Source organism: Pyrus communis, chromosome 6 (assembly GCF_963583255.1).
Source record: "Pyrus communis chromosome 6, drPyrComm1.1, whole genome shotgun sequence".
Taxonomy (NCBI): domain Eukaryota; kingdom Viridiplantae; phylum Streptophyta; class Magnoliopsida; order Rosales; family Rosaceae; genus Pyrus; species Pyrus communis.
The window spans coordinates 28,525,437-28,665,121 of record NC_084808.1 but is presented as its reverse complement, the minus strand read 5'-3'; the positions used below and the strand labels follow the sequence as shown (position 1 = coordinate 28,665,121).

Here is a 139,685-nt window from a genome sequence, read left to right as displayed (position 1 = left end):
ACTAACATGCACGCATTGAACTTGTAGGTCAACTCTCAGCTCCAAATCCAATTGCAGAAAAATATGAACTAATTAATACAACATAATTACAGACTTGTAGTTCAAGCTATATATATATATATATATATATATAGCTGGCTTCTAAATTCAGAGAAACCATGAGATGGGTTCGGTGGTTGTATGAACTAAAAGACGCTATTTGAAGCCTTTCACTCCAGCTTTATTTTTCTTATACCCCAAATAAGAACAACCTATATTCCTAATATAAATGACAGTTCACTCAACTAATTAATTACTGACCACATTATAAAACTTGGTGTACAACCGCCATACCATGTGTTCATACGGCCATACACCAAAAATGGAGACCGCAATTTGGCCATAGGTGATGCATGGACACCAGAGTATTATGCAACCTGCATGTAGACATATACAATAAATGAATCATTAGTTCACAAGTACAGTAAATGATCCAATATTTCATCCAAATTAAACCCAATATAAATCACTTTAACAGATTAATTGCACATATGTACTTATATATTTAGTAGTAGGATACACACGCATACATACATACATACATACATACATATATATATATACACACACACGTACAGTTTTTGAGATCGGAGAAGCAGTTGCAGAGGCCAGTGGATCAAGGGACGAGAGCACGAGGGCGGGGATGGGGAGCGGGGTGGGTCATGTGGGAGTGGCCACTGTGGAAGCTCATTTCTTCGTTAGAAGTAGTAAAATATGGTTCAGTGCTGGAGCTGACCGGGATACCTGTCGGCGGAGCATCTTGGTGGTGATTGTGCTGGTGCTGGTGCTGGTGGTCGGACGAGGAGTACTTCTCGTATCCCTTTGGGTGTGACGAGTATGGAATCTACACTAGACCGTACTATGCATGTTTTGGTTTGACGTGCAGAATTGTCATGATCATGGTTTGACACTTGCTTGGTGGCATCTCCTTTGGGAAGAGAGAAAAACGGGAGAGGGAAGTTGAAAGAGAAACGGGAAGGGAGGAAGAGAGAAACGGGAGGGGAGGAAGAGAGAGAAGCACCGGGGAGAGAGGACGAAGACCCCATTTCTTTGTCAGCGATGATTGAAATGCAATTTTTGTTGATTATTGGCTCAAACAAGTAGTCTAAAACCAACAAATGTTGTTGGCTACTTTTGTGGTCAAAATTGATGGTTGGTATGCTACATGTGGGAAATAAAATGGATGCTCTTATGCCTAATTTGTGGTCAAAGAATGGATGCACTTATGCCTAATTCTTTTGACTTGATGAGAGGCCTTTGGCCTATAAAAGGAGGTGTAGGCATAACTCAAACACAACACCAAGGAAACAAGGAAGAGAGAAGAATAGCAAGAAGCCATTTGGCATAGAGAAGAATTTTCTCAAATTGTCTTGCTTTGTATTTTTGGTTTTCTCTTCCTATTGTAAGTGTGAGAGTTTGGGTTATTCGGGTCTTTGGGAAATTGAGTGATAAACACTATTGTATGTTCTCATTGATTATAGTGGAATACTCCGTCGTCTCCAAACTGGATGTAGGCATTGCCGAACCAGTATAAATCTTGGTGTTCTTGTTGGTATTGTTCCATTTATCTTTTGTCAGTTATTGTGGTTTATTTTTCACTCACACTTGGTTGACGCTTCCGCACAACAAGTGGTATCAGAGCCTAGTGTTTCGACTAGGCGTTCTCGTGGGAGTGAAAAATTTGTTGGCGCTACAGTCCCGTGAATAGTGCTGAGTAGATGGCTGGAGATAAAGATGAATCTGTAAAGGGGAAGGAGTCGGCATCGTCTTCGTCGGCGTCTACATCCAATAGACATCAAATTGCTACTACAAGGTTAAAGGTTGATAAATTCAATGGCTCTAATAATTTTGGTATGTGGCAATGTGAAGTTATGGATGTGTTGTATCAACAAGAGTTGGATATGGTTCTGGAAGATAAACCAGAAGATATTGATGACAAGCAGTGGACACGAATTAATCTTCATGCTTGTGCTGCTATTCGATCGTTCCTTGATAAGGAGTTGAAATACCCGTATATGAAGGAAACTTCTGCTAAGGAGTTATGGACAAAATTGGAGGAGAAGTATATGACCAAGAGCGCAGAAAATCGGCTCTTCTTGAAGAAGCGACTCTTCCGTTTTCAGTATAGTCCAGGTATTTCTATGCATGAACACCTCAATGAATATAATAAAATACTTGCTGATTTAGCAAACCTTGATGTGAAAATTCCTGACGAGGACAAGGCACTATGTTTGTTAAATTCATTGCCTGATGATTATGATCATTTGACAACTACTTTGTTGTATGGAAAATCCGAGGTGAAACTTGATGAGGTGTCTGCGGCATTGGTGAATCATGAGTGTCGAAAGAAGGAACTAAAGACTCACAATTCACAAACCGAGGCATTTTTTGCAAGGGGTCGAACAGAGGAAAGAAAATCTGGGAAGCGGGGAAAATCTCGTTCAAAGTCACGAGGGAAGTTTCCTGCTAAAGATGAATGTGCCTTTTGCCGCCAAAAGGGTCATTGGAAGAGAGACTGCCCCAAATTGAAGAACAAAGAGAAGGAGAAAGCGGGTTCTGAAGCAAATATTGCAAAATCTGGAGATGATGATTTCGAGTTTGCTTTGGCTAGTTCATCTGCTGATGGTCACTCCAAGGAGTGGATTTTGGATTCAGGTTGCACCTATCATATATGTCCCATTCGAGAATGGTTTTCTAGCTTCGAGGAGCTGGATGGTGGAGTTGTTTTGATGGGTAATGATAATGCCTGCAAAACACAAGGGATAGGCAAAATCTGTTTGAAGATGCATGATGGAACAGTCAGAGAATTAAGTGATGTTCGGTATGTACCGGATATGAAGAAAAATCTTATCTCACTGGGTGCATTGGAATCCAAGGGTCTCAAGATCACCATGAAGGGTGGAGTTCTTAAAGCTGTTTACGGGGCACTGGTGGTGATGAAAGGTACAAGACGAAATAACTTGTATTTCTTGAAGGGGAGTACAGTTATTGGTGAAGCAGCTGTAACCGAAGCTGCTGACGCAGATAGCACAGACACCACGAGGTTATGGCATATGCGTCTTGGGCATGCTGGTGAAAAAGCGTTGCAAGGATTGGTGAAGCAAGGCTTATTGAAAGGTGCAAAGGCATGCAAATTGGAATTCTGTGAGCATTGTGTGTTGGGTAAGCAAACTAGAGTAAAATTTGGCACTGCTATTCACCACACTAAAGGCATTCTTGATTATGTTCACACTGATGTTTGGGGACCTTCCAAGAATGCATCTTGGGGAGGTAGCCATTATTTTGTCTCCTTTGTTGATGACTTCTCTAGAAGAATATGGGTGTACACCATGAAGCGTAAAGATGAAGTCTTGAAGATATTCCTGAAGTGGAAAAAGATGATTGAAACGCAAAGCGGTCGAAAGATCAAGACTCTCAGATCAGACAATGGGGGTGAATATAAGTCTGATCCTTTCTTGAAAGTTTGTCAAGATGAGGGTATTGTGAGGCACTTCACGGTTAGGGAGACACCGCAACAGAATGGGGTGGCGGAGCGCATGAACCGTACTTTGCTTGAGAAAGTTCGGTGTATGTTGTCTAATGCTGGATTAGGCAAGGCGTTTTGGGCTGAGGCAATTACTTATGCAAGCCATCTCATTAATCGATTGCCAGCTGTTGCGAATGAGGGCAAAACGCCCATGGAGGTATGGTCTGGTAAACCTTGTACTGATTACAAGTTCTTACACATATTTGGTTGTCCTGCTTACTATCATGTCAGAGAAAGCAAGTTGGATCCAAGAGCAAAGAAAGCTCTATTTATGGGCTTTAGCACTGGCGTGAAGGGATACCGACTCTGGTGTCCAGATGAGAAGAAATTTGTTGTAAGCAGAGATGTGACCTTTGATGAGGCTGCTATGGTTAATCAGAACAAGCATGAAGGTGAAACTGAAACAACCGAGACCATGAGTAGCTCAAAGCAGGTGGAGTTACTGAAGACTCCAGTTGTTCCAGTAAGGTCTGATGTTACAGACACTAGTCTTACAGTTAATCATGATGATGAGGACGAGGATGATGAAGAGGAGGCACCTACCCAAGAGCCTCCACAGCAACAAGACTATATTGCAACCAGAAGATCGAGAAGGGAAATTCGAAAGCCTGCTCGATTTACTGATATTGTGGCATATGCACTTCCCGTTATTGAAGATGATATTCCATCCACCTACAAAGAAGCTGTCATGAGTTCAGAGTACGAGTTGTGGAAGAAATCTATGGATGAGGAGATGAAATCTCTTCATAAAAATAAGACTTGGAAGCTGGTTCAGTTACCAAAGGGGAAGAAAGAAATTGGTTGTAAATGGGTGTATGCCAAAAAGATGGAATCTTTGGGAAAAGACAATGTAAGATTCAAAGCCAGATTGGTAGCTAAAGGCTATGCTCAGAAAGAAGGCATTGACTACAATGAGGTATTTTCTCCTGTAGTAAAACATTCTTCTATTCGTATTCTGTTGGCTTTGGTTGTGCAGTTTGATCTTGAGTTGGCCCAACTTGATGTCAAGACTGCGTTCTTACATGGTGATTTGGAGGAAGAGATTTATATGTCTCAGCCAGAAGGTTTTAAGGTTGCTGGAAAGGAAAATTGGGTTTGCAAATTGGAAAAATCATTGTATGGCTTGAAGCAGTCTCCAAGACAATGGTACAAGCGATTTGATCGATTTACGATCGGGCTTAAGTTGCTCAAGTTTAAGCACTGCTTAGACTTGATTGGCATTTGTAAAATTTGTTGATTGCCCCATGGGGGAGTGGGAGACGACTATTGGAAGTTCTACTTAGAGGGTTTGCGCCAAGGTGGAGATTGTTGATTATTGGCTCAAACAAGTAGTCTAAAACCAACAAATGTTGTTGGCTACTTTTGTGGTCAAAATTGATGGTTGGTATGCTACATGTGGGAAATAAAATGGATGCTCTTATGCCTAATTTGTGGTCAAAGAATGGATGCACTTATGCCTAATTCTTTTGACTTGATGAGAGGCCTTTGGCCTATAAAAGGAGGTGTAGGCATAACTCAAACACAACACCAAGGAAACAAGGAAGAGAGAAGAATAGCAAGAAGCCATTTGGCATAGAGAAGAATTTTCTCAAATTGTCTTGCTTTGTATTTTTGGTTTTCTCTTCCTATTGTAAGTGTGAGAGTTTGGGTTATTCGGGTCTTTGGGAAATTGAGTGATAAACACTATTGTATGTTCTCATTGATTATAGTGGAATACTCCGTCGTCTCCAAACTGGATGTAGGCATTGCCGAACCAGTATAAATCTTGGTGTTCTTGTTGGTATTGTTCCATTTATCTTTTGTCAGTTATTGTGGTTTATTTTTCACTCACACTTGGTTGACGCTTCCGCACAACAATTGATGGAACATAGGTGGACAGCAGTGCACTGACGGCTAGCTTATGGAGTGGTGGTGGGTGAGGGAGATTTTCATTCTTCCCAGTTTGAGAGAGATGGAGAGACAGTGGTGGGGAGAGAGAAACAGGATGGGGACAGGAGAAATGGTAATTGAGTTTTTTTTTTCTAGGTTTTTTGAGCTATAATAACATTAATTATAATAAAATAAATAAGGGTTTAAAAGTCTTTTTATAAAAGGATAAACATGCCATTAACATTTTTACTAAAATGTAGGTGAGAAGATAAGACAATAGGCTAAAGTCATATTTTCGAGAAAAAAAAAAAAAAAAAAGAAGAGACAATGTTGATTAATGCTTAGAAGTGTTCGTTTTCTAAGTTACTCTTCGAATTTAACAACGCACAAAACCAACTAAAAAAAGACATTTAATTGTTCAATTAATATTGTCATAATTTGAATTATTAACTGAAAATTGTGGTTTGCCTCTTCATTAAAGAATAATCAGATGAGCAAAATATCTTCATTTTAGCCTTTTTTTTTTTTTTTTTTTTTTTTTGTAAAAATAATTTTTAATAGGCCTATTTACTTCATAATTTATACAAAAAATAGAATTATGAGACTAAAATCTTGAGTGAAGAGATAATTAATATTTTAGTGGGCAAATTAACGTCTCACATGATGAAAGAATGCTCTAGAAGATAGATTATTACATACAAACAAGGCAAGCGGCTCTCATGAGTGGATTTGCATAATTCAACTTTGTATTATTATTCTGGTTTAAATTATTAACATACAAACAAAGCAAGAGGCTCTCATGAGTTTGCATCATTCAACTTGGTATTATTACTGTGGTTCATGGCTGTCACTTCAGACTCACAATGTGGGAATGAGGAGGGGTTAGTGGTTCTTATACATCTTTCACTACCTACTTTTTCATTTTGTTGTTTAGTTTACCCCACTTATGCCAAATCACGTCAAGTTTTATAAGGAACTTTCACTAATTTTCTCATCACAAACAAAGCAAAATTGTATGGCTTAAATGCTATGTATTATTCAGTGTTACAAGTGTTTTAGCTGTTAAATTTGATTTTCACAACTGTTTAGATCTTCTATTTTCAATCTCAATATTTTCTTCATGATACGTAGTATGAAAAAAAAGGTTGCAAGTCCATTTAAAATAATGAGATGCATCATGCTTTCGATGCACATGAGAGTAGGATTCTCTCCCCTCCTATTCTCATCATCTTCCCTCCCCTCCTCTCACACATTGCTTTTTATCTTATTGTCCCTATAAAAAAATGAACATAAGATGTTAACACAACTTAACTTTGACTGTTCAAATAGGAGGGGAGTGAAGGGGAGAAAGATTAGAAGGGAAGAGAATCCTCCTCTATGCGCATGACCATATTGATGGGAAGTTATCTAGGGGAACGAGAGTCACACAATGGGTCATATATAAATAAGTATAGTTTAAATGCCAAAATAGTCCTTGGGTTCTAGTCATTGGGTCAATTTAATTTCTTATTTTAATTTAGCCAATTTGGTCCTTATATTTATCTTTATTAACCAATTAAGGACATTTCATCCAATCTATGTTAAAAATTAATATTATAAGAGTATCTATTTGATTTAAAAATGAATTAAAAATTAAAAATCAAAAGAAAAATTACTCTCCTCCTTAACGTTCTATCATCTCCTAATTGGGACTAGTTGTGGGGTCCACGCCATATTGAACTTTAATGATCTGAACTATCTATTTTTCACGTTGTACCCCAAAGATTATCTTTGCAAAATATTAGTCAAATCAGAAATATTTAAGACAACTAATTGGGTTCAAACAAATAAACGAATATTTTGTTATATAAGAAACAATGAAATTTTATCTTGATAATTAAATAGGAAAATGGTTTTGGATTGAATCGAATTTTTGCGAGGATGATCTATGAATCAAGACTAACAAAATAGACAGTTCGGATCGTTGAAATTTGATATGGAGTGGGTCCCACAACTAATCCCTTTAAAAAAAAAAAGGGATCCCTTTGCATGAAAAGCCTAAATAGTTTTAAACCCTCCCATCCCCTTAATAATAGTAGTTTTTTATTCCACAATGACCTTAGTTCAAATCCAAACAAACCAAACTCAAGTGACTCAAACTCAGTAATTAGGGATAAAAGCATTGTCCTGACCAATTACCCTAATTTACATCGCCATCACATGTACAAACTTTACATCGGCTTGTTTATGGTTTTAGATTAGCATTTTCTCTGTATCACATTCAAAAAGTAATAAAAAAAAGTCACTTAGTACTACAGTCTAGTGGTATTTCTCTCCACATTATTGTTAGCCCATTGTGAGGCTAAGATCACCCCCTCCCCTAATATCGTTTGTGAAAAAAAAAAAAAAAAACTGTTTGTTTGCATAACCAGTGGCTTCTTCGTTAATTTAGGATTTGGATACAATTAGAATTATTTTAGAATAATTGGGGCAGCGTACGTGGGTGACGTAGCTTTGGGTGTTGAAATCAATAGTGGGCTGAAAATATGAAAGTAGGTCCACCAACGGCCAATTGATGTAAGTGGTGGGCTCAGATTCTTGGAAGAAAGGCCTCGAGTCTGGAAATGTGTCTGAGCTTTTGGGCTCACCAACGAGGGCTCCCACCAGCAAATTGGGGTTGGGGTTTGGACTTAAGAAGTATATAGACCCGGCTTTGCACCCTATGCGGGCCGGGTGGGCATGCACCGACGGTAATGACCTGCCACGGTAGTGTATCCTCTGTGGGTAGTGTGCATCGTATCCAAACATGAACGACATCCTTAGTGGATTATCACCTAGAATGTGGTCCACCTGAAGAAATTTCAATTGCAAAATTACAATGTTATCCTCACAGTTTCGTATAATTCCAGAAGCACCCTTGTTCATGTGGGTGCTCTCCTGATGAAGGTCATTCAGACTCTGTGAACAATGTCATGGATGGCAGAAAGTTGAGGTTAAAGTAACACAAGACACGATCCAAATCTAGCGGTTAACTTCTCTTGATCATCTAAAGATGGTTCATAATTGAATGTATGGTCATGAACTCATAAGAACGTGAGAATTGGCAGAATTCTTGTGCAACAAGATTGTCACTATGTATGTATCAGAATTCAATCAAGTACAATCACAAGTTAAGATGAATCTCCGTAGGTGACTAAAATATCATCACAATAACATTCATCCAAGTATTGAGTTCTGATGAATTACCTGACCAATGGTTTGAGGAAAGTAGGGGAGGTTAAAATCTCACCACATGGCACATTCTTATTGGCGTGGCTGCATGTTACTGCCTCCTGGCTTGAGTATCAAGCCACCTTCAAAAGAGAAAAACAATCAATTACTAAATTTGATTAATTAGCAAGTAGTTAAAGCAAAACAAAGATTTGCGCATGAAGCAATGAGCCTGGATGGTTTATGATGTTATTACTTATTAGGATGAGAGAGTCCAGTACCTTTAATTTCTTTCTCCATGTAAAGGATGAGAAAATGAGACTGACACATGCATTGTGTATAGCTAAATTTCAGTTGCCAAACCCAATGAATCGAAATCGGCCATTCATGAATAAAGATAATATCCTATTTCATTTTCCAATATTCTTAAACTTATTATTAGTTATCTACATGTAGAGGGAAGAGACGTGCGGAAATTATATCAATACAATTGTGTCTTTTTTTTATTTTTTAATTTTTTTTACATTCAATTTATTTCTAGTTTTTTATTTGAAACAAACAAGTATATCACTAGAAAAAAGAAATGTGCGGAAATCATTTTCTCGTAAAAGTAATTGAAATTTTCTAAAAGGGTAAGTACGTACATACGAGGATTATATATGTGTGCAGTAATTGTACAAAGGAATTTCAAATTTCAATGGAAGACATAGATAGACAGAAGGAAATGGGAGGGGAAAAAAAGGACGTTTTGATTGGGCAAGGTGAGTTGAGCCTGCGGCGGCAAAAGTTTTGAATTACTAACATGATTGCATTGAACTTGTAGGTCAAATCTCAGCTCCAAATCCAATTGCAGAAAATAATTAACAAAACATAATTACAGACTTGCAGTTCAAGCTATATATAGCTGGCTGCTAAATTCAGAGAAACCATGATATTGGTCCGGTGGTTGTATGAACTAAAAGACGCTCTTTGAAGCCTTTCATACCAGCTTTTGTTTTCTTACACCCCAAATAAGAACAACCTATAGGATAATTCACTCAACTAATTAAGTACCGAGCACAGTATAAGATTTGGTGTACAACTTGTTGAATTATGGCTAAATTCCATTGGGCCTTCCAATAGCCCATTAAGTGGAACTTTTATTTAGCCCATTTGAAAAGCCACGGGTGTGGCCAGGGTTTTAATTGGCAGCAGTAGCTGCCTTTTGTTTAGAGCAGCAGGGAAAAAGTAAAAGGGGTGCCGCAGCCCCCAGTTGAAGAAAAGAAGAAAGTGCTCATCTCTTTGGTTAGCAATCATTCATCAAAGTAGTAGTTGTTGTTATAGTTTTGAGTTATGTATAGAGAGGAAATTATTCATTATATTTCCTTCTGTATTTGTTTCTTTAGTGTATGAGAGCTATTGGGTGTAATAGGTTTTGGTTGTGAGATTGTCAACACTTTGTAAACTCCCACTTGGTTGATAGTGGATTATTGGGTGAGCTCCTACTGTTCCGAGGACGTACTCCAATTACACTTACTGTTGAGAAACCTCGTTAAAATCTTGGTGTCTTTTATATTTTGTTCTTGCATTTCATTTGATATATTTTCTGTGGGTTAGTTTGAGTTGATTCCAATTGGTTTGGTGCTATCCTAGCACAACAATTGGTATCAGAGCACTGGTTGCTCTTGGGTACCGTCTAGTTGCTAAAGATGTCAGACGGGTAAGGTGAGAATCCTTTTGGAAGCAGCTCCAGGTTTGCAAGAACTACGATGCAAAATGCAAAGTTCGAAGTGGAAAAGTTTGATGGCACAAACAACTTCAGGATGTGGCAATGTGAGGTCAAGGATGTGTTGGCTCAATAAGATCTACTTGCCGCTTTGGGAGATAAGCCGAAAGCTATGTCGAAGTTGGAATGGGAGAAATTAAATTTGTGGGTTTGCTCCACAATTCGGTTGTACCTTGCAAAAACTCAGAAATATTTTGTGATGCGGGAGACATTGGCATATGTGTTGTGGCAAAAATTAGAAGATAAGTACATGACGAAGAGTGCGGAGAACCGGCTACACTTGAAGAAAAAACTCTACCATTTCCAATACAAAGAAGGTACAAAAATGATTAGACATCTTGATACTTTTAATAAGTTGATTGCCGATTTGATGAATTTAGATGAGAATATTAAGGATGAAGATAAGGCCTTAATATTGTTGAATTCCTTGTCAGACTCTTATGAGCATTTTGTTACCATTATTATGCATGGTAAAGAAACTGTGAAATTTGAAGATGTGTCAAATGCCTTGATGAATTATGAAATGAGGCATAGAGATAAAAATCATGATAATACCTCTGAGGCTTTGTTTGTTAGAGGTAGATCATCAGAGAAGAGATCTTTCTCTAGTAAGAAAAAATCACTTTCTCGACCCAGAGGAACTTCTAAAGGTAGAAAAAGTTTGGAAATGGATGAATTTTGTCATAATAAAGGTCATTGGAAGAAAGATTGTCCTAGGTTGAGAACCAAAGGCAAAGTGAGTTCTGAAGCTAATGTTGTTGAGCTTGAAAATGATTTTTCTGATTTTGCTTTAACCGTTTCCTCACCATTTGATTGTGCTACTAAGTGGGTATTGGATACGGGTTGTACTCATCATATGACTCCTCACAAGGATTGGTTTTCAAACTTGAAAGAGTTTGATGGTGGTGTTGTTTTCATGGGAGATGACAATCCTTGTAATAAAAGGGATCGGTACAGTTCGTTTGAAGTTGCACGATGGTATGGTTAAAGAGTTGACAGGTTTTCGGTATGTACCGAATTTGAAGAAAAATCTTATTTCTTTAGGCACTTTAGAATCCAAGGGCTTCAGGTTTCATTCAGATGGGCAAACATTGAAAGTTACTTATGGTGCACTTGTTGTGATGAAAGCTCCTCGATGTGGTCATTTGTATTTATTGTAAGGAAGCACCGTGACAGATGAAGCGTATGTAGTCTCAGAAAATATGGGCATATCTGATTCAGACACTAGACTGTGGCATATGAGATTAAGCCATGCCAGTGAGAGAGCTCTACAAGGGCTTGTGAAACAAGGTCTTCTAAAAGGTGCCACGACTTGTAAGCTTGATTTCTGCGAGCATTGTGTCTTGGGGAAGCAAACTAGAGTGAAGTTTGGTATTGCAGTACATCAAACGAAGGGCATTCTTGATTATGTGTATTCGGATGTTTGGGGTCCTACAAAGATTCCCTCTTTGAGTGGTAGACATTGGTTCGGGACCTTTGTTGATGATTATTCTAGAAGGTCTTGGGTCTACACTATGAAGCACAAAAGTGAGGTGTTGAGCATTTTCTTGAGTTGCAAGAAAATGGTTGAGAACCAGACTGGGAGAAAGATTAAGATTTTGAGATCGGATAATGGTGGTGAATACATATTTGACCCTTTCTTTAAAGTTTGCAAAGAGGAAGGGATTGTGAGGCATTTTAGTGTTCGGGGAACTCCACAACAAAATAGAGTTTCATAAAGATTGAATCGAACTTTGCTTGAGAAGGTTAGATGTATGTTGTCTCAATCGGGTTTAAGCAAGTCATTTTGGGCAAAGGCAGTTACTTATGCATGTCACATCATCAACCGGTTACCCTCGGCTACTGTTCAGGGCAAGGCACCAATGGAGGTATGGATTGGAAAACCTTCTTCTAATTATGACTATATTCATATTTTTGGTTCACCTGCTTATTTTCATGTAACCAAAAATAAACTTGATCCTAGAGCCAAAAAGGCTATCTTTCTTGGTATTAGTAGTGGTGTCAAAGGTTACAAGTTGTGGTGCCCAGAGATGAAGAAACTTGTAATCAGTATAGATGTGACATTTGATGAAGAAAATATGTTCAAAGACTCTGAGAAGAACATGAAAGATGTCCAACAGGTGGAGCTTGAGAAAGTTGCCTCTAGTACTTCAAATCCTATTTCCATTGATGTTGAAGCCACTACAAGTGAAGAAGTGGGAGACCAATAGGATGTTGAAGAAGTTGAAGTTGAAGACTTTTTTCAAGATGAAGAGCAAGTTTCACATCACAAGTCTATTGCCAAGAACAGAGGAAAGAGAAATATTACCAAGCCAGCTCGGTATAGTGATTATGTTTCTTTTGCTTTTCCTATTATCACTGATGAGATTCCATTCAATTTTGAGGAAGTTATTGAGAGTGAAGAAAAGGAGAAATGGTGCAATGCCATGGGTGATAAGATGAATTCTCTCTTGAAGAACAAGACTTGGGAGTTAGCTAAATTGCCTAAGGGTAAGAAAGCTATCTGTTGAAAATGGGTGTATGCCAAGAAGGAAGGTGTTGATGAGAAAAGCAATGTGAGATTTAAAGCAAGATTAGTTGCTAAAGGGTATGCACAAAAGGAGGGCATTGACTACAATGAAATCTTTTCTCTGGTTGTGAAGCACTCCTCAATTCGCATTATGTTAGCTCTTGTTGCACAATATGATCTTGAGCTTGTGCAACTCGATATGAAGACGGCTTTCCTACATGGTGATTTGAATGAAGATATCTATATGTGTCAACCGGATGGGTACAAAGTGAAAGGGAAAGATAATTTGTTTTGCAAGTTGAAGAAATCACTTTATGGTTTGAAGCAATCTCCTAGACAATGGTATTTGAGGTTTGATAAATTTATGAGAGGCCAAAATTATTCTAGAAGTCAATATGATCATTGTGTATACTTCAAGAAGTTGTAAGATGGGTCTTTCATTTATTTGTTGATATATGTTGATGCTATGTTGATTACCTCAAAGAATGTTGAAGAGATTGAGAAATTGAAGAAACAAATGAAGAACGAGTTCGAGATGAAGGATCTTGGTGAAGTGAAGAAGATCCTTGGCATGAAGATCATTAGAGATAGAGACAAGGGTTTGGTATACTTGAATCAAAGACAATACCTTGAGAAGTTGATTCAGAAGTTTGGAGTTCATGATTCAACCAAACCGGTTAGTACCCATTTGGCTCCTCATTTTAAATTGAGTTCTCCACAATGTCCTAAAACTGATAAAGAGAAGTTGCAAATGAAAAATATACCATATGCAAATTTGGTTGGTAGTTTGATGTACGCAATGGTATGTTATAGACCGGATATTGCTCATGCAGTTGGTATGGTGAATCAATATATGCATAATCCTGGTAAAGAGCATTGGCATGCATCTAAGTGGATATTAAGGTATCTCCATGGTACTCGAGATGTTGGTTTATGGTTTGAGAGAGATGGCTCTGATATTGGTCACTTTGCAGTTGGTTATGTTGATTCAGACTATGCAGGTGATTTGGATAAAAGGAAGTCTACTACAGGCTATGTGTTTACTATGGCTAAAGGGCCAGTTTGTTGGAGGTCCATTTTGCAGTCGTCTATTGCCTTGTCTACTACAGAGGCTGAATACATGGCAGTTGTTGAAGCTATAAAGGAAGCCATTTGGATACATGGACTAATTAGAGATTTTGGGGTTGATCAGAAACAGGTGGAGGTGCGTTGTGATAGTCAAAGTTTATTTGGCTAAGTATCAGGTTCATCATGCGAAGACCAAGCACGTAGATGTGCGTTATCACTTTGTTCGTGAAGTTGTTAGTGAAGGGGATATCATTCTCCAAAAGATTCCAACTAAAGACAACCCCGCTGATATGTTGACTAAGCTTGTTGGTGTAGCCAAGTTTATTCATTGCTTGAACTTGGCTCACATTCTGCCTATATCAAGAAGGCGTTGAGCAGTAGGAGCTTTGGAGCAGTTTGGCTCGACTTGAGTTATTTTCTTGCTACTTTTGGGAGTGGTTTTGTGTTGATTGTTGATTATATTGGTTTGGCTTATCATGGCGTTTTTGAAATTTGTGGAGATTGTTGAATTATGGCCAAATTCCTTTGGGCCTTTCAATAGCCCATTAAGTGGGCCTTTTATTTGGCCCATTTGAAAAGCCACGGGTGTGGCTAGGGTTTTAATTGGCAGCAGCTGCCTTTGTTTAAAGCAGCAGAGAAAAAGTAAAAGGGGTGCCGCAGCCCCCAGTTGAAGAAAAGAAGAAAGTGCTCCTCCCTTTGGTTAGCAATCATCTATCAAAGTAGTTGTTGTTTTTATAGTTTTGAGTTATGTGTAGAGAGGAAATTATTCATTATATTTCCTTCTCTATTTGTTTTTTTTTTGTATGTGAGAGTTATTGGGTGTAATGGGTTTTGGGTTGTGAGATTGTCAACATTTTGTAAACTCCCACTTAGTTGATAGTGGATTATTGGGTGAGCTACTCCAGTTACATTGACTGTTGAGGAACCTCGTTAAAATCTTAGTGTCTTTTATATTTTGTTCTTGCATTTCATTTGATATATTTCTTGTGGGTTAGCTTGAGTTGGTTCTGATTGGTTTGGTGCTATCCTAGCACAACACAACTGCCATACCATGTGTTCATACGGCCATACACAAAAAATGGAGACCGCATATATTTTTTAATCGCTCAAGTTCATACTCATAAGAAGTGTGTCGTATATGAATGGTCCTAGCCAAGAATTCCTCAAATGATGGCTTGTCAAAAGAAACATAGAGAAAGAAGAAGAAGAAGATAGAGCTTTACTTTTATGGTGCATTTTTGCTCATCGTCCTGAAGTGATGGTAATGCATAACCATTACTTAAGGGTGGTGAGCAAAAATATTCACTGACTTTCAGCCTCCACCAAACTCATCACGTGACACACATTTTCTCACCTTTGACCTAGCTAGCTAGGCAGAGATAAATCAAATGTACACATTGCTCATTACCTCAATGTACTCAACTGAGCTCGTGATATAGAATATTACTTCAAATGCTCTTTAATTACGGATGAGATTTCCCCTTATTTAACGCAATGAATTAGGCTAAATGTTGTTTTAAATTTTGACAATGATGAGTGGCCCATTGTGGGTGGGCCATTTGTGCATGATTACCCATTGGAAACATCTTTTTATATCTTAAAGAGTTGTTTTCAATTGCTAATCTATATTGTTATGTTAAGACACAACCTCACTTAATACTTACAATGGGCTACAACTTAGCATTAAACTCGTTGTGAATATAATAGTTTTTTTTTTTTAGCATTCATATGAGAGTATTTATCAAATATAGCAAAAAAGTAACTTTTAATTTCAAAAATGTCATTTTTTATAAAATCTTTCAAATATATCTAAAATTTCACCTAAATAGACACAAATACCCTTAAATTTAATAATCAAATAAATTAAAGGCTTTTTAGCCAAAATGATTCGTGACATTGACATAACTCCTTAATCTGGTCATTAGCAATTAATGATAATCAATAGTAGTGTTCTTAAATTTGTCTATCGTGAATCATTTTAGTCTTTTTTTGAATTTGTCCATCGTGATCATTTTAGTTTTTTTGTGAAAAATCTGTCAATTGCTCTATTAGTGTGATGATGTGGCGCCACGTGGGTCTCACAAATACAATCATATAACGATATATGGATTAACTTTGAAAACTATTTTTATATTTAAAACTAAAAATGATATTAGTAAGAAAAAAGGTGTTGAAGGCATGATTGAAGTTCTACTACTCCCACTCGCGGTAACTGCTGCAGTGCTCAATGTCGGTTATGAGGGGGTCGAAGGGGATAGGGTTGTGGTGGTGGAGTGTAGAAGTGAAGGTGAAGTTAGACCGGAGTTTGAGGCGACAGTAGCTAAAAAGCCTTTAATTTATTTAATTGTTAAATTTGAGCGTATTTGTGTCTATTTAAGTGAAATTTTGGATATATTTGAAAGCTTTTATAAAAAATGACATTTTTTAAATTAAAAGTTAATTTTTGGCTTTATTCGATAAAAATGAGGTCAAACAGAGAGACCCAAATCATCTGCTTGATTTTTTCTACTTGACTTCTCATATAGATTTACAGTCGACACATTTTTCTTAAAATTTGAATGAGATTATGAATAGGAGTCAAGCAGATCATAACAGAGAAAATAGAACAAAGGATCTAAATCCAACACAGAGACATCTTTTAACGAAATCGAGACTGAATAGCACTAAATCGAATCGTCACATGCAACACAACCTTGCTATATGATGTGATCCCTCAGTCATGATTATGCATGTTTCCCTTTTGAAAAACTTTGAACCAAGAAAACCTGCCCCGGCCCCGCAGACAAACACAAACTCATAACAAGCTTTTGCACGTCTCCCTCATCTTTGAGATTAGTTTGTTTTGAGTCAATTGCGCCGATAAGCTCGTGAATCAATCATATATACCTTCTTCTCTCCCAAAAGCTTCAAAGATTAGTTCAGATTAGGATCACAGTAGCTTAATTGGGACTAATTACCAAACATAACACCAACATGATAAAACAAAGCAAAGTATTCAGAATTTCCCAACATCACCAAAAGGCAAAAGGTAGTCGTCGTCCCTATTCCCTATCTTATTGTATTTGAATATTGGATCATCCATTATACATCCATATCACCATCGAAATTTTTATAAAGCTCACCTTCAACTTGTTACTCTTAGCAATCACACTTTCAAACCATAACCGAAAACTTACAATTTATATATTCACATATCATTTTGCTTTTACTAGTGGGGAACGTAATCATTTCTATATCTGAAAGAGTAAAACAAAGTGCACATCAATTATCCGTTTCAGAATATTTTGTATAAAACACTTTTGTTTATAAGCGTTTGGTTAATGCTATCATTAAAAAACAACAAAAATTCTATAAAAACTTTGCATGCTTCTTGCTATACACAAGTCAAAAAATACTACAAAGCTCAAATGCCTGTATTCATACGTTGCGTTGTGGAACTAGTAATGGAGTATTTGGAATTTGGACCCTCCACTATAATACTACAAAGTTGCACGCTTGGCAATACTAGTATTAGTGGGGGCAATGGAAGGCCAAACAAGCTCTCAACTCTCATAGTCAAGTGTCTCACCCTCCTCAGGAATAAAGTGTCACGCCGCCAGCCGTCCAATTATCACGATCATTATGCATTGTGGATGCTTCCGTTGCATCCTAGCCGTTGATGTCGTCTTTTGGGCAACGGTTCGCCGTTAAATCTCTCGGTGCAAGCACCACCCCCCACTAGCCGCAATTCAAACGCCCACGCGAGATGGGTGGCCTTTGCTTTTTCGTCTCATTTGATACTTCAGTCCCACATTAATATATAAATAAGGAATTTTGTTTAAAACAATATATAATGTTCAGTATTAAAAGTGTTTGTTAATAATATTTTATCTGAGAAAAGGAGCTACTCGTACTACTTAAACCTCCCAACCCACACATCACATGGAGCAGAAGAAGCAGTGTGTTCTGTTCTCACTTCTCGTTCAATAATACTCTTTACTCCCAAACGCCATGAACACCAAACGCATGTCCACCCACTTCCTCCTCCCCCAACTCTTCCTCACCTTCCTCTTCTTCCTCCTCTTCCACCCAATCCCCACCGTCGGATCCCCATCCAACGACACGGAATTCATCCGTACAAGCTGCGCCACTACTCTGTACCCTGACCTCTGCTACACCTCCCTTTCCCGCTTTGCCAGCGCCGTCCAAGACAACCCGGCTCAGCTCGCCAAGGTTGCCATCGGCGTCAGCCTCGCCCGGGCACGCAGCATGGCCGCCTACGTCTCGAACATCTCCCGTCAAGCCGACTACGGTGCCGACTCGCGCGCCGCCTCCGCCCTCCACGACTGCTTCTCCAACTTCGGCGACGCTGTCGACGAGATTCGTGGCTCCCTCAAGCAGATGCGCCAGCTCATTGCCACCGCAGTCTCCGGCGGTGGGTCGTCGTCGTTCCGGTTCCAGATGAGCAACGTCCAGACGTGGATGAGCGCCGCGCTTACCGACGAGGAGACCTGCACGGACGGGTTTGATGACGTGGAGGATGGCCCTCTCAAGACCGACGTGTCGAACGGGGTGGAGAATGTGAAGAAGGTTACCAGCAATGCCCTCGCTCTCGTTAATAGGGTTGCTGAGAAGGGCGCTCCCTGATAAAAAACGAGCCTCCATCTCTGGTTTTAGTAGTTTTGTTTATTAGTGATGAGTTAACTAATGAAGATTAGTAGAGGTTTAAACCACATATTACCCTCTGTCTGTATGTATTTACATGCTTAACTGTGTCGCTCAGTGGGAACAACACAAACTTTAGTTAATTTCTTTTACTTTTTGTATATTTGGACCCTGTCTTCTTCTGGGTTTGTTAATGTTTTTGTAATATATTTTGGTTTCTAATTGCTGTGATCGTAGTTTTTACATCATACAAACAATATTTTACTTTACAATCAAAATTACGAGAAGATGATTCAAATTCGAGTAAATGTAGTTATTCATTTTTGTTGTTGTAATATTTACTAACTGAACGAGTTGACTCACTGTTTATCTCACATGTGCAGAGCAGATGAGATATGGTGTGGATGGAGGAGGGGCCCTGCGTGGCAGTTGCTCCTCGCTTTCATTCGGTAATGATGCTGATATAATTGACAAGGTTTCTCCTTGTGTTCATTTAATATACAGTGTTATACACCTCAAATTTTTAACATAAATTTTTTTCCAGAAACCCAGTTTCCATCATGCTCACATAGTTTTTTTTTTTTTTTTTTGGTCATACGATAGATTTTGTTAAATTACATGTTAGATTAGTCATCGACTGGGTAAATTTTGTTAGATTACATGCCGTCATGCAAAAATTCAACACATTTTCATTATTGTGGTAAAGAGCCACTAGCAGATATAAGTGAGTATTATTTTCATAATAATAATAATGATACCCTTACCAATAGATATCAAAATTTCATACCATCTTATGTGACAATTGATATGAAAAAGTCATGTCAATTAAAAAGAATGTTGTGGCGAAATGAGGTGGATAATCACACCAAAATCTCAATTCTTAATGAATAATTCTTTTATTCCAATAAAAAAGATTAATTTTTTAGAAGTTCATCTCAACCTCCTGTCTATTGGTGGTCCACCCCGTCCTCTCCGGCAACAAAATTGTTGATGACTATTGGTATCACTCTTATGCACGCTGAGATTATATGGTTTAGAAGGGGTTCTAAAATTGTCAAACACCACATCGATTCAAAGTCTGTGGATAATTCATCCGTAAGAATGAATGGGGTAATCCAAAAAAAATCACCTTGAGTCTGAAGATAATTCTATGGGCATGGACAACAATCTCAAGGAAAAGAAATAACAGATCTTGGGAAGAAGATGAGTGATGATGGAGAGAGGAAGGGGAGGAAGCTACAACGAGGGAATCCAAAATTTAGGGTTTGATTGACCTTTGCAACTTTTTTTTTATTAATGAAAAACTAAGTTTTTTATTTATTTATGTAATTATCCACCTCAACTGCCACAAGATTATTTTTAATTGATGTGGACGTCCATCTAAACTGTCACATGGATGTTGTACAATATTATGTTATATTGAGGTGATAAGAAAAATATTATTGAAAAAATAATGGTCATTTGAGACATACGCACACCGTTGCATATATACCAGTGACCTCCACGGATCTCTTAAAAATAATAGCTCTTATATGCTTCCCTTTCTTTCTCTTGTATGCTATATTTCTTTGTTCAGACTTAATTCGTTTGACTTTTATTTTGACTAGTTGTTGTACATTAATTTAAATTATAAACTATAATGAGGGAGATTCGAACTGGACGCTTGTTGATGGACATTCTTCACTTTATTTTTTTTTTTTTTTTTAGTATTAATTGTATTTTTTTTTATCGATAGGGTAAAATTGTGGAATGCCATTTCCACTTGTAAAACAATTTATTTAGCAGCATGTCGTTTATTCGATACACATAATAATTTCTTGAGAGGAAATAGTTTACTGGTCTAATTAATTTGGCTACAAATCATATCCACAACCATTATAACTAACCAGTTGTACTGCATTTTTTCTTCTAAAATAGTCCCATTCAAAGAATTTGAAAAAGATTTGTTCAAAAAAAAAAAAAAGAAAGGAATTTGAAAAAAGATTGTTTTCTTTCTAAGGAGTATTGGAATTTTTTTAGGAGGAAAACAATTAATTAATTCATTTTCAGACGAGATTTTTTTGTTTTTTTTTTGTCGAAATTTCAGACGAGATTCGAGTTTCCACAAATAAACCCTAATACAAATCTTCTCAAGTTTCCACAAATAAACCCTAATACATATCTTCTCCAGCTACATAAATGCCCCACCCCCTACACATGAAAGCAGACTGAAGAAGCAGAATTCTCATTCAATCATGAACAACACCAAACAAATGTCGACCCAGTTTCTCCTCTCTCCTCTCTTCCTCTTCTTCTTCCTCTCCCACCCTGTCTCTACCATCGGAGCTCCATCTAATGACAATATCCAGGCCGCGAAGGACGCCATCAGCGCCGGCCTAACCAGTGCTAAGAACACGGCCGACCACGTCTCTAAAATCCCCCACCAACCAGACCCGCGCACAGCAGACGCCCTTAGCAGCTGCACAGAGGTCTTAGGCAACGCCGTCGATAGCTTTGGCGACTCACTTAAGCAGATGAACGAGCTCGACGCCCCTGGCACCCCGTCATTCCAGCTCCAGATCAGTAACGTGTTGACATGGTTGAGCGCTGCGCTTACGGACGAGGATACTTGTATAGAAGGCTTCAAGGGTGTGGCGGAAGGGCCAGTGAAGACCGACGTGTCCAATCGGGTGCAAGAGGTGGAGAAGCTTACTCACAATGCGCTTGCGCTCGTCAATAATCTTAAGGCCGCGCCTTAATCAAGCCTAACTCTCGTTTCAAATGTTAAATTATATATGTTGATCGAATATGCACAACCACCAAAATGATTAGGAATTACTAAAATCGCGCATTCCCAAGTTTTGCACTTTCATATTTAAAATTAGTTGTTTTAGTTGTTTGGATGAATGACTTGATTAGAGTAGCTACGGCCATGAATTAAGGACGAAGTTTTATTGCTTAAGTTTGCACTTTCAAGAAGAAATTAAAAATTCACGTGATGAGACATAGACACACCATTACATATCACGTGTGACATATACAAAGCACTTCAAAAGTAATTGCTGCGTTTCTTTGTTCAATATAAGGAGCCTGTTTTCGCTCACCCTTGATATAGCATTACATTCCTTTTTAAATTATGCAATAGGCCAAAAAAAAAAAAAAATTCAATAACCTTTCATTTATTTATTGTGAAATAAGAATTAAGTTAATAATCTAATCTTCAGACGTAATTAACCTTTTATGTCCAGCAATTATCACTCTCTTAAACAAATTATTCATATCTCATGAGCATTTATGTAACGTGAGAGCTAGAGACAGGTCAGAGGTATGATTGACCAAGAACGAGGGTGAGGGGGCAAAGAGATTCCACCCGCATCTCCTGCCTCACCCCAAACCTCCTTGTCACACCTCGACGTAGTCTCCCTTCTAAACAGTTTATTTTTCACCGGGAATACTTGACACATAGTGTATCTTTACAATATTATAAGGACAATACTTGCATCCACTTCTATATGGTGCACTATCCTACTCACCCTTTGTGAGTAACGTATTTTACCGTACAATTTTATAACATGAACCCTACATTTACTTACTCGTTATTCAAGTATCATTTCTACATAAATGCATCTATATGTATCAAATAACACTAAGAAAAAAGAGTTTCAACGACCAATTCCGCTAATTTAGTTGAGAGATGACTATCTTTGATTTGATTAACATCCCATGCAAATGATCTTTAGACGAAAATGAACAAAATGACAGGTTATAATTATGAAATTTTTGCAATATATACACACACACACACACACACTAATTACAAGAATTGGACAAGCTGGTGCAGTCCATGAATAGTAATGCTACACTTATCACATTTTTTCATACCATATTTGTATCACGTCTCTAATAAAAATAGGGTCCACCAACACGTGAGGGTCTCATCTTTATTATAAAGGTAATACAAATATTATATGAAAAATATGGCAAGAGTAGCATTTTTGCTCCATAAATACGATAAATATTTCAATGTGCCCAGAACACAAGGTAATATGCCAAATGTTATTATATTTTAAAATGTTCATCCACTTGTATAATAACATATAACGCACATGTCTGTGTGCCGATCAAAGAACAAAATTTCTCCTTGAATACAAGCATCTCCTATTCCATATTATAAGTCATGAATTGCAAACAAGAATAAAATATAGAAAAGGAAGGAAAAAAACAAGAGTCAAACTCTACTACTTAAAACCCACCCCCAGTATACCACATGGAGCAGCGTTTTCCCGTTCAATACTAAATCCCCCAAAAAACATGAACACCGTCAAACTCATGACCACCCACTTCCTCCTCTTCCAACTCTCACTCATCTACCTCTTCTTCCTCTTCCACCCAATCCCCACCGTCGGATCCCCATCCAACGGTAGAGACTTCATCCGTACAAGCTGCTGCACCTGAGTGTACCCTGACCTCTGTTATAACTCCATTTACCCCTACACCAGCACCGTCTAGAACACCCAGCTCATCTCGCCAACGTTGCCATCAGCATCAGCCTCGCCAGGGCCCGACTACTTCTCCATCTCCAGCCAAGCTGACTACGGCGCCGACCTGCCCTCCACGACTGCTTCTCCAACATTGGGGACGCCGTCAACCAGATTCGTGACTCGCTCAAGCAGAGACGCCAGCTCGGTTCCACCGGCAGCAGGTCGTCGTCCTTCGTGAATTTAACTTAAATATGCAAGCGAAAGAACGATAGGAAGGGAGGGAGGGAGAGAAAGAGAGAAAAAAAGCACGACTCTAGAGAGAAACAGAAAGAATGAATTTCAGATGATGGATGAGGCGATGGCTGAGAGATGAATTCGCCAGCATGAGAAAGGGATTCAATGTTGAGAATGAGTCCCACATTGATGGGAGAATGAGTCCCACAAATGACGGCCCCGTTTCTCATGTCTCTCCTCTTCGTCTTCTTCTTCCCTTCCCACCCAATCTCCACCAGCGGATCTCCATCCAATGACAATATTCAGGCCGCAAAGGACGCCATCAGCGCCGGCCTAACTAGTGCTAAGAACACGGCCGCCTAAATCTCTGGCCTCCCCCACCCAGCCAACTAGCGCACGGCGAATGCCCGTAGCACCTGCGGAAAGGTCTTAGGCAACGGCGTCGATAGCTTTAGCGACTCGCTCAATCAGATGAACAAGCTCGACGCCTCTAGCACCCCGTCATTCCAGTTCCAGATCAGTAACGTGTTGACATGGTTGAGCGCTGCGCTTACCAACGCGAATACTTGTATAGACGGATTCAAGGGTGTGGCGGTAGGGCCCGTGAAGACCGACGTGTCCGATCGGGCGCAGAAAGTGAAGAAGTTTACTAGCAATGCGCTTGTACTCGCCAATAAACTTAACGCCGCGCCCTAGTTGAGCCTACCTTTCATTTAAAATGTTAAACTATATAGGTTGATCAATTATGCAAAATAACCAAAGGTAATACTAGGAGACTAAAACTTATAAACTAAATTACATGGAAGTTGATGAATAAATTATTACTTAAATGTTTATTAACGTGTTTATTTCTTATTGGTGACATATCATTTAGTTTATAAATTTAGCCACCATAAGTGTTTATGATACTTAAAATTAAATGATAAAACATGAAATTAGCAACGACAAGTATCGAATTATGAAAAACTAGATCGCTAATAGATTAGGCATTATTAAAACCGCGCATTGCCAAGTTTGCACTTTCATGGTTAAAATTAGTTGTTTGGATGAATGAATGATTTGATAGAGTGGCAACGACCAACGACCAACGACCAATAATTAATGATGATGTTATGATTGCTTAAGCTTGCACTTTCATAAATATATAACTTAACAACTTAACAATCATGTGATGAGACATAACGACACCATTACATACAATCCTTGACATTCAAAAAGCACTCTAAATTAACATAATATCTTCTTATAGGCTCCCTTCTTAAATTATGCCATAGGTATTAAAAAGATAAAAAATAAAAAAAATAAATAAAAAATAAAAAAACTAACTCGTTAACCTTTCATTTATTTCTTTCCTGTGAAATAAAAATTTATTAATAATTTAAACTTCAATCTAATTACCTTTTGATGTCCAACAATTCTCTCTCTTAAAACAAATTATTGACGTCTCATCATTGATTAATAAAAAATTATTGTTCTCTCATGGAGACTATGCTTCATTCTTCTCGTGTTTGGAGTAAAAACCTTCCTCTGAATTCTATTATCAAACCGCTGTTAGGGTTGACTATATGATTAGCATGAGCATTTATCAAAGGTGAGAGCTAAAAAGGAGAGTGATTGTCCAAGAACAAACGTAAGGGGGCAAAGAGAGTTGTTGATCGGAAGTTTCCGTTCCACCCACATCTCCCTCCCTCACCGCCTAAACCTCTTTGTCACACCTCGACTAGGAGAGATATTTCAATGTGCCGAACACAGGACAGAACACTGCATGTCCTTATACAATTGGAGAGACACTTGAAAAGATAAAACTTTACTCCAATTATACATTAACTTGTGGCGTACCGTTTGCATTCCAAACACACTGAAAAATCTCTCCTCGACTAGGTCTCCCTCCCAATGTGAGGTGCACCAATTTATTTTTCAATGGGAATACCGGACACATAGTGTGAGGTGCACCATCCTATTCACCATTTGTGAGTAACGTATTTCACTGTACAATTTTATAACTTGAACCGCACATTTCCTTAACCATCATTCAAATATCATTTCCACAAACATGCATCTATATGTATCAAATAAACAACAAGAAAAAAAGGGTTTCAATGACCAACACCGTTAATTTAATTTATACATAACGATCTTTTATTTGATTAACATCCTATACAAATGATCTTTACATAAAAATAAAAATAAATAAACGATTCCAATTATGAATTTTTTTTTTATATTAGAATTGGACAAATCATGTCCTTTTATTTTTCCAGAGTATGAGCACTCGCATCATGTCCTTCTACTTTTCGATAATCTAAGAACTCGCAAACAAGAATAAAATATAGAAAAGAAAAGGACAAAAAAAACAAGAGCCTACTCTACTACTTAAGCCCACCCGCAGGACACCACATGGAGCAGAAGAAGTAGCAGAGTTTCCCATTCAATACTAAATCCCCCAAAAAACATGAACACCACCAAACTCATGACCACCCACTTCCTCCTCTTCCAACTCTCGCTCATCTCCTTCTTCTTCCTCTTCCACCCAACCCCCACCGTCGGATCCCCGTCCAACGACACATACTTCATACGTACAAGCTGCGGCACCACGTTGTACCCTGACGTCTGCTATACCTCCCTTTCCCGCTACGCCAGCGCCGTCCAGAACAACCCGGCTCATCTCGCCAAGGTTGCCATCGGCGTCAGCCTCGCCAGGGCCCGGCGCTTAGCCGATTACTTCTCCAACATCTCCCGACAAGCTGACTACGGCGCCGACCCGCGCGCCCCACCCGCCCTCCACGACTGCTTATCCACCATCGGCGAAGCCGTAGACCAGATTCGTGACTCGCTCAAGCAGATGCGCCAGCTCGGTTCCACCAGCAGCGGGTCGTCGTCGTTCCGGTTCCAGATGAGCAACGTGCAGACGTGGATGAGCGCCGCGCTTACGTATGAGGAGACCTGTACGGACGGATTTTATAACGTGGCGGACGGGCCTTTGAAGACCGACGTGTTGAAACGGGTGGAGGATGTGAAGAAGGTAACCAGCAATGCGCTGGCGTTGGTTAACAGAGTTGCTGAGAAGGGGGTGCTGTGATCAAATTCGAGCCTCCGTCTCTCGTTTTAGTAGGTTTTCGACCGTTGGAATTTGTAATTAGTAAATTGGTTAATTTGCATTTTACCGTTTGTAATTTGTACGTATTTTCTCTCTGAATTGTGTGGATTTCAGCAACATAAAGATTAAAAAAGCAAAATGAAGATGTAATTTCAATTACGCTATATGTTATGTGAATTGACAAAGTAAGATCTTAGAACTGACAAATTACCGTGGAAAACTTGCTTTTCATTAGGTCGTTTTTGATTAAGCGACAACCATACTCAACTACGTAAATAATCTTTTAAATTTCAGATCGATCAGACACCTAAAAGTATATATATTTACACGTCCATTAATTAATTTTATTGCACTGTAAATTATTTTGGTCGTTGCGTGAAAAATTTGTCAATAGACTTGTTAAATCATCACATGAACGACTACATGACCGTCTTTACTTAATGAGAATATTGACAGATTTTCACGAAATGACCAAACTGATTTACGTTAAACAAACTCAAAGGCCACTTATACTGTAAAGAACTAAAGTGAAGAATAATAGGAGCCATGTTGACAAAAAAACCAATATGTATTTTAGACGGGAAAACTATGCTTATAACACAACATGGATTTGCTGTCACTTAGTTTGGGTTTTGTATTTTGCTGAACAAACATTCTATATTATTACAACTTTACGAATAAAAAACATGAAGCCAAACTTCCCGCTTAACACGTGTCGATTGTACTGTTACTGAACAAACAAATTAGTCTTCCATAGTATATTAATTAATGCTAATTATTGGTTAGAAAGTGGCTTTGAATTATTAACACTAACCAAATCTTAGAAAATCAGTTCATACGTTGGCTGCTTTAATTTAGTAGCCATTGAACCAATGGTCCGTCGCCCTGTCCAAGATCAAAGACAGAGAATTATATTTTGTCTGATAATTATATGGGCATGCAAATTATTCTTTACATGAATATACACACGTGATTATTTGTCAAAGCTAACATGCCAGCTAACATCAATACATATACTCAATTAATTTATCAAAGAAAGGTTGTATAAGAAGAATGTCAGACCAAGACGCTTGACTTAGTCTCTAGCATAATACAGTTCGTCGGTTTCTCTTCTATGCAATTAAGTTTGAATTTTTTCTATTGAATTTATAGTAGAGTATCGTTTATATATTAAAACACAACTGAGAAAGAAAGCAAAGAAAAAATGGAGCAGGGCCGTTTATCCTGGCCTAAGTAATAAATATGCACAAACTTAAACTTACGATAGCAGATTTTTAGGCTTAGGTTAAACGCCTTCCAGCTTTCAGAGCCGGCCCTTGTCTTGATTTTCATGGAGTGGCTTGAACGTGAACTGCATTTCGACATAAGAACCGTAATGATTTCTTCAAAAGCTGAATCGTGATACAATTTTTAGTAACTTTAATTATTTAATGAAACTAATTAAGCAATACTTAATTGACTATTAGTATAGTTCATTTTAGTATTTGGGCAAGACACTTGTTGGGCAGAGATGGATGGATGAATGGATGGTAGAGGGGAGAGAGAGATATACATATATACATATATATATGTATGTATGTATGTATATCATGACTCATAAGGCCATCAAAATATTAAAAATGGCGTGAGAGCGATGGGGGGCATAGTGTCGAGACGATTGTTTGGCAGGTTTTATGTACAATGTTTGGATTTAGCTTAGCTGAAAGACAAGAACAGCACCTCACGTGAAATAAAAATACAAAGGGAGCTAATAAAAGTGTGCGGCATTGAGACACACAACAGAAAGTCAGAAATAGATCACCATCTTGGCGCCCACAGACAGATCGATTGCTAAGAGTTCACGAGAACCATTTCGTATTTAAACGATCCATCAGCCATCAATGGGACCTGGAAAATTATTAATGTTGCAGCAAATTTGTTGCTGCATAGTAGGAGAGAAACTTCTCTACCCGCTAATCTATATCTCGACATTCTATCCCTCTGATCACACGAAAGCCAGATGAGAAACATACAAAGGGATAACAGAGATAGACGATAGCAGAAAGATTTACCACATCTCACCCAGAAACCCAAGTCTCCATTGTTAACATTTGTTTTCACTTTTCAAGTATCTTATCTAATAGACGCTTTCGTATATCCTACTTTCTCTATAAAAACAATACTTGAACGTACCTTTTGAACAACTTGGAATTAAAGAAAAAGTTTTCACCCAAAATTCAAATTTTATGTTTCGCAAAAAGTTACATATTTAGACTTTTAAAAATAAATACATATATGAGTGTGTCTATGAGAATTGTTTTCATAAAGAGGATGACTAGAAATGACTCATATCGAAATGGTATAAGTTGGTGTGATACATGTTTGTAAATGGAGGTGCAATAAAAATAAAGCAAAAATAAAGGTGTACAATAGGCCAGGTCGACCCAAATTTGGTACAATAAAAAGAAGGAATAGAAATGAATAATATTGATATAATATAAACTCCAGTGCTAGATGTTGCAACTATAGTACAATAAAAATGACGAGACAATAAAATAAAGGTGTACAAAGGCTTGGTCGGCCAAAATTGGTACAAGCAAGACCAATATAAAGTTGTGCAACGAATTGGGTCGGCTTAAACCATGTAGTGCAATATATATAGTTGCTAGCAAGATTATGAAGAGTTATTATAAATGAGCTGACACAAGCACGATACAAAATATTCTCATTCTGTTGTATTGAGAATGAATCTTATTTTGATGAGAGAAATGATCTTGTACTCATAGACAATGTATTAAGAATATTTTCTAATTATAATCCAATTATATATGTACACGGTGTATTTGCCTTTTCAAATTAATGTGAATTCTGAAGTACAATGCTTATTTCGATAAATATAGACCACTATCAAAGAGTTCTCCAAAACCCACCAGTCTCCACCTAAGAAATTCTCGTGTAATTTTTTTGGTATCCACAACATTCATCATCACGTGTTAACCCGACCACTTGACCCTTTCCCAAAGTACCAGCACTATCTCCAGAGTTCATGTACTCGCCATAGTAAAATGTGGACATACCAACACTTCCATTCCATGGCAACCAACGACAGGATCAACTAACCCGTCCAAAGTACTCTTCAAGATCACCGTCCTCAAGTACTTCCACCATGGCCGACCCAAATACGTCCGAAATGAGCCTTACACAAGTCTTAAATCTTTAGCGGTCGTGACATGGCAATTGTGAACAACGATGTCACTCAGATGTCGAGGCTCATCCCTAGATTGCACCATCATCACGTTCAGTTGGTTTTTCATTGGTTTTCTCACGTAGGAGCACTGCTACTGTGTTGCCAAAAATGAAGCCTATTATGTTGTATATATCACTGTCACAATAGAACTTAATTGGACATACACGTACAACGTGTCTTTATAGCATTTGAAGCTACAACGGTAAAAATCGAGTACGTTTTTGGTAAGGCCAATTTACGTCTACTTTTTTTAATTTTGATGGTCTGAAACTCTGACATATGTAATGGCATTTATGCATAACCTAGTTGACTTGTTAGTTGTTATTGTATGTCTATTTATTGTACGCATCATGAACACTAGAGTAGGCATATGCATATTTTATATCTTATAGAATCTTAGATTATAATGTTACATATCCTAAAGCTAAGAAACTCATTTATTGTCATGAAAACTAAAGAGTATTCTTACATTTCTTTTTCTTTTTCTTTCAAATAAATAGCAATGGTCAACTTTCAAAATTTGTACAATGTAGAGGTTTTTTTTATATTATTAAATAGAGAAAAAGACCGGTAGTGTTTGTTTCGTTGGGTTTCACAAATGGCTTCAAGTTTTCTGTGGGCGTCAAGGGCTGCTTCCTACCTCAGAATCCAAACCATCCTCAAGGATTTGCTTCTGTTGTGAAGGATCTCAAGTATCCCGACTCTCATGAGTAGGTGAAAGATGATGGAAACTGCGCAACTGTTGGAATAACTGATCATGCCCGAAATCACTTAGGTGATGTGCATGTTGAGTTGCCAGAAGTTGGGGCTGCTGTAAAGCAGCCAAGGCTTTGGAGCAGTCGAAAGTGTCAAGGAAACCAGTGATGTTTACTCTCCCGTGTCGGGAAAAGTGATAGAAGTCAATGACGAGCTTAGCAACTTCCCTAGTTTGGTAGGTATCCATATCCAATGTTATTTCTCTATGATCCCAAGCCAACAAAGTTCTCCATTTTGCGAGAGCCATGAGGAAGGGGGAACGTTTATCGTACATAACCTTACTTCTGCCTTTCAAAGAAGCTGTTTAAACGACTCGAACATCTATGATATTTCTCTACAATGGGTATAATGATTGCATAAAGACTAACTACCAGGTTTCAGTTGTGAGCTTTGTGACTACTTTTTCCATCGTTGATGTTATTAGTATTTTACCACTTATAATTTGGGTAAATTCTTGTATCTAAATTAGAAACATGATTTAAAAAAAAAAAAGAAAAAAAGTGTACAACATATCCATTATTCTTAAAAATAAATTATATACTTCATATGACATTTGATATTAATGTAATTGAAACGTCGTAGATTCCATTCCTAACAAAAACAAAATTATTATTTTTAAACGACGAAAGAGTTCATAATGCAAAAAGTTTATAAGGCCAAAATTTGGTCGACCTATTTTTAGGCTCCAACTTTCTAGCATTAGTCTTAATATATAATTGTACAATGGCCTAATGCCTACAATGTTGGGCCGTATCCAAGCTCTACAAATTTCAAGGAAAAGAAGCGAGCTCAAAACAGCACATGCCTTGTCATTTTACATACTTTTGATTCCAATCCTAGTGTACTTTAACGTAAAATCTCACAATTCTCACATCTTTCATCATTTGGTTGCTCGTTCAACGTCTTGTCTTTAAGGAAAATAAGGAATCTAAATCGAGAAAAGGTTTCTTGTTCGACCGTACATCGTTTTATAGAATCAAATACAAGGGTACAACATAATAGCTTTCGCATCAGTTCTACGTCCGCTAACCTTTGCCACGTAGTGGCACTCTCACACTCTTAACCAAAGGACCAAAAGTCCTTCTCAACGTCCTCCTGGGCTGAAAAGAGGAAAACCATCAAAGATACTTATTACGTTGTGTACCATTTATGTATTATGATATAAATGGTCGACATAATTAATATGACTGACGTTTGAGGAAATATTAGTAAAAGTTAGTGTATATATATTATAATTTGAATAAAATAGTATCACCAACGATGTTAGATATGCACACCAAACATCTTTCACGTGCATGCCAAAAAAATTTGAGTTGAGGCCAATGACAAGCCGCGTGTACCAAAATTGTAGTTAAGGGTTTTAAGAGTAGAAACTACGTGATCTATCAAAAGGTGGTCGAGAGTCTACAATGCATAAGGTGTACACCTAATAAACTTGTAAAAGATGAGAATCCATCCTATCTATTCACGAGTCTCTTGGTGCATTTGCGTGTGGATATGAAAATTAGATTAGGGTTTTGACATACTCTTCCTAATTAATATCACACACAAAGTTTACATCTCCATTATTTGGCCCTCTTTGGTAGTACGTACGTGTTCATTTTTCGAATAATTACTGACACCAATTACTACAAAGTTGATTTGGATTGATTAATATATATACATACATATATATATATATATATGCGTGTCAAGGGTGATCCCAAGCCAACAAAGTTTTCGGTTATGCGAGGGTCAGGGAAGGAACGCTTGTCGTATATAGCTTTACTTTTACTTTGCAAAGAGGTTGTTTCCACAACTCGAACCTGTGATATTTTGGTTACAAATGAGTAACCTTTTAGTTGTGCCAAGAAACATAAAGCAGACCCGTTAACTTTCTTCCTTTTCTTGTTGAGGGGTCTTATCCAAGTCCTGAAACGGATAATAAGTTTACTGCAAAGTACGTACCGGTGAGGGAATGTCCAAAAGATCAAACCTTTTTTTTTTTCTTTTTTTTTTTTTTTTTTTTTGTGAATAATCAAATCTGATACACTATAAATCGGGGAAATTAAACTCCTTAGTTCAGACTAATTATAAGGAACGATGCTGATTGGTCACCTTAATCAGTCATCGCTGGCAGCATCACAAGTATAGACTTGCAAAAGAACTTCCGAATCATCTACACTAAGGAGCACGAGAGGGCTTAAATGCGAAACATTGTGAGTTCCCAATGAAAGCTCATCCACCAGAGTAATCACTAAAAAATAATAACAACTTCCATAGCCAAAGTGGCAAGGAATCATCTTCCATCCCCCTTTCTTTATATATAGCTGATCACACAAGTACAAACTACAAAGACTCATGACTCCGACCCAATTGTCTGCATATATATTTTAGGCTTCCACCATCTTGTATTCCTGTTACCATTTTCTTTATGTATAGCTGATCATACAAGTACAAACTACAAAGACTCATGACTCCGACCCAATTGTCTGCATATATATTTTAGGCTTCCACCCTCTTATAATAGAGTTTCATAAATGCAAAATTGTTGTGGCCCAAGAGATTGAGATTCTCTTCGGATCTCACACTTCGGGACCAATAGATTCAGCAATTCGGACCATACAAGAGAGAGATGAGGGTTTTGGAGAGAGATGAGAGCGTACTTTTGTATATGAGGTAGGTCTTATGATTTAAATTGAATAGTCCGAATTACTGAGTTAGTTGGCTCTAGAGTGTGAGATTTTAGAAGGGATCTCAATCCGCTCCCAAGTGGCATATAGAAACAATAATGATCATGCATAAAGTATAAGTACTCCTTTTTCCCCGACCCCTAGACGTACGTACACCACCCACGTAAGCCCTACAAAAGGCAAGTTGTGGTCTATAAAAAAAAGCCCCCATCGGCCCTCTGAAGATCAATACTCAAAATTGAAGCCATGGAGTTCAATACATATTTTCTTGTCTTCTATTCTTTTCTATTCATGCTGCAGCATAGTTCTTGTAGAATCACTGCACCATGCAGCCAAACCCCATACCCTGAAGTATGCCACCATTATATCAACACTAACCTCTTATCAACCCTAGATTATCAACAAAGGTTTTCATTTCGTGACTTGGTACTTAAAGCCACCATGGACCAAGCCATTAAAGCTCATCAACTTTTCTCGTCCTTGAACTTGAACTCATTGGACGGTGACGATGAGCGAGCCAAGTTGGCTTGTAATGACTGCTTGGAGCTCTACGAGGACACCGTCGACATGCTCAACCGTTCGATCGGCTCCTCCAATGCCTTCGATGCCAATACATGGTTGAGTGCATCGCTTGCTAATCTACAAACATGCCAAAATGGTTTCGTCGATTTCAACATTTCTAGTTCTCATTTGCAGTCTTTCCCAAACTATGTCACCCTCTCAAGCAACTTGTCCAAGATGCTTAGCAACTCACTGTCAGTACACAAGGTCTCAACTTTTCCATCAGCTCTACATTTTAGCAAACAAGTTCGTGGAAGACGACGAACTTTGCTTTCGGATGATGGGCTCCCGGAATGGGTTTCAGCCGCGGATCGAAAGTTACTCCAATCGGGAAGTAGCGGACCAAGAGCTGATATGATAGTAGCACAAGACGGGTCTGGAAATTACAAGTTAATTTCTGAGGCTGTAGAAGCAGCACACAAGCTACGCAGTGGGGCAACTAAAAGGTTTGTTATACACGTGAAAGCAGGAGTTTACAGAGAAAATATCGAGATTAAGAAAACAATGAAGAACATCATGTTCATCGGAGATGGTATCGATGCAACGATTGTCACGGGGAATAAAAATAGCCAAGATGGTTCAACCACATATCGCTCTGCTACATTTGGTATGTTTAAGTTGAAATACTAACAAACTTTGAATAAGTTGAAGGGTTAATTTCAACCAATTTAATTAAGGAGTTTTTGAACTTTAATTCTTGAAGAAGATTAAAATTTAATTAATTAGTTCATGTTCGATTTGAAAAACTATATAACCTTTGCCTTTGAAATGAATGCATGAGTACACAAACTATAAAGCTATTTACTAAATCTTCCTTTTATTTTTAACTCACTTTTTTTTCATTTCTTGACAAGATTTAAACTTGTAAAGATAACCTAGCTAATTACATGCCACGTGAATAGTTACAAGTTCATCTCCTAGTATACATCTAATCATTCACAAAATCAATAAACTGTTCACTTAAATTTCAGGGGTTACTGGGGAAGGCTTCATTGCTCAAGACATGACATTTGAAAACACAGCCGGACCAAAGAAGCATCAAGCCGTGGCACTCCGCTCCGGCTCCGATCACTCAGTCTTCTACCGTTGCAGCTTCAAGGGTTACCAAGACACCTTATACGTGTATTCCCAACGCCAATTCTACCGCGACTGCGACATACACGGCACGGTTGACTTCATCTGCGGCGACGCCACGGCTGTGCTCCAAAATTGCAACATCTACGCGAGGAAACCAATGAGCAACCAAATAAACACCATAACGGCGCAATCTAGGACCGACCCTAATGAAAACACAGGCATTGTTATCCATAACTCGCGAATCACGGCTGCGCAAGATTTGAGACCTGTACAAGGTTCGTTCAAGACCTATTTGGGTAGGCCGTGGCAAAAGTACTCTAGGACGGTAATTATGAAGAGTAATCTAGATGGGTTGATCGACCCTGCTGGTTGGTTTCCGTGGAGTGGAAGCTTTGCCCTCTCCACACTTTACTACGGGGAGTACATGAACTCCGGCGCTGGGGCTGGTACGGGAGGGAGGGTCAACTGGCCCGGTTATCGTGTAATAAGGAGTGCGGCGGAGGCCGGGAAGTTCACGGTTGGGAACTTGTTGGCCGGAGATTCGTGGATTCCGGGGACTGGAGTCCCATTTACAACTGGCCTGTGATAATGCATGCATGTGGTTGTGGAGAGAAGTTGTTTGACTTTGTAGAGTGGGGGACTTGTCACACACTTGCGTAACGTTGGTGGGGGTCGATGGAGACCTAAAGTGAAAATTGTCACAGCTTGTGTTAGCTTCCTTTTGGAAGTGGATATCTAGAGAGTTGCCTTTATCTCTTATGTGAATGCAGATGTATTTTCAAACTCTGGACGTATGTTATTACGTGGTGTTATTAATTTATATGTTGTCACATAATTTTATAACTCAGGTATGATAATATGAGTTGACGATATTGTGCCATAGACGTGTTGAAAATTTGAAATGAATCTTTGGAAGCACACGCCTTGGCAAATATTATTTGATGCCTAATGAATATCATAAAAAGTTATCACGTAAATCCTGGGCGGATACGTGATGACATGGACCAATTCGATGGAATTGGTTACTAATCGAGCTGCTCACGATTAACATTACAGGCGCTGATTGTAGCTATTAGCGTGCCACATGTCGCGCTTCGTTGATAAATCCGTCAAACTTTCCTTTCAAGATGCTAACATGAGTTTGCTTGCGTAGATATTGCAATTCTGAACCCATGTCAGCATCTTGAACGGGAAGTTTAGCAGATTTCACAAGTTAGGTCAAAATGAAAATGATTTTCGAGGGGCAAAAGTGGTTTAAAGGACACGAGATTTGGACAAGAGATTGCAAAGTACCATTCAAAATTCGCATTATTTTGGACAAACAAAAATTGTAGACATGAGAGTCCAACAGACCCGTCAAAATTACAAAAAAAAGTTCTCTTATTACTAATACATTTGAAGATAACAAGCCGGTCCTTTTTTTATGTGATTTTAGAGATGTGGATCTATGTGATAACAGTAGGGGCAGATCGTCCGGTGAACTCTTGCATCTTCGAAAGCTTAAGAGCAACCTCCACCTGTATAACCATGGAGCGAATCAGAGCCAGCCCAAAAAAATTAGCCACTAAATTTAATTTAACATTATGAGATTAATGATTCAACTCACGAGGGGACCAAGCGCTTCTGAAGATTCTCTGCCAATTTTCGATGGATCCTTCTCATATTGCTCAATGTAGAGTCGGATTGTGGCACCTTCTGAGCCGGTTCCTGAGAGGCGGAAAACCTGCAATGGAGTTCAAGGAGTGGCCAAGATTGATCAGCTCAAGCAAGACAAGCAAGATCCAAGAAGTTTAATTTCAAAATACAAAAAGAAAAGACTGTCAACTTACCAATCGTGATCCGTCCTCAAACAAGTACCGGATGCCCTGGTGTTTTGAGATGGAACCATCAACAGGATCCTTGTACTCAAATTCATCAGCGTTGACAACATTAGAGACATCAGTACGTATTCCCTTCACAATCCTGTGCAAATAAGCAGCACCAGTATGTCAATAAAAGAAGCAAAGTTTCTGTTCATAGTCTGATAAATGACAAGAGTAAACATACTTGTTGACTTCAGAAAGGTCAGACTGCAATTTCACCAAAGAAGCCATGAGTTCCTTTGCTTTACCTGCATCTACATTCTTCAGGAAAAAATACACAGTAATTAATAGCAATACAAGATTATCTAGTTGAACATTGGGGAGACCACTTTAAAACGTTAACAAACCTCATAGTCATATCGAGTATAATAATGGCGACCAAAGGTAGCCCAATGCTTACGAACTATGTCCTCAACACTTACAAGCTTCTCCCCACCAAGATTTTCCTTATTTTTATTAGCAAGTATGGATAACCAAGCTAAAACTGCCCAGATACCATCTTTCTCACGGATATGATCAGAACCTGATCAAGGACACAAGAAATGACAATGATCCGAGATTAAGTGTCTAGTAATTCCAACGTTGATTTAACTACTTTAGAAGGCACTTCCTGAAAACTGACCTGTTCCAAAACTTTCTTCACCACAAACTGAACATAATCCAGCATCCATTAAATTACCAAAAAATTTCCAGCCAGTGGGTACCTGGGGTTTATAGTAAACACAACTAAGTTAAAATTTTATTATGCCAGCAGCACACACAGAGATACATACATACATATATATATATATATACATACATATATATATATATATATGAGAGAGAGAGAGAGAGAGTACCTCAAAGAATTTTAAATTTAGATGTTTGGCTACAACATCAAGGGCAGCAGAGGTAGGCATGCTCCTACAAGTGGAAAACGTCGAAAGATGATAATAAAGAATATTTGGGCATGAAAATATATATCCAAAAGACAGACATTTTATAAAAACTCAAGAACATATAATCCCAATTGTGAAATCTACAAATACTCTAGGCCATGAACAAAAAACTTCTAATAAACATATGTAGCTCTGAAATGAATAGACTGCAAGCAAAGCAGCATAATAAAGTACCTGGCAACTCCCTTCAGACCAGTTTTGAAGTAAGGTATGGCTTCAACTGCATTTGCAGCAATGATGGCTACAGAATCCGAAGGGGTAACAAAAAACCTAATAAAACAAGACAATTTAAGAGTGCAAGTTAAAGAAAAGATTAGAATTACAATCACAAGTCTGATGCTACCTTTTACCGAGGATCATGTTACGATCTGCATCACCATCAGCAGCAGCACCAAACTCTGGGGGCTCATCTGCAGTATTGGATTTGCTCAGTCCCATACGTGCAACCAACTCCTTTGCATAGGTCAGATTAGGATCTGGATGCCCTCCTCCAAAGTCTTCCTGTTTGCATGAAATCAATCACGAGAGAAACAGGTGAACCATATGGATAAAATCACTTGAAAGTTTGAAACAGCATATATTAAACCATGAAAAAAAACTTTTCCAGAATATAGAAGTACCTTGGGTACGCAATTCAGTAATGAGCTTTCTTTTGCGCCAAGCTCTTCCACAAAAATACGGTTTGCATAAGCTCCAGCAACTCCATGTAGTGCGTCATAACTTCAACATGACAACAGAGATAAGTCATACCACCATTGATACCATGTGTGTGCCCTAAAAGAATTATTGCACTAAAGAAAATGCAAATCAGCAGCTATCTAAATACCAGAATGAGAATTTTGGGGATGATAGCAGCTTCCGGATAGACTCAAAATCAAAGATTGACCTGGAATGAGAATTAAGTCAAATGAACACTGTCCTGATATTAAGCTGAGAAAATCATATTGATCACAAAACTGTAACCAAAGTCACAGAGGAGGACTCCTCTCAGAGATAAGCTTACTTCATCAATTTCACATAATCACTCGCCGAATCAAAAACATCAACATCAAAAGTTCCTCCTTCCACCGAAAAGGTGGTCACACCTACTTTAGTGATATCCACCTGTCATGTACATTGGAAGTTCTGTTATTACAATATATGGGACTCAAAGGGCAGCAGTCTTGTAATAAGATTTAAAGCAAATAAAAAAATATATGGTGCTTAGATTTGATTGATTACATCAGGCAGGTCAACTGTAAAGTACTCCTTTATTTTTGTTGTGTTCTCATATATCATGTCAGTGATTGACTCAGGGGCAGGTCCACCATTTCCCATGTTGTATTTAATCCCAAAATCCTGCAATACGGACACGAAAAAGAGGATAAGTTCCCAATCAGTATCAAGTATCAACGTGTTGGCTCTGCCAATTGTTTGAATAGATTATAATTGTTTCAATTATTTTCAAACAAACTTATTGTTGGCTATCCTAATTCCGAACAAACTTAATGTTTCATATTGTTCCTCTTCCAAGAAATATGTTACCATCCTTGCAACTGAATCTGAGAATTCCCGAAATTTACTAATCATAATTTATAACAAAAGTATACTGATGTAGGTATCACTAACCTCATTCGGGCCACCTGGATTGTGACTGGCAGTCAATATAAATGCACCTGATGACTTTGATCCCTGGATTAAAAATTACAGACAGGTGAAGCAGTTCACAACCAAAAATATTAATAGTGATGATGATTATAATAAGGGCTAGATCTTAATTCACTATAACTTACATCAGCACCAACTCTTTCACGTACGACTGCTGATACAGCAGGAGTTGAAAGCAACCCATTCTGACCAACCCAAACACTTCTTACTCCATTGCCTGCTGCCATCTTAATTATGATCTGTAATGAAAAAAACATAGTGTAACTAGAACACATTATTATTCTCATTACAAGTTATATTAGAAGAAGCAATAACCCTTGACTCCCCCACCAAAAAACAAGGGGTTCTAGCTGGCTCAAGGGGGAGGCCCTTCACAAGCCCAATCGTTGTCAATAGCAACAAAAAGGTCGGCAGATCCAAACAACATTTTTGGTTTCCTTGTTTAGCCAATACAAATTATATATACCATCACAAAAAGAAAGAAAGAAAAAAAAAATTGCATTCAGAAATATCATGGAATGCAGAATCACCTGAATGGCATCCTTTGAGAAATACCGACCATCACCAGATACAACAATTCTGGCACCTAGAAGAAAGCAAAAAACGATAAGTTAATGAAACATTCTAAAACAACAAAAACACTTGAAACTAAGTCAACAAAATATTATACATAGGAACGGGGGAGTTCAGCATGAGGGATAATGTATTGCTTTTGGCCAAGTGATGAATTATATCTTAAGAATTGGGTTAAAAAAAAAAGAAAAAAAAATTAATTCCACATTATTTTTAAATAGCTTTCTGCTCATTCTTATTTTTATCCCTATATACAAAGCGGCCACCAACGTTGTTGCAACCTTGACACCATCACCTCTAACATTGGAGCCTTGCATTTAATCTAACTTAAATTCCATACCGTTCAATTTTGCACATACATAAAGCCTCATTTCACTTTTTATCACATAACAAAATTATGTGTCTAAATGGCATCTACAAGTAGACGATAAAGTGTAACTCAGTAGAACCGAACACAAAATGAGTATTATCTGCATAAACTGACTTGGAAGTTCAAATGCAATAAGAATGCAAATGAAGACAATGCACTCCATTTTGTTCATCAAGAGAAAAAAGATCGACAAAAATAGTATGACTTAGTAATCCCTACCTTTAACTTGATCCGATGGAAGGGCATTGAATGTTGACTGAACAAAATTTTGCAAGTAATGAGGTTGCGTAAAGACTTTCACCTGAAAGGTTCCAGCCACCATAATATGAAGATAAATAAGGAAAAGTCAAAACAGTAATCTCAGTAGTGTATTTTAGCTTAGAAAATACGCGTGCATTTTCTAACAGCCAATCTCCAGTCTACCGAAAATCATATCGAATTTCCACTGGAGCAATCATCAACACAGAGTGTCTATTAGAATTAAACCAGTTTAACTAAGATGTAATTAGTTCATAAACTTCTGGAATCCTATTCTGCACTATAAATAAGACCTAATTAGCTTAGAAAAGTCTAAAGATCGGATCAACGGATCAAACGGCTCGATTTGATCGAACAGAGATCAAACCTAAAGAATTTCAATTTCATTCACTGATCAATGATCTGGAAATAGCAAAACATCGGAAAACAATGCGAGAATTCACCAAATCGAACAGCGAAAAACTGATCGCAGCAAACAGAGTTTAAGAATTGCTCCAACGCAACGGATCCAGCATTCATACAAACGAGATTCGATTACGATTTGAAAAAAAAAGTGAGAGAGACAGAGAGGCGAACCTTCTTGCGGAGGCCAGAGGTTCCGGGCTTCTGGCCATCGAACGGCGTCGTCTCCACCTTCTTAACCTTCCCCGACGACATTCTGCTCGCTGAGAACGTACCGCGATTCAAATCACAGAGAACGAGAGACGTAGAGAGAAAAAGAGAGAGATTGGAGATTGGAGTTTAGAGAGAGAGAGAGAGAGAGAGAGAGAGAGAGAGCGATTTATAACGGAATTGAAAGGTGGCGAAGTGGGTACGATTTACGCTCAGGTGAGTAAGTGACAGACGTAAAAGATGGGCGTTGAAGACTGGAGAGCGAATCGGAAGATGGGATCGGATGAAGTTTGTCCCAATCCTGTAAAAATATTCCCCACGTGGCACGTTGCGCACGTATTCTTATTTTTCTCCGTTGATCTTTGTTCCACTTTTACCGGCTGTCCGTTGATCTTCACCCGCGTGTTTTGTGAGACCAAGAAAGAGCGATTCCCACGGTTTGTGTTTTTACTTCACTACCCCACCGATTGAGCGCTAAATATTTTTTATTTGCAACCCAAGTCCCCCAACTACCGGTTTTCTCGTTCCATTCCACATATTTATTTATTCCATGTTATTTTTCCTCATTGTTTGAAGAAATATTTTAGGACTTGTTTGATAACAAATTTCGTTTAGAGCAGCGGGAGCTCTTGCTCGAGGGACGGGCTCCAAAACAGGACTGGATTGCCCGAGGGAGGAAGTCCAGCGTTGGCTGGCGAGGGAGCCCGAGCAGGCTCGAGCGCCAGGGCCGTCGATTCGTGCTGGCCCGAGTGCCCGAAGGCAATCTGACGTGGGCTGACGTCAGGACGACGTCTCCACGCTTTTTGAGGGCCACGGAGACGTGGGTTCCGACGAAATCGACTGTGCTAGTGACGAGAACGGATCTCTGCCGCTTCCTCCTCCCGTGACCACCGTCTCCTGCAAATTCATCTCCGCTGCTTCCTTCCTTGCAAACTCATCTCCACCGCTTCCTCCTCCCGCAACCAATGTCTCCTGCTACTACTGCAACTTCAAATTCTGGGTTTTCAACCAACCCTTCTGCCATTTCGACAAGACCCATTGCCGGATTCTCAGGCTTGGTTCTCCGTCGGCGTTGGATTCGATTTAACCTTACTCTTCTCCATCTCCCTCCTCCTCATATGGGAGCTCGGCAGAGCTCTCAATCTCTTCCATATAAGCTTCTTCGTCCATGGTGAAGACAAGTTTTGTGAAAAAAATACTATTATTTTATTGCCTATTGTCATGGCTATTCAAGTGCAACGGTGAAGATACAAAAAGCAGTTACTGTTCACTAGGTGGATTGAATAGTGAATAGCCTGGGGGGAGGGCTCCCACGCTGGAGTTGCTCTTATGGCCCATTTTAATAACTAATTATTTCAGTTTTATGTTTCTTTAATTTTGGGAAATGTTATTGACACTCCAAAAATCTCATTCTACACTCCTCACAAGTGTATTTTTCTTTCTAAATATAGAATGTTTGGAGTGTAGAATGAGAAATTTGGAGTGTCAATAACAATTCCCTTAAATTTTACTCATTTTAATTGTAAGTGAAACTTGCCACTTAATGCTATGGTCTAGTGGTATTCCTTTTCACTTGTAAGTGAGAGGTTTTAGGTTCGATTCTCTCCAAAGGTAAATTTAAACCACATTATTGTTAGCTCCCTGTTCATCCCCTGCCGATTAGTGTAGATAATATCATTTGTTCAAAAAAAAATTGTAAGTAAAACGTTATAAGTTTGACTCTCGTGAATCTTGAGTTTAATACCAAATTGACAAACCTATATGTGGCTTTTCTAAATTCTCTATCTTTTAATAATAATGTAAGTGAATTCTAGAAAAATACTTTTAATACTTTAACACAAGCCAATAGTCATTTTCATTGCAACTGTCCATTCAAATTGCGTATCTTTGTACACGCAAGGACAAGAACTATTAACAGAACATCACTTGATCTATTTTAGTGATATGTTGTCGTTGGGTCGTATCATTTAGTAAAAATGTCTTTAGTCATTTCGGAAAAAAAAAGATCTTCTCCGAATCTCTTCTTTCAAAGTCGAGAGATCAAGTAATTCGAACTTTTAAAATTTGATCCAACGGTTAAAAATAGAGAAGTTAGTAAAAACTTTTAAAAATTATAGTAATTTTTAACCGTTTGATCAAATTTTTAAAGACCCAGATCACTTGATTCCTGAACTTTGAAGGGATAGATCCAGAGAGGATCTCTTTTCAGTCACTTCATCCATTTTAGGCCACTAGTAAGATAAAATATATCAACCATTGTAACTATTGTAAAGTTCACATCTGCTAATTGGTTGTGCGGTATATCAGTTTATAACTGTAAAAATTTGAGTAATATGTACTTATCTAGTAAATCAATGATTTTCAGTAACATTATTAGCCATCCTAAGATTTCTTTTTCTTTTTTTTTTGGGTTTCCTTTCTTTTTCAAACATGTTAACAGTTTACTTACTTGAACCGAAAGAAATCACAAAAGGATTCGTTTCTTTCCAACGCTCATTCCACTCATTTTTTTCATTTCTTGTGTGTTGATGATTATATGCCAAAATATGAGCAAGGCTAGTACCTTACATATTCAGATAAATAAACATGCATTCGTTTCCGCTCAAAGTCAAGAATTTTACATGAAACATTAAAAATGGACAGAATTCTCAGGCGTGCAATCCAAAAGGCGAACATGTTGGTATTTTAATCCACAACAATATCTGTAAAGACTTCATACACTTTTTCAAACTGAAGAAAGAATCATTTGTTACCACCAAACCTTATTTTTGCACCAACACATCAGGCCCTTTATTTATTTTTCACCATTAATGTTTTACCCAATCGAGATCAAACTTGATGCAAGAGAAAAATTGCTCATATATGATCAAAAGATTCAGCGTTTGAATTGTGAAAACAGCCTATTTACAAAACAAGAGTAAAACTACGTACAACAGACGTTTTTCTCGATCCTCATAAAGCAAATAAAAGATTAAGCGTTTGAATTGTGAAAACAATCTGTTTACAAAACAAGAATAAGATTACGTACGACAAACATTTCTGTTGATCCTCATAAAGCGAAAAGCCTGGTTGATGTTCACAAAGTAAGTAACTTTGGGTCGCTCGTTAATGTTTTAACCATATTCAGGCAAACAAACCAACCACATTGCAGCACGTCGAAAAAAAGGTCAAAAAAGCGTTAAGGGAGCGAAAGTATGGAGCTTAAAAGAAGAGAAACAAAAAAAGTGAAAAGTAATCAGGATCAGTCTGGTTTAAAATTCAACCCCCTTTTTTTATCTAGAGAGAGGCAAAAGGCAGAAAAGCCCAAGAAGCCGCTGAACAATTTACATGGCGGATTACAGTCGCATTACAACCTCACAACAGCGACCCTCCACCCACATACCCCAACTTGAAAATATAGATTAAATAAAAAATTAAGAAAAGAAGCTAATTAAATCATCAATTAGCCGAAAGCTAGATTCTAAACATACTAATTAAAATTAAATTAAAACTAGCACACACTCTCTCTCCCTCTCTCACTGTCTGAGCTAAAGCTCAACAACCAACCGGGGCCACGGCGGTCTGTTTCACCTTCGGCGGCCTTCCTCTGCCTCTCGGCGCGCCGGTTGCCGTGGCTGGGGTGGGAGCTGAAACCGGAGCAGAAGACGTTGTCGTTTTGGCCTTCTTGGGAGGGCGGCCACGTGGCCTTCCAGTTCCGGAATGTGTCTTGGGCTGAGGTGGCGGTGCGAAGGGGTCCCTGGGCTTGGGGGGCCTGCCACGTGGCCTTGGCGGCGAGGAGACAGTGCCAGCGGGGAGTGGGGTCTTGGCCTTGGGAGGACGGCCGCGGCCCCTCTTAGGCGGCGCGTTGGGGTCGGGCTTCATGTAGTTGTTCTTGACCAGGACGAGCTCGCCGGTGTCCTTCATCTTGTTGAGGTGGTGCGCGAGGAGGGCCGCGTGAGATTCCGGCAGATCTCCGTACGTTGACTCGATGTGCTTCGCGATTGCGGACTTGCTTGACCCGTTGATGTCGTTCAGGGCCTCGATTGCCGCCATAATCATCTGACGGACAGAAAAATCAGTAAATTAGCAAAACCCAGCTGAAATTAAGCTGAATTAAAAGGGAAAACCTGTTTGGATACCGAGAAAAGAAAATGAAGGAAAATTGTCGGTACCTCTGGGTACTGGGGGAGAGAGGGAACCGGCGGTGGCGGCGGTACTAGTGGATTGTTGGAGTTCTCCGTCGCCATGAGAGCTTCCTCACTAGAATCTGACTGAGAGATGGGGACTGTTAACTGTTTTCTAGAGAGAGAAAGCGAAACCGTTTTCTAGAGAGAGAGACTGTTTGTTTGGTGGGAAGTTCAGTCAGGCAGAGAGGATGAGGAAAGAAGGTGAGGATTTAAAAGGTTGGTTTTCCTTTGACGATGGGAAGGGAAATAGGCAGGGGGTTGAAGAAGAAAGATCCGACGGTCAGGGATCGCGAGTTTGTGCTCCGATCCGACGGTGAAAGACCCTTTAGCGGTGCTCACATGGATCGATAACGTGGACGAAGGACTCAACTGGGGGAAATGACATAAAAGTCCCTCAATTTAAAATCATGCCTTGTCCGAAGCGCTTCGAATAATTCGAGTGAGGATTTAATAGGGTTTCTGATGTATCTACCTTCGCTAGGCGCAGAGGCTGATTGGCCGAAACGGTGAAAGAGGGTAAAATGGTAAAAGAATTGACCAGTAGGATGATGACATGACATCAAAGGCCATACGGAGCGGCAAGCCATGATTCTTTGGGGATTCAAAAATGAGTCTTCTCTCAGATCCAGCATCCAAGTGCGGAGTGCGAGGCCCGCTTTAGAAACTGGAGGTGTGGGTCATGTGTGGTCCCCTACACCATAATATTAGAACACAACGGGATGTGAATTCTTTTCGGATTCTTTGTGTGGAAATTCGAAGATTAATTAATCGTATTCATTTATTATATATTGTGTGGTTATTTTTTATTAAATACTATTTATATTTAATTTTAAATATAAAATTTAAAATAATTTTTAATTTCCCGATATATGATAAATCAACCCGATTAATTGATTTTTTGAATCCCTGCAAAGAGAATCCGATTTTTTCCACAAGGGGATATGTATCTATACAGCTAGCGACCATTTGTTCCCTACCTAGGATGAGCATCCTTTCAAGCGAAATCGAATGGTTGGCGAGCTTGGAGTTGACCGGTCGAATCAGATGGTCTCTCAACTTTTGAATCGGGTTGACCAAACGCATGTTATAATTGGTTTTTTTATTGTTTTATTTTTATTCTTTTTAATTTTAGTTATTTTGAGTTATTTAGTATTTTTATTTAGTGATATTTATTTTTATTTTTGAGTAAGAAATTTTAGATTTGATTTTCGTCAAAAGTGAATTTGAATCATATTATTACTAGTTTATTGTGAGATTAAGTGTCTATATCTTTCTCTTAATGTAGATAATATCGTTTGTTAAAATAAAAAATAGTTTTTTTAGATATTATTATTTTTTATAAATAATATTTACGTGGGATATGATTATTACGTTATAGTTATATGGTGGGAGACGAACTAGAATTCTGTTCCCTCCTATTTTATATCCTTCCCTCTCCTCCTTACACTCCATTTTATCTTCTTTTTTTTTGTATAAAAAAAATATTAACATAAAATGTTGATATAATTTATCATAACCGTTTTGAATAAAAAAAAAAGAGAAAAAAAAAAGAAAATTAAAAAAAAAGTGGATAGAATCCTAATATTTGAGAGACCATGCTAGGTACGCTATGGTATCACATTCACAACAATGTTGGTGGTGTTGGTGTTGGTGATGGGTGATGGATGCTTTGACTAGTGGGGTCCACCATCCTCTCTTGCTGGCCTTGGTAAAATACGAATGGATTATGTTCAATTCTTTGTCTGCTAAAAAATGTATAGGCATTATTTACTGTTTTACTAATTCACATAGACCTGTCAGTTGCCAAGTGCAGAGTACTGACTTTTCTCATGAGCGACCGAGTTTGGTGTGGACACGTGTCGGATATCAAAGTGCCTCTCCATACGTAGTTGACATGTCACCTTCTCACTCGTTTTGCCAATAGAGGGAGGATTCTCGGCAGATCTTTTTTGTAAGGATTTCACCGATATTAGTTTTCGTCAGATACTGTTTATATTTAATTTTAAATAAAATATTTTTTTACCGTACAATGAACGAATATGATTTAAACCTCTGAATCCACACAAGGAAAATCTGACGAGTATCCTCTCATGCCAATATTTCCTTCTCTTTGTCTTTACGATTAGAATATGTGTCTTATTTTATACATCAGTTACAAGTCTTGTTTTACAAATATCCACCATTTAAACATAACCTTAAGGTTCAATCTCATCCGGTCCACCAAACGAACTAACATATTTGATTTTATATTTTTAAATAAGATCTATTGGCTAAAATATTCATAATACTAAAATACGTCTCATATCCGACGCAATGCTTCTGAAGAGGAAAATTGAAACCCTGATGCATCCACTCTAGCTAATGCAACTAATGGATGATAAGCCCTTCTTTTGAATAGTTAGAGTTCAAACAAAATTGCAACGATTTGTAGCATCAGTTACCTATTTCACTTCCCTCACTTAACTATTTACATGATATTCGACAAATTTTACATTTCTATCATACAAAAAACGAAGAATCAAAACCTCTCACAAAGAATATGGACCTAACTTTCCACCGGGCGTTTCCCACGGACATCTTGAACCGGGGCTGCTGCTGAAGTGGTTCCGGTTACAGTAAAGCTCGTATCTGAATAACGGGAATTTGTATCACCAGAAGCTCCGGCAGTAGTGGAAGAAACCCCTTCCCCTGCTGGTCGGCGAGATCTTCTGTATCTTGATCCAGGCACTCCCGGTCTCATTGGTTCTTCCAGATGGCTCGGTTTCTTGGATAGGATCACAATCACACGATGCATTGTGGGGCGGACTATGGGATCACCTTGTATGCACAGCAACCCCATCTGAATGCACATCGCTACTTGCTCGGTGACCGCTGATGATGCTAACGTCGGGTCCATAATCTCCATGCTTCTCTCCTTCTTGTAAAGCTTGTACGCCTGCATCAGCAGTAGACAAATTTAGGATTAGCAGTAGAAAAAAATTTCAGCAAGAAATGTTCGACGACAAACAGCTGAGCAATCATCGCCCGCCACAGAATTTTCATACTTGGCTCAACAGATGATAGTTAGATCTACAATCTTACCCAATCAAGCAGATTCTGCGCATCAGCATTTGCGTTGAATGATGAATTCCTTTGGCTGCTGATCAGCTCCAAAACCAAAACACCGAAGCTAAACACGTCCGCCTTCACTGATAAATGCCCGTGCATAACATACTCGGGAGCCATATAACCACTGTTTCAAGAAAATTAAAAAGGTCCATGTTAAAACGAAGTAAACAAGGCAGGTCCCGAGCACTTCAACCCCACCCACTTAAGAAATAAAACTTATTGCACAAGACACCATACTTGGTACCAGCAACGCGGGTATTGACGTGCGTCTGATCCTCGGGAAATAGGCGAGCCATGCCAAAATCAGCAATCTTGGGGACCCATTTATCATCCAGTAGAATATTACTGGCCTTGATGTCGCGGTGTATAATGCACTTATGTGAATGTTCATGAAGGTAAAGCAAGCCCTTTGCAACACCGCATATTATATCAAACCTCCGCTTCCAGTCAAGCTCCTCCCTTCTATTTGATTCTGTACCAACACCATAAAAACCACTGTCAGTACGTAACGTAAGTCTGTTGCCAGTCATTAAACCAGATGAAAGTCAAACGGGAGAGATAAGCATCACGTAATATTTCTATTTTTGCCAGTTAGGTGTTAAAGTCATGGGGGTTGACCAAATGGTGTAGCTTCTTCTCCGTTGTGAGCTGGCAAGGTTGTGTCACAACTTTGAAACTTCTGTTGGTTGCTTGGGCTGAAAGAATGTGGATAAAGTCAAGGTCTTAGGAGCCATCTCCTTCACAAGGTTTTGATGGAAACGTGAAAACTAGGCTAATGATGTCATAATTAACAGGTGTGAGTATCAATCAAAATTGTATATAACTACAAAAATATTGATTCAAAGTAATATTTAAGAATCGATGAATAATTAGGATTCAAAGAGCCTTCAAACTAGGCCTTCTGATTTTCCGCGATATATCTCAAGCTTGACCAAATTCCGAATACTATTCAGACAAACATATCAGGAAATATGATGGAGTCGGGGTTCTATTATGTATGACCTTCAGAACTAAAGCAAATTGATCCAAAATTATGAAATCTGGACAACTTTAAGTTTGTGCTAAATTCAGCCGATCAGCGTTTAACATCGAAATAAGAACAATTGAAAATGAGAAAATTATTAGTAGAACACTAAACATGGTTGCATTATCTATTGTAATTGATGCAGTTGCCAAATAATAATTGATAGTAAAGTATAGAAGGATTTACGAGTGCTTACTGAAGAGAAACTTGTCGAGGCTCTCGTTTAAGACATACTCATAAACAAGTAGTTTCTCTACCCCGTGTGCACAATAGCCCAACAAATTCACAACATTACGGTGCTGCACACGAGCTAGCAACTTGGCCTCGTTCATGAACTCTTTCTTTCCTTGATTTGAACTTTGTGACAACTTCTTCACCGCAATTTCTCTCCCATCCTCCAACTTTCCCTGAGAAAGACGCACCACACAAGATGTAAGACACATGAATTGCCCCATTTACTTTGTCTCTTGAGAATTTAAGGATCTAGTTAACAAGGCGAAAGCTCGGTGGTATGTCTGCTTGCAAGATACATGTTATCAGGGAGACAAATGCGCAAAAAGGTTATAGTTTAGAACATTACATGACACTACATTGGCAGTGAAGTCATCTGCGACTTTACCTTTGGTGTAACTTCCTAAATGAAACGAAAGATATACATGTTCGCTACTCGAGAGAATCGGGATAACATTCATCCTTGATATTGTCAATATAATCCTTCCATTTTCCGTAAAGATACCCTAATTCCTTAGCACCCAAGAAAGCAGCGGATTAAACGAAAGTAGCAGGTGGTGGTGGTGCATACAAGTGCATGATTAAGCCGAAAACTAATCTAAATTTGTGTTTCTTATTAACTAATAACCATCATCATTATCTAAATAAGCTAAGGAACAATCTTCTAAACACTATTTGCAACAATTATAAAGGATGCGAGACATTCCGTCATTTTTCCCATATAATTTGCACGGAACAAAAGGATAATAATTTATTTCACTAAATAATTTGTATCATTAATTAAAATTATACAATCACTAGAGAGACGAGTTTTGGGAGTTCAGTAGAAGAAAAAAAATGTGAGCTTGAAATAACTTCTTTCCCAAAATTTTCTTAGCAACCAAACAGATAAGTCAAACGAAAACATTAGTAATTAAGTACCTTAAAAACGGGTCCGAAACCGCCTTCTCCGAGCTTATGACTGGGGTGGAAATTTTTCGTAGCGGCAGCCAAAGTTTCGAATGGGAAATGCTTCTGTTCCTGCTGAGCAATCTTCTCCAAGTCCTCTTCGTTCTGTCCGCCTGATCAAACAAAAAAACAGAGGGAAAAAAGATCAATCATCTGATACAAGTAGAAGACGACCAAAATGCACAAAACTGCAAACTGGGTTTTTGAAATTCACGAAATTGCAAACTGGGTTTCGATTTCTACCTTTGCTGGGGGCGAACCCAAAAGTTTTGACGAGATTGTTGAGGAAATTCTTCGACTTGGTCATGGTTTTCTGTGACTTTTAGAACAGCCCAAGCCCCTAAATGAACACAGAAGAAGAAGGAGAAGATCAGAGAGAGATTTTCAGATGCGGCGTGTGGAAATTCGTTTCCGGCGGAAAATTGCAGGCCGTGGGATTTGGTGGTGTTGGATAATGATTTTTATGACATTAAGAAACGAACTAAACAGAGTTTTTTATTTGGGGTACACGAAACAGAGTTTGGGAAGAAGAATAGTTTATAGAACGTGTTGACGGTAGATGAACCCACATGTTGATAACTGTGGATTCTTATAATTGTTTTGTTTTGTTTCACTGGAAAATACAGAGATGTCAAAAGGCATTAAATAAACAATTGTTTCATTCATGTGACGGAACTGGGAACTGGGGACTGGGAACTGACCAACCCATTTTACGAAGAAAAATGTTAACGGAACTTTTTTATAAGTGGAACTGCCAATAGAATTTTTGTTGTCTCATATTTTGAACACAAAATTTTAAAATATTAACACATAAATTAACGTTGAATTATAAGGTGATAGAGAGTCTAAGAAAAGTTTCATTTTTGAAAGAGTTTCTTTAACATTTTTCTTTTACCAAATGGCAAGTAAATAACTTCAGAATTGACCATAAAAAGTAGACTACATAAATTCAAGTTTCGGAATGTCCAATCACGTAATTTGTCGTTGTGTCCAACCGCGTTATTTGTACGACAAATTTTAAAATATAATTCTTGTGTTTTGATCTCATTTGATGTTACGTTAACTCTGATTGTGAAATGCTATACTAACCTAACAGCCTTGCTAAAAAATTTCTGATAACCTCTCATGAATGAAATCAAAATAGGTCTTTCCCTAATGATGCGAAGTTTCTGTTAATTAAGTTGCCACCTCTCCCTTGGTCCCTACACAATCAAATTCATAAGTAATAGCAGTGAGAACACTTTGACGGAAAATGATCCAGTGAGGATATTTTTCTTGGGAATTCCGTGATCGTGACTGTTTATTATATCGTACGGTCAGCTTTCGTTAAATACTATTTATATTTAATTTTAAATTAAAAATTAAAAATAATTTTTGACGCATGATATACGATAAACGGTCACGATCACAGAATTCCCGAGATCTCTAAGAAAAGGATCCTTGCCACTTTGACAATCAAACCATACATTAACATCAAATCAATGTTCATGTATAGTGCGCTACATGTGACTCTGAAAAAAAACTTAAAATATCTTTTTAACTGTTAATTAGGTCATCTATCTTTTAGTTTATTCACATATACAATGGTGAAAAATAAAATAAAATTTTGTACGTAGCGCGTCATGATTGAAAAAAAGCTTTTTGTACGTGCTTACAGGAAAGCTAATGTACATAAAATTGCAAGCAATTCTACTATGATCTAATGTATACTAGAAATCTCCAAGCTGCGAAAAATATCTTGATGTGTGATCTTCAATGCACTTGGTTTCATGATCCACCATAATTTCTCATGGATTTGTTGACAGAAAATATCTAGTTTTGGAAATGCGTGTATTACAGTTTCTTTGATTAGGTTGAAATTTTGAATAAGACTGTAATGAGAACACAGTGTGTAGCCTATTATAAGGCACTCGATTAAAAAAGATTTAAACTTAGGTTACCATCACATTCGTTATAACTTTAAATTACTTACGCTAATTAAAGATTTAATTCAAAAGACACATTTAGATTACATCGGTATGCTTAATGTCATTTATTATATAGTCTTAAAATAGGGAAGAATTGTTGAATATTTCATGTTAGGTGAAAAGACATGATTGATGGACAATAAGTGCATTTCTTTGGCTAAGATATGACCATTGGGTAACTGGTGCTCTGCATCCGGTAATACCTTTTAGATAATGCATGTATTATGTTCAAAGACGTGAACTTTTTGAACTAACAAGACTTTTTATGATATTATGTTCAAACAAACGTGAACATTTTGAACTAACAAGATTTTACAAGTAATGTACTTTTAATTAATTTGAACATGTACAATTCTCTCTGAATGTTGATAACAGTAGTAGAAGAGAGTACTCATTTAGGATGCATTTGTTGCACCTTCTTAAGTGGGATTAGTTTGGATTAACTTAAAAGCTGGTTTGATATTGCTGTGTTTTAAAAAAAAATTGTTTTTGTTGTGTTATGAAAATAAGCAGCAGAGCAGAGTGTTTGGTAAATTTTTTTGTAAAAGTGTTTTTGTAAAAAAAAAAAAAAACAGTATTATAATGTTTGGTAAACTTTTATGTAAAACAGATGTGAAAAAAAAATCGATTTTTCAAAGCTGGGTTTTGCAGCTTCTTTTTTTTGGCTTTCTTTCACTCAAAATTATAAAAAAAAAAGGAAGTTGAATGTTTACAAAACATAAAAATAACTTCCAACTTTTTTCAAAATCATCCATACCAATCCAGGCCTAGGATTATAATCCTGCATTTGGAATGGCGCTGGACTACAATAAATGAGACTCGCCTTGAATACGAGGCGCTCCCTGCTTCACTAAACCTCGTTTACGAGTCCCAAGCTTACGCTTGGGATTAAGCGGGACTAGGAAACAAGATCAGACCCGAGTTTTCGTTTTCCCTGGGCTTCGCCTTCTTTCTTCTGCGGCACCGTCAGCTATAGCCCACAGCCGACACAGCCACACCACTGTGTAGATCTCAAAATCTAACCACCAAAATTTGAAAGGAAAAAAAAAAAAAAAAAAAAAAAAAAAGCGCAAAAGATAACAACAACAATCCCCAATCGGATAATTTCACCTTTTTCTTAGAAAATTCCGAGATGGTTATTTTGTTATGGAATTTAAGACGGAGAATCAAAACGTTGCGGGAGAGCTTGGGTTTCTTCGAAATGTGGGAGCTGTTTGCTTGAAGCTGACGCATGAATCACAATCCATATCATCTCATTGCTTTGGGAAATGAGAGAAATGGATAGAGAAGGGGAGGGAAAGTAGCTTCGGGGAGCAAGAGTGATAGGGAGACGAAGAGGGAGATGAGGGAGAAAAGGAGGTGAGGGGATTGGACGGAGCCAACGAGGGAGAGAAGATTCCAGAGAGTACAGATTTTGAGAAAAAAAAAAAAAAGTTGATATAAAATATTATTAAATATGTATTAAATAATATAATATTATTTAGTGTTAACTATCCAGCTTTTTAATCCGACATTACACCAAACGCTTTACTAATTTAGTCTATTTTAAGCCAGTCCAGTTTAGTCCCTAAGGTTAGTCCAGTCCGAAATAATCCGATGCAACAAAAGCACCCTTAGAAATTTGCTTATACACAACTTCTTTGCTCTCTCTTCTCTCCCATCACATTCATACAATTTCTTTCTAGTTATTTCTAAGGAAATGTAGTTCGTTTTTGCTAATCGAATATTTCATACTTCGTTGTATCTTGGAAGTGATTTGCCAAGAACCCTTTAGCAAACTCATTCTAGTAGGGGCAAATAATACTTTAAAAAAACGATTCAAGTTATATCTCAAAGTCATATTTCAGCTTATTTTCTATATTTCTACATTTACTCTAATATACTTATCTTCTTGTATGATTTCAACCAACTCAAGAAAAATTAATTTCTTATGGATTTGTTGAAGAAGATATTTAGTTTCATAATACGTGTATTATTGTTCCTTTGATTTCATTAAGATTTTTATGAGGCCGCAATGCGTACTTATCTTTCTTGTACGATTTCAACCAACTCAAGAAAAATTAAGTTGTTCTTACACACTTTTCAAACTGCCGTTTACAACATGTAAGTAAGGAGAACGACTACTTACTCGTATTAATGCTTTTTTCCTTGGGCTTCCACTGTTCTAAAAATCTCTGTTTAGACGCTAGACGGCTAGCAACCGCTCGATTAATGCTTATTCGTTTGAAAATTAAGAAAGAGCGTCTAGACTTGCTGAGACGCCTGTCTATACCGTCTAAGCACCCGCCTAACTCGTCCAAACCCGCCTAGACACCTGTCTAGGTTGCGACTCACTTACACAGAAAACATATAACTTTCATTTTGCACTTTATTTTGTTCAATAAAGTGTAAGAAACTTGTTGAATACTTAAATGAACACACATTATATGCATGTTCTCCATATTTTCATTATGTTCCAATATTTCATAATATATATGTCATTCTATTTTGTAATTTATGATGAAATTATATATATTTTAATTATAAATAGACATTTATTTACATGAAATATAATAGATTTACTTAAATTCGCCTAGTTCGCCGTCCGACTAGCGCCTAACATCTTTTAGATCCTTGGGGCTTCATTATTAGAACACACACACACACACACACACACACACATATATATATACACAGATCCTTTAACAAGAGAGATCCTATTTTTCAAAAAAAAATGGGGATACCCTCTTGACCGTTAGATTTGGCTTTAATGAAATTGTGTGGCCTGTGATTTAATCTCAACCACACAATTTCATTAAAACCAATCCAGCGATCAAGAGGGTGTCCCTTTTTTTTTTTGAAAAATGGGAATCCCTCTTGGTAGGCCATCTCCAACCAAAGGCTAGCCAGAGAGCTCGTTTTAGCCATCTGGCCCTCCAAGAAATTAATATTTTAATGAACAGTACAGGGCCATATTTGCCTCCATCTCCAACCGAGGGCCAAAGGGCTATAGGGCTCATTTTAGCCATGTCACAAAAAACCGTCTCCAACCGAGGGCTAAACATAATTTATTATTTAAAAACTACAACTTAAATTCAAATCCAATGGCTAAGTGATGTCAGCTAGCCGTTGTATTTGAATTTTTTTGGGCTATAAATAGGGTGGATATTGGGCTATAATTCACACAACTTTGAATTCAAGACGATCCAAATAGGTCAAGAAGGGCTCGTGCAAAAATATATGATGGGACTAATTTACCTTTCAATCCAAGAATTGGTAATATCTCTATAAATGAGTACATAAGGCTATAGAATGATATGTTCCCGTGCCACAAACAAGTACCTACAACAGGATCTTGTTAGTTGTTGCACATCTTTGGGCCCAAAATAGCATGGAGTAGGCATTTAAGTTTTATGTTGCTAAATGTTTTTAAAAATGTTGTTTAAGTTTCATGTTGTTAAATGTTTTTTTCTATGTTGTATAATGTTATTTAATATTGTTTAATATTGTTTAATGTTGTTTCATGTTACTTAATGTCATGTAATGTTTAATGGTTTAGAAGTTATAAGGGAAAAACCTTTTTTTTTACAGTTTTTAAAATAAATTTTGTAAAAATTAAAAAATAAAAAATAAAAAAAACGGCTAGCTAATGTCAGTCAGCCATTGTATTTAAATTTTTGCCTCCATTCCTGTCGGATATAACTACCTACCATTCCTATCAGATATAATTGACAGGAATAATGAAATTTCCAGCTCGGCCCAGGGCTAGCTGGATTGGGCTAGCCAATTGGCCCTTTGGCCTTTTTTTTCCCGTGGGGCCCACGAGCCCTTTGGCCTAGCCCTCGGTTGGAGACGGTTTTCGGACTATTTTCGGTCCTTTAATCCTCTAGACCCTTCGGTTGGAGATAAACTTAAAGGCTGTGTGTGTATATGTATGTATGTATATATGCATGTATGTATATGTGAATCATGATTAGAACATGACCTAACCTAATAAGCTTTGATTTGAATATCCTTTTAAACATATTTCAAGCACCGCCGAAAGTAGAGACGCAAAACCACGTGCCTATATGATTAGGAGAAGAGATTTTAGATTTTTTCCACCAAGGTCATCGGATCAAGTAATTCGGTCTTTTCAAATTTCATCCAACGGTCTACCTGTTTTGACTCCTTAAAAGCTGTAATAATTTTTTGCTGTTTGATGAAATTTGAAATGTCCGAATCACTTGATCCGGTGATCTTAGTAGAAAAAATCCGAAAATGATCTCTTCTCTATGATTAGAGCAAAAACTCAAACAAGCGTCTTCCACACCAGAAAAAGTGAGCAAAATTTTATTACAAAAAGAAAGGCAATGCAGTTCTTCAAAAAAAAAAGAAAAAGAAAGGCAATGCATAGTTCCAAATTTTATAAGGAATGTCAGTGTGACAGGAATGTCACTGTAAAGGCGTTCCAAGCAAATCACGCATTGCCATACGTTTTAATTTTTTAATATAATAATAATTGATTTGAAATATTGTTACACATTCTCGCCAATGGAAATTTGTTTTTTGACAAAGCGAGCATCTTCAGTTGGATCTATATGCTCTCTAAGCAGCAAATTGAGCAGAATATTGTTCCTCGCTGACTGAATGCAGAGCCTGCAGGGGAATTGCTGAGACATCTCTTGCTTGTTGCTTAATTGGAAACTAAATCACATAAAATTAAATTAAACAACCTCAAAACTGATAATTATGGTTATGTTGCCTCTGCCCCTGCTTCAACAGTCTCGATACTAAGAGATTTTTTAGTGTGCCAAAAATACGATTCGGTGCACTAAAAAAATTTTCAACAAATTATATTATTATACTTAGTGTATAGAATTGTGTTCCCGAGACATTGAATTTTTTTTTCTCAACACCCATTAGTTATTCCTCGGCCCTCGGTCCAAAAATAATATTAGCTGTTATTAGACCACCGACCTTTGTCCTTAGCAATTATCTTGTTTTATTGGTTTCTATGTACCAACCAACCAGTTGTTTTATACTCAAAAGAGACGTCCTTGTAATATTGAAAGCGATGTTTCTTCGTATTTTTAAATTACATACGATGTTTTATCGTAAACTAATTTAAACTGCGAGAGAGAATGAATTAATCGTACATGAAAGAGTATATCTGGTTTACCTAGTATAGTTACGTTATGAATCTGCCACTTTCCTATATTTTATAATCATTTACATACATCCATCATAAACAATCATCAACTGTAGGCAACCTCCACTCAATAAGCCTCTTCGCTCTACAAGAGTCTAGTGGAAACGTCTGTCATACGCAATCTTACTCTTGCAGCCTAGACAATCATCTATTATAAAATAAAAAACACAATACAAGGTAGCTCCAACAAAGTATAAACAAACACTCACTTTTATATACTTACAGATGGATACATATGGTATACAAGTAGTAACTCAACCTTGACCCCTCAAATAACAATTAATAAACAAATCCCATATGATCAAATGATGCAAATTAAAGACAGAAAGAAAATATAAAGGGGACTAGAAAATCCCCTCCACACTTTCTTTTCCTTTCCTCCAAACAAAACTTAGCAAAAGAGTGTCCTAATTCTGTCTGTCTAATAAACTAATGATGCTATGTACCTGGCACTGGAATATCTTTGTTGGATCTCGATCGCCAGCTTTGCAAGCCAGGCCTTTTCTCCTCACAACGTACAGTTTGACAGGGTGGCTTCTCCACCTCACTATCCTACACTACACACACCAGAAAAACTTGGTAGGGACACTTTGGTCACTCATCTGTAGGGCACCTCTCACATAAGAACGAGACCCCGTGTATTTTGGGTTCATTCCATGTGAGAACCGCTCTAGTAATGCATTCATAACGAAGTTTTCTCCTACACGCATACGCTTCTCATCCCCCCTTTCCTTCAAAAGGTGTTTTGATATAAGCGCTGCCCACAAAAAAATTGGACTTACTTTCACCAAAAAACTGAAAAACAAATTGGCAGACTTGGAACTTGTAGTCCACCATGATGGCCAGGAAGAGCCTCCCTCTCCATCCAGGGAAATTCCCCCACTTGAAATTGTTCAAACTGCAGAATTGTATTTGTGTTCCGCTTATATTCGCAGCTGTTTTAACCCGAATGCAGCAAAATCTGCACTTGCAAAAGCGGACAAATTATGAATTAAAAACGAATGCAATTGTAATGTAGTAAGAACTTTCACACTTTGGAGCTAAAAGGCTTGTCATTTTACCTATGAACTCTTTATAGAATGCTGTCAGCCGTGGTCCTCAGACGGAGTTCTACACTTCGCAGATCGCGAAGATGTTCCAAAATTTCTTGGAGAAGAAGTAATCCCTTGTCTCCTTTCCTCAAGGAGGAAATGCAGTGCTTCAGAAACTCCCTATCTGCTTCAAGTGCTTGTAGTCTCTCATACACATGATCAACCTCCTCCTCGATAGCAAGTTTCTTGCTCTCCGATTCTTGTGATGTAAAAGAATCGTACCCTTCTGTGTTTCCATTCAATTCCCAGTCTCTTGATTCCGTTTCGATGGCATCAAACAGTGGAAGAAGTCTCTTTGCCTTCAAGCCCTTGATTTTTCTATCTTGATCATGATTTCCATTCATTTCTTTGGAATGGCCATTTGCAATGCCATTGCCATTTACTTCACTTCTGACATCTGAACTTTCATGGTAACCATTTCCATTCTCCGAAAAGAAATGCTCGATTTGGTTTATATCCTCACAACATTCTTCTTCCTCTTCTTCGCTCAAGGTCAAAAGCTTCTCTTCCAACTCCTTGAGCTGGTCTAGAATGGACAACTTCTCTTCCTCAAAGACAGCCAAAGATTTCTCCAGATATAGAACTGCATCTGCCGGGGTGTTTTGATTGCTACTTTCTTCGTTCCCATATAAGCAATCTTCTTCCTTCAATTCGTTATTCAAATCAGTAGATAGTCCATCGCTATCCTCAGCATTGCTACAAGCACCGGATGAAGTTCTACTTTTCACGCTTCCATCTTTCAGTCTCCTCAAAATCATCGCTCTCTCTTTGGCCTCGTAATCCTGCAGCTTCTTTCGACATACTTCCAGCTCCTTTTCAAGCTCTTGCTTTTCCCTTTCCCGCTTCACCATAAGCTCGTTCAAGAGCTGCATCGCTTCCTGGTCGTACTCAGACTGCTCTTCCATCATTCTCTGGTACTGCAAAGCTTCCATCTGCATTGCTGCCTTTTCTTCTTGTAGCCTATTTATCATTGCCATTGTCTGACTGGCTGCCACTGCAGAAGCACTCCTCTCTTCTTCAAGTTCCACATATAATTCGTTCAAAGCCTTCCGTTCAGTTTTCAACGCCGTCTTTAATTTCTCAACTGTCACGACTTCATCACCGCCTTCAATGTCACTCATAACACTTCCATCCAATGAGTCTTCTGTTACCAGTTCTCGTCTCTCAAATAGTAGCATTCCTTTATGCAACTGGTGGAGACTGTCTATTGAAGTAGGTGTGTCAAGAACATCATCTTCCTCATATGAGAAATGATTTTCTTTTTCTTTCTCACTCTTTTCAGCCGACAAGGTTTTGAATTCAAGTAATTCTTCCTCTGGTTGCTCAGAACCTAACAATGTAACAAATTAAAATAATTTCGGACATAAGTAAGATTTTGAGATTGCGAACGTGCTTAGGCCAGGATTCGAGGCTTACCATGACGATCGCAAACATGTTGAATGGCAGAACTTGTAGAAGGGTCTTCCTGCTCACACGGATGCGAATTCAAAAGTTCTTGAGCCGATTGAACTTCGTCATTCTGTTCCTGATCAGGAATCTTTGTCCCTATTGCGACCTCCGCCTCAATCTCATCGTTGCCAGGAAGGACTTCATCCTTAATTGCTGCATGCATTGAATGCCACAATTGAGATTTTGTCATCCAAAAATAACAAAACATTGTCTATAAATTATAAGTGAATGAAATTAAACATGCTTACCTAGATGAACATCTGAAACAATTTCACCATTTGCTACAGCTCCAACCTGTTCATTTTCCTCCTTCGCGCTCCCAGTCTCATCCGAATCCTTCAAACCAAGAACCGAAACCTTACTCCCCTCTTCCTTACTCTCATCGAACGAAAGCAATGACACAGACTCTTCTGAACTGCGCCAATTCTCCACAACCGGCTTCGCAATGTCGAAATCCAGTATAACATCTTCACAACCGCTACTATTTCCTTGGTCTTCTTCCACCTTCTTATACTTCTGATGACTCTGGTTTTCAATGGTGGCTGGAGAATCAATCAAATCAACCAGAACCAACCGGCAATCGTCTTGATCAATGTAGAACTCCAAATCCTGAGGTCGAATTTTTGGAGATACAATATCTTTTGTGGGTTCTTGTTCTTCTTCTATGTCTCTCACCACTTTTTCATCTCCAATGGCTACAATCTCCGTCTCCTTGCAGCCATAGTCACATACAGAACAAGCAGCAGAATGATCCTCTGCTTCAAAACCCCTATTTTCTCCCTTCTTTTCTTCGACTCCCTCTTCGTCTCCGATCACAAAATCCGATCCGCTTCGATCCGACCGATCACCTTCTTCCGTCTGACGATCATCCCCTGTTTCCACACTCAAATTTTGTTTCTGAGAATAATCCAAAACCTCCCAAGAAGGTTTAATCACAATACAAGAAGGGTAAAACTTGTTCAAACTCAAACCGCAGCAAGAACAGTTCAACTTCTCCTCTCCATTCTCAGTGACTTTTTCATCGCTATCCCGAATCATCCCAATTTGCTTCATCCATGGAAAAAAAGCAAACTTCTTTGACCATTCTTCGCAATCCGGCTTCGATGAGCAGTCCTCGCACATATCTTGCAATTCTACAAGTTTCTGGTGATTTGAACAATAACCCAGATGGGATATCTCATTGGCATGAGATTCGCAGACGAGATCTCTATAAGAACTTTTGGTGTTTCTGGGCTCGAAGATATGTTCGAGCCTAGAACACCAGAGGCAGGGTCTTCTGAGGCCAAAGTAATCGGAGAACTTTATGATTAGGTAAGAAAAGAGGGAATTGAGAAGGAGGAGGATGATCAGAGTCCATTCGAGGAGAGCATAGGCTAGAACGAGAGTGATCTTGTTGGTGTTTCTGTGCAGCATGGTTGCAAACTTGTTGGCAGCCATTGATGGTGCTCTGTTTCTGGTATATACAGAGAGAGAGTTGCAGATTAGAAGATGAAAGAAAAATGGATGGGGAGAGGGAAAGATTCAGAGAAAAATAGAAGTAAGAGAAGGCGGTTTGGAGTGGAATTTGGACAACAAAACAAGACACTGAGCAGAGAAAAGAAAGAAATATGTGATTGAGTCGAGGAAAATTAAAGAATGTTTTCAAGTATCATCTGTGATGGTTTTTTTTTAAAAAAAAAAAAAAGAATTGAGTAACCGTTGCTGTGGAAGTGGAACATAGTTTCTACTTTATATTAAAATATGCCAAGTATTCTTTATTCGTCATTTTATTTGCAGATGTGAAATTAATTGAATTAATCATAATACTATGTCTTGTTCGCACGAAGTGGTAGATTTAGAAAATATTATTTTAGAGGTTAGTAAGAAAAGCGTGCGCAACGTGTAAAATTTGTTAGACGGAATAACATGTAAATTAGCATTTCATCGAGTCTTGGTACCTATCGACATATGCCAACAGATTCTTTGCGCAAACATGCCGACAAATGTTAGCGTATGCCTGGTGAGCCTATAAACAGATGCCCATAGCAATGCATACAAAGGTATGAGGCTAGCAACTACCCAATCCAATGTCCATGAAAGCAATTATCGAGCAGTTAAGTGATAGTTGTAAGAGCATCTCATATTTTCAAAAGGCACTGCAACTTTTCTATGAAAGATTTCTGAATTTGCATGAGCTGACCCACTTAACCCCAAGGTGAATCTGCCCTTGCTTGCACACAAATTCTTTTATAATTTCATTTTTATATGATAATTAATTGGGGGTTTTGTAGTGAAACTGGACCATGGTAGGGAATAGGAGATATAACTATGTATGAATACAAGTAGGAATCTTAGGCGGCCTTGACAGCTCCCACGCCAATTTTTTTAAATTTGAGCAACAGAATTGGGGTGGCCCATCAACCACACCATTGAGTAGGTGGACCACCCTTACAGTAAAGTGTGGGTCACAGTTTATATGATCCATCCAGATGCTCCACTTCCATAATCTAGCTCTCATCTCCCATGAAAGCTTTTTCTTATAAAACTCTTCTTCATCTTTTATGTACCTGGAATATAGGGTAGTGATTTCTAATTTTCTACGATCTCGTTTTTTCTGTCTGCATTCTTTTCCAGTTATTTCTTTTGTCAACCTTTGATTTATTTGATTCGAGTGGTAAAAGCAAAAAAAAAAAAAAAAAGAGCTTAGAGTGAAAAAAATGTGAGTCTGTAGAATCCCTTCCATGTAATTTATTAACAGATAATGCTTGTGTCCTCCATGGAGGAACTTACTTGTCCCCCTCACTTATGATTAACGAACTTTTATTGCTTGAACATCATAATCTCAACTGTTCATTCTCTTTATCAATATTTAAAGATCATATCTCATTCTCTTTATCATCCTCTAACGATCATATCTGCAAAAAAAAAATCATCCAATTTAGATATGTTTAATCATTCATACGTGTTAAACCAATAAATGATTTTGATAACAAATAACATTCTCATAATGAAACATTTCTTTTATATATATGGATGAACTTCTAGCTATGTATGAGACCCGACTTTCTAGCTAGATTAGGGTTTCTTTCTTTCTGAATAGTCTTTATACGTTCCAACAGATATGAGAGAAACAAATAGAATGCATGCAGCTGTAAACTTCAAATAATCCTTTAAGCGTATGTGACATGTTGGAAGCCTAGGTTCTTCCAATCAATATTGATCTATGGGTTCCAAGCCCCGTCGCAAGCCTGAATACAAGAGGAGGAGAAGGGCATCAAATAATCGATACGATAACATGATTATATATTTTAAATTTGTCAAATATATAAATTCTTCAGTGTGATATATGTATTATATATTTGTTTATATTGTTTCAAAAGTTGATCACGAGTGTCACTTTTCCTTTATTACTGTCTTTTATTTTTTTTGACCAAGGGGACAATATTAATCTAATTATCCCACAAAACTAAATAAAGATGATGAATTCAAATTTCATGACTGCATCCACCTTAATTAGAACATTGTTTAGAAAAAAAGAATACCAAAATATATATTATATATGCACCAGAACTCCTAACTAATTCTGAAATCGAACATTTCAAAAATGACGACTTAGAAAAATTAGGTAGCATCCGCATCCATGTATATATTTTGAAATATAGATTATATGAGGGTCCTGCGGGCATCATGTACATAACTTGCGTGGCTATAAAGATATCACTAATCATATAATTTTCACAAAGTATTTTGCTTAATTTTTTGAATTAATCATTTATACAAGGGACCCTATGCCCAATATACTGCCGATTGGGCATTCCAAATGATAATTCTTGAACCCTAATTTTAATTATTGTAGACTCCAAAGGACTGGTGCCAGAATTCGCATAGCCAAACAATTTTCCAATGTGCCGGAAATATGGTCCGATACACCAAGTGTCATATAATTGGCGATGATGTGTAATTTGTAATTGTAATTGATTAACATTTGTAATTTGTAATTGGCGATGATGGACCCTCTCAGCTGCTAGATCTAGACTCGAAAGCGATCAACTTTGCATTTAGTGAAGGAAAATTATCATCAAATGTGGACTGTTGACAAAGATGTATACATGCCATCATATCGCCCCCAAAACTAACTATATATAATATTTTCCTACGGTACCATGGGGTAGAATTTGACTATATATGCATGCATGTGGTTTTTTTTACAACACGGGTGGTAAATGATGAATTATCATGCATGTCTAATTATGTTCACACTTCTTTTAGCTAGCAAAACATAATAAAAAAAAACTGTGACCTGCTTATGCGATTTGCTGTTCAATTTTCAAACTTTATTTTCCAGATCTATTTAATTTCCCTTGTTATTACCGTATGTGCATGCATGTTTGTCAATTGTAGTGTTTCAGATCACGGTTAAGCATCGATCTCTAATTTGAAAGATCGAAAGAATAATTAGCAACATTCGAGACATCTGTGATATTCTTTTGGTTCTTTCTTTTGGCAACCAAAGGTTAATTCTCGTACGAGTTTTAGGCTTTTTGCTTACAAGGCTGAGAATCCTATGATTAACAGCACTTAAGAAAGCAAATGAGAGAGAGAGAGAGAGAGAGAGAGAGAGAGAGAGAGAGAGGGAATCGACAGGAATTTAGGGTTTGTGATGGTAATGATGGTGGTTTGAGAGTATTTGAAAATGTGGGACAGTATAAGCATGGCCCCTTCTTCTTTTGCTTTTGTTGCCTGCCTGCCTGCTATGCCGATCTGCTCTTTCACCCTCTCCTCCTTTAACTTTCTGCTTCCATTTCTTTGGCTTTTAATAAAATTCCCCACAAGCTCCCACGCTCAACCCACGAACACATAATGCATAATAATAATAATAATAATAATAATATTCTGGAAACCCTTTCATTTTTAGGCTCCTATCTGCTACCGCTTGATTTACAACTCCAAGATTTAAAACGCATGTATATATGTACTTCATATGATAACCATATTATACGGTTAAAGCATTAACCGGTTGGTAAAGTAATATGACGTTATCTGTCATCTGCTTTCACAATGCGATAATAAGGATTATCGTTAAAAATTTGCCTGAACCGAAAGTCGTTAGAAGTTTAATTGTTGTCGTGAACTATAAGATATGTGAATGCACTTGGTCAAGTTTCAAATTTCATGCGCAGGGCGCACGACTTATTCGTAGACGGTGAGCCTGCCTGCCCAAATTCAGATATCTTTCTTTGACTACTTGAACCGAAAGCAAAGATGAAGCGGTTTTGGTAATATGTTTACATTTCTTTCACGCATGCATATTGCAGGATATATAACGTTACTGATTTTTTATTTCCTAAAAAAAAAAAAAAAAAAAAAAGAGGTTGAGGTTCCACAATAAATTCAATTGACAATATGATGAGTAACCGAATTACTTATAAACACTACAAGGTCCTTTTCTTTCTCTGATGTGAGATTCATACTCTCAACACTCTTGCACGTGTGACAAATTTTCAAGCCTAGCACGTGGACACGCGGACAACATAAATCGGGTGACGTGGAACACGTATATATCCATTGGACTTCACATATGAGACAACTTTCTTTGATACCATGAAGAAAATTGAGATTCCACAATAAAAGCAATATATGAAGTATCCCAATTACTTCTAAACCCATGCAAAGTCCATTCTTTATTCGATGTGAGATTGAAACTCTCAAAAGAATATTATTAATTTTTAGACTAATCACATTCATTGGCCAAAAAAGAAAAGGAAGTGTTATTGACATTCAAAAAATCTAATTCTGAACTCCTCATAAGTGCATTTTTATTATAAATATAGAAAGTTTGGAGTGTAGAATGAGAATTTTGGAGTGTCAATAACAATTCCCAAAAGAAAATATGGAAGAGGATCCTCTCCAGAATCATTTGTGGGGATCCTATCCCCACACCCTAACTGTTCATCGTGTGACCAGTTTTCGTCAGATATTATTTATTTTTAATTTTAAATAAAAAAAAGTCAAATGATTTATGATAGCACGATACACAATGAATAACTAAGATGTAGAGTTATTTAGGATCCACACAGAGTGAACCCGGGATCCAATTCCAGAAAATATGGCGGCACCTAACCAAAATTAAGCAGAAATCAATTTAACTTACGACCTTATTGGCAAAATCATTAGTCCGCATCAAATGCAACTCCGACCGACCATGAATTTGCTAAAATTGTGAATAAAGGAAAATAAATTTCAAAGGATTATAACGGGGACATTATTAGGTATCCAACCAAAATAAAAAAGTCAAAAGGTCACCAATTAATAATAATTATACAATTTACCAGCAGCCTCTACTCTACTTATCTCTCTTATAAGGAAAGAGATCATCTCTGGATTCCTTCAACTAAATCCATCAAATCATCTAATTTGGATCCTTGAAATTTCATCTAACGGTTAAAGTTATTATAACTATTAAAGGGACCCCCTATTTGTAGTCGTTTGATCAAATTTCAAGGGTCCAGATTGATTGATTGGGTGAATTTGGTGGAAGGGATATGAAGAGGATCTCTTTCCCTCTTATAAATAAGATAATACATGATTTACAAATCTCGAGCAACAAAGAATATTCAGTAGGACAACCTGGTCGGAGAATATTTAATAAGCAGCTTGACTAACCACTCGTTAGTCGTAATCGAGAATAACTTTTTTGAAACTAATATATTGTCCAAATGACATTACCGATGACATAGATGATTGTCGTGTATTCAAATAATACAATATATGTCTGTTAAATAATTATCATGTCATGTCACTGGTTGCAAAAGATAACACATCCTCGTAAAGAGTGAGACTCCATACATTTTAAGTTGTATCAACTTACAGCCGGATTGCAGAGTCTCATGTATAATGGAACCCGTTACTCGTAAGTTGTATCTACTTACGGCCAGATTGTACAAAGTCTCATATATAATGGAACCCGTTCCTTTGTGAGAGTGTGTAATCGTTACAAAAACTAAAGATTAAAAATAATAGAGACACATGAGAAAAAGAGAGCTCCAAAAATACAGTAACCTTTTCTTTTGATTTAAACAAAATTACATCAATTTCTAAAATGTGTCAACTAATTATTACATTCTTCACTATTCGCTCGCCGGACTTTTACGCTGTTTATGTTCAAGCCGAACACCGTTCATTCCCAAAAACCAAAACCAAAAACCCATATGTGCTATGCTCACCAAATACACCAAAACCAACTTCACTGCGTTGCGCGGATTAACACTGTTTCAGATGATCAAACCATGTGTCCTCACAGAAGGCCAGTGCTTCCAAATGGATTGCTAGATTGCGGATGAGGCGCAGCACTTGGAGGAAATGTCCCAAACCCAGTAGTATCCCCGAAAGGATTTGTTGCACTCATCATCACATTCGGCTGTGGCTGGTGGTAGGTAGGTTGGAAAGGACCAAAGGGGTTGGACTGCTGCTGGGCCATTGATGTGATTTGAACTGCGGGTGGGGGAGCAACATTGTTTGAAAAGGCAAATGGGTCTTGGACCTCAAATGGATTCGGGGCTGGAGCTCCATAGACAGGCTGCTGAGACGCCCTATACGCTCCTTCATCGTATAAGCTGTTCAGAGTAAGTGAGTCTAACCCACCAGCCTGACAAGAACCAAAAACATGTATCAATCAAATTGCAAGCCACTATCAGGACAAAAATCCTACAAGGAACCGAAGCCCAGTAATATCTTTGCATATTATGGAAGCAAATCAAATATAGTGAGAAAAATCATTACTTCATACTGTTGGGGACGTGTACGTATTAGTAAAATGGTCATCGACAACAGGTATAGTAAACGATAAAAACTATAAATTTTGAAAGCAAGGGATGGGCCTACCAATTGCCTCTCATTAGGTGCTGAAATGTCGGTACTTGGAGTGGAGACCAGGGCAAGTTCCCATCCAGTAGGATCAAAACCATTTGCTTGGGCTGCACCAGAATTGAATGTTGGAGCTGCATCTGCAAATAAAAGCAGGAGAGATTTAAGAGTCATGGAACTATGGAAGTCAGAAAATGCCAAATAATAAATAAACAAATAATATAATATAACAAAATGGTACCGGCTTCAGATGTAATTATAGCTAGAGCTAAAGCATTTCTGTCCTCAATCGCAGATACATCAGCTGCGCTATAATCCAATCCCTGAATCCACAGAAAGAGATTGGTTGGGGTGAAAAAAAATGGAAATCAGTGACACAGAGAATGTGTAGAATAAAATAAACAAAAACAGTGAAAATTCATAGAAAGCAGAACTCGTAATCTACCAGTAAATCTCCAGTGGCCATGCTACTTTGAGGAGGTGGCGGTGGAGGTGGCAGAGGAGCTTCCGTCTCAACATTAGACACAGGCACAATGTCTAAAGCTGGTGGCTCAGATTCATCACCAGATAACTTTGCGTCTTCTGAGGGTTCTTCTGGTCTATATGTCAAAAGCTGTTCACAATGAGCAGATATAAATTATCTATAATTGTTTTTACAAAATAAAATTCCATTGGTAAAGAACCTAACTGATCAAAACTCAAAACGCTTAAAATTCCATAACAAAAAAAGAACAAGAATAAGTACCAACCAATGTCTCACTTGGAACAGTTACAGCCCGCGGTGCCTCTTTTATATACTCTTCCATCGTTATGAGGAAGGATTGCGGAGGCTGAAAAGGTTAAAATAAAGTACTTAGCATAAGCTGAGAAAACGGCAAGAAAGGAATATAAATAAATGCGCTGGAAACCTATAAGACCTCTCTCAAGACTGGAAACTGGAAATTCCTAGCAAGTTCCAATCCTTTGCAAACATCATAAAAATCAGAAAGACCTACAGCCTGCAGCAAATACCAAGATATCTTTAGCAGAGCAGCAAACTTAAACTAATAACGGATGCTATAGCAAAAACTCATGAGAACCCAAGATGATTGCGGATGTCTACCTGCTGACCAGCTCGTTTATAAACATCCAGGGCTTTAACTGCTTCATGTCTTGGCATCTCAAAAAACTGCAGCAAAAACGGATTTGAGAAACATATAGCCATTGGTAACAAAGTATTAGCTTGAATGATATAATATATTTACCTTATCAACAAGATTTATGATTCCATCATTAATGGAACAATAAATTTTAAAGCTCTCTTTCAATACCTGAAAGTAGGGACTCAAAAGGTCAGATATGAAATAAAAATAGCCTTTATCTGTTATTTGTTAAACTGACTTTAATAGTATAAGGATTAAAGCTTGCTTTCAGCACTTGATACTCCATTTATAATTTAAATAACATTGTCATATGTGAGAGAAAACAAAACTAAAATGAAGATGTGGGACATACCAGGGCCAGAGCATACTGTATAACGTAATTGATGGAAGCTGCTCCTTCTGGCTGCAAATTTAGAAGCAAAATCAATCATTTTGCACAAATGTGTAAAAAGGTTGTAACATTCTCTCTATATATAACTTTACAGAGATATAATAATGTATCACGAAATGAATATTTATACACATGTTTGAGTGCAACAGATAAACCACAAGTTCCAAATATGTTACCCGGCAACCAATAAGACGATACAGAAGCTGCTGTAAGGCAGGCAACTGCTCCAGCAGTTCTTCACTATCCAGTTCTCGGGTTCTACTATATCCCTGTTAGTAGTTAAACACAGGAAAGAAAAGATTGTGAATCCTCATAAAATAATGACTTATGTTTGAGGCAAAAGAAAGCATCTTTATCACCAAATCCTAACTAGTAATGAACCATGAAGATTTGGTAAAGTACCTTCTCTTGGCCCTCGGCAGGCCTTGGAAGACGTTCAGCTTCAATGTCATACTTCAGAACCCTAAAGCATTCGAGCCGTTCCTCCAAAAACAATGCATAAGTACGCACCCAGGCAGAGCAATCCCAAGCTGCAGAAGAGGAAAAGGCAAACAGAAGGGAATATTATTTATCTTTATGTTACAGATGTGTTTGTTTTTCTTCAATTTTGCGTTCAAATAAATGTCATAATTTCAATCAACTAATAGCTAGTAATGACAATTGACATGCAAAAGACGAGAGAAAATTCAAGAGAATTCAAGAGATTAAGGCATTTGAAATTCACCAATGGGGCTGGATTCGTCTTTGAAATTAGAAAGCTGGAGAATTCTTCCCCTCTGCGAGAAATTTAGAAGTTCTTCTCTGAAAGTAGGATCGCCCTCCCTCAAGGTCCTATGGATAACTATCAATGTTTTTAAAGCTACCTGCCAATCTCAAACGCAAAAATAATACAATCTAAGTTTAACAGAAATCAAAACATATGTATACATATTACATACGCATATTAATCCATAAGAATGAGCCATATACAGCCAAAAAGAAAACAATCAAATAAGTGTTACATCATACAACGTAAACTGACACAAAATTGAACCAGACCAGTAGAAGATCACTGATTTCACTTCAAAATAGTTAAAAGCACATAAACTTACTTTGTTTGGGCATCAAAAGAAATCCTTTGCACAAAAAGATTAAATAGAGGCATCTAGTGGAACAAATAAAAAAATGAAGAACATTTACGTAGGAACCTAATGTCAGTATTTCACTGTACTGTTATTGACTAACACCACAATACTATGAGTGATTAACTTAGACACATTTACGCGGTTTATTAAAGCAACCAACTATATTTCCAAGCAAACTCAGTAGGCATGATAAACAACAATATTAAGTAAACCCCACTTGAAATTCAAGGGAAATAGATACATATTAAGTCCAATAACCATCCAATACAAAATCGAAATTAAAATGTATGGCATTGCAAATTTTGCAATTGAATGGGGAAGCACGGCATACCGTCCAATTATGGGTCTTGCTTAATCTTCTTGAAAGAGCATGAATGCAATAAGCAACATCCGCCCGCGGTCGAATTGACGATGTGGCAATCAGAATCTCTGCATCCAACAAAACCCCAAATGTAAAAATCACATCTTTGGATCAAAATCCAACCACCCATTTGATAGAACAACGGATCTGAAAAATTAGAAACTGACTTCTGAGGTGTCTCTCTTTGGGCGGGCACTCGACGTGGTTGGTGGCTTTGACTATCGCAACATCCAAATCCTATTCTTAGAAAACAAACCCAAATCCAAAAATCAAAATCCAATTCCTCCGGATTACCAAAATCTAATCTTTATGTTTTTGCTTATAATTAATTAAATCAACGGAGATTAAAGAAAAGGAAAGGAATTGGCACCGCGTAATCGCTGTTGACGTGGGCAAGGCCGACTTTGGTGGAGTCTTTGAGAGCACCGTAGGCTTTCCTCCACGTCTGAAGCGTCCCCATTTCTCTCTGCTTCTTCTTCTACTGCACCACGCCAATTCCTCCACCGCTCAGATCGCTCTCTCTCTCTCTCTCACTCTCACTACCACTTTCTGTCTCTAGAATAAGACACGGTGACCTGGCTTGCAGACCTTGTTTCTCTCTCTTCTCTCTCTGTGGCTCCGATGGGTTGGAGGAAGAGAGAGGAAAGCGAAGGACTTTGAAGAAATTATGCGATGAGAAAAGAAAGAGAAGAACTCAAGAACGACAGGCTGCAAAGCAGAAACAATGCAACGGTGTCGTTGTGAATTCGATTTTCCGTTTTTATTCTTTCCTTTTTATTTTCATTTTTTCCTGAGGTGATGAGTCACTTTTATTTTTTATTTCTTTATTTTTTTTTGCTCGAATTTAATTATTTTTTATTGGTTGGAAATTATGAAATTATGACCTGCTTTTGGTGTGCGTCATATCACACATATAATATGGTTAGTGTCCCACGTTCACCACCATTACAAGCAAGGAACATACCCTCCTCCTAGTCTCGTAGGACAGTCACGGAACTACCTAATTCCACCATATATCGCAAAGAATTCTCCGTTTTGAGAATATGTGAAGGTTAAATTCGTATTAGTCACAAGATTATACTATTTTTTTTCTCCTCAGTCCCACAATTAGGATAATTTTCTTCATTTTAAACTGTTTTGCTTTATTAAATTGTCAAATATTTAAAAATTTTAAATTCTAAACTAATATAATTGTATTACTGATATAAATTTGATCCGTACAGATCTTTAACATGAAGACCTTAAGAAAGCAGAACCGTGTAAAGAGATTTATTGAAAAAATAGACTTTTGGGCTTTGTTTCCAAAGATTCTGCATCCAGAAGTTTAGGACTGTTGAACAGAAAATTATCCGGTAAACAAATAAATATTTGAAAAGAAAATACTTAGGAGGTCCGCCCACCAACAAGTTGATTTTTTTTATGTCAAAAGAAGAACTGTTAATAACTGTATTAGGTATAAGCGTGCCCTGCCGCTTGCACCCAAATCCGAATATTTCTTTTCGTAAACTGAAACCGTATAGAATATCGCATTGTAAAATACAGAGCCGGAGGAATTGTCATGGAAGTAAAATTTAAGTGACAAGTTTACATGATGAGGTCATCAAGAAGTGGAGAGTTGAGCTTGATGGCCCCAGCGGCCACTAAGAGCGAGAAACTCCAGATTGGTAGTAACCAGAAGAACACAAACTTGAGAACGTTTTTGCCTGCAGAAGCAAGCAAACACACAAAAACCAAAAACATATAAGTTCATCGATGATTTACAAGGTTGCAGTTAGCAGCAGATCATGCACAAGTCAACAAATGATCGCATTGCATCAATCAGGACCTGAAGTTCATCGATGGCGGGCAGGATTCATGAATTCAGGACGACAGATGGCGAAAGATGTAGAAAGGCGGTATGAGGTGGTTATGAAGAGACAAGTGATACAGAAGCTCTACTAGTTCTATATAACAATAATAGCAACCAAGCCTACTTCCACTAAGTGCGGTCGGCTGTATAAATCCTCGAACGTCAATGTGTTCGGTTTTGCGTCTTTACTAGTCATATCAGCAGATAAAATAGTTCACTCTAATTGAAAGATAAATGCATTTGGTAACTCACGTGCTTCATTTTGTTATGGCCAGAATATTACCATTTAGACGGAAACTCTTTTCAGTTTTATCGGTCACCCACTCTCCGGTCTCGCGGAGCTTCTTCTCCACCGGCCCTTCAAACTTGCTAGGAAAGTTCATCATAGACATGTCGAATTTCGCGTTCTTCTGTTCTTCCAAGTCCCTGAATGTTGTAGCACACAAACCGTATCAGGTTTATCAACTATCGACAAGAAAATGGAATTCGAAGAACGCAGCGGAAGTTAAACAAACAAAGCATTGTAACCTTAAAAGCAGCTAAAAAAGTGGATAGCAAGTCGAGAAATTCAGCGAAGTACATGTATGAACAAGACCAGTAGTATAACTGTCACATACTTTGGGTTTGCATCGCGGAACCTTCCGCCGCCAATAGCTCGTTCAATTTCAATGACAGAAGGCTGCCTCGGCTTGCGTTGTAGCTGGTTTTGCTGCTTCTTTCTTAGAATCGTTGGTGTATTGTTTCTGCTGGGCAGAGGAGGTTTGGTGGTATTGGCTTGGAGAGATGGCAGCGGTGGTGGCCGCGGTGAATCGTTGTTGTCGCTGGAAAGAGAAGCATGGGCAAGGTTTTTGGTTAGGGAAAGGCAAGAGGATAAGCTACACATGGTGGGTGGTAGTGGAGCGTCTCAAATACTGTCTATTCTGCTGTTGGACGGTTATAAGTTATAACAGTTGGCCGGGTCCAACTGATAAATATCTCCAGAAAACTAAAATAATGTAGCAAGAAAATAATCCACAGTTCTACAAAAAGAAAGGGTCTTCAGACCTAAAAAACCGACGAAATTTCATCTCATGATCATCTCGGGACAGAACTAAACAGTGTAGTGCAAAACAAGAAAAATGGCGTCAAAAATTTATCTCACTTTTAACCACCAAAATTTTTACATTCCTGTGCTTGTACAGAAGGGCAAGGAGCTTGATTACAATCCGTACATATACTAACGGCATCAGCTGCCCCAGTACAAAATTACGAGTTACCTCGCCCTTCAATATAAGGGTACATTCATAGCTTTAAGTTTGGCAAAAATGGAAAAAATTATCTCATAACCATAAGGTTTGGCACCATCTCCTTATGTGGGTAAGAGTCCTCAGCAAATGAAGTGCCCCGTTCCACTGTGGTCTTTGTGATAGGACAATTCTCCTCAAAACGGGAACTGCTCCAGCAACTACAATTGCCGAATGATTCTCACTGTCCATGCTCAGATTATACAGTATCGCCAAGCTTGCTTCAATGGCCCTCTCACTCCCTTCTTCAATCAGTTCGACCAACAGAAATATACCACCTTTGGAAGCAATGGCTCGCGTGCAATCAACCACCCCTTCAAAGATTATTTTGTTGAGTTCTACAACCGCAGCTTCCTTTTCTTCTAGAACGAATGAGGTTTTTAACTGCTCCATGAGTCTCGGAATGGTCTCGTGGAGAGTTACTTCCATGTTGATTGGGTCCTCGAATTCTAGTCTGGGACCAGAAAGAGAACCAAGTTTCACCAAACAAGCAGCAACCCAATCTTTGTTGTGAAGGGGGATATTAGACTACAGGATATCACGGAGAAATTTGGTGAAATGTGCGGAATCTATTTTTTGGCAGAACTTCTTAGAGTCGAGAAGTTTTGTAAATAACCGGGATGCTGCTGATATAGCAAGACCAGCTTCTTCAACTTCAAAGGCATATTTTTCTGGCTGCTGATTATATACTTCTGATTCCGTGTCTGAAAATACCACATACAGAAGTTAATAAAATATCAAATCTGTGAACAAGCACTGTTATTACTTACCTTCAAAGCGAAAGCGAAACCAGCATTTTCATATATTTTACAGTTTTACTAGAAGGAAAATAATTTCCAATTCCTTCAAGAATCTTTTGTTGGAAAACAATATCCAAACCAGATTCAATATTCACTGAAACGATGGTGTCCATACTCGGGTCAATAACTGTATAGAACTCAAGGATTGAAGCAGCTTTTGTTTGCAAACTTGGGATTGGTGTCTTTAATGTCTCAACAAGGCGAGCAATAACCCCAGAGTCGAGCACATTTTCATACTGACAGAACTTTACTCAGTCTTTTTTTTTTTTGTTTTTTCAAAAAGGACCAGAAAATTATGCACTCAACACAGTGAAGCTTAAACATTTGCGTTCTGCCCTTTTTTGTTCTTTTGCTTTAACATGGAAAAGTATGTGAAGCTACACTATAGTACATAAATTTCGCCTTTAACATGTGACATAATGGAGAAAAAGAACAGGGAGGGAGGGAGGGAGGGAGGAGGGGGTAATGAACCTGGTATTAGTTTTTGACATCGGCATATGAGCTGTGTCTCCAGTTATTCCCATGGAACCATAAGGACCCCTTCCAGCCTCCAATCCTTTTTTTTATCCGTTTACTGGTCCATCATAAAACTGGAAAGAAAGCAACATACTTGGTTAGCTAATTGATAACTATAAGGTTTCAAACATGTTATCAAGAGACAATTGACCAACCTTTGACTTCATTTTTTTACTAGGATCTGAGATCCGGGCAAGAATATCCAAGGCCTGCATTACAACAATGATTCACGTGATAAACTTAAACTGGAATCACTTGCCGTAAGAATTGGAGATTGGAAAAAAATAACATGATGAATGACCTTTTTCCAACAAGATGTCAGGGACCTCCAGACGCTTTAGAAGGTCAGTCAAAGGATCTCTAACACCTTCGGCTTCAATTAAATGGCAAACAACATTGCTGCATCAAGCAAAACAAGAACTTTGTCAGCTAAGTAGAGAGGCCAAGTTATTTGTTGCCTCATAAATTGCGCCTGTCAATTTAATTTTCAAAAGGGTTTGCCTTTCATTCAAAACACCCAAAACAAGAGACTTGAAAACAGTGAAAGATTACTTACCTTACAGACAACCTCTCTAGTGCACGAGCTACAGCCAGTACCACAGCATCATTCTTACCGTGTAGAAGCTGTACTAAAAGCTTAACTGCCCCAGCTTCTCTGAATGCTATCCTTATATGTTCATTGATAGATGCATCAGCAATTGCCTCGGCACCTCTTGTTATTGCAGACTCATCTTCAAGTCCAATAATCAAAACCAATCTAGCCACACCATCTGTCCATGGCAAAAGTGTGAGTTGTTTACCGGTGGTTAATTCAGATTGTTTTTTATCATCTTCCAGTTCAATGGCCCCCATACGAGCAAGAAACTGCTGCTGCGTCCGTCCAACAATCGCATTCATCTTGGCTTCCTCTATATTTGCGTTTTTGTCATCAACATGTAACCCAAGGAGTAATTCAGAGGCACCAAACCTGGAGGGAGTTTTATAAGTCTGTTCAAGCTCCACACCACCTGGTAAACTAGGCCATGAATACAAACCCGGCCTGAAGGACTTATAAGCTGAACCAATGATGGGGACGGGAACCAGACCTTCCTCCACAATAAGAATTCTAAAGTACTCATCCTTACACAGTTCTAAAAATGCATTTCTTGCCTCCTTTCTAATTACCTTAGATCCTTCAATCTCAGTTCTTAAGAGCTTTGCCTGCATTAATAATAAAGTGAATTAATCTATAAGTATCATAACAAAAAACATTAGAACAGGGGGATTCGAAACTATGATATAGTGATTGAAATGCTTAATATTTTGTTTCACATGCGATGGATACAAGATAATCCCAAACCAACTACTACGTATCAAAAACCATTGAAAATGAAAACCAGTACACTTAGCTAAAGCCATCCGATCCAACTCAAAAGCTAAATCTACTACCGACAAAAAATGGAAGAAGAAGTCTCACCAATTTTGGTATAACACCTGCTTCAACCATAATGCTGTGACTAAAGTGACTTAATGCCAAATTTGCCAACACCCCTCCAGCTGCTTCCTTCACCTTTATGTCCTCATCATCCACGGACTTAACAAGTAATGGCAACACATCAATGTTTGTAATTTTCTCTCTGAACTTCTCATCGACGGACAAGTTCCACAAAGTACATATAGCTTGCTCCTTCACCTGCAGAAATGTTATAACAACCTACCTCACTTTTCTACATCAAGAAAAATGTGGAAAGCGATTCCACGAGCGAGATACCCATCCTATACCTCAGGATTCAAAGACGGTCGATTTAGCAAACCCGTTATCTCTTCATTTGCTCCACTCTGTGCCACCACATCTCTATACAAATTAACAAGGGATATCGATCTTAAAAGTCCAGCAGCAGCTTCACACGCAAAACTGGATTCGGACCTCAGCAAGTTTACAATCAGGTTTATGCAGCCAGGAAACTGCATAATGGCATCAACATATTGCTTCCCTCCAAGTGAGTATTTCCAGAGTGCCACTATAGCCTGCTCTCTATCAAGGGAATCATTGTCCAGCCCGAGCATCCGAATAAACAAGCCGACATACCCCTCACCCAAAGAACTACTCTTTATCTCTTTGTGTCCTACAAATCAAAAGTGGCGAGAATCGGATTATCAAAGTTCACATTTCATCCTCATGAAATATAATTTTGTGGGTTTTAATCCTTATGAAATATAATCTTCTGGGATGAATCTTAATGAAACATATTAACGACTAAAAAGATTAGTTCTTGATAATAAATGGACGAAATTGAAAACTTACAGTGGGTGGTTTATATTGTTGTGGGGGTGGCATAAGCCGCACCGCCGCCGTCGCCACCGCTGACCCTTGTAAGAAATTGGCGGGGAGAGAATGATTTGAGGCATTGGGAACAAGTTGAATGGAAGAAGAGTGCTTTCCTTCTGTTTCTGGGTCTGGTGGGTTTAGCTGCAATGACTTCCATGTGGGTGTTTGAGATGCAGGGTGAGGACTGGTGGAGATGAGGCGGTTTCACCGTTAACGGCGGTTGGGCTGCCGAGGCCAACATTTTTACCTGATTGAGGCAGAAATTGGAAAGTTGCAGAGTTGCAGTGAGCTTTTGGGGTTCAGAAGAAGCTTTTCCAGTTGTGGGTTCTATTCAAGACTCAATCTTTAAGATTGTCTGGGGTTTTGGGGTTTTTTTATTTATTTTCTGTTTTTTATATTCATTTCTAGTGGTAAAAGTATAATTATAAGTTTGATAATAAATTATTATTTATTAATTATTATTTGTTATGTATTTTAACTTTATTGTCAAGAAATGCCATGCATTTTCTGCCATGAAACGCAAACCTTAGGGATAAGAAAACAGAAAAAAGAAGAAAGAGAGCTCTAAAATGAGCTGCTCATTCAGCTTCCAAATTCCCCCGGCGCTGCCTTCTCTCAGCCGTTCCCGGCGTTCTTCTTCTCTTCCAGTCACTTCCCAACACAGACATACCATCAATGTCAAGCCTGAAAAGGTACAAGCTTTCTTTCTCAGTCTCCAATTTCCATTCTAAAAAAATTATCCAGATCGTTAAAAAAGATCCGAACTTTAGCCACTCATGATCTCTGCTTCTCCTTCTAATCTTGCTTAACCTGTAAACTTAAAAAGTATTTCCGTTAATAGAAGCGCTTTTTGAAGAAGCATTCCCAACTGTATAGGGAAGCATTTGGATTTTTAATATAAACTTCAATGTTTTTCTAATAAAAGCACTTTTAATGTAAGTGCATGTGAGTATAAGTGTTTTCTAGATCAGTGTTCCGAAACAGGCCTAATCATGAACTATCTTAGCAGATTGAGCAGCATGCGTTTGCTGTCATTGGTATAAACTACGAGGAAGATTTGACATGGGTTTTAAGAGTAAGTCCACCCCTAAAAAATGAGCTGGCCTAAAGTCCATTTAATCCACCCAAATCAACAGTAATTGACTTCATTGAATAGTAATTGACCAAGTGCATCTCTACCCCTAAAAAATGAGCTGGTCCAAAGTCTAATTAATTCGTATTAAAAAATAATTTTATTTTGAATTTCAGATAGAATTTTTAACCAATCTTGTCACGTCACGTATCATTTTTCGAAAGTACAATTTTTGTAGGAGATGGTTAGGTATTTATATATTTATATATATATATAATCGTTTAATTTTTTCTGTATTTTTAAACATTTTTTATAATTTTTTTATTAAGTTAATTAATATGGACCGTTAGATTTCAAAAAGGTTAAAATCCAACACCTCAAAAGTGGACGCATGGTCCACGGTGAGATTCTGACATTTTTTTTTTTTGAAGTCTGGAACAAGCACCCACAAGCGCGTGTATCCCAGGCGCCAATTGCAAAAAAAAAAGAATCAACCATTGTTGATGGACTCATACTAACATTAGATAGACTGGTTCCTCACTTAGCCTATTCTGGACCGGCCTAGAGACTAGGATGGACTTTGAGACGGTGTCCAAAGAAGAGGTGAACTTGCTGTAATCCAGTCAGGAGTTGTTGCCTTCAGGTACTTCCTTGTCATGCCAGTAAGTACACTTCACCTTATCTTTGTACTTTCTTTTGTGACATGGAGCTTTTCAGAAAAGCACTTTAGTGTGATTGCAGCCAATTATCATGAACTGGCTTCGGATTAGGTGGTATAAGAGAAATCTCCTAGAGATGTACTTTCAGTTCATGTTTGTCTTCTTGTTCTTCCCTTGGTAAGTGCCCTTTTTTAATCATTTCATTTGGTTTCTTCTTGATTATCCTAAACGAACCACCAAAATTTGGGGAAGTGATTCCGCACACTTCTGCTTATTTCTCGTCTTCGAAATGAAATCAAAAGTGAGTCGAAATACAAAGTGCTGAAAGAAAAATGAACCGTACGGAAATCATCCCCTTGTCGCTGTTAAGATTTAGAGTAGAAAAAGCAGTGATTCAGTTATGCTTCTCCCATTGTGCAGAGTACTACTTTGGGCACCATTTCTGAACTTCAGGAAGTTCCCACGAGATCCATCCATGAAGTATCCTTGGTCGAGCCGGACGATCCTGACCAAATAAAAGCTGGCTTTCTAAAGTACCCATTTGCAGAACCTGAAGAGTACTCGTAGAAAATGCAGATCCTCTATAAGCTTCTTGTAGTACTTAGGTACTTCCGAACGCCGTGGCGGATGCAGCTGAACATGTACAATGTTATACCCCAATGACAGATTTGATACATATGAACTTAAATCCAGAACTCTAATGAATATAATGAAGAATCAAACCTCAAATTCAAAATTCCTTTTCAAACGAAACACTAATCCGAGAATACATATTTCTATCGGTCTCTGAGTTCTCATAAACATATTGCTGGTATTTGTAGATGTTAGCGGGGAATACCTTCAAACGAATCTAAATAGACATGAAAGTTGAACCGAAAACAAAAAACTCAAACCAAATCAAACCTTCAAGCAAGTATCGACCTTCAACTACGTCTAGTTCTGTATCCCGTCGGGATAAAAGTATAAATAGAACTTCCTGTTTGTCGCCACCTTATTCTGGAGTAAATTAGCAGAACTTTTCTTCATCATACTCTATTTTGTAAGAGAATAAAAGTCGGTACTTTGCACCGTCAGCTTCTAAACCAGCTTCGCTCATCCTGCTAAGGAAAGATTCTCGGAACTGGAAATCACAGTTCATTCAAAGAAAGAGCTGATAGTCACTGTTAGTTTCTTCAACTCCGATTCCCAAGACTCCACGTTTGGGGACATGACAGCAGCACCAACAGCCAAGGCAACAACTGCAAGGGCCACAGTTTTCTTGCACCCGCTTCCCCGTGATATCTTCCCCAATAATGTCTTACAATACTTGTCTGCTTCCTTGTTGAGCTTTTCTTGGCTTGCATCCTCTGCCTCACCAGCCAATGCCTTGTCATTCTACAAGCATAAAACAAGTTATACTTTGCCCATAGCTAAATCATCTATAAGTTCTGGTAAGATCATGAAATCCAAAAAAAAATGTTACCTTGCGCCTAAAACTTTTAAGAGCTTCCCTCATAGGATCAAAAGGAGAGAGATTTGCAGAATGTTCTTTCCATTGGTTAGAAAGTTTCTTCAGAACAGCAACACTCGCTTCTAAGTTTTCCTCGTAGACCTTGTCCTGTTACCATTTGATGCACAACACAGAAATCAGATTGATAAATTCACCAACGGTGCAGTTTCAAACCCCAAAGATGAATGCAACGATGCTAATGAGAAGTAGAATATCTCACCCACTGCTTAAAGCAATCAGAATGTTGGGTCAAACACCAAATGAAAATTCCAGCTGCTTCATCGGATAGCTCTGGTATACCTGCGAGAGACAGAATTATCTCAATCCCATTTTATGAACCTACGATTTCTCCTTACTTAGGAAACAAAAACTACAATACAAAGGAAGTCAAAACAAATTACGTACTTTCTCCTGCAGCTTTGACAGCAAAACTCAATATATGCTGTGAAACTTGTTTCATTGCTTTGCTTCCAGGGGTGCCAGCTAGAGCGACCGCTTTTAGGGTTGGATATATAGCCTCAAACCTTTCAGTGGCCTGTAAAATTATCATGCTTAAGTACAGTGCAATAAAATAAATTTAGTGAATCTTCCCTTAAAACTAATTACCTTTACTCTAGCTGAATGTGCAGGGAAGGTAACTCCCATAAGTATCTCCAATGCAGAAGGTGGCACCAAACGCTCGCCCTTCCTAACAGCACTATTTACTAAAATAGTACGAGCTTTGGGCATAGACAGAATTCTGCAACCAAAGTAACAAATTTCAGTGTTGAAGAATGTAAAGGCAATAAAAAATGTTTGAAGCGATAACTATCTTTTAATACCTCTCCACTAGCTGCAAAACAAGGTCTCGGGACTGTGGATTACTACTTTTTCCACAGACTAAAGGCAACACATTGCGTGCCCATGCATGCAACCCAACGGCGAGGTCCCCTTGACTAGCCTAAACAAGACATATTTGACATCGATTAAATTTAACATTAACATAAGAACTAATGTTCTTTTTTCCATGAAGAAAGATCGTTTAAACCAGTATTATATTGTTAACCACTTACCTGAACTATCATCCATATAGTTATTGGAAGCTTATCTTGTCCTTGATACTTTGAATTTTCTCTCAGTGTTGGCAATATAGTAATCAAGACATCGGGTTTTCTTCGCAATACCATTGCTACAACCACAAATATTGCAACCTGAGAATTCAACAAAGTTCAAGTTTTTATCAGCAGTCAACAAGTACATATTTGTAACATTAACAATGAATCTATCAACCAATTCCTGGACAAGTAAAAGATGAAAGTGAGGAGAGGTGAAATACCTGAGATTTTGAAGACACATTCTGCACAGCCTTCTTGCCCTTCGTGCCAGAAACTTGGCTCGCTAGGTCTGCAAGAATGCTGTCTAAGGACCATAATATAAAAGACCCAAGGGCCTCAACGGAACACTGGTTAATCCAATCAACTGATGTCTTAAAAACAGCTTCAGAAATATGAGAAAGGGGGATCTGTTAAAGAAAACACCACTAAGTGATTAGGTTGTCCAGGAGCATGCACACTCAAATTGCTTCCACCAATAAGTTATTAAGCCCCATAAAATAGAGGTCACAAGCCAGAGAATTGGTAGAACCAGATAAGTTACTTGCCCTAATTATCCATCTTGCAAATATCAACCTTATCATCACATGCATGTATATTAGAATAAAACGTTCTTTCAACAAATTATAACATTATCCACCAACCGATTCACCTTTGAGGCCATAAATACCACCTCTACCATTACCAGAAATAATACGCACAATCGTTTTCAGGAAGAAGCGAAATTATATTCAGAAGGAAGTATGCTGAAAATCGTAGGAATGATATGGAGAAACCCCAAAAACAACAGACAAACAGCTAATCTCAACTAAACATCCAACAAGATCAAACAAGGATCATATTTGTTCAAATATATATCTAAGGGGAGAAGGTTTCCACAGATTTGTTCGAATATATATCCAAAGAGAAAAACTTTTCGCAGATTTATTTGACTATATATCCAAAGAGAAAAGCTTTCCACGGAATTTTGATCTCATTAATATAAATGACATTAGTAATATGGAACAGAAAAGAGCATCATGCACAATGGTAATGGTTCACAAGCAATTCAACCCCGAAAACAGATATTCAACCATTTAATCAATGCATCAGGTATATAAATGAATAAATTTCAAAACTTACATCGGCAAGCTTGGCCACCGATGACTCCTTGAACATCTTCACCCATGGAAATTGAGAGGCAGACACCGCAGAGAATGCGCGGCCGAAATAGTCCGCGAAACGCATCAGCTGTATGTCCTCCTTCGACTCGTATGAAGCCTGTTGCAATTCACAATCCCCAAATCAATTCAAAATTTTGGAAATTTAAATCGCATTCAATTGAAAACGAATAGATCAAGCTAGATCAGAGCATAAAACTCACCGAAATGTCAATGAGGAATGCCTCGAGATCGTTTGCCTCGTCGATCTTAGCGGCCGCCTCAGCCACCGTGACCTTAGGCTTCTTCGGCTTCTTAGGCTTGGATTTCTTCGCCTCCTCGGCCTTAACGTTCTGCGCCACAGCTTCGTCATCGCTATTATCCCCATCCTCGTCGTCAGACCTGAGCTTCGATCTCGCCGGAGCAACATCGTCGAGGTCGACATTGGCCCTCTGAGCTTCGAGAATCCGCCGGCGCCGGTCCTCCGACTGTTTCTCCAGCGATCGGAAAACGCCGTTTCCGTTGGCGTTCGCGACGCCGGGGACCAGCTTGTTCTGATTGTTAATTGTTTCCGCGTTCGATTCCTTCTTCTTCCTCGGGCGCTTCGCGGTGACCTTCTGCCAACCGTGGTCGTTGTTGGTGGTGGTATGATGAGTACTGTAATCATTGGCGGCGGTGGATGCGGCGTCGTAATGGTCGCCGTTCCCGATTGATTCGAAAGCTGCAGCGTGATTTTCTTCCATGATTTGATTTGGTTGTCGGTGCTGAATTTTCTCGGGAAAATTGAAAGAAAGAAATCGGAACTGAGAAAATCGAGAGAGAGACGGAGAAGGGAATTCAAGTTCGGTTGGTGGTAGTGAATTTAAGGGCGTTGACTTGATGAATCTGACCCTTGTTTTATATGGAATTACATCGTTACCAACCGTTTGGATTTTGTATTACCAATCTGAAAATAACTAGTAAATTATAAATCAATTAGTCCTAATCTTATTCTTTGTCGGATCAAATCATCCCTAATCCGAAATTAATAGGAATTTGTATACCATACGAACTCTTGCTTAAAGTTGAAATTTTATGAGTTGTACGGTTTAATAACTTTTTTTAAGTAAAACACATATAAGCAAGTCACTTTCACGATGTGTTTTTTGAAATAACAAAATTAATGATGGATGTTAGTTTTCCAGTAAAGTATTTTTATCTTTTTGTACTGGTGAAATAATTTACATTACGCAATTTTATATTTTTTAGATGTAAGATTAAATCAACGAAAATAATGAATTTGTTAAAATAAACATAAATGTGTGGAAAAAAAAAAAGGCTTGTAATGGTGTAAGATGATTTTTTTAGCAATATTGGGAAAAGAAGGTGTTGTGCTGTCTCACTGTGTGTAATTGATGGATGGTTCATGGCACAATGCAATGCTTGTGGAGTAATTCATCATCTCTGAGTGACAGACTGTCACGTGACTAATTTGGAAATAAAACAATTTTCCAATTAAATGGAATGCTAATTTTGGTATTCATTATTACCATAACATGCCTAGGGAATGCATATCTTAACAATTTAGATTTTTTTTTATGTCCGTGACTCGTGATACCTGAGATGGCAAGAATGACCGGAATGCTCATAGCTTGTGACGTTCAGGCGATCAGATGATCAAACTGAAGGGACTAGTGTGGGTCAAAACATGTTACTCTAATAGGTATCTTGACTAGTTAGCCTTTTTAGTCAGATTGGACTATGCCTTGGTCAGATCAGATTACGCTTCAGTCAGATCAAACTACACATCATTCAAATCGCACTTTGCCTTAGTCAGATCAGGCTAGTTAGACGAAGTCAAAATACCAAGCAAAGTTAGACATATTAGGCTGGAGTTCATTAAAGATGTTACTTGTCTCCAAACCTAATTCAAGTCAAATTAGGATATTTTGGGGATTCAACGTAATCATAATCTCCTGATTTAATTGGAAACGCTCTTTCAAGATATCTATAAATACTCCAACCTGGTATTTATCAGGGATCTCTGAGATCTTCTCGCTGAGTCTCTCATGGTGGATATACAATTCATATTCTCTACGCCCAACATAGGCTCACATATTATCTCTACAACCTGTTCATATATGCGTAGACATAGAAAAGCATCTCTTACATGCCTAAGCCAAGGCACCTTCATCAAGAATGCATTATAATAATGGGAGTTTTAACGAAACACTCTCGATACTGTTCACTTTTAACGAAAAATGACATTTTTACCTTTCTTGATACTATTCACTTACACCTTTATTTGTCATTTTTCATTAAAACTAAAGTTTTTGAGGACTTTCGTTAGTTTTCCTTATAATATATTGCACATCATACATACTCATTCTCTGTAACTACATCAGTGATTTGATTCTCTATCATTAGATACAGTCTGATCTGAATTCAATCACACACCCTCCAATCAACCCCATTCTCTCCTCGCCAGAGTTCTAAGTGCTTTTAACTGGATTTTGCCTCCGCCCCCAAATGTAGGCGCATTTTATTCCAACATCTACTATTCAAAAAATGAACAGCTTCTTAAATAGATTTAACTTTTTTATTAATATTATCGCACGTGGATGAGTGACGTAATATAACTACTGATGCGGGAGGAAGACTTGGAGAAAACAATTTGAAACTATTAATATGCTTTGGAATAACAAAGGTTTTGTACTTTAATTAATTAAGAATTTCTTAAGTTATTTTGGGAGTTGTAAGGGTGTCATGGAAACTTGAGGTCTATTAATTTGTAAACGCTTATAAATATTGTATTAGAAAGCCTTGAAGGACAGATTTGAATGAATTAAAATATATTTTGCTTTGTGCAATTGAAGTGAGTGATTTCTCCTTCCCTAATCAAGCATTTGGCTTGGTCGTGTGAGTGAATCCACGATTAGCAACATGAGCGAGCTCCGTTGCCCCTGGTGGTAGCGCTGTGCACATCATTTGTGTTCGTCATCAAAATCAACTCAGTTCCCGTGACTTTTATCTAGAGAATCATACATCACTCGAAAGCTGTGGAAGTCTAGTTTCCAACGCAACAAACCGTGCATCAAACCGAATTTTGTGTGTGCAGATATCGACAAAACACCATAGAGCATCAGTGCTGTCGCGAAAACAAAATCAGTTTTCTTGCGGGTCAGTTTTCGATTTGGTTAAGTATTTCTCGACCTTCATGCCATATATCATTTGAAAGCCCTTCCAGTCTAGTTTCTAATTTCTCAAGCGATTCCTCAATCCATTATTTCTACTAAGCAATATCTACAATTTACTAAAGCATGTTGCTGCCTCCAGTAAATGAGGTTAGATGGGTTCTAGAAATGACTGTCTTTGATTTTTCAGGTGACGATTTTCTAAATCTCAATCTTCCTCCAAATTTTGATCGTTGTCCAGATGGTGCATGTGAGATTTGTTGTGCATGTAATAAGGTTGAAAAACGTTCCAACATGGAGTTTGGCACGAAAAGGGAATATACAGAAAGCAGTGCTGTAATCGATAACTTGGCCGAATGGGATTCCGTCCCAGTTTATGATCAATACGAGGGCAATGAAGATATGGTTGAAGAGTTCCATGGACAACTATATAATGGAGTACAAGCTCTTAATATCTGTAGCATTCATGATCCTTTTTGGGACAGTTTCGTTGCTCAAGATATGAGAGGAGAGCCCTTTGATAGAAGAACTTTTCAACATGATTTGAAATCTCTCGGCTCATTTGAAGAAGTGATTTGGAAGCACTATTCCAAGGTGATTATTTTCACGAAGAAAACATTAATGTGTGCATGGTCTATAGGAACTTGGAAAATTTTGGTGCTAAATTGGGTATTGTGGAACATCTTGGTTGGACATCCAATAGATCGACGAAAAAAAAAAAAAAAAAGACCAAATGAAATTCGAGGACGAATTTTCTTCAAGAAAGGGAGAATGATGCGGGAGGAAGACTTGGAGAAAACAATTTGAAACTATTAATATGCTTTGGAATAACAAAGGTTTTGTATTTTAATTACTTAAGAATTTCTTAAGTTATTTTGGGAGTTGTAAGGGTGTCATGGAAACTTGAGGTCTATTAATTTGTAAACGCTTATAAATATTGTACTAGAAAGCCTTGAATGATAGATTTGAATGAATTAAAATATATTTTGCTTTGTGCAATTGAAGTGAGTGAGTTCTCCTTCTCTAATCAAGCATTTGGCTTGGTCGTGTGAGTGAATCCACGATTAGCAACGTGAGCGAGCTATGTTGCCCCTGGTTGAGTGAATCCCAGGTTATCTATTCCCCTCTCCTCGATACCCTTGGTTTTGTCCTGCATCAAGTGGTACCCTAATACCCCATAATTTCTCAGAATTAACGAAGATTTTAACGGATCTGTGTTCGGTGTGATCAATTTGTAATGAATTTGGTGTATATATGTCGATTTCATTTTGGTAATTAATTTGCTAACAATAGCCGAATTTTGGACAGTTGGATTGATGTAATGGGGGACAACCTTAGCTTAAGAGCCAAAACGGGTGGATAACCTCGCAAAGCAACTCTCGATTGACAACAATTAGGTAATCTTCCCTTTTTTGGTTATTGATTTACTAACTTTTGGACAAAATTTGTAAAATAGTTTAAAAAAAAGATATAACAATTTTGATTGAATAAAGGGAATCAAGAACAAACAACACAAGTTAAAACTCCTAATTCAAGTTCAACTCTCACGAATGTATTTTTTGAGATCACCGACTCGACCGAATATTGAGTGGTGTGATACTTACTGTATGCATATTATAAAAGTCGGAATCGGAGACTTTGAGTTGCTGTGCGACTTTGTTGTGTGCTATGTCGGAATTGGGGGTTCGATGTCGTTTTTACTTGTGTTGTCGTTCGTTTTTAATAACTAAATTATTCATCTTTCGTTAGCAATGCAGCTCTCTGTTTAGTTGGTGAAAGATCTGGGAGAAATTGTTTGAATCAGTTGGTTTATATTTTTTTCAGCTTTTAGGGTTTAGCGTTTAAGGTTTAGGAAAATGCTTGGTTGAACTAAGCCAAATTGTTGCCCTGTCCGTTTGAGCTACAATTTATTCGTTTTTCGCCCCAACGCTGTGAATGCGGGGAAAATTTTCATTGTGATCAGAACATAAATAATACAGCACATGTTTTTATATAAATGGTGAGAAATTTTATTTTTTAAATTATAAACTTTTTAACACACATATCTCACTATTAATGTAGTAACACATGATGTATCACTCTATGTACCCGATCACGAAAAATCTCTCGTGAATACGAAACAAGGCATTGCCGGTATCAGCTTCTGACTTTTCCTCCATTTGCTCGTCACGTCGCTCACGTTGTCTCCATCTGCATGGCCAACCACCGAAGGCACGGCACGGACCTCCCTAAAAATTCACCACCTACCTCCACAGGTATTACCACGTCCATGGGCGTACTTATTACTCCTGTTATGCTTTTTAGCTAACGGTTGCGTAAAGAAAACTTCGGAAGCCAAGAAAGAACAGTCCGAGTCTTCTGATGAAGAAGAGTTTGATGCGAGTAAATTCTTCTTGTACTATTTTTCCGTGATAATGGATGGGAATTCTCGTAGTGCCCATTATTCATACTGTATGTGAATATGAGGATAACTGAAATACAGAAGTGATTACTCACTCATATCGTAACGATTAGTATTTTTATTCTTATCTTGGAAGGGAACTGTCCAAGCAGATTTTGCTTTCTTTGATCCAAAAACCTGACGACTTTCATGGAGTGAAGCCCTTGCTTCAGACATACCTTGATGATAGGAAAGGGCATAGTCCCGTTTTGTGGTGGTTAGCTTGCTACGCGATCTAGCGGTGCCATTTCGCTATAAATATCTGTAAAGAATGGAATTTGAGTGGTTTTGCAGACAATATTGGAACAGACCACTGTAGCCTGTAGGAACTGTTGTTAAAATAGAGGCTGATGAAGATAATGGAGTTTTCGCTCTTGCTACTGCCCTTAACTTGGAAAGATATAAAGCAAGTGATCCATATCTTGTATTCCATAGATTGGTGTGTTCTTAGCTTTACGTAGCTTTTTCCTTCTTTTTTTTTATCTTTTACAGGTGAAAATTTATCTTTTTGCTCTTCCTCTTCCCACTATTTGGATCCTTCATTGTGTTTATTTGATTCTTATTGGGGCCATAAATGTATTACGGAGGTTAAGGAGTTTCTCCTTAAAGTTGTCAAGAGAAGGATGTGAAAGATGACCTGGGATCGCATTTGGGAAAGGAAGAAAAGAGTGTGGGTCATTTGGTCTCTCAACGGCTGACGAATTTACCACTGCAGCTCTTGCCACCTCTTTATTATGCGGTCTTTGATGAAGTCTCTTGAGATACAGAAGATGACGTTAGATTCAATGATATGGGACTGATAACTTGTGTCTATTTTCATACATGCTCGGAACAAATTCTTCTACATAACTAACATTTATTGTTTCACCTGTTGTAGCCAACAGCAGAGCTCCGGAATTTCTCTCGCTTACATCTATTTATTTTGTTTCTGATGCAAAATTACGGCTGAGGAATGCACACCAGAAAAAGGGTGTGAGTCAGTGACGAGGCAATAATATTTATAAAGCCAGAAGATGACATATTTCACAAGGTACTGATCATTTGACATAAGCACTGTTTCATGTTTCTTGCGTTTTCGCCAACTGTTTTCTTAAATGCATTTCGGCTGAGCTCTTGGTCCTTCGAATTTCCCTTGCACACTGAGCAGCCAACTCTTGAGGCAAGTAGTAGTATTGGCAACCTGTTCGTAAAACTAATCCACTAATGCTTCACTAGCACACCACTAAAGAAATAAAGGGATTTGGACATTTCAAAATATATTCTGAAGAGACGGAAGATATCCCACGGCCAGTTAATCCAATCAAGGGGAAGGGAATGAGCTGGTGGAGAGAATGCCCTTAGCTATTTCATCTGTTACCCTCTTGCTGAAATAACCGGTCATACTGAATGTCTAAGCTCTGCTCTTGTCCGAGAATTAACTGTGATGCAATTGAATCACCCAGCGCTCGATCAAGGACTGGCGGATGGACCAACCCGGCCAACCTACTTGTTGACATGAGGGCGGACATTTCAAAATATATTCTGAAGTTACTATATGATATGTAACGAGGATCGGACAGAAAAGGAGGAAAACTACCTCGTTGGTATTATGTCCACAGTTCGCTCAAATAGGTCTTGGCATTTTCACGACACATATACTAAAGTACCTTATGCTGAAGACATTCAAACTCTAAAACAAATATGTCTAGCTATTGGTGGTGCAATTAAGGTTGATTTCGTGGTTGCATTGTAGCTAAGAAACTATCAGCAAATGGGGTTGGTCATGGATGTTAAAGCAGACCAGATCCCAACGTTCCGACAACAGTTAAAATCTGTAGTAGATGAATCACGATTCTAACCGAAAGGTTAAGCAAATTCTTTAAGTAAGTGCCTTATTTATCATCTCTAAACTCGTGTTTAACGGATGCATGGTTACTGAGATCATCCTAGCTGCATTATCTCGTTGCATGTGTTGCAGGTGCCAAATTTTGATGTCTTTCCGCGGGTGACTGAGACGGTCCCTCGCCAGGTTTACCAAGAAAAGGTGAAGCAATGAAAGGTGGACATGCATTGAGGAACTTGTCATAGACTCACTCATCTTTGAGATTCTGTATGAATCGAAAAGGAAATGGCAAAACTACGAAACCATCTGCATTTTCTTGGAAGTGGAACTTAGGTATAAGACCAAAGATGAGCACCATTTTCCTACAAGTATTGTGTTAGTTTGAAATCTTTTGGCGATGAGAACAATATACATGGATTGTTTTGTTTGAAGTTCTATCCACATAGATAGCACATAATTACATACACAATGTAGTCGATGCCTTCTAACCCAAAAAAAAAAAAAAAATCCCTTACTCAATTATTTTTTTCAAATTTAATTTAACTTTTTTATATTATTATTCGAAGCTAGATTAAGAAGTTGAATACGATTTGAACTTGGAATACAGTTAATTAATGATGGAGAAAGATTAAGTAAAAAGTTTTTAACTAAAAATAGAAAGCACCCTCATCAATTATGAGCACTCGAATGCAATAATTTATTTTGAAAAGGGTAGTGCTTCACATGGATGCTCAATTGATTTTAGTGTATGATATTGTATACATGAGTACTCATCAAATGATTAAAACTTTATGTTACGTCATTGGTTTAATGAATAACGTATGTAATCATAAAATGATTTTTTTTTTCTTTTTACATAAAAAATGTACTTAAGGAATTGATCCTTAATTTTCACATTTACTTGTAAAGTTAACTCAAATGATCAACGTTTAATGTGTGCGACAATCTGTGTCAATTAGTAAGTCGAATTGAGATCTCAAATTAAATAATGACAATTATCACTAGGTCAAATGCTTGATACTATTTTATGAGCATAACTTATATGAATTCAGTGTAAATTATCTTATTATTTATAAATAAATAAAACAAATCTAAATAAATTATAATTATACAATCAATAATTGAGTTTTCTCTGCTGTGCCTGCATTATTTGAGCACATCTGTCGTCCCTTCTTCTTGTTTTTTGGCCGTAATTCAATCCACGCGGTTCTTACTCAATAATTGACCATTGGCAGTTGAAGGAATTCATAATTTTCTTTGCTGGGCCTCTTAATTTTCCCAAGTTTATACTTATTGGAGCGATAATTTAATGTAATTACACAACATTTTTTAACAAATAGACTTAAATTTGAATATTGAGACGTGGCACATTGTCTTAGCCCAACTTATCTACATCAGATCTTCACGTACCACAAGCTTAAGTTTCCGTCTTTCTTAATCATAGTTTTAAGAACCAAAATCACCCATAAATGATAAAACATCTCACATTGACGCAAAAACTTGCACCTTGGGTTTTTCCAGATGGGTGACATTTATGAGAAATTTTTCATTGTAATCAGAACACATGAAGTACATCATGTGTTTTTATATAAGTCGTGAAAATTTTTATTTTTAAGTTATTAACTTTTTAACTCACATATCTCATCATTTGTATAATGACATGTGATGTACCAACTCGTGTATCGGTCAAAAAATATCTCCACATTTATTGAACCTCATTGGCTGCACGACTTCAAAGCTCGACAGCTTTTTAGTGATCTGGCTTAAGCGTTATTTGGTGTTATTAATTCTAAAGCAATCATAATTTTACCTAAATTTATGTACCATGCATATGATTGTATCCGATTCGGCCACATTAATTATGAAAACTAATAGAAATTTTTACTGCGTTGAGAAACATTGTTTGGAACACCAAGCGATAATGTTACATCTCACATCGTTCATAAGAGTGAATAAGCCTTATATGTATATTCACATCTTTATTTAGCATGATGCCTTTTGGGAGCTCACTGACTTCGGAATTCATCGGAACTTTAACTCTGAAGTTAGCGAGTTCGCGCGAGAGCACTCCCATGATGGGTGACCTACTGTGAAGTTCTCGTGTGAGTTTCTAGAAACAAAACCGTGAGGGCGTGATCGAGATCCAAATCGGATAATATCGTGTTACGGTGGAGTCGAGTCCGGGATGTGACGGGACCCGGGCTGGGATGTGACAGATAATACAATTGGTTGGAATTTTTTTTCTCTCTAAATTTTTAACCATTTGCATTATTACACCAAGTGTAATCGGATCGTATTTTTGACACTCTGAACAATATTTAGTCAATTAATAGCAAACCAAGACCAAATTAAGAGATGCATTAACTTTTCAACGCGGCAATTACTTATCTTAATCCGCGTAATCTCATCATGTCTACATCTTAATTCACTTAATTAAGTGCACACCAAGCCACCAAAACAATAATCAACAGCTTTAATAATAATACTTAATGGACGTGTCCTTGTTAAAGGAACAGTGCTCTCTTCCTTTGACCTTTAACTTAGTAAAAGTAAATCCCAGTAATCAACTAATCTTTTAACTCAAATGACATAACGTGCCTTTTCTTTTCGATGTGACAATTGCGAGTTGGGTTACACATCAGAATTTAATCGTTAAAATGGTAAAGTAATTTATCATTTTCTACACAAAGTGATTAGAAAAGCCAAACCCTAATAGAATGCTCCATGCCTGCGTAAACAAAATGATCAAAATGATAACAATACCTTCAATTTAATAGTTTAAACATTCTTCACAATGTAATAGAAAAACCAAAACGATAAAAGTACTCTAACTTTAATAAACAATGAATCAAAATACTTTTGACAAAAGTTGCAAGTATTTTTGTCGTTTTATCCTTATGTAATGAAAATCTTTCACAAGAGGACTAAAATGATTGAAGGTGAATAAACTCAAAGACTACTTTTATTAATTTTAAATTTCATAAACTAAAGTGATGAGTTATATATATATATATATATATATATATATATATATATATTGCATTCATGTTTTCTATCAGTTTGATTTTCTTTTGACTTGTGTTGAAACGTGGAAGTAGTAAAAAGTAAACCCAAAAATTACTATCTTAATAATAACATCATATCTAGATGGGAGGATCCTTGAACCAAGAAAAATTTGAAACTGCCCCCAACTTACAACCAAATCACGTGCCTGTAGAAGTAAAAAAGAATCAAAGGCAGCAGGGGATCACTAGAATAATATGAGGCTGCAGAGCCTGCGATCATTTTTTTTATTTTTCCCAATAAATAAATAAAAAGAAAAATTAATAAAAAACGTTTGAAAATTTTAAGATTTAACGATAAAAATATAATGAAAGATAAAGTAAATAGTACCATAATTGATTATTTAGTGTAAAAATATGATTTTTCGTTAAAATTCTCTAAATAAAAAGAGGTAAAAAATGTAAAATAATATTGTTCAAGTTTACCTGTTTGTGTTTGAGGTGTAGTACTGATGGTTGTTGTTGGACTTGGATTGTCTGCCCTCTCATCCCATACTTTTCTCATCTTCTCTTATTTATGTGATCACGGTTAAACCATGTCAATATTTTATATTCTCATTGATTTTTGTCTTATTATTTCTATAAAAATATCAATATAAAATGTTAACATTGTTTAACCGTGACCATAAAATATAGAGGGGATGAGAAGGGTATAGGATAGGGATGGAAGACAATCCAGGTCAGGTTGGGAGACCTGGATTGTCTGCTCTCCCCATCCCATACCCTTCATGTCCCCTTTTATTTTTGTGGCCACGGTTTGCCACATCAACATTTTATATTTTCATTGTTTTTTGTTTTATTATTTTCATAAAAAATTAATATAAAATATTAATATGGCTTAATCGTGATTATAGAAAATAAGAAAAGATGGAAAAGGTAAGAGATAGGATCACAGACAATCCAGGTCCAGGTCCAGGTCCGGTTGTTGTTTGCCCGCGTACTTCATTGGAGGTCGCGCCCCCATCACGGAGCACCTTTTTTAATATTTATGTTTCTAATTTTATATTTATTTCAACATTCAAAAAATAAAGAAAAATTAGAAAATAAAAATATTATAACTGGCAAAGAGGGCTAGCTGGTAGTGGTGGTAGTGAAAAACCAAGCAAACGCCCCTCCTTCTTCCCCAATCCTCAATGCTCAGATTCCTCGCCCATTCCTAGCGCTCTTTCATTTCCGAGCCCTACCCATTTCTCGACTCGGAATTTGTTGCAAACCCAATTCAACAAAATTGGAAATTGATTCAGAAAAATGAAAGGGGAGCATCAGATTCATCAGCTGAATCAGTATCCGCTGCCGCAGCAGCATCCAGACCCGTCCATGGCTTCCACCTCTGCCGGGGTCGACTTCGGCAAGGCCAAGATGTGGCCGGACGAATCCCAGACAATGGACGGTGGGATGGACGAGCTTCTGGCGGTGTTGGGGTACAAGGTTCGGTCTTCGGACATGGCGGATGTTGCTCAGAAGCTTGAGCAGCTTGAAGAATTTATGGGTTGTGCTCAGGAAGATGGACTCTCTCAGCTCGCTTCTGACACCGTTCACTATAACCCGTCGGATCTGTCGACGTGGCTCGAGACCATGATCTCCGAGATTAACGTCCCGCCGCCTAATTTCGATCCTTTAATGGGCGGCGCCGTCGCTGGGATACAGCCTAGTCAGCAGCAAGTCCAGCTCGTTGACGACCCGTTTTTAGCTCCGGCAGAGTCGTCCATCACCACTGTCGATTTCCCAGATCATCGGAAGAGCAAATCCATTAGCACATCACCCACCCAAAATGTATTCGAAGACTGCAACTCTTCTTCCAGCTACTATGACTTCAAATCCATCCCCGGAACCGCCGTGTTCACCAAAACCCGCCTCGATTCTTCCTCGCGGGAGCCCAAGCGTCTCAAATCCTCATCCGGGTCTTCTCCCTCCGACCTCCTCTTTAACCGCCCCGCCGCCTCCTCCCTTCCACAACCACAACAACCCATCTCCCTCCCCGCCCCCGCCGAGTCATCATCAACCCGCCCAGCCCTCCTGGTTGACTCCCAGGAAAACGGAGTCCGACTCGTCCACGGCCTCATGGCCTGCGCGGAAGCCGTCCAGCAGAACAACTTCAACCTCGCCAAAGCCCTGGTGACCCAGATCGGCTACCTGGCAGGATCACAAGCAGGTGCCATGCGTAAAGTCGCCACCTTCTTCGCCGAAGCCCTGGCCCATCGAATCTTCAGAGTCTACCCTCAGCCGCCGATCGACCACTCCTTCTCCGACATGCTGCAGATGCACTTCTACGAGACCTGCCCCTACCTTAAATTCGCCCACTTCACCGCCAATCAAGCCATCCTCGAATCCCTACAAGGCAAAACCAGAGTCCACGTCATCGATTTCTCCATGAACCAGGGGATGCAGTGGCCCGCTCTGATGCAGGCGTTGGCGCTTCGACCCGGCGGCCCGCCCGCTTTTCGGCTCACGGGTATAGGGCCGCCGTCTTCCGATAACTCCGACCACCTTCAGGAAGTGGGATGGAAACTCGCCCAATTGGCTGAAACCATCCACGTTGAGTTTGAATACAGAGGATTTGTGGCAAACAGCTTGGCCGATCTCGACGCGTCGATGCTCGAACTCAGACCGAGTGAGGTTGAATCTGTGGCGGTCAGCTCGGTCTTCGAGTTGCACAAGCTGCTAGCCCGACCCGGCGCGATTGAGAAGGTGCTATCAGTGGTGAAGCAAATGAAGCCGGAGATCCTGACCGTGGTGGAGCAGGAGGCGAACCACAACGGTCCTGTTTTTATGGACCGGTTCAACGAGTCGCTCCACTACTACTCGACCCTGTTTGACTCGCTGGAGGGGTCGGCGAACAGCCAGGATAAGGTGATGTCGGAGGTTTATTTGGGGAAGCAAATCTGCAACGTAGTGGCGTGCGAAGGGTTGGACCGGGTGGAGAGGCACGAGACGTTGACCCAGTGGAGAGCCCGGTTCGACTCGGCAGATTTCGTCCCCGTTCATCTCGGGTCGAACGCGTTCAAGCAAGCGAGTATGCTGCTGGCGTTGTTCGCCGGCGGAGATGGATATCGGGTGGAGGAGAACGACGGGTGTCTGATGTTGGGCTGGCACACTCGCCCGCTCATTGCCACCTCGGCGTGGAAAGCCTCTTCCAACTCGGTCATGGCTCACTGAGTCGAGTAGCGAGTTGGGTCAACTTTTCAAAAACTTAGATCCTTTTTTTGGGTGCCAACCAAACAAACCCTAGTGATGGTGGTGGGGTTACCAAATGTGACATATGTCTGTGGTACTGAGCTGGATGCGATCAGGAGATTGAGATTGGGACACCCAAAGAGGACCACCATTTAGGCCCATTAGCAAAATGTTCGGTTGAGAACACCATCAGCCTCTTTCTTTTTACCTTTTTTTTTTTAACTTCAATTTGTTAGGGGTTATTTCTCTGTAGCAAGAGGTGGATGTGTACGAATGTTTATATTTCATACATAGGTTGGTGGTAAAAATAAATTCAATTACTCTTTTTGACAATTATTGCCTCACGTGGGCACGTCAAAGTGGTTAAGAGTGTTTAGCTTGTATTTGAAGTCAGTGTGTTTGAAACATGCTTCGTTGACATTGTATGTGTTGATTTGGCGAGGCTAAGAGACTTATAATTGAAGTAGTGAAGCGTGTTTAGTCTGAATCTCTCCAAAGTTCTATGTTTGAATCAAGCTGGACGAAATGACGGAAAATGACTTATAACTTAAGCGATTAAGAGTCCTTATCTTGCATTTGAAATTTTGTCTTGACTTAGGGTTAAGTTGCTTGTGGCATGGTGATGGAACTAAAATGGAAAAAGGTAGAAGAGCAAAACACTATTCGAACCCTGAGATTGTGATCTATCTAGGCTGGATTCCACCACCCACTGCCTATTATTGTAGGGTGGGATACGGTTGTACCAACTGTCAAATGTGCTTTGATTTCGTACTAGGCTACTGTCGCACTTCATGTTATATGTTGGATGCTTCAGTAGGTTTGACAAATTTTGAATTCGTATTTTACACAATTCGTTTTGGATTAGACTTTTGATATTGATGAATCATATTATAATTATTAAAAAAAAATTAAAATATCTCTTTAAGTCTTTTCGACTTCAAAAAAATAAACTGACCTAGGTTTGCCGCCTGTTGATCTTAGAAAAGAAAGTTGATAAATATATGTGTGAATTTAATGAAGTGTCGCAGTAACTTTTTACATTTGTGGAAAATCAGTGTTGAAGAATCCTGTTTTATTAGGTCCTGCAGGGAACGGGAAAGAAAGCACAATCATCATGAGAAAGTGAAAAGGCAGGCCAACTTCAATGTCAAACTTTTCTTCTTTTTTGTGACCACTTTTCTCGAAAAAAAAGTTGCCTTTTATTATGTTCTTTGCCGCGATCCATCTCACTTTTTCTCCAACTTTACCTGAATTAATATTCCCTTTCTCTTCGGTTTTCCTCAAGTAACAGGTGCAATAATTCCATCTCCCCTTTTGTTAGGTTACTTCCATGAGGGGAATACGTATATAAACATATATATGTAATGTTGACATGAGAATTGACGTTCGATTGTAAGATAACAGAGAGTTCATAAATAATTTTATTTTTAAGAAACTCCCTTAACATTTTTTTTTAAGGAAAAGAGAACTTTATTAAATAGAGAAGCTGAACACCTGAGAGATCTCTGACATCATACAAGTTACAACAGAACATTTCTAGCTTGATAAGGAATACAACCATCTCAAATATACAAATTGTTGCACCTGTGACCTAAATAGGTACGGTTCACTTTAACGAAAAATCATATTTTTACACTAAAGAGTCAAACCTGGTACTATTCACTTTACCTTTTATTTTGTCCTTATCATTAAAACTCAAAGTTTTCAAGCTATTGTCATTAATTTTCCTTTAAAGTTAGCTTACCAATAGACATAGTTCCACTCTACCAAATCAAAAGAGGAAGCAAGCCATTTAATGTCCTCCGCACAATAGTTCTAATTCTCCAAGAGGTCACACGTCTTCCAGTGATAACATATAACAACCTTCGAGTCCCCTTCCACCATGGTTCTCCGGAGTTTGCGTTGTTTTGCTAGATTTAAGGCATTTCGAAGACCCATAGCTTCGGCCAACGTGATAATATAAACTATAGTACACGGGATGAATCGTGATGTTATAGAACTCAAACTTTTTGATTCCCAAACTCTTACTTCCATGGGGTGAAAACAAGACCATGTGCATGTGCATGTGCTCACTCCAATATATACCAAAGAGATCATAGATAAATTTATTTTTATTTTATATTTAAAAAAAAAAAAAAAAGAACGAGTTAGGCTCTAAAGTGCAGAGAATATCTTCGGTAAGGACGGACCGTGTGAGTTTGGGTGAAATTAATATTTAAAGATGTCATATATTTTTGTAAAAAATGTCGTATGAAATTACGAATGACATGATTCAGGAATTCTTACACAAATTTCTCTCGTGTATTACTTCTACCGTGAAGGTAGAGGGCGTTCCAACCAATGGATGAAGTTTGGGGAGTGCTTTAACTTCATTATCTCCTTCTCTTTCAAATGATTAATACTACTTAGCAAAAGTTACCATGAGTTAGTAAACCCTAAAGCAAATGTAACAAATCTATATCTTTTTTTACTTGCATACTTTAATAATTAATGACTAGCTACAAAACATATGGACTGCACAATAGTTTACTATTTAATTAAGGGAATTGTTATTAGCACTTCAAAAATCTCATTCTACACTCCAAACTTTCTATATTAGGAAAGAAAAATATACTTGTAAGGAGTGTAGAATGAGATTTTTGGAGTGCCAATAACACTTCCCTTAATTAATTTGCTTTAATTATTCACACTCTAATGAGTTGAAGACATGAAGTTAGAGAGATTTTCAGTGTGCTGAAAACACAGTTCAATATATCATATGGACTGCACAATAATTTACTATTTAATTAATTTGTTTTAATTATTCACACTCTAATGAGTTGAAGACATGAAGTTAGAGAAATTTTTCAGTGTGCTAAAAATACAGTTCAATATATCAAGTGTCATGATACAATTAGTAGAATTTTTTATTCTTCAAGTTTTTAGCCAATTGTTATGACATTTAGTATACCAGATTATATGCCTAGCACACTGAAAAATCTCTCACGAAGTTGAAGGAGTTTACTACTTCCTTTTCAACTTGAGATTCTAAATTTTGTAAAGGTACAGTTAAAATAATATTATCTGTAGTCTAATTGTTGTCTGTAATGGCCGGGCCAGCTAATAGTATATGAGTCATTGAGTAAGACTAAGCTCGATTGCCTGGGAATATCAGATGAGGTATGACATAATTCAAATTTAATTTGCATCTCTTTCTCATATGGTATGCTATACAGAATACATACAATATTTCATGTAGTATATTACTAATATTTTGTGTCCCAAAGGGAACCCACCAATAATTACATAGAATACAACTTTTGTTTATAAAAAGCTATGATAAATTGGTGACTTCGTCATGGTAGTCAATCATTTTGGAGGTTGGAAAGACTCAAAGAGGTATTTCAGCTTCTTCCTGCCACCTCGTGCGATTTACCAACGCCAAAAATCGAACTCAATACGTGCATTATAGGATGCGTGCCTGAAATTCTACTCTAACCACTGAGTCATCCCTTAGTGATTTCATAGAATACAACTTTAGGGCTCTCTTTAATTTGAAAAACTTCAATAGCGTCACATGTATGATACCGCTTATATAAGTACAATACTATTTGCGTTTTGGTCACTTCATACTGATCATATACAATGTGAAAGTTGCTCTAATCATATTATATGCCAAAATTTCTCTTTAAAATGTTAGTTGGATTAAGCTTGCACACGTTGAAATTTAAAAAGAAACATATCATAAATTATGACTGGGGAATTCGTATAGCACCTAAATTTCCTTTCATTTTGTGCATTATATCGTATTATATTTTAGCCACCTAGATTGGACTTAAAAGTTTTGTAATTATATGCATGTCACTAATGCTGCATGATAAATAAACAAATAAAACAAAATATCCCCTGCCCTATCAATACCATGTAAGATACAATCAGAACATAAAAGATTCCCGTGTGGTCCTGCCCCATCTCTTAGTAAAATATAATTTTAAAATGAGCAGATCCGTGATATTTTTTTTTTTTCATAAGTTTTGTAGGGTTCACTCTGTAATGTATTTTCACGATCTAAACCACGTACCTTTTAAAACACCATTCATAGATCATCCTAGTAAAAAATTAGACAAATCTAAAATCGTTAAGACATTCATTTATAGTGAAGAAAATAGACGAATATGGTTTTATAAAGAAACTGTAGACTCTTAATCCAAATATTATAGGGTTTCAAATTTGGGTGATTTTTTATAAACATGATTTTAAAAGGAAGACTTAAAAGAAAGAATACTCAAATCATTAAAATACATTACGAAAAAAATGTCCACAAAACAATATGTCAAGGGTTGTGGAAACAAAAAATAGTGACACGGATCCGCTTATTTGTTATTTGTTAATTAACATTTAAATAATAATTTGATTAAAGGAAATGGTCAAAAGCTTTTGGTTTTTGGGTGTAAAAAGGAGGAGATTAGTGAGAGAATGAGAGGGAAGCACTGATGGCCGCCCGAGCCATCTTAGTCGTAGGGCATTGGACCAGATAAATACGTACATTATGTGACAATCCCACGTACATTTTTAATAATCTTTGATGTTTAAATTACATGCAATAATATATAATGGTGCGCTTATAATTTTTTTTTTTAATGTCAACTTGTTCGAATTTAACTAAGGACTTTTTTGTTTAATTATAATTTTATTTTTTAATTTTTTTTGGAAAACTTAAATTATAATTTTATTGACCCCTTGTGCTAGAGATTTACTTTTATTCGAAACCCTTCATCATGCTCTTTTCTCCATCCCATACTCCCATTACTTTGTCCCCATTCCGCAAAGAATCACTAATATCAGTTTTTTTAGTTAAATTGCTGTCTGAGATTGACATAACTCTTCATATTACTCTCTGATAATGAAAATCGATATGAATGATACATGAGTTTATCCATCGTAAATTGTTTTGGTCATTCCGTCAGTCATTCTGTGAAAAATTTGTCAATATCCTCGTAAAGTAAAGGAGTTGGTTTGACGAAAATACCTTTAAAAAGATGGTCACATGGCTGCTCAATTACAATTTAATAAGGATATTGACAGATTATTTACGGAAAGACCAAATGATTTACTGTGAACAAACTCTGAGACCATTTCTATCAATTTTATTGTTAAGGACCACACTAAGGAGTAATGTCAATCTCAAAGACTATTTTAATTAAAAAGTCTCAATACTATGGGGGCCGAAAATATTAATCTAGCAAAATGCAGACGTGAGACTTTAGCTTCTTCTTCTTCTTCCTTTTTCCTTAAAACAAAAGTATTTGTGCAGGAAGTTGGTATTGCCGATCATTTTAAATTCTCATATTGGAAAGTTTTATAAAATAGAATGCAATATATAATAAATTGTTCGTCCTACCATACATTGCAGCGAGATATTTTGTTAAGAGAAAAAAAAGGTAAAATAGAGCGTGTAGAAATTACTTTCTTTTGAGATTGAGCGTTGTATATGTTCAATGTTTTGGTAGATAATAATACGCAAGTTGAAGACAATATTGATGCTAGTGAGCTATTGTTCCAATCACCTAAAATATTGATGAGTAACAGTTATTTATTTTACGAGGAAGCCAAATCAGACTAAAATAGCTCGCAACTTTGGGTTAAGAAGCCAAGTGAGAGTAATGATGGAAGCTTGGAGGAAGTGATTGGTTGCCATCAAATTCTGCAGGGTTAGCCGCATTTGTCAACAGTCACCAGCAAATTTGCTTCACAAACATCTATCAAACTCCATGGATAATGAATTAATGGATGAGATTTTATACGTGGGAATGCAAGTAATGAATAATATGGTGTCGTTGTTAAATAGTCGGAATCACTCGTGCGTTTGGGAACAGTTGTTTGCATGTCGGGACATCCTGAATACGACGTGCTGCATGCCTTAATTCCTGCCTCTTTAAGCATGGTTTCGAGAGATCTTTGACCATTTTGCTCTACTCTCCTTCCCTCCTTTCCAACTTGCCAATTTCTTCACGTTTTTCCTTCTTCCAATCTCCTTCTTGTTTGGATGTTGTGAATTGATTGAGACCAAGTAAAATTACTAATCTAAGAGTAATTTCAACTCCGTAGTCTTACTTAAAAATTGACCCAAAGATTAAAGAAGAAGAAACTTTCTAAAAAGGAAGTGGCTTTGGCCTAAAGACTAAACCATAATGGAAATTGAAGTGACTAAAGTTTGAAAACAAGGGGACTACTTGAACTTTTATTCACGTTCGAGATTTTTTTATTCAAGCGATATCTTATGTTACATTAAACTTAACTGTAAAGAGGACGTTCAAAGTTGATTGGGCTCTAGTCAATTTGACTAAACTCAGGTTTGTTTTATCCACTTTCAAGCTTTCAAAAAGGGTAGTTCTATTCACACACACCTTTGTTAATTTTGTTCAATTATATTCTTCAATTCATTTGATCCGATGGTTGAAAATTGAGAGGGGAGTGTGGATAGCACCACCATAGAGGAGTGTGATTTATGAAACTTTATGCAAAATAAGTTGTCCTTATATCGCACTATATAGATGATTGCATTTCAAAAGAAGCCATCATTTGGAGACTTTACCTTCAATCTTCTGTAAGGCAGTCCTATTAGAACACCTCTCACATTTAGTAAGATTATATGGGGTCAAGAGTTCCATACTTGTGTTAAAAAAAACTTCCGATTTAACATGGTCGGACAATCCTACGCAACATTTTCCCAAAGATAAACTTTAGGCTACAACCACAAGTAGTTTGGGCTTCGGTTGATGTGTACTATTTCTAGGTCATTACCTACCTTGTGAGCCCAATTTTACATAGTTGTAAGCTGTGGCCCAAATTCAAATTTGAGCTCATAATACTTAAATGTACAGTAGTAATGATCAAAGAAATTGGTGGGCTTGATTGCACCGCGTGTTGAAAGTTGATGCAGAGAAAGGAGCACAGCCAAAACTGCGATTTTAAAAACAACTTACATTGAACAGATTCACCGTCATATATTATTAAACTAAAATATTAAAAAAATAATGAACTCGTTACATATAAATCATTCTTCAACAGGACAAGATTCGTCCACTTTCTTGTTGATTAAGATTTGATGATCAAAGAGAGACACCATAACCATAAATTGCAAATCATCTGAGTCTGGAAGAGTGAAAGGAGACAGAAAATTCTGGACCCAGATGCCCGATAAAGGAACAGAGGTTCGTGGCTTTTAAAATTGATGGGATAAGGAAATTGTACGATAAACATGTACCGTCATGGACACAACACGCACACGTGCCTGCCAGTGGTGCTCAGTTTGACAACTGTTCCACAAATTTAGGATAGGGACTATGAGAGATGATTGTTGCTGTCAGATCGGAAAAATGTGAGAGCTCCTTTATTTTGTGGTCATATAAATTGTCAATGATTCTCTTTTCTCTTAATTTCTTTCTCATTTATTCGGTTCCTGTTATTTGAATAGTTACGATTAAATCATTCATCAGCATCTTATATTGATATAGAGACAAAAAACAAAAAGTAAAATGTTAGAGAAGGAGAGGGAAGAGGAAGGGAATAGAAAAGGAGAAAATCATACTCTATTGAAATACATCATGACAAATATAAATGATGCTTCTAGTATCAATGGTATGGTGGGGAAATTATATTATGTAATTGATCACGTGGTGTAAAAGAAGGCTTAGGAAGACTTTATAAGAGATTATAAGAAAATATAGAATACTTGAAACTAACAGAAGATTTGGCGCAAAAACGAGAACAATGACATTTTAGGATTCAAACCGACGACCTTACTTACTGAGATAAAACTTGGTTCTTGTTGTAACTGATTACGTGGTGTGAGAACAAAAAATTGAGAAGATACTTGGTGGAATGTGTTTATTAACGTTTTAGTCTAGTCGGGTACATCTCTATGTAAACATGTAAAAGTCCCACTGGAAAGTTGTTCGATCAGGTTCGGATGATCAACCTGATCAAGATGAGTAAATTTGCTCATGGAACTTCCCAACCAATTTGTCCTAGCTCTGTATCGAATTCAGTGGAAGATTCGCGCCGCCCTTTTTCGTCTGTTTTCTTCAACTGTTTAGAGAATTGGGCGGGAGCCGTAGTCGCCTTCAACAAAAAGCACGAGGCATTTTTACCTTCGCTGAGAGTTTAACGGCAATGTTTGGTTGGTAAGAAGTGTCACACTGCTGTGTAGTTTGTTGTTTGCTATACACCTCCTTGGGCCTAATCCGTTGATTTTTTTGTCCTACATTCAACTTATGTTATATATTTAACTTTTCATTCATTGTTTCTTTTCTTGTCACACTACTGTGTAATTTGTTGTTTGCTATACACCTCCTTGGCCCTGACCCGTTGATTTTGTTGTCCTACATTCAACTTCTGTCGTACATTTAACTTTTCATGCATTGTTTATATTCTTGCCACACTCGTGTAGTCTATTGTCTGCTACACACCTCCTTGGGCTTGACCCGTTGATTTTTTTGTCCTACATTCAACTTCTGTCGTACATTTAACTTTTCATTCATTGTTTATATTCTTGTCACACTGCTGTGTAGTCTGTTGTTTGCTATACACCTCCTTGGGCTTGACCCGTTGAATTTTTTGCCCTACGTTCAACTTTTGCCATACATTTAACTTTTCGTTCATTGCTTCTATTCTTATCACACTGTTATGTAGTCTATCGTCTGCTATACACCTCTTTGGGCCTAACCTGTTGAATTTTTTGCCCTACGTTTAACTTTTCATTCATTGTTTCTATTCTTGGAAAATAAAACAGATTTTTCATTCATTGATATGATATATGCCGTATACTGAATAATAATATAGTTTTCAAGAAAAAGAATGAGAAATAGCATAATTCGCATATGCCTGGAGTGGAGAATGAGAAACCGGCTTAACTTCAAACTCGGCGGTAAAGCTGTTTCAACTTTCAATCGAGTTGATACTCCGCAGTCACTAAATCCTCCCCACATGCCCATAATTCAGCAGCTTTCACATGCATCAATTATCGTATGATGGCTGTGGTAGCATAACCTTAACACTTTATTCCCCCAAAATTGTTTTGAAATGCTTAAAAAAATATGCTCTCTACACCTTTGCATTTTAATCTTAACCGGCCCCACACACCCTCCCAGTCAATGGGTGAGTGCCACCTAATCAGGCAAACCCCATCCACACACTAGATGTTGGGGAAATTTTTAGTTGTGACGAGAACACAAATAGTACACCACGTGTTTTTATGTAAGTGGTGGAAAATTTTATTTTTTAAATTATTAATTTTTTAACACACATATCCCACCATTTATATAACATAATGTAGTATACAATCTTGTGTGACGATGACACTGAAAAATCTCTCCTAGAGCCGTTCTAGTCAGCCAGTCGTACCGAATATCATCACATGAAGGTGATAGGTTTGTGAACTTGCAAGAAGAACAAAGAAACGACAGCTTTAACAGCAACATCAAGCCTACCTACTTAATTGCCACCTTGAACGCATTATGTCACGAAAAAAAGAACTACCATTGATTAATGCAACTGAACCGAGTCAAAGTTACAGTGCAAGATCCTCTAATGCACACTGAAGGAATTGAAAGAAACAAAGCATTACAACCAATCTGTAATTTATTCCAAAAACAAAAACTTGATGGGAAAAAAACAGGGTTCAGCCCGAAACGATGACTCTGCAACTAATGAACAAAGACACCAAATAACTCAAACAAAAGCTAGACAAACCACAAATTGCTCTCCTTTTTTCCCCGTTAACTGAGAAATTAATTTAATGGGAAGAGACCTTGAGATTGAGGGACTTATTGATCCATGCCTTCCAGCTCCCACTACCCTTGCGAGTAATTGCAGCTGCTGGTATCTCATCCTTCTCCATCTTCACTGGCTGAGGCTTCTTGCACAGCATAAAGTTACGAGCTCCTTGCGCTCCGATTGTGTCCCACAGGCTCAGAGCTGCAATCAAATTTACAAACGCGACCAGAATTCAATCTCAGAGAATCACATTGAAAAAGAATGCATAAAAACAGAACCAATTTCAACTAAGAACACCCTGATACTCTTCAATTTCATAAATTTATGTCAATACTGAGATATGGGTTTTGAAATTGGATTGGTAAGAAATAAAGGGTAAGATTCAGTTCTTAAAATTCGGTTGACATGAATCAAGAACACGGATTTTTAAGTGATTAGATTGGTGAATTCAAAAGTGATTAAGGATTGGTTAGGGTTAATCACCTTCAGGTCCTACGGCGGGGCAGTAGAGCAGGAAGTCATTGAGATCGGAGCCGAGAACCGGGAAGCGGCCCTCACGCGCATAGGATTTTAATGCGGTGTCCATGACGGCGGCGATGAGCTCCTGCTCGTTGACAACAAAGCGGATCGGGCCGGCACTGCCGAGCACAGTGATGCTGATCAAGAGCCTGTTGCCCTTGGCGGTGCTCTGGTTCTTCTTCTGCTTGTACAGCAACATCTTCGTCGTTTCGTAATCAAAATCAAATCAATCAATCGAACAGCAAAAAGCCAGCCAACAGAAAATCTAAATTTGTTTTTTTTTCTTTTCAGAGTTCCCTCTTTCCCAACCAGTTACTGATTCAATTCAACAAAATAATCAAAAAATCGACGGACGGCGGCGACGATTAGTGAAAATCCGGGTGCGATGATAAAAAACGGACTATGAGAAAGAGGAAGATAGAGGGAGAGAGAGCTCTGACGTAGATTTACGGGTCGACGCCGAGGCAGCGGTAGTACCAGGCTTCCTTGCAGGAGCCGAAAGCGAATGCGGACGCGGCGGAGATCGGGAGGATAGCGCTCGCCCTTGATTGTTTCAGGGAGCGCATGAAATTACTGCCGCTTGAGATTTCCACCATCAACAACTTGCTTGCTTCGAATCGTGATGAAATTTTGTGAAAGGGAGGAATACCGTGAGTTTCTGGAGAGGATCAATCGGAACGGAAACAGGAAATCCGATCGAAAGGGGAAGAAACTTGGGTATTTAGGGTTAGGGTTTCGTTGGGAACGGAGGCGGCTCTCTCTCTCGAATCAAATCCTCTCTTTCGAGATTTTTGCGATGAAATTATAGGGAGAGGTGCCCCTGCTTTTATATTGCTTATTTCGTTCTGGAAATGTTTGGGCCGGTTGGGGTAAATTTCACTGCCACCGACTTCCCCTGATTTACCGCTTCCTCCTTCACTTCTGATTGGCTCGTCTTCGTACCTGTCAGTTTTTCCCTGCTGTTAATTAGTAAAAGTATATTCCCTTCGAGATCGATAGTAAAAGGAGGTGAAATATAAATTTTTGGGTAAATATTAGTTTATTACCTTCAAGTTTCATGATTTTCAACATTTGGTACATAAAGTTTTTTTCGTTCCAAATTCATACCTAAAGTGTTAATTTTGGAACAATCTCATATATCCGCTAGTCTAGCTGTTAAGGGGTCCAAAACTAACGGATGTATGAGATTGTCCCAAAATTAACACGTTAGGTATGACTTTGAGATGAAAAAAATTTTATGTACCAAATGTTGAAAATCACGAAATTTGAGAATAGTAAACTGATATTTACCCTAAATGTTATCTCATATGGGTGAGATATAAAAATATTATTAAATATGAACAACATTTATCAATTCATTTTAAAAAAATTGTTCACAACCCATTTCAAATTTTGAATTTTTTTGAATAATGTTTCTTTAATTTTGACTAAAATTGAGGAATCGATAATCCACTTTACAACGAATTGATATTGATATATCAGGATATTTTCATAAATTCATATGGCGATATTTATACTACGTTGAACCAACACTGCTTTTCACTCCACTTGGTTAGGAGAATCAGTTTAATCCCTTAAAATAAAAATTGCGTTTGGGTGTTGTAATTAGAGTGAAATTCTTGGATCTGGTATTTGTATAGGAAAATGACATTATTATATTCCTATTCCTATAGAAAAATGCATGCTTTCTTGCCGCTTTCCCGTTTTCTGGTATAAAAAGGATATTCTCTTATTCAATATACGGAAAACCCGCCAAGCGTGCCTTGATTGGTAAGCGAGAAAGAGATATGCTGATTTGTTGTGTTTAATACTAATTTGTTTGGGACATTTGGTGGGACGGGCTGTAACCTCTGACATAAAAAGCATAACCTTGTCGGGCCATGTGTCTCTCGCTTTTGTGCTAATATTGGTCGAGGTAAGATTCTATACAGTAAGCTTAGTTATGGTGAATCTGATTCTGTCACTGCTCTTATACATTAAAGTTGTTTTTGGGATTTTTTTTTTATTGTTGTTGATGATTTAATTTGTTTTGGTTTGTTATGCAATTTGAGTTCAGTATTTTTTCAGAAGGTCTTCCTAGTCGTCGATTGCTAGTTGTAAATATAGTTGAGTTTTGTGGCCTGATAATATTTTTGTGTAATATTTTCTCTTCTTTTGGGCTTATGCCACATTGTTAATAAAAAAAAAAAAACATAATCTGTTTTGACCCCAACTAAATAAAGACTTAACATGATCAAGTGGCATTTGTTTTAGAGTGAAATTTAGGTGTACAAAATCTTCGTTTCTGGTCACTTGGTGATCAATAATTTAGAGTAATCCACTGTTGAGTCTAATATTAAAGGTAGAGATCGAAAAATTAAAAACACATTCAATTACCCGAGATGAGAGATTATGTACTTTATAATTGTCTGATGACTATATAAACTTTTTTATCAGTGTCTATGTTTTGGTAAATGGTGTATTTTTTTTTTTTTAATGTTCCTCTCGTGACAATAAACAAAATAAATAAATATAAGATTGGACTCGGATTATATAAACTTCAAGAGCATAATCCAGTCATCTCAGCCAAAAAGTAGATGCTTAAAATTTTCTTCTCACACTTTTTTCCAACTAATAGCATATGGGATCTATGGTGCATGGCAGACCAAAGGACATAAAGCTAAAAAGGATCCATGAAAATTCAGAGTTTTTGGGTCCCTTTTGAAAGAATCGAGATCTTTCTCCCGATTGATGTCGTTGGAGTTGATCGATTCGAAGATTTGGACCATTCATTGTAAATTATAAGACCCTCATTAGTCTTATCTCATTAGCCCACCTCATACAAATTAAGAATTTGAATCTCTTTCTCTTCAACGGTTCAAATTTCTCGACCTAGACGACGAGATCCAGAAAGGATCTGAATTCCTTTGAAGTAGAGTAAGCACAAAAGCAAGTAAAGCATATTCCATGCATATTGGTAGTGCGTGCATTTGAATGCATGGATTAAGGAAGCATTGAGCATGCCACAAAATTGCATTGAGTTGAGAATATATATATATATATGCGTATCTGAAACATAACTGAGGTAGGATAGATACGAGGTATGAAGGATTTGATCAGATGTTCCTCAACGATGCTAAAACAATGACATCACAACACAAGATAATTTGAAGGCACCGTAGATGTGCATACAACATAGTAAATTAGTAAATAGTATACCGTATACGTGTTCCCTCTGAGGAAGAGAATGCATGCATGGATTAACATCTCGACTTTTTCCACACGTCTTGAACAATTTCCACGTGACTCTCGTCAGACTTCGGAGTATAATGAAGCCAACCTTTTTCCGCTCTAGTTCGAATCTTCATTATCTAGATTAAGTTAGTTGATCAGAGTAAGGATATATTCATTTGAAATCTAGTTTGGACCCTCTTCATGCAAATTAGAGTCTCAATTAGAAATGCTTTTTTTAGATAGCACTTTTTGCTTATTAAAGCTTTTTCTTTAAGTGTTTCTTCGTTTGGAAGCATGTCGAAAGTTTTAACAAAAATATTTATAGACATTTGAAGTGCTTTCTAAAAGACATATCTACATTAAAGGAGGGGTGAGATGTGTGGCAAGTATGAATCTCACATGGGGAAATGAGAGATATTGCACGTGTTTATAAATAATTGAATACTCCCTATATTATCAATTAGTTTTATTATGGAACCCCTACTTTCTTCAAGCTAAACCCCATAATGAGCTACTCATAATAATTATGAAGGTTTTTTTCTTCAGGCTAAACCCCAACTTTCTTCGATTACCCATTCTCCTTGTAGTAATTATGAAGGCTTTATTTTTAGTTTAAAATTTTCTGTTGATGACATATTTCTTTATTTTATATGTGACTGTAACAAAACTTGAGTGTACAACGAACCACTCTATTGCTTAATAAAAAAGCTGCAACTTAGAGAAGGGTGGTGTGATCCCTTTCAGCTTACATTGTTTCCCGCCAACCGAGCCGACCCAGGCCCGTGATCCAATTGAAAAGGTGGATGGGCCAATCCAAACCCAAATGTACACAAAACCATAGCACGGTACTATCCAAAACCCAATAGTGCCTTACATAAATTAGGGGTGGCAAAGCGACAAGGGCGGCGGACCACTTCCATCCTTAAAGTCATGAGTGGCGATCGGTTGTTGTGTGGTCTCTCTGTGAATGGTTGCCTTATTGACATTTGCACCACTTCCTTGCCCTTCAAAAAGTGACTGTCTTATCATTTTATATACCTGAGTTCCTCAGCCCACATTTTTTCCATTCCATGCATCCTCCTACATATCTTCTAATCCAGAACTAGAAAAACCAGAAATTTATTATCGTTATTGTTTCGATAAATTACGATGAACAACATCTTCGGACTTCTCAGGCTTCGGATCAAGCGAGGAGTCAACCTCGCCATCCGCGACGTCAAGACGAGTGATCCGTACCTGACGGTCACCATGGGATCGCAGAAACTGAAGACAAAAGTGATAAAAAGGAACTGCAACCCTGAGTGGAACGAGGAGCTGACGCTTTCGATCACCAACTTGGAAGAACCCATCCATCTACAAGTGTACGACAAAGACACGTTAACCGTGGACGACAAGATGGGGGATGCAGACATAGACATCAAACCCTACGTCGAGTGTCTGAAGATGGGGTTAGACGCGGACGCCCTCCCGAAGGGCTGCGCCCTCAAGAAAGTTCAGCCCAACAGGACCAATTGCCTCTCCACCGAGAGCTGTTGCGTTTGGGAAAATGGCAAGATTGTTCAGGACATGATTCTCAAACTGCGAAACGTCGAGTGTGGCGAAATCGTGCTGCAGATTGAGTGGATCAACCTTCCTGGTTCTAAAGGTTTAGCAGGAGTCTAGGTACAACATAATCTATTTGCTCTCTAGTGTAACTTGTGTTTTCCCTTTGTTTAATGCATTCTCTTCAATGTGAAATTATATGAATCATGTAACTAAAATAATTTTTTTGTTTGTTTGAAATGTTCGCTTTTGGAGTTTCTGCAAGATCTTTTTGTGTGGACAAATAAGGAAAATGTTACAAGGATTTTGGAACTGGTCAAATCTTTTATTAAGCCATATGAGCACTTTCCATTGAATTTTTAAGCTGTAAACTAAAAAAACCAAAGAAAAATTATTGGCAGGGACCAAATTCTAGCCTCAATTATCACAATTTTCCAATGGCTCAAACGTTTCTGAAACGTCTAGCATGAATTTTAAGAAGCTTATGATGAGGCCAAACTGCTACAACATGAAAAGTTTTATGATGAGGATTCAACGGTTTGTTTGGTTCAATTTGTTTTAATTCGGTGTGGTTCACATTTAACTAGTTAAGAATTGTGAATTGAGCCATGTATAGCTAGGCTGGTTCTGCTTTTGGATGTTTTAACTATTTTTCGTCAACAAGCAATTGATTTAGACCGGTCTGTTCCGGTTCACCAGTTTTCCCCCAAACCCTACGTTTATACCTTTGCTTCTTATGGACTTGGAGAGAATCATCAATAGCACATCTTGTAAGAAGGGGCATTGCCTTAAATAAAAAAAATAAAAAATAAAAAATAAAAAATCTGGGCATTTGGAATTTTGGTCAAAGATATGATTTTTTCTTCCAAGTTATGCATAGATATCGAAATTTAGGGTAATAGATTATTGAGATACCTTATCTTCCAAACGTGTTTGTTTGGTCCAAAAATCCCCCTCTTCAAAACAAGCATTTGAACAAAAGAACCAAGGTCGCCAAATTGAACACTAATCTGAAATTTCTTTAATTGAACTAATATGGCTTCCACTTCAACTTCTTCAACAATTTCTTTGCAAACCATTGCTCAAAAAACATCCTTCTCCTCAAACCCAGAAACCAAAACATCCCACACAAACCTTAGCTTTCTATACTCGTTGCGGTTCGCTACTAAATTTGTAATTGTGAAGTACGCTACGAGTGGAATTGTAGGCTGAGCTGCTATAATCTATGATGAAGTAGCTAGCTAGGTGTAAAAGTAGATGAATTAGGTTACAAAACTTATGTGTAATGTATAAATGTGCAACTTACATTGCCTGCCATTCACAGACAATATACATGCCAATCTCATCATGTCAAAATCATCACACAACAAAATCAAGCTGTTATTTGTGAAGATTTTGGTTTCCCCCACCACATTTGCTTGTATCCATTTAAAGATGATGGAGATTTCGCTTCAGGACGCGAGTACTCATGTTTATTATAATCTGTTGAGATTCGTTGTTCTTGATGATCGTCTTCATCTTGCGTGGACAAGGAGTTCGCGTTACTACTACGCGAGGAAGTCGAGCCAATAAACATAGTGTCATCAATCACTTCCTTTCCCTTGCATATGATCTTAATATTGCAGCTTGTTTCAGGCGCATTTTGTAGGATCTGACTTGCTATTCCACTCCCTTTCTTGAACCTCAGTTTCCTCAGACTTGATTTGGTGGTTCCAACTACTAGGTTTCTTATGTTTTGAGTAGGAATAAGTTCTAGGATTGCCTTGGCAACTGTATCACTCTCAATAAGCATAATCTCCGTCTTAACCTGTTCCGTTAACATCATATTAATCGTCATACAGAGGTTAATTAGTACTAATAGACTTGTAATTAAATAGCCATAGAGTGTCTGTACTTCGGAATCTGGTAATACCTTGGCAGATGAGCAGGCATCAACGTATTTGTGAAGGAGTTTCCTCCTTCTGTCTCTTTCTAGGGCCATCCAATTCTCCATCATAATTGTATTCACACTATTTTTTGGAAGCATTCCTACTGCATATCAGAAGAACCAAGACAAACGTACAGAAACATCTTTCACTAATGATGAATTAATATATACGTTAAAAAAAATCAGTTAGTTGATTGAATGCAGTCATAACCCTAATGTCAATCGTCTTTACAGCTTTTGTCAAACAAAAAAAGCAAAAAAAAAAAAAATAGAATACTAGATTTTAATCCTTAATTAAGCTGAAGTTTAAAAAAAAAAAAAATGTCTTATACAAGATTAAAATTTGATTTTAGTCTCTAGATTCTATTTAATTTCAACATATGTATTAAATGTCTCTCTTTTTTCTTTATAATTTTATGGTGTTCATAAATTAAATTATATGAAAATATTATAAATTTTAATTCTCATTATGGTAAGTATCTTTTGTAAGAAAATATTTTCGTAGAGATTTTTTGGTACACTTATGTTTTGGCATATTTTCTTATGTGCCACTAATTCATTATAATATATTTAGGTACGAACATTTTGGTACACTAGGTTAGTATAATATGTTTAGGTGCGGATATTTCGGTATACTAGTTTATTATAATATATTTTGGTACCAACATTTTGGTACACTAATTTAGTATCATATATTTAGGTACAAAATTTTTCAGTACACTTATATTTTTGCATATTTTCTTATGTGCCACTAATTTACTACAATATATCTAGGTACGGATATTTTGGTATACTAATTTAGTAAAATATATTATGATATGGACGTTTAGGTACACTAATTAGATGAAATAAAATAAACAAAAAAAATTAAAATGTGTATAATAATAAATTTTAATTTTAATGTAATATCTATTAAAAATATAATATGAATTTGAATTTGAATTAAGTACATATTAGATGACTAAAATCAATATTCAATCTAACACAAGATTTTATTAAATTTTAATCTTCTTCAAGGATTAAAGTTCAAAAATCCCAAATCATCTTTACAGCTAGAAAATCAGGTTAATCTGAAATTTGTGTTGAACTCCTGTGGTTAGTGTAAGGCTTTGATGGATTCAACTCAAATCAACAACTCATACAATTTATATGTATGCTTTATAAGGTATGTCAACCCTGTACCTTCCACTTTGAAAATTATAAAAATTATATTGTACTAAATTATAAAAAGAAAAAAGATATATATTATGCGTATTCGATAATATAGATGAAAAGTATGAGTCATGACATAGACTATACATCATCCAGGTTCAATGTATTAGACTCGTACAATTTGGGACTGCTTCAAGAAATGTTCTAATCGTTTTTTGACAACCAAAAACAGTTTTGATTTTGTTTGACAAAAAACCTTTAACTGTTTCAAGATCTCTAAAAGTTGAGCAATTAAACATTTACTAACAATTTCGACGTGTTTCTAATAAAAGAAAACCAAAAGGGTTAATGAACAAAACGGCTTACAAACAAGCCTTCCAAATTTGACCTTGTTCCAACTCACCGGCGGGCGCGTTTACGAAGACACACGCAAACACAAACACAAATAATGATGAGAATTTGAATTAGATTAGCTGAACTTACAAGGAGAAGGAACGTATCGGATCGGTGCAAAGACATGGACGAGGACTAGTATTACTGAAGATTGATCACGATCATGAGTCACCGCCGTGTGACTCAGTGTCCAGAGAAGCGCATCCACGCTAGACTCGCTCTTCTGCCCCCCAACAGCTACGTGATAATAACAAGGAACGGCCTTTTCCTTTTCCTTAAAACTATCCTTGAAGTTAAAATTAAAATCAATGGAAAACAGACTTTCATCATCATCATCATCATCAGCATCAAAAGCAGGTTCTAATTCTTCTTCAATTGATGTCAAGGGCAAGAGCAAGGGCGAGGGCATCCTCGTCTCTTCCTTTGTCATCGTCGTGCTTACAATAATAGCCTTGTTAAACTGCTGGCAGGCGTCGTCGTATCCACAAGCAACCAAGCCCAATGGTTCCAATCTCCGATGCCAATAACGACAGAACGCTGCAAATAGTTTGACTATTCTCTGCGCTATGCTTCGAGTGTCTGGAGATTTTGAAAGAGACAGAAAAAACTGGCAAGTGAAGCAGCCTAGCTAGCTAGCAAGGTTGGCACTTAAAGGAAGCTGCTAAATTACACGTTCTTGTCAACTTGCCCGCACCGCAAGCAAGATCATCAACGTCGTCGTCACTATTCTCTCCTCTATTCATCTCTAGGAGTCATATTTGTTGAAAACATTGGCAATGTTGAAACTGTTGCCGGTTTAATGAATGCCCACATAAGTTTTTTCAATACCCACACAAAGGGATGTAGATTTTGGAGATAAAGGTGATCGTATTTTCAAAATAATGTAATGTAAATTTCAAAATATAATAATATATTCGTATAGAGTTACTCTATAAATAGAGCACTTCGACTGTTATAAAAAAATACAGAGTAAGAAAGGAAAGATCAATAACAATATTTTATTTGTACATCGATGTATAAGCTATTATAAAACATACATACTATTGTTTGCAAGATATTCGCCACAAAGACTAATTGGTACAATCTCAATATTAACATGCTCTAAGAGATTAATAATATTATTTTTATGTTGTATTTGGAAAGGTAGTTTTCATGTCTTTTTGTCTTTGCTGGTACGCCGGCTAGTTGGAATTTGTCAGCGGTGAAGTTTCTCACTTCATTCCTCTTCTTTATTTGTTTCGAAAGTATATTTTTCATAATTATATACCAAAGAAAGAGACTGAAACAGTATAGAAAACGGATCCATTTGGCACCTAAGAATATATTCATATGAAATTACAAATTGTAACGTACTAATGAGAAAATTATTGAGGGGCAACATTTGAATATTAACTTTTAATTTTTTTTTTATACAGAAAAAATGACTACAATTCTAATTTTTAATTCAGTAAATATAGTTTGGATAACTCGAGGTGAGAGTCCTCGGTTCCATTGTCTGGTAGCCCAGACCCCGTCTTAATCCCATTGTAGATATTGCGATCCAGGTTTGCATCTGGAAAATGGGTTTCTAAATGTATCTTTGATGAAAAAATAAATGTCAAATGTAAATTTGATGGTTGACGTGGTAACGTTAGATTTTTTTTTCTTTCACCAACCCATATGTTTTGTGTTATAAATGATATTTGTAGGACCTATTTTTAAAAAGAATCACTTAAAATAAAATTTTAAAATCTATAATTGTTGGATTAATGGAACCTACACAATAAAACAATTAAAAAATAAATTGACAACACATTTTTTTCATATGTTAACTTGGCAGAAGAAAATTCATATGTCAATTCACGTAAGATTGATATATCAGTTGAAGTTTTTATCTACCTTCAAATTTGATTGTGTGACATTCCTATTAAAATTTGACACCATATTTGGATGGTTTAAATTGTTTGGCCATTGACTCGAAAAAATATTGTTAGACCAGCTAGGCTCAAAATTGTTGGGCTGGTCCATTTTCTTGTAAATTAGGAAGGGTTTTATTTATTTATTTAGGTTATATATAACTTGCTATTAGCTTTTTACATACCAATTCTGATAATATAGAAGTATCAGTAGCTTAGTAGGTATCTAAACAAAATATAAATAACATATCAAAATACTAATTTGTCCACAAATTTAGATTACATAACGTACCAATAATGTATTGATATGCTATTTTTTAATATATGGGCCTACATATATATCATGTATGTAATGTATTATCATTTGGAGTACATTGGTACATTTAAAATATCACCCGTTTGATTTTTCTTTTGTTAAAAAAAAACGTTCTTTTTTTTGCACCCACAATTCAACTTTGTTTTTTTTGTTATTATCGAAATTTGATTGTCTTTTCTGTTTTTTTGTTTGTTGGACAAACAATATCATTTACTCTAAGAGAGTGGGGGAGGAGGATAAGCTAGTAATAATGTGGTTTAAATTCGTCTTTGGTTAGAATGAACTTAAGATCTCTTACTTACAAGTGAAGAAAAATACCACTAGATCGTAATACTAAGTAGCTAACAATATTGTTTTTTTTTTCTCTTTTGAAATCATTTGAATTAATGAGACATAAATTAACAATATCTTCTTTTATAAGTGAGGGGTCTTAGATTCGGTTCTCGCCAAATGCAAATTTGAACCACATTATTGCTAGCCTATTATGAAGCTAAGCTTACCCCTTCTCCTTTAGTGTAGATAATATCATTTGTTAAAAAAAATAGTAAATTAATTATAATAACAATTTGTGTAATTATAATTAATTAGTAAATTAATTAAAATTAAAAAAAAGTAGTTTGATCCAATCTCTAAAAGCCTTAGATGTTTGGTCTGAAAAAATAAAAAAACCAAGCATTTAGATCAAAACACCCCTTTAATACTTTGTAATCAGGAAGTTAATTTCATGGTTTCTGATTAAAAGTTTAACATGTTTATGATACAAGTATTTCTAGCAAAAACACTTGCACTTGCCACAAAAACACTTGTACTTGCCACAAAAACACTAGTACTTGCCAAAATTGAAATTCCAAACTACAGTATCACCATGAATGTGACTGGCCATAAAAAACAACCTTACTCTATTTTTTAATATATGCCACATAATAATACGTGTCTACGGAATTTTTATTTTTACTTCTCAGTTTATTATTCTAAAGTTTCATGGTTTTCAATATTGAATACATAAAGTTTTTTTCATCTCATAAGCATGCCTTAAGTCTTAATTTTCGAACAGTCTCATACATCCGTTAAGTTGACTGTTACGTTAACTAGTGATGTGGCACCCATATAGATAATAACTGGACATCACGTGTCATTAAGGATTCACGTGGAAATTAAAAAATTTAAAAATTAGAAAATTAATTAAAAATTTTAAAAACTAAGCCTAAACCCACCTCCATTTTGACCCGTACAGATCCGGGCCGGGCTCCATTTCGATCGCCGACCAAAACCCACCGCACGGCCAAAACCCATCATCCCTTCCCTCCTCTCCCGCTTCGGCGCCGTCACCAAGCTCGCCCTCAAATGTGACCGCAGAACCAGAAACAAAGGATGAGGAAGCAGCATTGCTCAAGCTCCTTTCCATCTCAACCCTCCTCCTCTTCTTCCTCTCTGCATACAAAGGTAAGCAAGTTTCTTTAACAACTCTTAACATTTTCTTGCTCGATTTTCTTCAATTCAAAGTTTAAATCCAATAGTACTTCAAAACTCAAAGAAATCAAGCAACTTTTTTCCCCACTTGTGGTATTTTCTTTTTGGGTTTTCTCCATTATTTTGAAATAATCTAGAAAGCATTCAACTTTTTCACTAATTCTAACATTTGGTTGCTGGGTTTTCTTCATTACAATCTTTAAACCCAACAGTTTCTAAAAATCAAGGAAGCAAGCAACTTTTAATACCATTTTTACCATTTGGTCACTGGGTTTTCTTCACTTCAAAGTTTAAACCCAGCAATACTTAAAAAAATCAATTATAGCAAGCAACTTTCTCGACCATTTCTAACAGTTTACTGCTGGGCACTTTCAATATCGTCATGGTGCTTCTCATACTCCATAGTCCAGCGCACGTTGCATCCCTCGCCTTTCGGAGTTGCGTGGATGGTGAACTTAAGGCTCTTGTAATGCTCCAAAAGATCTCCTTCAATCACTTTGAAAGTGATCATATTATTTTCAGCGTCTATGGCTTCAACCAAGTCCTTAGCAACTTTGGCTTTTCCATCTGAGTACATGAAAATCTCACATAATTAATATGATATCACAAGTTTGAGCTTAGTTAAGTTGATTAGAACAATGTAAGTTCAAATCTACTCATCAATTAGATAAATTTAGTATAAAATGTCGCTTGTGTATTTTAGGATGGTACATATATATAAAAGAGTACCAATGATGGAGCCACCCACAAGGCTAAGGTGGGATATAGCCCAAGGAGGTTTTCTGTAAGGGTAATGTCATTCATGCACTTATTTTCACTTCTCACACACTTCTCTCAATTTTCAACTGTCAAATAGAATGAATTGAAGATGATCAATGACAAAAAATTAATAAAGGTGTGTTGGAAGTAAAAATAGGTGTGAATAACACTATTCTTTTGTAATCTCATGCTTATAGCCCATTCAATTTCAATACAAGTTATTATTTAATGTATATTTAGTAAAAGATAGGTAAAAAATAATAAGTTTTATGCTAAAAATTATAAATTAGTTTCATCTCCCGTCCCCCTTTATCCTATTTGTAAAAGAAAAAAACCATTTACCTTATGCGATTTAGTCTCTGTACTTCCTACTCGAAAAAAACGAATCATTTTTTTAAATCCACAAGTCAATCCCTATCTCCACAATTCTTTACTTTCCGTTGCGATTTTCCAATGGAATCACCTTTGGTACGTTCTTAATCTCTTTATTTACTTATTCTTGATTTAATTAATTGGTTAATTATTTATATGGTCCTTGAATTAATCGGCTAGGTTATGATTTTGAGAATAATTTATATTCTATTGTTGTTCTTTTATATTGATTACTATATACTTTTATATAAGCAAAAAAAATAAACGTATGATTTTGTAACATTAATTTGAGTTAGCCAACTCAAGAAAAAAAATCCTAACTCCGTCTTTGAAGAGTATTATAGTCATTATTAATTGAAGCAAGGTGGTTTTACCATGGAACTAATTCCTGTAGACCACAGATCCGACGGTTCCCCAATCACCTTCATGTAGGTCACAGCCCTGAATGATTCTATTGCTGGCATTGGAGATGTGGTGTGGTTTGTGTGTGAACATTTCATGGAACTTGGCAGCAGAAGCCTTGATTTCAACAACGGTCTCCAGCTTACCACAATCGCTAGACATTTTCACCAAAAAAGGGTATTTTCCAAATATTATAGGAGGAAGTGTAGAGTTATTTAGCCTATATATAGAGTACTTATTTGAATAAAACTGATTGAAACCTTGCACTTATATAGACTGAGAAGGTGACTGCATTATAGCAACAAATAAAACACATGTTTAATAAGTGAGCTAAAATAATTGCCTCCAAGTAATTATGTTATTAATTTAAAATATAGCAGGTAATAAAAGGATTGATTGGACATGTCTGTGGCAGGTAAGAAAGGATTTGGATTGTTTACCCTCCTCATCTCATACCATTTCCATCTCCTCTTATTTCTGTGATCATGATTAAGCTACGTCAACATTTTATATTTTCATTACTTTTTATCTTATTATTTATATAATAAAAAATCAATATAAAATGTTTGCATGGTTTAACCATGACCACATAATACAGGTGGGGATGAGAAGGGTATGAGATGAGGAGGGTAGACAGTTCAGGTCCACTTGTGTTTTATTTGTTGTTATAATGCAGTCCCCTTCTCCGTCTATATAAGTGCAAGGTTCCAATCAGTTTTATTCAAATAAGAAGTATTCTATATATAGGCTAAATAACTCTACACTTCCTCCTATAATATTTGTAAAATACCCTTTTTTGGTGAAAATGTCTAGTGATTGTGGTAAGGAGGAGACCGATGTTGAAATCAAGGCTTCTGCTGCCAAGTTCCATGAAATTTATGATGCTTCCAACCCCTTTGTCCCATTCTGCAAGCTTCATGCGTACCATTTCGATGTTGATCTTTACCACCACGTAAGCCCCTATGAACAATTATTCATCCCAAACACGATAAATAAGCTTTAGTGGAATTTAAATTAGAACAAAATTAAGGAAGCAGAAACAGAAAAAGCAAAAACCACAATGCTAATTACCATCATCAAGGAAACGGTTCTCTTTAAGAGCACCATGTCTAGATGTTTCCATCATGAGATGAGTTTCAATGCATGCCTTCTTAAGCTGCCCTCCCTTATCAATCACTTTTCGATAACCAAGACGTTATAAGCAATGGTGACCCCCTCGATTCATGATGAATCATGTAAGCACCATGCTTGTGCGCGCATCGGTCACTATGGTGGGTCCGGGGTGTTCCCTCAGTACAATAGCAGAAATCAAAGCAATCAGCTTGTCACCATTGATGGGGTTGCCTTTGTTATCCGCAACGCCAATGCGATCCACATTTAATACAATCTCAGTATCAGCTTAGGAAGATGCAAAAAGTACCCAGATTGATCGAGGAAAAACACTTAGTTTTCAAACCATTGGATATGAAATAGGGTAATGCTAGAAAGATAAAATTTGTAAATAAAATTTGCAAACTAAATGATGTCATAAATAGGAATGAACACGTTTATTAACACTTAATAACAATCTAATCATCAATTTTCATGTCATTTAGTTTACAAACTTAGTTTTCCAAGCTTTACCCTATGAGATAATATCACGGGAAAAATGCTAGGGAGACTCAATTTGTAAAATAAGTTTTGAAAACTAAATGATATAAAAGTTGATAATTAGTTTATTGCTTAAGCGTTGATAAACGTACTCATTTCTATTGGTGACACATAATTTAATTTGCAAATTTAGTCTTTCTTACATTATCCATATCACGGAAAAGTACTATAACCCTTTCGAGAATCTGGATCCTCGTCGGATCCTTTTTGTGAGGATTCTAGGATCCGTCAATCATGTCCGTTCATCGTACATCATGCGGCTAGAAAGAGTACTTAACAAAAACTAACTGTATAATGTACAATGAACATACACAATTTATAAATCTTTTAGATCTTCAACAAAAGAATCCGGTGAGGATCCTGTTGGTTTTGATAAAGCTAAAAGCATGCATAGACCTTTTCCCTTTTCATGTGATACATGTGATTCTGTCAAGATTGTGTTTTCGTAAAAAGACTAGCAAGAGTGCCCACGCGATGCTGCGGGTTTTAAAACTATATAAAATATGTTGCAAGTTTTAAATATACATGAGAAGCCATACTACTTGTATATATGTGGAAATCCAATTATAACCCTATCTAAAATAAGAAACAATGAGTAGAGTTTAACTTCCTTAATCAAATGAGTTTGTTTCTTCACTTTGTTCCTCCTTTCTTCTCGTATGGAGCTGTTTTCATTTTATCTGTTAGAAATTGGAAAAATTGAAGTTAATGTGAACAAATGACAGTTGGATTTATTAAAAGGATCCTCTTGCTAAAGATCAGAACAATAAAAGGACTAACTGAAAGTTGGAAAAATGACTTATGCAGTTGAAAACTGTTGGCTTACCAGGTCCTGCATTGACGAAAACATTAGGCCTTATTAGCCAAACATGTAAAGTTTATGTCAAATTTTATATTATGTGTGGTTTGAATTATGGACAATAACAATGAGATAACTGAACATGTCTGATTAATGGTCATACAGTGTTTCAGAGAAAAGTCTCTCTATCTCGATATTTAACACAAAATTTTTAACATAAAGGATTTTGCATATTTAAACATGATAATTGCATGAACTAATTAGGCTTAAAAAAATGGATTCAAGTAGCTAGCAGATTAAAATTGAGAACAAAACAGCAAAGTTGGAGTCAGTCGTTGGAAAATGAAAGTTGATTTCATTGTTCCTCTACGTTCCTCTTATAAAAAGTAACAACCCTTTTTATGATCAGTCCCAAATTTTAGATAATGGACATTGCTTATCAAATTCGTATGTATAGATAGCTTGCACGTTGCCATGGGAATGTGAAATAGATTATCAGCATTGTACATAACTGTTAGAATAATGGACTAAATGTGTTATAAGCTTTGTGCGTATATATGCAAAAACCATACACAAAACATGTACAACGCAGAAATGCTGATTATGAAAACATGCTTACCTATAGGACAAACAAATGTGATGTCAAATGCGTAAAAAATAAAAAAATCACATACTTATTCCCAATGTACTCATAGAGCTTAACCTGAAATCCAAAACCAAATCTTCAATTGCAATGAAACAAAGGACTTATTAGTCATTTGAAAGCTCTTCTATAAGAAGCACTTGTACTTTCAAGCGCTTTTGCTAGAAATGTTTTTCCTTGAAACATGTTTGAAGTTTCAATCAAGGTCCAAATTGTAATACCCGAAAATTTAAATATATGAATTTTATATTCATAATTGTAAATATGTGAAGAAAATCGGAATTAAATCAATGTACGGTCCCAAAGATAGAATTGGGAAAATCGTAAAGTTTGGTTCTGAGAATTATTATAATGTACATATTCGTGATATTCGTGGTATTGAGAGTCTATATTATTTTTAAGGAATTTATATTAATTTATTTGAATTCAGTTTTAAATTAAACGGCTTATGAGATTTAAAGTTTGTAAATTAACTATTTAAAATCCGTAGCCCTTTTTAGGTCACAATTTATATTTTTGAATAACACTTGAACTCACGAATGCGTAGGCAAAAACCGTTGGTAAAATAGAATTATAACGAAGAAGTTATTAACGATAGAAGTTGAGGGTAAAATAATCATTTTGATATTATTGAGAAGATTCCAGAAAATCTGGAATAAAAGAAGTGCCACGTGTGTGGCTGTGGTTGAAAGGAAAGGAGAGATAAGGGAGAGACTGGGACCAATAGAAAGGTAGAGAAAGGAGGGAAATGAGAGAAGGAAAAACAAAAAAAGGGGAGGTGGGGGAACGGGTCTTTTGACCCGTGAGACACAACCGGCGGGATTCGTGACCTCCCAGCCAATTTCCGACGAGATGAAGGTCCCCCACCACCTGAAAGTCATCTCTCATCATCTCTTCTACCTATTCCACGCCAAATTGGAGTGAAATTGGTCTTGGAATTGGGGAACCCGCACCATGAGTGCCGCGAGAACCCTTGCTTGAATTCTAACAATTGTAAAAAGTTACCCTCCAATTACCACCATTTCTAGACTTCCCTTAAGGCCTAGAATAAATCCCAAACAACTGTAGGGGCGGCAGACCACTGGAGACGACGGATCGAAGCACACCCATTCTAGGATTTTCAACAAATTTTGATGAAATTGAGGCTTTTCCCGACCAAATAGGACTTGGGCAGAGGTATAAAGTTTGCTCTATTTTTTGAGATCTTCATTTCTGTATTTTCTGAGAATTTTTAAAAATAATGAAATTTTTCGATGAATCAGGACGACCGTCACTGGCGGTGGCGCACGGCCAGGGAGCCGACATTGCCATTTTTCATGTAAATTTCGATATTCTGAATTTATAATTGTTAACCATTTAGTATAAATTGGGTTGTGAATGTTGAATATGGTGGTTACTAGAATATGATTGTAAATCGGTAAAATAATGAATTGTGAACTACGAATAGCTTGATCCCTGTTTAGGGTAAGTAAACAGTCTAACAAGATGTTAGATGCAGCCATAAAATATGTGAGTTTAAATAAATTCGAGATTAAAGGTTGCAAAAACGGAAATTGGTCCATGAAGGGAAATAGCGTTAAAATATGAAGATAATGTCGTACATTTGGTTTGGAATTATAATTATGGAACGTTAGTGAAACTTAAGTAGAGATTGTAATTGTAGATGGTTAACTAAACTAAATTAAAAACTTTGGGCCTTCCCACAAATTTAATTCCCAAAAATAAATAATTCGGCCCCGGGGCATGACACAAATGCTCCCTTAAAAAGACATAGAAGTGCTTCTTGAAGCATCTGAGTTTAACAGAACACAAACTGAAAAATGAAAAGCGACTTGTACATGAAATTATGTTCACTCCAAAAACTACACTATTCAACTTTAAAACGCAGGAAAAATGAATATTTTGTTAGAAATTTCAAAGAGGATAATTAAACTACAAAAACATAATTATAATGCACGCATCCGTACCTGGCAATCTAAGAAGGCAAGAAAGAAGCTGTTGCAAAGCAGGTAATTGACTTAGTAAATCTGTGCTATCAAGACACAAAAATTAGAGCATGCTAAAACTTTTTTGTGCATTCATTCGTTCATTGTTATAAAAACACAAAAAAAAAAAAAAAAAAAATATTGCAGAGAAGAGATTTTTACCTAATTTTTCAGAAATGATGGTGGAGCTGCAGCTGCTGCAGTCTTATTCTGTGGAGTTTTTCATGTTATAATCTCAAGTAGAATACACTTACATACAGTTGTTAAAAACAACACTTGTATAACACTTATACCAAGATTTACTCACATTCTTGGTTGTGAGTTATTGATTTGGTATTTTTAATCAATTTTTACATACAATTAATAATATAGATTGTAGATTTACACTCGTTGTTCTTTCCTAAATTTTTATTCTCAGTTTCTTATTTATTATTAATTCATAAATAAAAAAACAATTTTTTTTAAATGAAAATAAGGCGGAGAATGCAGAAAATAACATATTCACTGGGGTATGAAAACTAATATCAAATCAGTTACTCAATGCATCAACAAATATAGTAAATCTAATTATCCATGAGTTCCAAAAAACCTGAAGCTTGTAACAATGCTAAAAAGCATACTATGTATTTAATCAGATCACAAACAATCCCATGATATCTCACAATATCATGAAGGCATAAACACATATAATTATCAAGAAGAACACATAATTATTAACCTACTCCTCCACCGCTTGACCCCTTTGATCTGCAAAACCAAATAAAAAATTTCAACCAAAAAGAACTAATTTAACAAAGCAAATGCAGTATACAAAAACAGATATTCAATTTAGCTTCATTTAGATTACAGGAAGTCCATTCAAACAACCAAAAGGATATAAATAAAAATATTCAAGAACCAACCTTTTTCTAAGATCACTGGTTCTAGCGTTCAAACCAAAAAACTGAGACGGTTACCTAAAGTAAATGAAAATGAAAATATAATTAATTTACTCTTAACCATGATTTTTTTCAAGAAGCAGAAAAACCTAAAAATATACCAAACAATCCCAAATTTTGAAACTGCCTTAAGCCAACTTACCATGAAATTACAGTCGCTTGAGAAATCTTCTTCAGATCAGGACGGAACAGCCATCGCAGACTGCGTTTCTCGGAAATCAGTAAAAAAACTGGAATCAGCGCAAAAACTCCAGGGATGTTATTTTTGGGTGAGTCTGGGTGGTGTTTGGAGGTGATACAGTGGTGGTTCTCGGTTTTACCGAGAGGGAGAAGGAGAGTTGCAGAGGGGGGGACAGATGGGAGAGGGATGAGAGAGAGTGACAGTGTTGGGAGATGAGGGAGTCTGAGTGGGGTAGAGAGAAGTGAAGAGTGAAGTGAGGGTTGAGTGAATTAGTGGGGGTGTAATGGTGAGTCAGATGAATTGGATGGGTCATAGAAACCAAAGGAAAATTCCAGAGATCCAGCTGGAGGGCATGCAAGACCGAAGCAAAAGGAAAATTGGACGCGTGGAATGAAAGGGTAAAATGATAAAAAAAATAAAAATACAAAATAATCAAAGAAGGTTTAACAAAATATTCCGATCCTGTTTATTTTTAACGGAAAATCATATTTATACTTTTCTTTAGTACTATTTACTATACCTTTAAAAAAAACTTTTCATTAAAAAAGAAGTGTTTTTGTATTTTTCATTAATTTCCTTAGTAATTAAAGGGTGCTGATGACAGACGCGAAGGAAGGACAAAATGAACTTTTGCCTGTAGCAAAGTGTAAACACTACGGAGACTAAAGCAGAAATCAAGGGCTTTTTCGCCACTTCACTGTTGATAAACAGTGCTCTCTCATAGAATGAACAGTTCTTTTTTGTTGAGCTTTAGTACATAGATAATGTCTAAGAAAGTGACAGATGTCCCTTTTTTTTATAATTTAAAAAAAAAACTAATGAAAATAATTATAAAATTTTAAGTTTTAATAAAAAAATCACCTAATAACTTTATTTAATGATAAGAACAAGAGATAAAAAAATAAAAAAAAGAACAAAAACTTATTCAACCCAAAGCGCGTGTGCACGTTAGCAGTGCGAAAGTAAGCATCTACCTATTCAATAGAAAACCAACAATGCAAAAGTAGCACACAAATTACTTTTTAAATATTTCATCGAAAAGGAAAATTTTGAGAGAGAGAGAAAGAGGAGAATGTCAACCAAATCCATTCAAACTAACATCAACAAACCCAAAAATTTTAGAGAGAGAGAAATTTGAGATATAAAAAATATATTGCTGACATCAATACATAACTACCACTTAGCCCTACACGTGAGGTAGCATCTCATCATCACCCCCATGATCAAATTATGGAATTCTTTATTAATTTTAACCCTAACCAACTAAAACTTAAAAATAAAAAAATATTAGATTACTTTCCTCAATGAAAGCACATCAGCTTTTCTGATATTTCATTTATGCTTTTGTTGTTAATTTTGTATTGAATAAATTAAATGGAAGTCAAATAAATTGTTTGAATAATGTTAAGGAACAAATAGAAATGTGAAAATCATTATTCTAACTCTGTAAGAATATATATATTATTTTCAGTGATTCATATGATAATGAGAAGAGAGCTTCAAATTTTGAACCTTTTAGTATTCAATTTAAAAAACAGTGATAGTGCTAGTGTTTGATTTTTAGAAATAATCAGTGTTTAGTTTAAGAAATAGTCAGTGTTTAGTTTATGAAATAGTGACAGTACTAGTTTACAAAATAGTGATAATATTAGTGTTTGGTTTAAAAAATAGTCAGTACTTAGTTTACAAAATAATGATAGTACTATTACTTGGTTTAGTAAATAGTCTATTTAGTTTACGGAATAGTGATTATGACATCTCACATTGTGTAGGATAGTGAATCCTCTAAATTTTATATGTATATTCTCATCTCTATCTAGCACGAGGTTTTTTGGGAGTATACTGGCTTCGGGTTCCATTGGAAACTTCGAAGTTAAGCGATTTCGAGCAAAAGCAATCCCAAGATGGGTGGCCCACTGGGAAGTTCTCGTGTAAGTTCCCATAAACAAAATCTTGAGGGCGTGGTCGGGGCCCAAAGCGGACAATATCGTGCTATGCCGGAGTCGAGCCCAGGATATGGTGGAAATGATAGTACTAGTGTTAGGTTTAAGAAATAATTAGTGTTTAGTTTACAAGGTTTTCAGTTTAAGAAATAGTCAGTGTTCCGTTCAAGAAGTAGTCAATGTTCAGTTTAAGAAATAATGTTCGGTTTAATAAGTAGTCAATGTTCAGTTTAAGAAGTAATCATTGTTCTGTTTAATAAATGGTGACAATATTAGTTTTTATAAAACTGAATAATGAAAATTTTCTTTAATTTTGATTTTGTAATATTATTACTTAGTTTGTTCTAAAAAAATTGAAAGAATAGTCAAATAAACAAATAATAAAATAAAATAAAAAAATTGTTTATAGAGTGAGGTGAAAGGAGAGAGAAGAGTGGGGAGAGGTGAAAAAAAAAGAAGAAAAAAAGTTGATGTGGATGAGTGAAGTGAAATGAAAGAGAAAAATTGATGGAAATATGTGAAAGAGGGAGAGAGAGAGAAAGAGGTTGAATGGTTGACCGAGAGAGAGTATGTGAATGTGTGTGATATGATGCCTGGTTAATGTGTTTGCCCTTTTTTTATTTATTATTATTATGTAAAATTTTTGTCATTTTCATTAAAAGTTGATTAATTTTTTATTAAAGTTTAAGCTCTTTTTATTAAATAAAGCTTATTGATGATTTTTGGTTAATTAAAAGTTTTGAGAAGCACTTTTCATTAAAGTTTCATTTCTTTTATACTTATTTGTTTATCAAAACAAAGAAGCAAGTCTTTTAAATGGGATTGATTATCCAATAAAATAAAGGAAATTTTAACAAAAAGTTATCGGTGCTGTTTATTTTAACGAAAAATTATATTTTTACACTAAAAAATCAACTCTATTACTATTCACTTTACTCTTTATTTTGTCTTTATCGTTAAAACTCAAAGTTTTCAAGTCATTTTTATTAGTTTTTCTACTTTAACGAAAAGCTTCCGATACTGTTCATTTTAACAAAAAATCACATTTTTACACTAAAAAATCAATCCTGATATTATTCACTTTGCGCTTTATTTTGTTCTTATTGTTAAAACTCAAAGTTTTCAAATCATTTTTATTAATTTTCCTTAAAATAAACCGTTATCCAGCAAATCTTTTAAAAACTATGGAGCAAACCACCATCAGCATATGCTAATTAATTAGCCAAGGCATCGCAGGATAATGGAAAGACTCTGCAAGCAGTTTACCCTTTTGATATGCTATGACTTATTGGACGAGTCGGATTAGCATTTTCCTTAGTTTAATGGCGAAATTAGCACGGATCCTCTGCATAGATGTATTTTATTTTTTATTTTTTTGGGAGAAGTATAGATGTTATTATGTGAAATGTAATTTATATTGTAATGAGTAGTGACTTGTGGTTAGATTAACAACAATCATCACAGCTCTAGTTTCATTAACCCTTGGATTCAGATAGGCCGCTGGACATGGGGTCGACATCACCAATGTCCTTGGCAGAACCTCGTCTTTTCATATGAGATGAACATTTACCTGTATCTGTCAGGGAACAAAAAATTTTACTTTGTGACCAAAGCGGTATGTTCACCTCATGTGTCGGAGGTTAAAATTTTCGGTAGAGCAGTGTCGTACTCCAAATGCACAAGTTCTCCTTGTTGCTCTTCTACAAATTATGCGGTCACATCTGTCATATTGAAGATTTAAATTTTGTTATAGGAATTTCAACGGTATTTGGAGAGTTAGCTCGTCCATCGTCATCTTTGAATTATTGAATTTTATATAATAAGAAAGAAAAATACATTTATAAATAGTGTAAAATAAAAATTTTGAAATACTAATAACAATTTTTTTTGCTAAATTATATTATCTTATCTTTATCTTCAAATATATATATATAAAACAAGGATGTGTGGAAAGTGAAAAATGAATGTGTATATAGCCCATGTTATATATCATATGTTATATTAGACATGTCCAATCAATCATTTTCTTACGGGACCTAGATTGTATGTCATTCTCATCTCATAACCTTTCCATTTTCTTTTATATTCTGTGGTCATAATTAAATCACGTCAAAATTTTATATTGATATTTTTTTATAGAAATAATAAGATAAAAAATAATAAATATATAAAATATTAAAATGACTTAACCGTAACCACATACATAAAAAAGAATGAAAAGGATATGGAAAGAAAAGGGTCGACAATCCAGGTCTTTAATAAGTGAGCTGAAATAATTGCCTCTGCTCAGATTATGTTATTAATTTAAAATATAGCAGGTAATAAAAGGATTGATTGGACATGTCTATAGCAGTTAAGAAAAGGATTGATTGGATATGTCTTATATAGCATATCATATATAATATGGGGTATATACACATCTATTTTCACTTTCTCCGCATTCCTATATTATATATATATATATATATATATATATATATATATATATTTGAAGATAGAGATAAGATAATATAATTTAGCACACCCCTTAACTCTTCAAATATAGTTGAAACTCCTATAACAAAATATAAATCTTTAATATGGCAGTTGTGACTGCATAATTTTATACAGTTTACACCCGCTTAGTTATCATTTTCAAAACTATGATATTATTTAGTTGGGTTGCTCAGTCCTCTCTCGCCATCTGCTCTCTCCGTCCCTCGATCCACCTCACCCACCGCCAAATCTCAACGCCATGTCCTTAGCAAACCACAAGGCATCGCTAAGGACCAGCCGATGCCTCGCCGACGATCGTATCACTGATGAAGTGATGCCCTGATTACAAATCTGAAGAGGATGGTGAAAGAGATGATGAGTAGGCTCTTTGTCTCTACATTGGCTTCATTTCATCTTCCAAAAATTGTTTTACAGACGTACCTATCTTTTTATGTTTAGAGTTTCTTTCGATTTGGAAATGCAGAGCAAAATTGTGAGAAATTCCAAACCAAAGTATCACCAATGTGACTGGCCATAAAAAACAACATAACTCTATTTTTTAATGTAAATATTGTATCAAAAACTCTACTTTTCAATATATTTTGCACACCAAACCGAGGGGTGGCTAGGATGTGCTCCAGCCCATCCCAACCTACAAAATGTCCTACCTTTAACGTACTCTTAAACTACCATCCTCCCACTTAAATGGCTCATCCCTACCCCAGATTTGGGGCTGAGTCCGCGCCTCACTATATCAAACAATTGAAAGAAAAGAAAAAGATGTTGATCAACTATATAATTTTTTCATTTTAGCAACATAAAAAAGCCACAAATTTTGCAAAAGATAACATAATCACATGAAATAAAGGACTAACACCAATAAGTAAAAGTTTGATAAGGTAGCCCTAACCCAGGCACATCTTATATATATAAACACACAAACATGATTTGATATGAACGAAACAGTAGTCATATCAAATGTTTTTATTAATCACACACATGCAGATAGATCGTGATTGCAGCACACAGATTAATCACAGATATAATTAAGCCTTAAGCCTTCTGTGTTTATTTTGCATCGGTGCTTGTAAGGTGAGCATCAATATCTTTGGAGACCTCAACTGCACACTGGAGCAATGTATGTGGATCTTCAATATCGTCATGGTGCTTCTCATACTCCATAGTCCAGTGCACGTTGCATCCCTCGCCTTTCGGAGTTGCGTGGATGGTGGCCTTGAAGCTCTTGTAATGCTCCAAAAGATCTCCTTCAATCACTTTGAAAGTGATCAGATTATTTTCAGCGTCTATGGCTTCAACCAACTCCTTAGCAACTTTGGCTTTTCCATCTGCATACATGAAAATCTCACATAATTAATATAATATCACAAGCTTGAGCTTAGTTAAGTTGGCTAGAACAATTTAAGTTTAAATCTGCTCCTCATAAATTAGATAAATTTAGTATAAAATGTCGCTTGTGTATTTTAGGGTGGTACATAATATAAAAGAGTACTATAGTCGATATTAATTGAAGCAAGGTATTTAGGGTTTTACCATGGAAATAATTCCAGTAGACCACAGATCCGACGGTTCCCCAATCACCTTCATGTAGGTCACAGCCCTGAATGTTTCTATTGCTGGCATTGGAGATGTGGTGTGGTTTGTGTGTGAACATTTCATGGAACTTGGCAGCAGAAGCCTTGATTTCAACATCGGCCTCCACCTTACCACAATCGCTAGACATTTTCACCAAAAAAAGGTTATTTTCCAAATATTATAGGAGGAAGTGTAGAGTTATTTAGCCTATATATTGAGTACTTATTTGAATAAAAATGATTGGAACCTTGCACTTATATAGAGACCTGGTTTCTCTGCCTTCACAGTTAAGCCACGTCAACATTTTATATCACTATTATCTTTTGTCTTATTATTTTTATAAAAAATTTAATATAAAATATTGACGTGGCTTAACTGTGATCACACAAAATAAAAGAAGATGACAGTGTATGAAAATTGGAAAGTCAGAAAGCCGGGCCGCTTATATAGATGGAGAAGGTGACTGCATTATAGCAACAAATAAGACACATGTTTAATAAGTGAGCTGAAATAATTGCCTCCACTCACTCAGAGTATGTTATTAATTTAAAATATAGCAGGTAATAAAAGGATTGATTGGACATGTCTAATATAACATATCATATATAATATGGGGTATGTACACATTCATTTTCACTTTTCACACACTTCTTTTAATTAATTTTCGGTCTTCAAATCGAATGAATTGAAGAAGATAAAATGATTAAGATTAAAAAAAGGTATGTGAGAAGTGAAAAATGGTGTGTGGACAGCACACCCCTATAATACACACACACACATAGGGCATTGAGGGGGTGCGAAATGTGCAGTCGCCAAGACCCCAAATTTGAAGAGGCCCCCAAAAGTTTTGTTACCTAATATTTATATGTAATAATATTCTATATTTAAAATTGCTTTTGTTATGAAATAATGTTCTATATTCAACAATTGATTTTGTTAGCACGTTAAAATCTCATCTTACACTCCTTATAAGAGTAATTTTTTTCTTTCTAAATACAAAAATTTAGAGTACAATAAGATATTTTGAGTGCCAATAATACACCATAAAAGAAGGTATTTTTTCAATATTATTATATAATTATGTTACACATTCAAGTGAAACTTTAAAGTTAGAGTTTTTGAAGTTCGTTTTCTTCTTTGGTTGTTTAAGATTGAACTGCTTTTGATTATTTAGTGAATGTTATGTTTGTAGCTCTTTTTACTTATTATTAATGACATTTAAAACTTGCAATTAGTGAGTGTTAAACTTTGTTTTGATTTAAGTGATTATTTTCTAGCATCAATACATTGTCCTACATTTTTTAAGACTTATCTTAAGGAGAGGCGCTTTTATAAATCTTGCACAGGGCCCCCAAAATCTCAGAGACGGCCATGTGTGTGTGTGTATATATATATTTATATATTTGAAGATAAAGATAGTATAATTTAGCAAATTCAATAATTCAAAGATGGAGATGGACGAGCTAACTCTTCAAATTCCGTTGAAATTCCTATAACAAAATATAAATCTTCAATATGGCAATTGCGACCGCATAATTTGTAAAAAAGCTTCTACAAGCAACAAGGAGAGCTTATGCATTTGGAGTAAGATACTGCTCTACTAAAGATTTTAACCTCCAACACATGAGGTGAATGTATTGTTCACAAAGTAAAAACCTTTGTTCCCTGACAGATACGGGGACGTGTTGATCTCATATAATTGAGCAAATTAAATAATTTCAGTGGGAGGCAACAATCATGACGGGCGAGCTAAATCTCCAAATCGCATTGAAATTCATATAACAAAAGATAAATCTTCAATAAGGCAGCCTCACCACATAATTTGTATAAAAGCTTCTACAAAGAGGAACTTCTGCATTTGGAGTAAGATAACGCTCTACTAAAGATTTTAACCTCCAATGAATGAAGTGAACCATACCGTATTGTTCACAATTAAAAATCTTTGCTCCCTGATATGGGTATATGTACTCGTATATGAAATTATTGGGGACAGAAAATTAAATACAAGGTCCCGCCATAGACAGCCTTGTGATATTCAACACATGTCCAGCGGCCTATCTGAATTCAAGGGTGAATGAAACTAGAGTGGGAGAGTAATGGCTCTGTCTCCTATGGCCAAAGTATTAAACACAATTGGGTACATAACAGGCTGTGATGATTAATTGTTGTTGTTGATCTAACCACAAGTCACTACTCATTACTGTTGAAGATAGAAACCATATCAGCAGAAGATTGTCTGTTAGAAATGCTGTTAGTAGCTGTTAGAGTTTGCTAAGTCAGTTAACTTCAGTTTAAGACACAAGAAAGCTCATGAGAGCTATATAAATTTATAGTAGTATCTATGTAATTCATTCAGAAGTAATACACTCAAATAGTATCTCTCTCATCAATTCCTTTCTTTTCTGCTTTCTCATTCATTTAATCTTTCTCTGAGTTCTTCATTTTCATCTGTTAACAATTATAATATTAATTAAATTTCACATAATAACATCTATGGAGAGGTTCTGTTCTAATGTAGGTATTAAACCAAGGAAAATGCTAATCCGACTCGCCCAAAAGATAATAGCATGTCAGAGAAGGAAAAACCACTTGCAGAGACTTTCCATTATCGTGCATGCCTTAGCTAATTAATTATCATATCCTGATGGTGGTTTGCTCCATAATTTTCAAAGATTTGCTGGATAATGGTTTATTAGAGGTTTAACAAAACACTTCCGGTACTTTTAACGAAAAACCACATTTATAACTTTTCCTGGTACCATTCACTATTCCTTTAAAAAGGGGTTTTTCATTAAAAGGGAAGTTTTTTTGGACTTTTCGTTAATTTTCCTTTATTTAAGGGTTGGATTATCAATTCCATTTAATATTAAAATTGTCATCCAATACTTGTTTCTTTGTTTAGATAAGACAAATTAAAATTGAAGTGCACTACATACGTTTGCAATAATTTATAGAGTAATATGCTATAGAGATCATATTTTGTAGATTACATGATGTGACGGTTAATGATTAAATTCTTTATTTAAATCACTAAGAAAGAAATACAATCAAGTGGTTTATAAATATGATTATTCTAAAATGTGGTTTTCGTAGCATTTTCCTAATGATTGTGTGTTTGTGGATGCAAATTTCTTCCTCCTTGCTCTTAGACAAAATTACACCTACAAAACAAATAACACCTTAGGTTAAGACCAAGAGCCTCACGCACCCACGATGAATGGGGGGCTTTGACCAAAGAACCTCCGATGCCAAAGTTAGAATTTTGAAGGAAAAATGTTTGGAAAATTTAGATAATTTAGCAAGAGAATTGAAATTTAGTTTTGGAGAAAATGAGAGTGTTTATACAGGGGTGTGGCCGGCCCCTTTGGGTGGAGATGGACCGGCCACTTGTATGGCTTTGTGGGTGAAGTTCATGATTTGTGGTTAATTAGCAAATTAATTGGATAATAAATCAATTAATTAGTTAATTAATATAATAAAAAAGAAATGATTTGGAGATACTTATAGAGAAGATTTGATGAGGATGAATGAAATAGGTTATAAATAAATACATGTTTTGGGCACTTTTTTTACTTGATTGATGGATGATTGCCCACTATTCGCGCGTAGAAATCCCGATATGCCTTAAGGGTAATTTTGTTTTTTCACCTCTTGATTATTTTTGGCTCAACATGTGTCACTTTCTTAGATATCGTCTAATTAAAACACAATCTTGACTTCATGGACATGAATTAAGATCAAGCTCCACTAATGAATTACCATGGATATAATTCCAGTTGATGACAGAACCAACACTTCCCCGGTCACCTTCATGTCACAAGTCTTGATTTTATCAGAGCTGATAGTGCTTGGATGGTGTGGCCTGCGGGTTAAATACTCGTGGACAGCAGAAGCCTTGATTTCAACATCAGTCTCAACCTTACCAACGGAACACATTTTTCACTGATTGAATAAATGATGAAAGATATTTAGGCTCCTGGCACTGTGGGATGTCGTATTCTTAGGAATTCACAAGCTGACGTTATTGTTTTCATATTTTACTATTTGACCTCCATATTCAAGTTTACCATCCGGATCTCAAATCCATTGTTTATGCATTTATATTCCGGAGTCCCTCAACCGACAATATTTGATCTACGGGCCGAGACATTGGTTTAGGCTTTTAGGTAAAATGATAATTGAGATATGCATTACTGTCAATTCGGTCTCTAACATTGAAAATCGGTAGAATTTGAGTTTGTCTATTATAAATCATTTTAATCATTTCGTGTAAAATATGTCAATATTTTCATTAAGTGGAGAAGTTAGTTTGACAAAAATACCCTTAGAAATAGTCACGTGGTCGTTGACAATTTAACAAGGATGTTGATAATTTTTTTACGTAATGTCCAAAATAATTTATTATGGACAAACTCAGGATCACTTATATCGATTTTTATTGTCATGACCAAAATAAGAAGTTATGTCAATCTCATATACTATTTTGACAAAAAAAAAAAAAAAAAAAACCCTTAATTTTATATAGCAAAATGATTGTCATGCGGCTACAAGTTTTAGACATAGACAACTAAAATCTAGATTTTCCCCAGATTTTATGCTTCGATATAATGTTCGTGTCCCGAAATGCATCATTTTTAGATTTTTTTATAATAAAAATAATGTTATTCAAATACTTTTTTTTTACTTCCCATAAATTCTAATACCAAATTTAATAGTACCAGCAAACTTGATGAGACATACCAGAATTGAAGCGGATAGTGTTGAAAGAAACATTAATGATTGATACCTCCATAGCATTATTGGAGTGAATGATTGTATATGTGTTGATCTTAGAAACTACCAAGTTTACGTGGTACGAGTAATTAATAAACTAATTACGTCCTTCAGTTGTGTGCAAGGCGTGCCAACTAGTTGGCTGAGCTCAGCCTGAGAGTAAAATGTGTTGATGTTGCGTTGAGCGCGCTGCTGACTTCTTGATCTTGCGACTGTGACCGAGGAAGGAACACGTCTCGGCCTTCGGGTTCTAGAGTTTGAAGACGTAGTAACTTGTAACACCTCACTTCGCTGAGAAGGCTAATGGGATGACCTCTACCCGAAAATCCTTGTCGGCAAAGACTTGGATAGGTAATTAGTCGGCCTCGATGCAGTGTTGTTTATCCAAACTGAAGGTGCTCCGTGGTCAGCTGATTATGCGGCAACAGTGCTGTTTATCCAAACTGAAGATGTGTTGGCGAAAAAAGAAAATAAAAATCTCAAGGTTGTTGAGAGATTTCGCGTAGAGCGAGAGTTTGCATAGGGTAGTTTGTGTGTTGAATTGGAGGGCTTTTCCCGTTGCCACTGCCTCTGTATTATAGTGACAAAGTATTCACTAGCCAACCCGTGCAATTCCAGCCCAAAGTAGAACACTCCTCTGAAATAGCTATCATAGAAGCCTTTGTCATCATCTTGATATCCTGGAATAGTCGGCAACTACATTTTCCTTATATTCAGACTAGATACACTAATCTCCTGGTAAGACTCATATTTAGAATCGTAGCCAACTCCAAATTCCTAGACACCACGCGCCATATTTTATCACCTATTCACCATATCATTTACGATTCTACGTGCATAAATTGCATGGAAAATGGTCTCCTAATTCCCTACGTACATGCATGAATCCAATCCTTTTATCACCAAACCCACGTGCACCACTTGGAATGTGTGCAGCATCAGGATTGCTACTTGGTCATAATCATCACCAATCTTGTTTATCAAATCCGACTTGTAGCTGTATCCCATCCTGATGATGATCAACAAATCCCTCTATTATCCAAAATACAACCTGCATTCATGTTTTTTGGCTGTGGAGTATGAATTCAGTCCTTATCCTCCTTTATCCCAAATCAATTGGATCGACTAACGTTAGGTTTAAATAATTTAATATATTACTAAGAGATAATATCATGATTAAAATCATAATATTATTTCTCAATAATAATTGAAAATCATTTCAACTATTTTGCCATTCAACGGTCTAAAATTTTGCTCATTCAACGGCCTCGATTGCTCGAGCCGATAGTGTAAAATCAAGTTCAAACAATATGAAATTAAGCCGTTAAGATCTTTGGATTTGGCACGACGAAGCGTGTGTGTATATATATATTACATAACCATAAAACTAATTTAGATTTATATTATTTTAATTAGTGATAATATAAAAAAAAATCAATGATTTATGTTATCCTCCATAGCATTATTAGAGTGAATGATTGTATATGATATTAAGCCGTTAAGATCTTTGGATTTGGCACGATGAAGTGTGTATATATTACATAACGATAAAACTAATTTACATTTATATTTTTCGACCAAAAAAAAAATTATACTTATATTATTTTAATTAGTGATAAAATTAAAGAAATCAATGATTTATGTTATCTTGCCGTATTTATAACCTAAGGGCCAGTTTTGAAATGTTAGAGGTCTTGTGCAGAAGATAGTAGATGAGCCTTTGTATAAAAACTCATGCTACAAAGCTAAATTATATGTCTAAAGTTGTACTCGATCTAAATGGAGTACCATTATTTGAGTTATAATTGAAATCAACAAAGCTAATTTATAGTTGTACTAATATGGGAATTGGGTTTTCCCTATTGATATAACTGCTAGTGCCGCCCTTTCTACTATATTCACAATAATGCAATTTTTAGAATAGCATTGTTGGAGTGGAAGTGACATTATTATTTTAATTAAAAAAATCAACAAAATCATGAAAAAAATAAAATAATAAAAACAAAAGAGAGAGGTTGCATTGGCATACAAAATAAAATTGTGACACGTAAACAAATAATTGGCCAAATAATTGCCCATAAAAATTGCTAAATTTGGTCACAATCTATTGATTAGTCTCTTGGGTTGGCTCTCCGATCTTTGGATA

General features: G+C 36.9%; 16 protein-coding genes, 1 long non-coding RNA gene and 5 pseudogenes across 18 annotated transcripts; 9 read left to right on the top strand and 13 right to left on the bottom strand.

Moving 5' to 3' along the window:
• Positions 1 to 17,913: 17,913 nt before the first annotated feature.
• Positions 17,914 to 18,833, top strand: LOC137736616 (pectinesterase inhibitor 7-like). The gene has a single exon (XM_068475855.1). It carries the CDS (start codon positions 17,956 to 17,958, stop codon positions 18,589 to 18,591), a length of 636 nt encoding a protein of 211 aa, XP_068331956.1. The 5' UTR covers positions 17,914 to 17,955; the 3' UTR covers positions 18,592 to 18,833.
• A 2,010-nt stretch (positions 18,834 to 20,843) lies between these two features.
• LOC137736618 (pectinesterase inhibitor 3-like) lies at positions 20,844 to 21,347 on the top strand. The gene has a single exon (XM_068475858.1). It carries the CDS (start codon positions 20,844 to 20,846, stop codon positions 21,345 to 21,347), a length of 504 nt encoding a protein of 167 aa, XP_068331959.1.
• A 2,166-nt stretch (positions 21,348 to 23,513) lies between these two features.
• LOC137736619 (pectinesterase inhibitor 3-like) lies at positions 23,514 to 23,999 on the top strand (annotated as a pseudogene).
• Positions 24,000 to 25,722: 1,723 nt separating this feature from the next.
• On the top strand, positions 25,723 to 26,606 carry LOC137736617 (21 kDa protein-like). The gene has a single exon (XM_068475856.1). It carries the CDS (start codon positions 25,756 to 25,758, stop codon positions 26,380 to 26,382), a length of 627 nt encoding a protein of 208 aa, XP_068331957.1. The 5' UTR covers positions 25,723 to 25,755; the 3' UTR covers positions 26,383 to 26,606.
• A 6,694-nt stretch (positions 26,607 to 33,300) lies between these two features.
• LOC137736615 (pectinesterase-like) lies at positions 33,301 to 35,333 on the top strand. The gene is made up of 2 exons (XM_068475854.1): positions 33,301 to 34,222; positions 34,587 to 35,333. The coding sequence occupies exons 1-2, from the start codon at positions 33,301 to 33,303 to the stop codon at positions 35,276 to 35,278; spliced, it is 1,614 nt and encodes a 537-aa protein (XP_068331955.1). The 3' UTR covers positions 35,279 to 35,333.
• Positions 35,334 to 35,969: 636 nt separating this feature from the next.
• LOC137736613 (phosphoglucomutase, cytoplasmic-like) lies at positions 35,970 to 41,149 on the bottom strand. The gene is made up of 18 exons (XM_068475853.1): positions 40,917 to 41,149; positions 40,302 to 40,383; positions 39,670 to 39,725; positions 39,265 to 39,378; positions 39,101 to 39,163; positions 38,714 to 38,830; positions 38,496 to 38,596; positions 38,319 to 38,378; positions 38,113 to 38,212; positions 37,836 to 37,993; positions 37,667 to 37,762; positions 37,394 to 37,457; positions 37,177 to 37,258; positions 36,902 to 37,077; positions 36,739 to 36,815; positions 36,522 to 36,654; positions 36,299 to 36,415; positions 35,970 to 36,209 (listed from the first exon to the last, which is right to left on the bottom strand). The coding sequence occupies exons 1-18, from the start codon at positions 40,995 to 40,997 to the stop codon at positions 36,138 to 36,140; spliced, it is 1,749 nt and encodes a 582-aa protein (XP_068331954.1). The 5' UTR covers positions 40,998 to 41,149; the 3' UTR covers positions 35,970 to 36,137.
• A 3,028-nt stretch (positions 41,150 to 44,177) lies between these two features.
• Positions 44,178 to 45,444, bottom strand: LOC137737527 (HMG-Y-related protein A-like). The gene is made up of 2 exons (XM_068477038.1): positions 45,104 to 45,444; positions 44,178 to 44,990 (listed from the first exon to the last, which is right to left on the bottom strand). The coding sequence occupies exons 1-2, from the start codon at positions 45,176 to 45,178 to the stop codon at positions 44,487 to 44,489; spliced, it is 579 nt and encodes a 192-aa protein (XP_068333139.1). The 5' UTR covers positions 45,179 to 45,444; the 3' UTR covers positions 44,178 to 44,486.
• Positions 45,445 to 47,489: 2,045 nt separating this feature from the next.
• LOC137737809 (cysteine-rich receptor-like protein kinase 43) lies at positions 47,490 to 51,027 on the bottom strand. Its single transcript, XM_068477371.1, has 6 exons — positions 50,673 to 51,027; positions 50,403 to 50,542; positions 49,447 to 49,657; positions 48,464 to 48,698; positions 48,200 to 48,350; positions 47,490 to 48,053 (listed from the first exon to the last, which is right to left on the bottom strand). The coding sequence occupies exons 1-6, from the start codon at positions 50,734 to 50,736 to the stop codon at positions 47,664 to 47,666; spliced, it is 1,191 nt and encodes a 396-aa protein (XP_068333472.1). The 5' UTR covers positions 50,737 to 51,027; the 3' UTR covers positions 47,490 to 47,663.
• A 6,733-nt stretch (positions 51,028 to 57,760) lies between these two features.
• On the bottom strand, positions 57,761 to 61,769 carry LOC137737357 (myosin-binding protein 2-like). The gene is made up of 4 exons (XM_068476809.1): positions 60,355 to 61,769; positions 60,074 to 60,259; positions 58,628 to 59,987; positions 57,761 to 58,527 (listed from the first exon to the last, which is right to left on the bottom strand). Exons 1-3 carry the CDS (start codon positions 61,541 to 61,543, stop codon positions 58,639 to 58,641), a joined length of 2,724 nt encoding a protein of 907 aa, XP_068332910.1. The 5' UTR covers positions 61,544 to 61,769; the 3' UTR covers positions 57,761 to 58,527; positions 58,628 to 58,638.
• Positions 61,770 to 67,127: 5,358 nt separating this feature from the next.
• LOC137737000 (putative clathrin assembly protein At2g01600) lies at positions 67,128 to 71,702 on the bottom strand. Its single transcript, XM_068476340.1, has 15 exons — positions 71,337 to 71,702; positions 71,134 to 71,203; positions 70,937 to 71,034; positions 70,206 to 70,344; positions 69,884 to 70,011; positions 69,658 to 69,750; positions 69,443 to 69,493; positions 69,193 to 69,258; positions 69,051 to 69,116; positions 68,866 to 68,946; positions 68,698 to 68,778; positions 68,394 to 68,561; positions 68,190 to 68,271; positions 67,967 to 68,088; positions 67,128 to 67,730 (listed from the first exon to the last, which is right to left on the bottom strand). The coding sequence occupies exons 1-15, from the start codon at positions 71,424 to 71,426 to the stop codon at positions 67,380 to 67,382; spliced, it is 1,686 nt and encodes a 561-aa protein (XP_068332441.1). The 5' UTR covers positions 71,427 to 71,702; the 3' UTR covers positions 67,128 to 67,379.
• Positions 71,703 to 72,373: 671 nt separating this feature from the next.
• LOC137735924 (probable NAD(P)H dehydrogenase subunit CRR3, chloroplastic) lies at positions 72,374 to 73,774 on the bottom strand. Its single transcript, XM_068475277.1, has 3 exons — positions 73,433 to 73,774; positions 73,099 to 73,241; positions 72,374 to 72,669 (listed from the first exon to the last, which is right to left on the bottom strand). The coding sequence occupies exons 1-3, from the start codon at positions 73,696 to 73,698 to the stop codon at positions 72,551 to 72,553; spliced, it is 528 nt and encodes a 175-aa protein (XP_068331378.1). The 5' UTR covers positions 73,699 to 73,774; the 3' UTR covers positions 72,374 to 72,550.
• Positions 73,775 to 74,012: 238 nt separating this feature from the next.
• On the bottom strand, positions 74,013 to 77,460 carry LOC137736394 (uncharacterized; annotated as a pseudogene).
• Positions 77,461 to 77,816: 356 nt separating this feature from the next.
• LOC137736393 (uncharacterized) lies at positions 77,817 to 79,746 on the top strand (annotated as a pseudogene).
• Positions 79,747 to 80,158: 412 nt separating this feature from the next.
• On the bottom strand, positions 80,159 to 84,042 carry LOC137737221 (uncharacterized). The gene is made up of 10 exons (XM_068476644.1): positions 83,397 to 84,042; positions 83,156 to 83,293; positions 82,258 to 82,443; positions 81,995 to 82,132; positions 81,764 to 81,882; positions 81,549 to 81,681; positions 81,348 to 81,477; positions 81,163 to 81,242; positions 80,916 to 81,050; positions 80,159 to 80,827 (listed from the first exon to the last, which is right to left on the bottom strand). The coding sequence occupies exons 1-10, from the start codon at positions 83,913 to 83,915 to the stop codon at positions 80,588 to 80,590; spliced, it is 1,818 nt and encodes a 605-aa protein (XP_068332745.1). The 5' UTR covers positions 83,916 to 84,042; the 3' UTR covers positions 80,159 to 80,587.
• Positions 84,043 to 86,513: 2,471 nt separating this feature from the next.
• LOC137736392 (protein BCCIP homolog) lies at positions 86,514 to 90,622 on the top strand (annotated as a pseudogene).
• Positions 90,623 to 94,603: 3,981 nt separating this feature from the next.
• Positions 94,604 to 97,348, top strand: LOC137737152 (DELLA protein GAIP-B-like). The gene has a single exon (XM_068476544.1). It carries the CDS (start codon positions 94,918 to 94,920, stop codon positions 96,823 to 96,825), a length of 1,908 nt encoding a protein of 635 aa, XP_068332645.1. The 5' UTR covers positions 94,604 to 94,917; the 3' UTR covers positions 96,826 to 97,348.
• Positions 97,349 to 106,359: 9,011 nt separating this feature from the next.
• LOC137737566 (uncharacterized protein At4g22758-like) lies at positions 106,360 to 107,926 on the bottom strand. Its single transcript, XM_068477087.1, has 2 exons — positions 107,083 to 107,926; positions 106,360 to 106,800 (listed from the first exon to the last, which is right to left on the bottom strand). Exons 1-2 carry the CDS (start codon positions 107,315 to 107,317, stop codon positions 106,619 to 106,621), a joined length of 417 nt encoding a protein of 138 aa, XP_068333188.1. The 5' UTR covers positions 107,318 to 107,926; the 3' UTR covers positions 106,360 to 106,618.
• Positions 107,927 to 111,268: 3,342 nt separating this feature from the next.
• Positions 111,269 to 112,104, top strand: LOC137737564 (protein C2-DOMAIN ABA-RELATED 7-like). Its single transcript, XM_068477084.1, has one exon. The coding sequence runs from the start codon at positions 111,481 to 111,483 to the stop codon at positions 111,991 to 111,993; it is 513 nt and encodes a 170-aa protein (XP_068333185.1). The 5' UTR covers positions 111,269 to 111,480; the 3' UTR covers positions 111,994 to 112,104.
• A 222-nt stretch (positions 112,105 to 112,326) lies between these two features.
• On the bottom strand, positions 112,327 to 115,947 carry LOC137737565 (U-box domain-containing protein 37-like). The gene is made up of 3 exons (XM_068477086.1): positions 115,436 to 115,947; positions 113,786 to 113,904; positions 112,327 to 113,680 (listed from the first exon to the last, which is right to left on the bottom strand). Exons 1-3 carry the CDS (start codon positions 115,773 to 115,775, stop codon positions 113,246 to 113,248), a joined length of 894 nt encoding a protein of 297 aa, XP_068333187.1. The 5' UTR covers positions 115,776 to 115,947; the 3' UTR covers positions 112,327 to 113,245.
• A 3,146-nt stretch (positions 115,948 to 119,093) lies between these two features.
• LOC137737154 (MLP-like protein 31) lies at positions 119,094 to 122,159 on the bottom strand (annotated as a pseudogene).
• A 7-nt stretch (positions 122,160 to 122,166) lies between these two features.
• Positions 122,167 to 127,013, bottom strand: LOC137737155 (uncharacterized). 2 transcript variants are annotated; one of them, XR_011068818.1, is made up of 6 exons: positions 126,717 to 127,013; positions 126,539 to 126,592; positions 125,799 to 126,383; positions 125,619 to 125,678; positions 122,990 to 123,041; positions 122,167 to 122,889 (listed from the first exon to the last, which is right to left on the bottom strand). It is a non-coding gene; the product is annotated as an uncharacterized lncRNA (long non-coding RNA). The 2 variants fall into 2 exon arrangements; XR_011068819.1 differs by having other exon boundaries at positions 122,167 to 122,874.
• Positions 127,014 to 131,965: 4,952 nt separating this feature from the next.
• LOC137737153 (MLP-like protein 31) lies at positions 131,966 to 132,974 on the bottom strand. The gene is made up of 2 exons (XM_068476545.1): positions 132,725 to 132,974; positions 131,966 to 132,519 (listed from the first exon to the last, which is right to left on the bottom strand). The coding sequence occupies exons 1-2, from the start codon at positions 132,912 to 132,914 to the stop codon at positions 132,242 to 132,244; spliced, it is 468 nt and encodes a 155-aa protein (XP_068332646.1). The 5' UTR covers positions 132,915 to 132,974; the 3' UTR covers positions 131,966 to 132,241.
• Between the last annotated feature and the right edge of the window lie 6,711 nt (positions 132,975 to 139,685).

Coding starts and splice junctions, on each gene's coding strand:
- LOC137737566 (XM_068477087.1), bottom strand. CDS start 107,317: ATGTTGCTGTACAAGCAGAAGAAGAACCAGAGCACCGCCAAGGGCAAC. Junction 106,801..107,082: donor CCCCGCCGTAGGACCTGAAG/GTGATTAACCCT, acceptor ATTTGATTGCAG/CTCTGAGCCTGTGGGACACA.
- LOC137737152 (XM_068476544.1), top strand. CDS start 94,918: ATGAAAGGGGAGCATCAGATTCATCAGCTGAATCAGTATCCGCTGCCG.
- LOC137737221 (XM_068476644.1), bottom strand. CDS start 83,915: ATGGAAGAAAATCACGCTGCAGCTTTCGAATCAATCGGGAACGGCGAC. Junction 83,294..83,396: donor CATTCCTCATTGACATTTCG/GTGAGTTTTATG, acceptor GAATTGCAACAG/GCTTCATACGAGTCGAAGGA. Junction 81,883..81,994: donor CTATATGGATGATAGTTCAG/GTAAGTGGTTAA, acceptor TGTCTTGTTTAG/GCTAGTCAAGGGGACCTCGC.
- LOC137736613 (XM_068475853.1), bottom strand. CDS start 40,997: ATGTCGTCGGGGAAGGTTAAGAAGGTGGAGACGACGCCGTTCGATGGC. Junction 38,831..39,100: donor ATCCAGGTGGCCCGAATGAG/GTTAGTGATACC, acceptor TCCGTATTGCAG/GATTTTGGGATTAAATACAA. Junction 38,597..38,713: donor TTACAGTTGACCTGCCTGAT/GTAATCAATCAA, acceptor TGTACATGACAG/GTGGATATCACTAAAGTAGG.
- LOC137736616 (XM_068475855.1), top strand. CDS start 17,956: ATGAACACCAAACGCATGTCCACCCACTTCCTCCTCCCCCAACTCTTC.
- LOC137736618 (XM_068475858.1), top strand. CDS start 20,844: ATGAACAACACCAAACAAATGTCGACCCAGTTTCTCCTCTCTCCTCTC.
- LOC137737527 (XM_068477038.1), bottom strand. CDS start 45,178: ATGGCGACGGAGAACTCCAACAATCCACTAGTACCGCCGCCACCGCCG. Junction 44,991..45,103: donor CTCTCCCCCAGTACCCAGAG/GTACCGACAATT, acceptor TCTGTCCGTCAG/ATGATTATGGCGGCAATCGA.
- LOC137737357 (XM_068476809.1), bottom strand. CDS start 61,543: ATGGCTGCCAACAAGTTTGCAACCATGCTGCACAGAAACACCAACAAG. Junction 60,260..60,354: donor TGTTTCAGATGTTCATCTAG/GTAAGCATGTTT, acceptor CAATGCATGCAG/CAATTAAGGATGAAGTCCTT. Junction 59,988..60,073: donor ACATGTTTGCGATCGTCATG/GTAAGCCTCGAA, acceptor TTACATTGTTAG/GTTCTGAGCAACCAGAGGAA.
- LOC137737000 (XM_068476340.1), bottom strand. CDS start 71,426: ATGGGGACGCTTCAGACGTGGAGGAAAGCCTACGGTGCTCTCAAAGAC. Junction 70,012..70,205: donor AGACGAATCCAGCCCCATTG/GTGAATTTCAAA, acceptor CCTCTTCTGCAG/CTTGGGATTGCTCTGCCTGG. Junction 68,562..68,697: donor CTGTTCCAAGTGAGACATTG/GTTGGTACTTAT, acceptor CATTGTGAACAG/CTTTTGACATATAGACCAGA.
- LOC137737153 (XM_068476545.1), bottom strand. CDS start 132,914: ATGTCTAGCGATTGTGGTAAGGTGGAGGCCGATGTTGAAATCAAGGCT. Junction 132,520..132,724: donor CTACTGGAATTATTTCCATG/GTAAAACCCTAA, acceptor TCATGTATGCAG/ATGGAAAAGCCAAAGTTGCT.
- LOC137737565 (XM_068477086.1), bottom strand. CDS start 115,775: ATGACAAAGGAAGAGACGAGGATGCCCTCGCCCTTGCTCTTGCCCTTG. Junction 113,905..115,435: donor CCGATACGTTCCTTCTCCTT/GTAAGTTCAGCT, acceptor TCTGATATGCAG/TAGGAATGCTTCCAAAAAAT. Junction 113,681..113,785: donor ATGCCTGCTCATCTGCCAAG/GTATTACCAGAT, acceptor TTAACGGAACAG/GTTAAGACGGAGATTATGCT.
- LOC137736615 (XM_068475854.1), top strand. CDS start 33,301: ATGGAGTTCAATACATATTTTCTTGTCTTCTATTCTTTTCTATTCATG. Junction 34,223..34,586: donor ATATCGCTCTGCTACATTTG/GTATGTTTAAGT, acceptor CTTAAATTTCAG/GGGTTACTGGGGAAGGCTTC.
- LOC137735924 (XM_068475277.1), bottom strand. CDS start 73,698: ATGTGTAGCTTATCCTCTTGCCTTTCCCTAACCAAAAACCTTGCCCAT. Junction 73,242..73,432: donor TTCCGCGATGCAAACCCAAA/GTATGTGACAGT, acceptor TACAACATTCAG/GGACTTGGAAGAACAGAAGA. Junction 72,670..73,098: donor AAAGAGTTTCCGTCTAAATG/GTAATATTCTGG, acceptor TTGCTTCTGCAG/GCAAAAACGTTCTCAAGTTT.
- LOC137737564 (XM_068477084.1), top strand. CDS start 111,481: ATGAACAACATCTTCGGACTTCTCAGGCTTCGGATCAAGCGAGGAGTC.
- LOC137737809 (XM_068477371.1), bottom strand. CDS start 50,736: ATGACCAAGTCGAAGAATTTCCTCAACAATCTCGTCAAAACTTTTGGG. Junction 50,543..50,672: donor TGGGTTCGCCCCCAGCAAAG/GTAGAAATCGAA, acceptor TTGTTTGATCAG/GCGGACAGAACGAAGAGGAC. Junction 48,351..48,463: donor ACCCGCGTTGCTGGTACCAA/GTATGGTGTCTT, acceptor TTCTTGAAACAG/TGGTTATATGGCTCCCGAGT.
- LOC137736617 (XM_068475856.1), top strand. CDS start 25,756: ATGAACACCACCAAACTCATGACCACCCACTTCCTCCTCTTCCAACTC.